Source organism: Oncorhynchus gorbuscha, linkage group LG15 (genome assembly GCF_021184085.1).
Source record: "Oncorhynchus gorbuscha isolate QuinsamMale2020 ecotype Even-year linkage group LG15, OgorEven_v1.0, whole genome shotgun sequence".
Classification (NCBI taxonomy): domain Eukaryota; kingdom Metazoa; phylum Chordata; class Actinopteri; order Salmoniformes; family Salmonidae; genus Oncorhynchus; species Oncorhynchus gorbuscha.
The window spans coordinates 19,987,750-20,131,928 of NC_060187.1; the positions used below are offsets into that span (position 1 = coordinate 19,987,750).

At 43.2% G+C, this 144,179-nt stretch overlaps 5 protein-coding genes across 9 annotated transcripts in view; 3 read left to right on the plus strand and 2 right to left on the minus strand.

The window, feature by feature from the left end:
* Window positions 1-9,048: 9,048 nt before the first annotated feature.
* On the plus strand, window positions 9,049-62,413 carry LOC123996718 (solute carrier family 22 member 23-like). The gene is made up of 10 exons (XM_046300350.1): window positions 9,049-10,235; window positions 15,587-15,690; window positions 16,197-16,351; window positions 44,456-44,642; window positions 45,118-45,245; window positions 55,164-55,266; window positions 57,066-57,292; window positions 57,745-57,777; window positions 58,881-59,004; window positions 59,461-62,413. Exons 1-10 carry the CDS (start codon window positions 9,759-9,761, stop codon window positions 59,897-59,899), a joined length of 1,977 nt encoding a protein of 658 aa, XP_046156306.1. The 5' UTR covers window positions 9,049-9,758; the 3' UTR covers window positions 59,900-62,413.
* A 1,081-nt stretch (window positions 62,414-63,494) lies between these two features.
* Window positions 63,495-67,151, plus strand: LOC123996716 (oocyte zinc finger protein XlCOF6-like). The gene is made up of 2 exons (XM_046300349.1): window positions 63,495-63,827; window positions 64,221-67,151. Exons 1-2 carry the CDS (start codon window positions 63,602-63,604, stop codon window positions 66,263-66,265), a joined length of 2,271 nt encoding a protein of 756 aa, XP_046156305.1. The 5' UTR covers window positions 63,495-63,601; the 3' UTR covers window positions 66,266-67,151.
* Window positions 67,152-67,286: 135 nt separating this feature from the next.
* bphl (biphenyl hydrolase like) lies at window positions 67,287-76,118 on the minus strand. The gene is made up of 7 exons (XM_046300360.1): window positions 75,824-76,118; window positions 75,064-75,167; window positions 70,315-70,481; window positions 68,376-68,529; window positions 68,132-68,263; window positions 67,883-68,006; window positions 67,287-67,695 (listed from the first exon to the last, which is right to left on the minus strand). The coding sequence occupies exons 1-7, from the start codon at window positions 75,898-75,900 to the stop codon at window positions 67,605-67,607; spliced, it is 849 nt and encodes a 282-aa protein (XP_046156316.1). The 5' UTR covers window positions 75,901-76,118; the 3' UTR covers window positions 67,287-67,604.
* Window positions 76,119-114,715: 38,597 nt separating this feature from the next.
* On the plus strand, window positions 114,716-126,487 carry LOC123996720 (interferon regulatory factor 4-like). Of its 2 annotated transcripts, none has more exons than XM_046300352.1 (9): window positions 114,716-114,785; window positions 115,039-115,249; window positions 115,525-115,711; window positions 116,218-116,315; window positions 117,531-117,675; window positions 118,328-118,426; window positions 118,552-118,932; window positions 121,568-121,680; window positions 125,633-126,487. In XM_046300352.1, the coding sequence occupies exons 2-9, from the start codon at window positions 115,055-115,057 to the stop codon at window positions 125,813-125,815; spliced, it is 1,401 nt and encodes a 466-aa protein (XP_046156308.1). In that variant the 5' UTR covers window positions 114,716-114,785; window positions 115,039-115,054; the 3' UTR covers window positions 125,816-126,487. The 2 variants fall into 2 exon arrangements, with proteins under 2 accessions (XP_046156308.1, XP_046156310.1); XM_046300354.1 differs by having other exon boundaries at window positions 116,233-116,315.
* Window positions 126,488-134,657: 8,170 nt separating this feature from the next.
* Window positions 134,658-144,179, minus strand: part of LOC123996714 (exocyst complex component 2-like) — a 101,695-nt gene continuing 92,173 nt past the window's right edge. For all 4 annotated transcript variants that reach the window (XM_046300343.1, XM_046300345.1, XM_046300342.1 and 1 more), the window contains one exon: window positions 134,658-136,243. In XM_046300343.1, coding sequence (XP_046156299.1) covers window positions 136,150-136,243 — 94 coding nt within the window. In that variant the 3' untranslated portion in view covers window positions 134,658-136,149. The remainder of the gene's footprint in view (window positions 136,244-144,179) is intronic.

The following is a 144,179-nucleotide window of genomic DNA, read 5'->3' on the forward strand; positions in this document are numbered from 1 at the left end:
TGAAAAAGCGTGTGCGAGAAAGGAGGCCAACAAACCTGACTCAGTTACACCAGCTCTGTCAGGAGGAATGGGCCAAAATTCACCCAACTTATTGTGGGAAGCTTGTGAAAGGCTTCCTGAAATGTTTGACCCAATTTAAAGGCAATGCTACCAAATACGAATTGAGTGTATGCAAACTTCTGACCCATTGGGAATGTGATGAAAGAAATAAAAGCTGAAATAAATAATTCTCTCTACTATTATTCTGACATTTCACATTCTTAAAATAAAGTGGTGAGCCTAACTGACCCAAGACAGCGAATTTTTACTATGATTAAATGTCAGGAATTGTGAAAAACTGAGTTTAAATGTATTTGGCTAAGGTGTATGTAAACTTCTGACTTCAACAGTAGGTGGAGGTAGCTGTGATTAGATGGGTTTGTATGTACACAGGAAGTGTTGCTCTGTCTGAAAAAGACATAACAGGAGTGTCAATAATTATAAGGAATGTGGGTAATGAGTGGTGTGTCAGTCTGTCTGATAGAATGGTATTCAGGCTTCAAGGCTCTTGCAGGAAATCAGTAACATGCCAAACAGAGCATGGTCTCACTCTTATGTATTTGAACCGGGTCACAGCTTGTCCTCCTCTCACAAAGGAAAGAAAGAGAGATCTTTACACCAGAGGTGGGACCAAGTCATTGTTTTACAATTCACAAGTAAGTCTCAAGTCTTAGCACTCAAGTCCCAAGTTAAGACAGGCAAGTCCGAGTCAAGTCTCAAGTCCTAAACTTTGAGTTTCGAGTCCAAACCAGTCATAATGTGCTCTTCACCAAATGTAATACCATTTCATATTTTTAACAAGAGTAATAGATCGTATATTACATTTATGCAAATCATGAATGCTTTTAAAAATGTTTATATATTTATTACTTTCCAAATAAATGTTTTATTTCCATAGAAATACATGGGTAGCCATGAAAAAGAACCCCCTCCCCCCTTCTGGGCCACATCCTGACTGATGTCAGCCATTCTTGCATAATCAATGCTTGGAGTTTGTCAGAATTTGTGGGGTTTTGTTTGTCCACCCGCCTCTTGAGGATTGACCACAAGTTTTCAATGGGATTAAGGTCTGGGGAGTTTCCTGGCCGTGGACCCAAATGTTCAATGTATCAATGTTTTGATCCCTGAGCCACTTAGTTATCACTTCTGCCTTATGGCAAGGTGCTCCATCATGATGGAAAAGGCATTGTTCCTCACCAAACTGTTCCTGGATGGTTGGGAGAAGTTTCTCTCGGAAGATGTGTTGGTACCATTCTTTATTCATGGCTGTGTTTTTGGGAAAAATTGTGAGTGAGCCCACTCCCTTGGCTGAGAAGCAACCCCACACATGAATGGTCTCAGGATGCTTTACTGTAGGCATGACACAGGACTGATGGTAGCGCTCACCTTGTCTTCTCCGGACAAGCTTTTTTCCGGATGCCCCAAACAATCAGAAAAGGAATTCATCAGACAAAATGTCTTTACCCCAGTCCTCAGCAGTCCAATCTCTGTACCTTTTGCAGAATATTCGTCTGTCCCTGATGTTTGTCCTGGAGAGAAGTGGCTTCTTTGCTGCCCTTCTTGACACCAGGCCATCCTCCAAAAGTCTTCGCCTCACTGTGTGTGCAGATGCACTCACACCTGCCTGTTGCCATTCCTGAGCAAACTCTGTACTGGTTTTGCCCCAATCCCACAGCTGAATCAACTTTAGGAGATGGTCCTGATGCTTGCTGGACTTTCTTGGGTGCCCTGAAGCCTTCTTCACAACAATTGAACCGCTCTCTTGAAGTTCTTGATGATTTGATAAATTGATTATTTAGGTGCAGTCTTACTGGCAGCAATATCCTTGCCTGTGAAGCCCTTTTGTGCAAAGCAATGATGACGGCACGTGTTTCCTTGCATCTAACCATGGTTGACAGAGGAAGAACAATGATTCCGAGCACCACCCTCCTTTTGAAGCTTCCAGTCTGTTTTAGAACTCAATCAGCATGACAGAGTGATCTCCAGCCTTGTCCTCATCAACACTCACACCTGTGTTAACGAGAGAATCACTGACATGATGTCAGCTGGTCCTTTTGTGGCAGGGCTGAAATGCAGTGGAAATGTTTCTTGGGATTCAGGTCATTTGCGTGTCAAAGAGGGACTTTGCAATTAACTGCAATTCATCTGAATACTCTTCATAACATTCTGGAGTACATGCAAATTGCCATCATACAAACTGAGGCAGCAGACTGTGAAAATTAATATTTGTGTCATTCTCAAAACTTTTGGCCACAAATGTACACAATCGCTCAATCTTAACACACTGTCTCTCTCTCTCTCTCTCTGTGTGTGTGAGGTTACAGTAGGCTAACGTATGTCAATGGTTTTAGGAACAGCAGTAACATCAGGCAGGATTTACCAACTGCCTAAATGATCACATTCCCACACTGTGACTGTGTGGAGGCTCATTGATTTAACATTACGTTAGCCTACATTATATACATTATATATTATATATGCGGTCCTTCTGTAGCTCAGTTGGTAGAGCATGGCGCTTGTAACGCCAGGGTAGTGGGTTCGATTCCCGGGACCACCCATACGTAGAATGTATGCACACATGACTGTAAGTCGCTTTGGATAAAAGCGTCCGCTAAATGGCATATAATAATATAATAATATACTAGTAAAGTAATAAAATATATAGCTGTTGGCTATATTAGCCATGACTTTGTGCAGCTTCAAATGTCGAACAAAGTTAGAAATGGTTGTGCCTCCGTCAGTAATTTTCTGCCCGCATGTTTTGACAAACCGTTTTTTTTGTTGATACAGCGTCATCTTCATATCCGAAAATAATAATTTGGGGTATCATCTTTCCAAGGGCTCCATCTGATTTCACTCGAAGTACCTCTGCCCTGCCACGCACACCTTTTTCTCAGCTGGCACAATTTGATTGGCTGCTGTCCGATTCAAACTGTAATCCATTAAATGAAGAGTTGATGCGCTGCATACTTTTTTTAATAGCATAATTGTTCATATTTGGGCTTGGGGAGGGTATCAAGTCAGGTTGAGTCATAAGGCTCAAGTCCAAGTCAAGTCACGAGTCATTGGTGTTAAAGTCGAGTTGCAAGTCATCATATTTGATTTCTGACTCGAGTCCAAGTCATGTGACTCGAGTCCACACCTCTGCTCAGACCTCAGATCTCTATGGAAGAATCTGAGTGTACAGTAAGATGATGATGAGGTAGTTCTGTATCCCAGCGGACATTATATACTGAACAAAAATCTAAACGCAACAATTTCAAAGATTTTACTGAAATTACTTAATTTGGCCCTAATCTATGGGTTTCACATGACTGGAAATACAGATATAAATCTGTTGGTCACGGATAACTTTAAAAACAAATGGGCCACACGATGGGCCTCAGGATTTCGTCACGGTATTTCTGTGCATTCAAATTGCAAAATGCAAATGTATTCTTGTCCATAGTTTATGCCTGCCCATACCATAAACCCCCCGCTACCATGGGGCGCTCTGTTCACAAAGATGACATCAGAAAACCGCTCGCCCACACAACGCCATACACGTGGTCTGCGGGCATGAGGCTGGTTGGACGTACTGACAAATTGTCTAAAATGACATCGGAGGCAGTTTATGGTGGAGAAAATAACATGAAATTATCTGGCAACAGTTCTGGTGGACATTCTCGAAGTCAGGATGCCAAATACATGCTCCCTCAAAACTTGAGACATCTGTGGCATTGTGTGGTGTGACAAAACTGCACATTTCAGATTGGCCTTTTAATGTCCCCAGCACAAGGTGCACCTGTATAATGATCATGCTTTTTAATCAGCTTCTTGATATGCCGCACGTCTGGTGGATGGATTATCTTGGCAAAGTAGAAATGCTCACTAACAGGGATGTAAACAAATTTGTGCACAAAATTTGAGTGAAATAAGCTTTTTGTGCGTATGGAACATTTCTGGGATCTTTTATTTCAGCTCATGAATCATAGGACCAACACATTTACATTTTGAGTTGATATTTTTGTTCAGTGTAGGTTGTGATGATGAAGCTGGTCTTTCAATATTTTCATATAGTGAGTGTGTGGGAAGTAGGCCAAATTGGTGATTGTCACTGAAACACCTGGGAGGCTGACACAGTCTCTCTGTTTGCAGCTAAACACATCTTTGTTGTCTCAGTCAAATGATGCTTGGCATGAGAAATAAACACAAATCACAATACTTGAGGGGACATCCTGTGATTATCTGAGTCCCTTCAGCAGGGTTTGTTTTATTTTAAAAATGATCCTGTGGATAGGCAACGCTTTGTTAGGTCACCAGGGGCACAGTGATGGGAAGAGGTGAGAGGGATGGAGGGAGAGCGATGCCTGACAATAGAGTACCTGTTTGAGCCGTGTGACATGGATACTCACCCAGGAGGTGAGACAGAGCAGGGGAAGGGGGGAGGATGGAGGGGGAGAGAAGAAGGAGGATCAGATATCTGTCACCTGAGCCCAACTAGGCCACTGGTATCACTTTTACCTGCTGTAAGAACTGATGTGGCTCCACCCACTAATGGACCAGTCGTTATATTTAGCATTTTTAAATTACAAGCATCCTACATGACCAAAGGTGTGGAGCTGTTGCCCTCTTTGCTGCTATAACAGCCTCTACTCTTCTGGGAAGGCTTTGCACTAGATGTTGGAACATTACTGCAGGGACTTGCTTCCATTCAGCCACAAGAGCCTTAGTGAGGTCGTGCACTGATGTTGGGAGATTTGGCCTGGCTCGCAGACAGCTTTCCAATTCATCTCAAAAGTGTTCGATGGAGTTGAGGTCAGGGCTCAGGCCAGTCAAGTTCTTCCACACCGGTCTAGACAAACCATTTCTGTATGGACCTCGCCTGTGCACAGGGGCATTGTCATGCTGAAACAAGGAAGGCACTTCCCCAAACTGTTGCCACAAAGTTGGAAGCACAGAATGTCACTCTATGCTGTAACGTTAACATTTCCCTTCCCTGGAAGTAAGGGGCCTAGCCCAAATCATGAAAAACAGCCCCAGACCACTATTCCTCCTCCACCAAACTTTACTGTTGTCACTATGCATTCGGGCAGATATGGAATAATGTGTAGAATTGCAGGAAATTAACTTAAACTGCTAAATTTGCTCAACGCCAACAAGAGGGGTATGAACAGTCTGGGTTTGCATGGGTTGCGAGGTGTGGGTTTGTTACTACGCCGATAAATAACATCCATCCAGACCTTTGCCACCTAGTGTAATAAGCGAGGGGAGACAGAGAGCTGGTTTCAAGTGCAGGGCGCAGCAGGTGTTTATTGCAAAGCACCACAGGAGGAGGCAGGTAGCTGGGTCTCGGGGTAGGCAGAAGGTAATACACAGGGGGGAGGGGGGGTCCAAAAGGGAAATAGTTCAAGCAGGGAGAAGGCTAGTAATGTAGTCTGGGAGATCAGGCAATCAGTAGATAACAGGAAATCTGATAGGCTAAAGTACAGGCAGGGAGTAGGCATCGTTAGTGAGGCAGGCACAAACTATCCTACACGGGACAGTGACTCACCAAAAACCGAAATTGCGCTATGAACGATGTGTGTTACAAAACAAACAATACCTCACAGTGATGGGGTGCAAAGACTTGAACTAAATAGTGTGTGGTAATGACATACAGACGCCAGGTGATTGGGATCTGGATACAGGTGTGTTTGAACAGGTGAAAGTTGGGATCTGGTGTTTGAGAGAGCTGGAAAGTGAGCTGGAAAGTGAGCTGTGTTCAGGGGATCTAGGTGTTTGAGAGAGCTGGATGAGCTGGAAAGTGAGCTGGAAAGTGTTTGAGCTGGAAAGTGAGCTGGGTTCAGGGGATCTAGGTGTTTGAGAGTATGAGCTGGAAAGTGGGCTGGAAAGTGAGCTGCGTTCAGGGGATCTAGGTGTTTGAGAGTATGAGCTGGAAAGTGGGCTGGAAAGTGAGCTGTGTTCAGGGGATCTACGTGTTTGAGGGTGTGAGTTGGAAGCAGACGTTACACCTAGGAAATTTGTGTGACGGGACATTCTCAAATAGTACTTGAGTACCCCTGTCCGAGACGTTTCCACTTCACAATAACAGCACTTACAGTTGACTGGGACAGCTCTAGCAGGGCAGAAATTTTATGAAATTACTTGTTGGAAAGGTGATATCCTATATCGGTGCCACGTTGAAAGTCCCTGATCTCTTCAGTAAGGCCATTCTACTGCCAATGTTTGTCTATGGAGATTGCATGGCTGTGTGTTCTATTTTATACACTTGTAAGCAACGGGTGTGGCTGAAATAGTCGAATCCACTCATTTGAAGCGGTGTCCACATACTTTTGTATATATAGTGTATGTCTTTTATGAGATAGCACAATAGTTTTTCAACAGTTTCCTCAAACTTGTTTTAAAAGGCAAAAGGTAAGCTAAAACTTCACAAGAGAGATTAATCAGTCTGTTGGCATCTTTATTCACAAAACATATCAAGTAAATAACTGTAATTAAAGTAGATTGTAAATGTATAATGACCAATACTTTTGGGTTTCAAAAGTCCTCACAGGGATAGTAAAACAAGGAACATTCGTGGGGACATTTCGCAGGTCCCCAAAAGGAAGAGGCTATTTTAGGCTTAGGAGTTAGGTTTGGGGTTAGGGTTATTAGTTATGGGTCCCCACTTGGATAGTAATACCAACATTGTGTGTGTGTGTGTGTGTGTGTGTGTGTGTGTGTGTGTGTGTGTGTGTGTGTGTGTGTGTGTGTGTGTGTGTGTGTGTGTGTGTGTGTGTGTGTGTGTGTGTGTGTGTGTGTGTGTGTGTGTGTGTGTGTGTGTGTGTGTGTGTGTGTGTGTGTGTGTGTCAGTAAAATCTAAATTCTTGGCCCCCCTTAAATCTGAACTCAGCCCCTGAGTGACTTCCAAGAGGTTAGGAATCACCATAAAGGAGAACCTTGTATCCTAGGTGACCTTCCTGAGGCCGAGGGCCAATTGCTGTATATTCAGCCATCAGTGGTTTCAGATGATAAAGACATCTAATATACGGCTCACTCTGACCCAAGTGGTCTCGACAACCTTGATTCATGTTTTGATCAGGGGCCTGGAACAGATAAGTATGAGTATTTACGCCTGCCTGCCCTTGAGGAGGTTGGAAGATTGCTACGAACCTCTCAGAGGAGCGTGTCTGTCTTCCCATATGCATATGTCTGTCTATTGTTTGTCTATTGAACCTTTAAATATAAAAGTATTTCACCTTATTTTTTCATTCAGCAATTTCCAAACCTTGGGCAAATTCACGAGTCCTGACAATGTGTGTGTGTGTGTGTGTGTGTGTGTGTGTGTGTGTGTGTGTGTGTGTGTGTGTGTGTGTGTGTGTGTGTGTGTGTGTGTGTGTGTGTGTGTGTGTGTGTGTGTGTGTGTGTGTGTGTGTGTGTGTGTGTGTGTGTGTGTGTGTGTGTGTGTGTGTGTGTGTGTGTGTCAGGAGTGAAGGTATACAAGGGTGTGGTTGGGAGACAGTGATATGTGACACACACTTCTCCTCCTCCGCTTCCCCCCCTCCTCCCTCCCTCTGTCTCTAACCCCCTGAAGGAATGTCTGGGTAAGCCAGCGGCCGAGCAGAGGCGAGGTGCTTGTGTGTAGGTGAGAAATGAGTGAGGGCTGAGCACATGTTCTCATCTAGCTGTGAAAGAGCCAATCACACTCCGGATACCACCTCGATGTCATAGCAATGTCATGCCGACACCAATAAATGACGAATCAGATCAGTCTGTTGTTTTTTATTCATAACATCATTACATACACATGCTGTCAAAAAGTCACTGACTACCGGCTGGCTGTTTTTTTTCCAGCGCTGAGCAATAGTCAGGCATTCAGAAGCAATTCACAAGTTTTCAATATCAGGTCAAGTTTTGCCCCATAAATCTATGAAGAAATGTATATTCTAATAGTGTACCAATGCAATGATTGTGAGATTGAGAATATGTGAGAGAGAAGACACTATCTTGCTGGAGAGCCATATGGTTCTGTTTAGCTGTGCTACGAGCCTACTGTTACTGTTGTATCCTAACTAGTGAAGGTTATGATGAGGTTCTACTGCCTCCATGTTCACTACAGTAATACTGCATCTTTACAGCGCTGCAGTGCAGGATGGGGAAATAGAATATGCCATATGACTTGACATGTCATCAAATCATAAAAGGGTGTGTTGTTTCACATTAAATGACCTAGATATCGTGCAGTCGGATTGTGAAGCAGATCATGTGGAGAAAACTGGTGTTTTCCTCAAGTACATCTATTATATGACCTTTAATAATCATCACTTCCTGGCACACCTGAGCTATGGTGACCAAATTCAAGCCTGGGTGTAACGTTCAACTCATCCATGTCTCTCTGACATTTGAGCAAATAACATTTCACACCGGGAACAAATTAGAGGAGAGAAAGTGATGCATCAGATGAATTCTAAAACAACAGATTACCATACTTCTTGTCAAACGTTGAGCAATGCAAGGACTCTTTAACAGATTTTGATCATTTGACGCCCTCTGGCGAAGGACTACCCACACATCACCCTGCGGAGGAGACAATGTCATGATTGTACAATAGGCTGCAGCTGCAACCCATCTGTGTGACAGGCTATTGTCATCTCCAGAAATGCAAACGTTATTATCTATTTATGAGTCAGACATTCTGACATACATAATACACGCAGCTGTATGGAGTGTGTGTGTGTGTGTGTGGGGGGTAGCCTGTGCGAGTGAGGCTTTAATTGACACAAATCCTTATTGCCTCCAACACATCTCCAGTTAATCTCTAAATCTCAACTAATTGATGATAAACATGAACTGTGTAGTATTTCTCACAAACCCGTGTTACTATTTTGAGGGAAAGGGGGCAGGTGGTAAACAAAGGATATCTTTGTCGCGGTTTCGGTAGGCTACGGCACCGATTTCCAATTGCGCGTCAGTGGTGCAATCGATCGCCCCGTGAACACGGACCAATCACAGCGCGCCGAACAACGGTGAAGGGCTGGGCTTGATTCTCGGAGACTGAGTGCACAGCACAGTTTAGCCTACACCGATTACCAGCGAAACGAAGCAGGATTGGAGTGTGTGGTCGACTTGTTCAAAGCCAAGTGTATACGAACGGAGAGACCTGGACGAATATGAATTGAAATCAAACGGTGATCTCATATTGGATGAGAGCCGTATGATATGTAGGATAGACCCCTATACGGCTGGTTCTGTCTGCAAACTGCAGCAATGACCACCACAACCACCACTATACCTGCGAGGGGTCAAGGACTTGGCAGGTGTGTTACCTGTGGAGCGCGTGGAGGGGCTAGCAAATGTGACGATCAGTCACCCACACCTCTTTGCCTGTGTGTCTAGTTTAACCCCACATGAATGGATGCTATCCCGTTGGAACACAAAGACCTTCAGCATGGTGAGCATGCCTGCCTCTCCGAGCCCACACCTTGCCGGTGCCCTCGCCGCAGCTTCGCCCTGAGCCCCAGGCTCCACCTGAAACCGTCATTCGGTCAGCCTATTCTAACCGGAGCACCATGGTGAGACGAGCAACCACTCGGTAATCTTCCAGAGGACCCCGATTCAACTCTCATTCTTCCCCAGTCTTTGTTGTATACATTTTGTCTGCCTGCGCTCTGGGTTTCCTTTGTAACACAGGGTTTACGCAGAGCCGAGTGGACAGGGCAGCAGAGCTCCAGGGTTTTGGCAGTTCTTTGTTGTCGAGGATGGCAGCGGGACCAGAGCGGCCGGTGCCAGAGGCGCAGCAGCAGGAGCGGGACCAACCGCCAATTGAGAACGGCTTCGTGTCGCTGGAGCAGACACAGGCCCCCAGACTGCTGCCGCACGTCGACGGCTCAGTTCTACCGTCTCTCGGGGGGTTTGGGAAACACCAAAAGCAGCTCGTGATCCTGACGTGGATACCGGCTTTATTTATCGGATTTAGCCAGTTTTCGGATTATTTCCTTTTGGCCCAACCGAACGGCACGTGCGTACAGCCTCTGGTCAACGGGAGTAATTGGACCATGGGATCTTTAACGTTACCGGTGACCGTAACGAATGGTGGCATTGGTACACCCGTGCCTTACCTCCCCCTAGACAATGGTACAAGAGACGGTGTCGGTGACAGCGGTGGCATGCAATGCGCGTGTAAGGAGTGGAAGCTGGAACTGCAGACTGGACTCAGTCAGAACGTGGTAACCAAGGTAACAAGTGTGCACCAGATGCCATACCTCCCCTCTGACTGTTTCGGCATCTGAAAAAGCTGAACAATCATCAGCAATCATCAGCATCACTAACAGCACATCCTATGCAGCTATGGGGCACAAGCTGGTCTCAGTGGAGTTTAGTCTACCCAGCACTCTGCCAATGTTCCATTCTGTACATTCTGTGCCATAGGCCTACTGTAAGACAGAGCACAGTTTGCCCTCAGAGCATACAGTATCTGGTGCCCACTCATTTTCAAACCACTTTCATATCTCAGCTGACCCCAGTTGGCATGATCAAAACACACTACACTTTGGAGTATAACAATCCATGCCAGCTAATTGAATGAATCCTACGGTGGTGTTGCCTATTAGGCCACTCTGTGATACTGATGAGAGCAGAGGATGTGATTATTGTACAATCCATCATAGCAGAAGAGTAGGTGTAGCAGGTCTCTTTTGACCCCCAACGCATTGACCTGCATCTGAGCAGGTTTGACAAAATAACAATTCAATCTAAAACAGGTACATTCTTATATGAGATTAAGTTTAACTGTGTGTGTTAGTGTGTGGGATCCTTTCTTAGTGTTTTTATTGTGTGTGTGGTGTGTTCAGTGCCACAGACATCTGCTTTTTCAGATAATGCTGGGTTTAAATAGCCCATTGATGAACCTATTACAGTAGACTTATCAATCATACCCGGTACTCATCTCTCTCTTCTCTCTTGCCCTTTTACTCTCCTTCAATCTCTCTCTTCCCTCTTTCTCTCTCTCCCTATCTCTTCCTTACTCTCTCCAACCAAGTTGTGCTTCAGGATCTTTTAGGTTTATCCCTAACAACTCTTACTCTTTCTCTCCTGTTATTTGCTGTGTGATACTGTATCACGTTGTTGATAAACATGTACAGCATTTATGTCCCTCTCATTCTCTTTCTCTCCTGTTATTTGCTGTGTGATACTGTATCACGTTGTTGATAAACATGTACAGCATTTATGTCCCTCTCATTCTCTTTCTCTCATGTAGTTTGCAGTGTGATACTGTATCACGTTGTTGATAAACATGTACAGCATTTATGTCCCTCTCATTCTCTTTCTCTCATGTAGTTTGCTGTGTGATACTGTATCACGTTGTTGATAAACATGTACATTTATGCATTTATGTCCTGTATCACGTTGTTGATAAACATGTACATTTATGTCCCTCTCATTCTCTTTCTCTCCTGTTATTTGCTGTGTGATACTGTATCACGTTGTTGATAAACATGTACAGCATTTATGTCCCTCTCATTCTCTTTCTCTCCTGTTATTTGCTGTGTGATACTGTATCACGTTGTTGATAAACATGTACAGCATTTATGTCCCTCTCATTCTCTTTCTCTCCTGTTATTTGCTGTGTGATACTGTATCACGTTGTTGATAAACATGTGCATTTATGTCCCTCTCATTCTCTTTCTCTCCTGTTATTTGCTGTGTGATACTGTATCACGTTGTTGATAAACATGTACAGCATTTATGTCCCTCTCATTCTCTTTCTCTCCTGTTATTTGCTGTGTGATACTGTATCACGTTGTTGATAAACATGTACAGCATTTATGTCCCTCTCATTCTCTTTCTCTCCTGTTATTTGCTGTGTGATACTGTATCACGTTGTTGATAAACATGTACAGCATTTATGTCCCTCTCATTCTCTTTCTCTCCTGTTATTTGCTGTGTGATACTGTATCACGTTGTTGATAAACATGTACAGCATTTATGTCCCTCTCATTCTCTTTCTCTCCTGTTATTTGCTGTGTGATACTGTATCACGTTGTTGATAAACATGTACAGCATTTATGTCCCTCTCATTCTCTTTCTCTCCTGTTATTTGCTGTGTGATACTGTATCACGTTGTTGATAAACATGTACAGCATTTATGTCCCTCTCATTCTCTTTCTCTCCTGTTATTTGCTGTGTGATACTGTATCACGTTGTTGATAAACATGTACAGCATTTATGTCCCTCTCATTCTCTTTCTCTCCTGTTATTTGCTGTGTGATACTGTATCACGTTGTTGATAAACATGTACAGCATTTATGTCCCTCTCATTCTCTTTCTCTCCTGTTATTTGCTGTGTGATACTGTATCACGTTGTTGATAAACATGTACAGCATTTATGTCCCTCTCATTCTCTTTCTCTCCTGTTATTTGCTGTGTGATACTGTATCACGTTGTTGATAAACATGTACAGCATTTATGTCCCTCTCATTCTCTTTCTCTCCTGTTATTTGCTGTGTGATACTGTATCACGTTGTTGATAAACATGTACAGCATTTATGTCCCTCTCATTCTCTTTCTCTCCTGTTATTTGCTGTGTGATACTGTATCACGTTGTTGATAAACATGTACAGCATTTATGTCCCTCTCATTCTCTTTCTCTCCTGTTATTTGCTGTGTGATACTGTATCACGTTGTTGATAAACATGTACAGCATTTATGTCCCTCTCATTCTCTTTCTCTCCTGTTATTTTGCTGTGTGATACTGTATCACGTTGTTGATAAACATGTACAGCATTTATGTCCCTCTCATTTCTTTCTCTCCTGTTATTTGCTGTGTGATACTGTATCACGTTGTTGATAAACATGTACAGCATTTATGTCCCTCTCATTCTCTTTCTCTCCTGTTATTTGCTGTGTGATACTGTATCACGTTGTTGATAAACATGTACAGCATTTATGTCCCTCTCATTCTCTTTCTCTCCTGTTATTTGCTGTGTGATACTGTATCACGTTGTTGATAAACATGTACAGCATTTATGTCCCTCTCATTCTCTTTCTCTCCTGTTATTTGCTGTGTGATACTGTATCACGTTGTTGATAAACATGTACAGCATTTATGTCCCTCTCATTCTCTTTCTCTCCTGTTATTTGCTGTGTGATACTGTATCACGTTGTTGATAAACATGTACAGCATTTATGTCCCTCTCATTCTCTTTCTCTCCTGTTATTTGCTGTGTGATACTGTATCACGTTGTTGATAAACATGTACAGCATTTATGTCCCTCTCATTCTCTTTCTCTCCTGTTATTTGCTGTGTGATACTGTATCACGTTGTTGATAAACATGTACAGCATTTATGTCCCTCTCATTCTCTTTCTCTCCTGTTATTTGCTGTGTGATACTGTATCACGTTGTTGATAAACATGTACAGCATTTATGTCCCTCTCATTCTCTTTCTCTCCTGTTATTTGCTGTGTGATACTGTATCACGTTGTTGATAAACATGTACAGCATTTATGTCCCTCTCATTCTCTTTCTCTCCTGTTATTTGCTGTGTGATACTGTATCACGTTGTTGATAAACATGTACAGCATTTATGTCCCTCTCATTCTCTTTCTCTCCTGTTATTTGCTGTGTGATACTGTATCACGTTGTTGATAAACATGTACAGCATTTATGTCCCTCTCATTCTCTTTCTCTCCTGTTATTTGCTGTGTGATACTGTATCACGTTGTTGATAAACATGTACAGCATTTATGTCCCTCTCATTCTCTTTCTCTCCTGTTATTTGCTGTGTGATACTGTATCACGTTGTTGATAAACATGTACAGCATTTATGTCCCTCTCATTCTCTTTCTCTCCTGTTATTTGCTGTGTGATACTGTATCACGTTGTTGATAAACATGTACAGCATTTATGTCCCTCTCATTCTCTTTCTCTCCTGTTATTTGCTGTGTGATACTGTATCACGTTGTTGATAAACATGTACAGCATTTATGTCCCTCTCATTCTCTTTCTCTCCTGTTATTTGCTGTGTGATACTGTATCACGTTGTTGATAAACATGTACAGCATTTATGTCCCTCTCATTCTCTTTCTCTCCTGTTATTTGCTGTGTGATACTGTATCACGTTGTTGATAAACATGTACAGCATTTATGTCCCTCTCATTCTCTTTCTCTCCTGTTATTTGCTGTGTGATACTGTATCACGTTGTTGATAAACATGTACAGCATTTATGTCCCTCTCATTCTCTTTCTCTCCTGTTATTTGCTGTGTGATACTGTATCACGTTGTTGATAAACATGTACAGCATTTATGTCCCTCTCATTCTCTTTCTCTCCTGTTATTTGCTGTATTATTACTTATAACCTCAGCAATGCCTTATGCTGCAAGGAGGGATGAGGACTGCAGATGTGGCCATGGCAATAAATGGCAATGTCCGTACTGTGAGACGCCTGAGACAGAGCTACAGGGAGACAGGACGGACAGCTGATCGTCCTCGCAGTGGCAAACCACGTGTAACACCTAAACAGGATCGGTACATCCGAACATCACACCTGCGTGACAGGTACAGGATGGCAACAACAACTGCCCGAGTTACACCAGGAACGCACAATCCCTCCATCAGTGCTCAGACTTTCCGCAATAGGCTGAGATAGGCTGGACTGAGGGCATGTAGGCCTGTTGTAAGGCAGGTCCTCACCAGACATCACCAGCAACAACGTCGCCTATGGGCACAAGCCCACCTTCGCTGGACCAGACAGGACTGGCAAAAATGCTCTTCACTGAAGAGTCGCGGTTTTGTTGCATGAGGGGTGATGGTCGGATTTGCATTTATCGTTGAAGGAATGAGCGTTACACCGAGGCCTGTACTCTGGGCGGGATCGATTTGGAGGTGGACGGTCCGTCATGGTCTGGGGCGGTGTGTCACAGCATCATCGGACTGAGCTTGTTGTCATTGCAGGCATTCTCAATGCTGTGCGTTACAGGGAAGACATCCTCCTCCCTCATGTGGTACCCCTCCTGCAGGCTCATCCTGACATGATCCTCCAGCATGACAATGCCACCAGCCATACTGCTCGTTCTGTGCGTGATTTCCTGCAAGACAGAAATGTCAGTGTTCTGCCATGGCCAGCGAAGATCTCAATCCCATTGAGCACGTCTGGGACCTGTTGGGATCGGAGGGTGAGGGCTAAGGCCAGGGCCAGGGCCATTCCCCCCAGAAATGTCCTGGAACTTGTAGGTGCTTTAGTGGAAGAGTGGGGTAATATCTCACAGCAAGAACAGGCAAATCTGGTGCAGTCCATGAGGAGGAGATGCACTGCAGTACTTAATGCAGCTGGTGGCCACACCAGAGACTGATTTTTTATTTTGACCCCCCTCCCTTTTGTTCAGGAACACATTACTCAATTTCTGTTATTTCACATGTCTGTGGAACTTGTTCAGTTTAAGTCTCAGTTGTTGAATCTTGTTATGTTCATACATATATTTACACATGTTAAGTTTGCTGAAAATAAACGCAGTTGACAGTGAGAGGATGTTTCTTTTCATGCTGAGTTTATTTTATACATATATTTCCCACTTCTCTCTCTGCAGTGGAACCTGGTGTGTGATTCGGCCTGGAAGGTTCACATCGCCAAGTTCTCTCTCTTAGTGGGATCTATCTTCGGCTACCTGGTGATGGGCATCCTGGCCGACTGGTACGTGATCCAGCATTCTCCTTCTCCATTTTGTGTCTTTGTGTGTGACAGTGGAAATTCCGCTCCAACCGGGGCGGTACCTCACAACTCCCCCCAACGTAACAAAACATACTTCAGAAACAGTGTCAATACCACTGACCCATAAAAAGCCAAGGCATATCTGGATCTGGGGTGACAGTACTTCTAGGTCTCAGCAAGGTAGTAGTGATGCACTTAGCCATCTGCTACATGTGTTCTCATGTCTGTGTCTGCATCCCCACTCCCCCAGGCATCCGAGAATAGACAGTGTCTTATGAAAAACACCCACAGATCTCCCTGATGAGTTGTCTGTGGGATGAACTGTAGCTATAGCAAAGAGACTACTCTGACCCAATGATCTGCTGACCTCTAACCCAGGATCAGGTTGTAGACCATTGGACTAATTTCTCTTTCCATTTCTAATTTTCTTTCTCTCCCATTCGCTCTCTCTCTCTTTCTCTAATTCTATCTCTCGCTCTCTCTCTCAGGTTCGGTCGACACCCTGTCCTGATAGTCTCGGTGCTGTTCATGTTGGTGTTTGGTTTGAGTGTAGCGTTCTCCTTCAACGTGACCATGTTCAGCACATTACGTTTCTTTGAGGGCTTCTGTCTGGCTGGCCTCACTCTCTCCCTCTACATACTGAGTAAGTACACCTCCACTTCCTGGTATCTACTTCTGTTGTCTGTCAAAGACTGCCCAGGAAGCACAATGCATGGTCTTTCTAGAACGTAGGGCTCTACTCCACAAACTTCCTTTTCCTCTTCCCCCACATCACTCCACCTCGAAGGTAGTACCTCACTTCTCTCTCTCACTCAGCTTTTTCCACACTATTCCTTCACCTCTCTCCACTCAACAAACCTTCTCTGGTGTGTTGCTAAGGGCTTTATTAGCATGGGAAAAATATGTTAACATTGCCAAAGCAAGTGAAGTAGGTAATAAACAAAAGTGAAATAAACAATAAGCAATACAACTTAACAGTAAATATTACACTCACAGAAGTTCCAAAATAATTAAGACATTTCAAATGTCATATTATGTCTATGTACAGTGTTGTACATATATTTACAGTGTTGATGTACAAATAGTTGAAGTACAAAAGGGGGAAAAAAATCAACATAAATATGGGTTGCATTTACAATGGTGTTTGTTCTTCATTGGTTGCCCTTTTCTTGTTGCTGTGATGGCACACTGGTTTTTCACCCAGTAGATTTGGGACTTTATCAAAATGGGGTTTGTTTTCGGATCTGTGTAATCTGAGGGAAATATGTGTCTCTAATATGGTCATACATTTGGCAGGAGGTTAGGAAGCGCAGCTCAGTTTCCACCTCATTTTGTGGGCAATGTGCACATAGCCTGTCTTCTCTTGAGAGCCAGGTCTGCCTACGGCAGCCTTTCTCAATGGCAAGGCTATGCTCACTGAGTCTGTACATAGTCAAAGCTTTCCTTAAGTTTGGGTCAGTTACAGTGGTCAGGTATTCTGCCACTGTGTACTCTTTGTTTAGGACCAAATAGCATTCTAGTTTGCTGAGTTTTTTTGTTAATTGTTTATAAGTTATTCTGTTTTCGTTTTCTCATGATTCGGTTGGGTCTAATTGTGTTTCTGTCCTGGGGCTCTGTGGGGTCTGTTTGTGAACAGAGCCCCAGGACCAGCTTGCTTAGGGGACTCTTCTCCAGGTTCATCTGTCTGTAGGTGATGGCTTTGTTATGGAAGGTCTGGGAATCGCTTCCTTTTAGGTGGTTGTAGAATTTAAACAACTCTTTTTTGGATTTTCATAATTAGCTGGTATCAGCCTAGTTCTGCTCTGCATGCATTATTTGGTGTTTTACGTTGTACACTGAGGATATTTTTGCAGAATCATTTATGCAGTCTCTCCATTTGGTGTTTGTCCCATTTTGTGAATTATTGATTGGTGAGCGGACCCCAGACCTCACAACCATAAAGGGCAATGGGTTCTATAACTGATTCAAGTATTTTTAGCCAGTTCCTAATTGGTATGTCAAATTTTATGTTATTTTTGATGGCATAGAAGCCCTTCTTGCCTTGGCTCTCAGCTCGTTCACAGCTTTATGGAAGTTACCTGTGGCGCTGATGTTTAGACCGAGGTATGCATAGCTTTTGTGTGCTCTAGGGCAACGGTGTCTAGATGGAATTTGTATTTGTGGTCCTGGCGACTGGACCTTTTTTGGAACACCGTTATTTTTGTCTTATTGAGATTTACTGTCAGGGCCCAGGTCTGACAGAAGATCTAGGTGCTGCTGTAGGTCCTCCTTGGTTGGTGACAGAAGCACCAGATCATCAACAAACAGTAGGCATTTGACTTCAGATTCTAGTAGGGTGAGGCTGGGCGTTGCAGACTGTTCTAGTGCCCTTTGCTAATTCGTTGATATATAATGTTGAAGAGGGTGGGGCTTAAGCTGCATCCCTGTCTCACCCAACGGGCCTGTCGAAAGAAATGTTTGTGTTTTTTGCCAATTTTAACCGCACACTTGTTGTTTGTGGACATGGATTACATGATGTTGTATGTTTTACCCCCAACACCACTTTCCATCAATTTGTATAGCAGACCCTCATGCCAAATTGAGTCAAAAGCTTTTTTGAAATCAATAAGGCATGAGAAGACTTTGTTTTGATTGGATTGTTTGTCAATTAGGGTGTGCAGGGTGAATACGTGGTCTGTCGTATGGTAATTTGTTTTAAAGCCAATTTGACATTTGCTCAGTACATTGTTTTCACTGAGGAAATGAATTAGTCTGCTGTTAATGATAATGCAGAGGATTTTCCCGAGGCTGCTGATGACGCATATCCCATGGTAGTTAAAGGGGTCAAATTTGTCTCCACTATTGTGGATTGGGGTGATCAGTCTTTGGTTCCAAATATTGGGGAAGATGCCAGAGCTAAGGATGATGTTAAAGAGTTTTAATATAGCCAATTGGAATATGTGGTCTGTCTATTTTATAATTTCATTGAGGATACCATCAACACCACAGACCTTTTTGGGTTGGAGGGGTTGTATTTTGTCCTGTTGTTCATTCAATTTACATTGGAGAATCCTATAGGTTCTGGTGGTCTTTAATAGTTGATTCTAAGATTTGTATTTGATCATGTATATTTTTTTGCAGTTTTTTCTTTGTTATAGGGACAAAAATATTGGAAAAGTGGTTTCCCCTTACATCTCCGTTTTGGATAGATAACAATATATCGGTAAGATTATAGGAATTGGCCCATATTAGCTAAAAATACCAACATCGGCCCGATGTCTAGTTTAAAGTCGATGTTCAAAACCGATGTCAAAGCTGACGTGCATACCTATATAATGTAGATAGATGACGTGCATACCTATATAACGTAGATAGATGACGTGCATACCTATATAACGTAGATAGATGACGTGCATACCTATATAACGTAGATAGATGACGTGCATACCTATATAGCGTAGATAGATGACGTGCATACCTATATAACGTAGATAGATGACGTGCATACCTATATAGCGTAGATAGATGACGTGCATACCTATATAATGTAGATAGATGACGTGCATACCTATATAGCGTAGATAGATGACGTGCATACCTATATAGCGTCGATAGATGACGTTACATGAACACACTTCTAGCTCCATTCGAACAACTGACTGGAGAAATAAGCTCTTCACCTGTGTCTGCAGCAGACGTGATACCCTCTGTCATGGCATTGAAACGCCTGCTCAACAAAACTGCCCACACAGACTGTGGGGTTAAAACCTGCAAAAGTACTCTACAAGAGGCTGTGTACAAGCAATTCAGTGGCATTCTCTCTGAGCCTCTTTACTGTGTTGCACCATGCTCGCTACAAGGACCGCTACTTCGATGCAGACAAGAAACAGGGTTTACGTGGAATGTTACATACACAGCTGGACAAGGTGGAAACAGACACAGTGACAGTGCGCACCGAGGAAAAGAGGCCATGGACAGACAGAGCTGAAACTTCACTGCTTGACATGTATGATGAAATCCTGGTTGAGAATGAAACGACTGAACAAATGAACAACGAAACAGCACAGCAAGTGAAAGAAATAGGTTTTGACTATGTTTTACTGGTAATGGGGACATACGTAAATACCCCAAAAATTGCTTTTTGGTCAGTGTGGGTGTGTGTTTCAACTATTTAACTACTAGAATGCTTAAAAGGCCGCAAAAACAATATTATTTGTTTTCAGTATCGGTATCGGGGGTTTTTTGTCAAGGAAAATATTGGATATCGGTGTCGGCCAAAAATGTCACATCCCTATAGATAACTCTTCTTGTTGTTGTTTGGTTAGTGTTTTCCAATCTTTCCAGGATTGGTTAGAGTTTATGGATTCTTCAATTACATTGAGCTGATTTCTGACATGCTGTTCCTTCTTTTTCCGTTGTCTATTTATTTATTGTTTTAGTGATTCACCATTGTGAAGGCGAAGGCTCATGTTTTTCTGGGTCTCTAATTTTTAGGTTGGGTAGGTTTCTCAATTTCTTTAAGTTTTTGCATTCTTCATCAAACCATTTGTCATTGTTGTTAATTTTCTTCGGTTTTCTGTTTGAAAGGTTTAGATTTGATAGGGAAGCTGAGAGGTCAAATATACTGTTTCGGTTTTCTACTGCCAAGTTAACACCTTCACTATTAGGAAGTTGTGTAAAAGAAATTGAATTGGTTGTTGCCTGTTTTTTGGTAGATTTCCATAATACTTTCCTTCCATCTATATAATTTCTTAATATTATTCAGTTCCTTTGGTTTGATGCCCCACGATTGAATATTGCTCTGTTCAAGTAGACAGTTATTTTGCTATGATTTGATAGGGGTGTCAGTGGGTTGACTGTGAACGCTCTGAGAGACTCTGGGTTGAAGTCAGTGATAAAGTAGTCTACAGTACTACTGCCAAGAGATGAGCTATACAGTGGGGAGAACATTTTTTAAAATCATAGGTACACTTCAACTGTAAGAGACGGAATCTAAAACAAAAATCCAGAAAATCATATTGTAATGATTTTTAAGTAATTAATTTGCATTTTATTGCATGACATAAGTATTTGATACATCAGGAAAGCAGAAATTAATATTTGGTACAGAAACCTTTGTTTGCAATGACAGAGATCATATGTTTCCTGTAGTTCTTGACCAGGTTTGCACACACTGCAGCAGGGATTTTGGCCCATGCAGACCTTCTCCAGATCCTTCAGGTTTCGGAGCTGTCGCTGGGCAATACGGACTTTCAGCTCCCTCCAAAGATTTTCTATTGGGTTCAGGTCTGGCTACGCCACTCCAGGACCTTGAGATGCTTCTTACGGAGCCACTCCTTAGTTGCCCTGGCTATGTGTTTCGGGTCGTTGTCTTGCTGGAAGACCCAGCCACGACCCATCTTCAATGCTCTTACTGAGGGAAGGAGGTTGTTGGCCAAGATCTCGCGATACATGGCTCCATCTATCCTCCCCTCAATACGGTGCAGTCGTCCTGTCCCCTTTGCAGAAAAGCATCCCCAAAGAATGATGTTTCCACCTCCATGCTTCACAGTTGGGATGGTGTTCTTGGGGCTGTACTCATCCTTCTTCTTCCTCCAAAGTTTAGACCAGAAAGCTATATTTTTGTCTCATCAGACCACATGACCTTCTCCCATTCCTCCTCTGGATCATTCAGATGGTCATCGGCAAACTTCAGACGGGCCTGGACATGCGCTGGCTTGAGCAGGGGGACCTTGCGTGCACTGCAGGATTTTAATCCATGACGACGTAGTGTGTTACTAATGGCTTTCTTTGAGACTGTGGTCCCAGCTCTCTTCAGGTCATTGACCAGGTCCTGCCGTGTAGTTCTGGGCTTATCGCTCACCTTCCTCATGATCATTGATAACCCACGTGGTGAGATCTTGCATGGAGCCCCAGACCGAGGGTGATTGACCGTCATCTTGAACTTCTTCCATTTACTAATAATTGCGCCAACAGTTGCCTTCTCACCAAGCTGCTTGCCTATTGTCCTGTAGCCCATCCCATCCTTGTGCAGGTCTACAATTTTATCCCTGATGTCCTTACACAGCTCTCTGGTCTTGGCCATTGTGGAGAGGTTGGAGTCTGTTTGAGTGTGTGGACAGGTGTCTTTTATACAGGTAACGAGTTCAAACAGGTGCAGTTAATACAGGTAATGAGTGGAGAAGAGGAGGGCTTCTTAAAGAAAAACTAACAGGTCTGTGAGAGCCGGAATTCTTACTGGTTGGTAGGTGATCAAATACTTATGTCACGCAATAAAATGCTAATTAATTACTTAAAAATCATACAATGTGATTTCCTGGGTTTTTGTTTTAGATTCTATCTCTTACAGTTGAAGTGTACCTATGATAACAATTGCAGACCTCTACATGCTTTATTTTACATTACATTACATTTAAGTCATTTAGCAGACGCTCTTATCCAGAGCGACTTACAAATTGACCTTTATAAGTAGGAAAACCTGCAAAATCGGCAGTATCAGTATCACATACTTGTTCTCCCCACTGTAGGTGTACCTACCATAGGAGTCCCCTCGAAGCCTACCATTGACTGTGTACATACCCAGCGTTCGACAGAGCTGCAGGAGTTGTGACCCGTTTTTGTTGGTTATGTTGTCGTAGTTGTACCTTGGGGGGCATATGGGGGAGGGAATGCTGTCACCTCCAGGCAGGTGTTTGTCCCCCTGTATGTAGAGGGTGTCAGGTTCTTGTCCAGTTCTGGCATTTAGGTCACCACAGACTAGTACATGTCTATGGGCCTGGAAATGGTTGATTTCCTCCTCCAAGATGGAGAAGCTGTCTTCATTAAAGCATGGGTGTTCTAGTGGGGGGGATATAGGTAGCACACAGGAGGACATTTTCCCCTGTTGAGATAATGCTCTCAATCTCTGTGTCTGTCTACCTGAAGTGATAAACAACAACATTAGACTATGGGTGTTGATTATATTCACAGCATTGTTAAACCTCAATGGTCTCTAGTTCCCTGCATTAGATACACTGCATGAATAAGATGATTAGCATTATTCACTTTACAGTCTTTGGTGGGGGACCTGACAATGTCTTGTTTTGCTTTGTCCTTTATCTAAAGCTATGGCTGACTGCCATACTGATGCCCAACCCCCTAACCACTGTTCCCCTCCCACTTGATGGGGACATCAGTATATTCAAGCTTGTCCTTTATCTACAGCTATGTTTGGCATACTATCCTCCTGCCCTTTTACCATAAAACCTCCAACCCCTCTCCCTTGTCACCTAGGCTTTTTGGACTTTTCTCACTAGAGAGATTAGTCAGTCAGTTTGAGGGTGGGGCAGGGGAGGGGGGGGTGCTGCTGTGTTAGGTCTGCAGCGGTATTGTTCAACACAGCAGGGGGTAGCTGATAAATGTCTTCTAAGCTTCACTAAAAACAAATAAACAAAATGGACGCCTCTTAGAGCTGTGGTGAGTCATACGGGGGTTTAATCCCTGAGCTGTTGATACTGTAGAACCTTAACTGTTCCTGTTGTTACTGTTGTTATAGAGACTCTCACTATCCTTTATAATGCCTGTCCAGATAAATGCAGGGGATTTTACGCTTCTATGGAGGTGATCCTGGGGAAATGGTTTGATGCTAACGTGATGAATATAGAATTCCTCCATTTTTTGTGGTGTACTACGGATGTGTTTTTTGAGAAATAGGTTATGGGTTTTTGTGCTGGTGAATGTGTGGTCTCACATTAGCCAGATGAATGCTGTATGGTGTTGTTTGGGTGTTTGTTGCAGAGTTAATCAAACAGAGACTGTCTACAAACTCAGTCATGTTTTGTGTGTGTGTGTTTGTGTGAGGTCATTGTTACCAGGCCATACTAGAAGGGAGGCTGACAAAGCTGTTGTTTCCCCATCATGCCTTCCCATTTTTTCACCGATCAGGTTCTGTGTCTAAAATCATAATTTCTTAATGTTCACATTCAGTAATCATGTATAAGAACAGCTGACATTGTGGTGTGTCACAAACAAAGACCGCACACACACACATACACAGGCTCCTCGGCTCACGCATGCACGTACGCACACACACAGCTACCTATGCTGACAAAAGACAACCCTTATACTACTGTTTGTCAGCCTAAATAGAAAAGTCATTTAAATGGGATCCATTTCACTTGACACATGTCTAAGTGTTGCTGTACACCTGAGACCTAACAGTCCTTCGGGCCCTGGCAGACACATGGCCCCTCGGGAATAAGACTGATTATACAGTAGACATTCACCCACACACAACTAGCAGCTTGTGACCTTGATCTGAAATAATGCTTTGAATAGGCACTGTTCTCTCACTGTAATTATACAGGGTGTGTGTGTGGGTTGGTTCGTCTATTCTTGTGGGGACCTAAAATCCCCAAAAGTCACCACAAGGATAGTAAAACAAGGAAAATTCTCCCTCGTGGGGACGTTTCCCACATCCCAATGAGGACAGAGACTATTTTAAGCTTAGGGGTTCGGTTTAGGGTTAGGGTTACAGTTATGATTATGGTAAGAGTTAGTGGTTAGGAGTTAGGTTTTGGATTAGGGTTATGGGTTAAATTTAGGGTTATGGTAAGGGTCAGGGGTTAGGGAAAATATGATTTTAAATGGAAGTAAATGTTTGGTCCCCACAAGGACAGAATAAGATAGTGTGCGTGGAGAGAGAGAGAGAGAGAAAGAGAGAATGTGTGTTAAGTCCTATGTTGTCTGTGCTTTATTGTGTAAATAGGTATTCAGAAGAGAGTGTACAGAGTGGACAGAGAATATAGCTACTGTAGCTATGCAGTGGGTTGCCATGGTACTTTACAATTTAATTTATGTTGTGACAATAAAAACATGTATTTCACTGCTTGCATGAGCTGCATGTGTTATCATTTACAGTATAGTGACAACCTCCAATATTTAAATACTCCATTGATGACCCATTTATGTAAATTTACTGAGCTTTATTGTTACTTGAACCTCATTGTCTTCTGTCACATGATATACAGTGGGGCAAAAAAGTATTTAGTCAGCCACCAATTGTGCAAGTTCTTAAACCTATTTTCCACCATAATTTGCAAATAAATTCATTGAAAATCCTACAATGTGATTTTCTGGATTTTCTTTCTCATTTTGTCTGTCATAGTTGAAGTGTACCTATGATGAAACTTACAGACCTCTCTCGTCTTTTTAAGTGGGAGAACTTGCACAATTGGTGGCTGACTAAATAATTTTTTGCCCCACTGTATACTGTCAGAGCTGGTAGGATAAAGCTGCATTGTTGTTCCTGTTGTTGTTATTATTGTTTGTCTCAGAGAGTAAGGAGTCGTACTATAGCATTTTGCCACACCCCAGTAGACATGCTCAAAAAGATTCATGTTAATAGAAAATAATAGCATATCGTTATTCCGAGGCTGCTATGGTAGTCATGGTATGACCAACTGGCACCGGAGAAGAAGGCTGACGTTTTACGTCCCCAACCGATTGTGTTTGATTTTTTTTATTTGCGTTGTTTGTCACTTATTTTAAAACTTCTTTTGTACATAATGTTGCCGCTACTGTCTCTTATGACCGAACATAACTTCTGGACATCAGGACTGCTGTTACTCAGATGAAGCAGATGCTAAGCTACAGGACTGTTTTGCTAGCACAGCCTGGAATATGTTCTGGGATTCCTCAGATGGCATTGAGGAGTACACCACATCAGTCATTGGCTTCATCAATAAGTGCATCGATGATGTCGTCCCCTCAGTGACCGCATGTACATTCCCCAACCAGAAGCCATGGATTACAGGCAACATCCGCACTGAGCTAAAGGCTAGAGCTGCCGCTTTCAAGGAGTGGGACTCTATGCCCTCTGGCGAACCATCAAACAGGCAAAGTGTCAATACAGGACTAAGTTCGAATCATGCTACACCGGCTCTTACACCCGTCACATGTGGCAGGGCTTGCAAACCATTACAGACTATGAAGGGAAGCACAGCCGCATGCTGCCCAGTGACACGAGCCTACCAGATCAGCTAAACTACTTCTATGCTCGCTTCGAGGCAAATAACACTGAAACATGCATGAGTGCATCAGCTGCTCCGGAAGACTGTGTGATCACGCTCTCTGCAGCCGATGTGAGTAAGTAATGTTCACAAGGCTGCAGGGCCAGACGGATTACCAGGACATGTTGACCAACTCGCAAGTGTCTTCACTGACATTTTCAACCTCTCCCTGTCCGAGTCTGTAATACCAACATGTTTTAAGCAGACCACCATCATGCCTGTGCCCAAGAACACTAAGGTAACCTGCCTAAATTACTACCGACCCGTAGCACTCACGTCTGTAGCCATGAAGTGCTTTGAAAGGCTGGTCATTGCTCACATCAACACCATTATCCCAGAAACCCTAGACTCACTCCAATTTGAAATCCGCCCCAATAGATCCACAGATGATGCAATCTCATTCACACTCCACACGGCCCTTTCCCACCTGGACAAAAGGAACACCTATGTGAGAATGCTATTCATTGACTACAGCTCAGCGTTCAACACCATAGTGCCCTCAAAGCTCATCACTAAGCTAAGGACCCTGGGACTAAACACCTCCCTCTGCAACTGGATCCTGGACTTCCTGACGGGCCGCCCCTAGGTGATAAGTGTAGGTAACAACACATCCGCCAAGCTGATCCTCAACACAGGGTCCCCTCAGGGGTGCTTGCTCAGTCCCCTCCTGTACTCCCTGTTCACTCATGACTGCATGGCCAGGTACGACTCCAACACCATCATTAAGTCTTCTGATGACACAACAAAGGTAGGCGTAATCACCGACAACGATGAGACAGCCTATAGGGAGGAGGTCAGATGATTGTGGACTACAGGAAAAAGAGGACTGAGCACGCCCCCATTCACATCGATGGGGCTGCTGTGGAGCAAGTTAAGAGCTTCAAGTTCCTTGATGTCCTCATCACCAATAAACTAACGTGGTCCAAGCACATCAATAACGGTCGTGAAGAGGGCACGACAAAACCTATTGCCCCTCAGGAGACTGAAAATATTTGGCATGGGTCCTGAGATCCTCTAAAGGTTCTACAGCTGCACCATCAAGATCATCCTGACTGGTTGCATCACTGCCTGGTATGGCAACTGCTCGGGCCTCTCACCGCAAAGCACTACAGCTACAGAGGATAGTGCAAACGGCCCAGTACATCACTGGGGCCAAACTGCATTGTTGGTTAGAGGCTTGTAGGTAAGCATTTCACTGTAAGGTCTATGACCTGTTGTATTCTGCGCATGTGACTATTACAATTTTATTTGATTTAATAGGCTCTAGTGGGAACCAATTTGGTAAGATGTTGGGGTGGGAAAGGGCATACTTAGTCAGCTGCACAACTAAATGCATTCAACCAAAATGTGTCTTCCGCATTTAACCCAACCCCTCTTAATCAGAGCTGCGGGCAGCTGCCTTAATCGAAATGTTCAAAGATATAGTTATACTGAACAAAACATAAACGTAACATGCAATAATTTCAAAGATTTTACTGAGTTACAGTTCATATAAGGTAATCAGTCAATTTAAATAAATATATTAGGCCCTAATCTATGGATTTCATATGACTGGGAATACAGATATGCATCTGTTGGTCACAGATACCTGGTGTGACCACCATTTTCCTCATGCAGCGGGACACATCTCCTGCGCAGTTATCAGGCTGTTGATTTTGGCCTGTGGAATGTTGTCCCACCCCTCTTCAATGGCTTTGCGAAGTTGCTGGATATTGGCAGGAACTGGAACATGCTGTCGCACACGTTGATCCAGAGCATCCCAAACATGCTAAATGGGTAACATGTCTGGTGAGGATGCAGGCCATGGAAGAACTGGGACATTTTCAGCTTCCAGGAATTGTGTACAGATGCTTGCAACATAGGGCCATGCATTATCATGCTGAAACATGAGGTGATGGCGGCGGATGAATGGCACGACAATTGGCGTCACGATCTCGTCAAGGTATCTCTGTGCATTCAAATTGCCATAGATGCAATTTTGTTTGTTGTCCATACCTTATGTCTGCCCATACTTTAACCCCACTGCCACCATGGGGCACTTTGTTCCCACTGTTGACATCAGCAAACTTGTCACCCACACGATGCCATACACATGGTCTGTGGTTGTAAGGCCGGTTGGACGCACTGCCAAATTCTCTAAAACGACATTGGAGGCGGCTTATGCTTGAGAAATTAACATTAAATTATCTTGCAACAGCTCGGGTGGACATTCCTGCAGTCAGCATGCCAATTGCACACTCCCTCAAAGTTGAGACATCTGTGGCATTGGGTTGTATGACAAAATAGTACATTTTAGAGTGGCCTTTTATTGTCCCCAACACAAGGTGCACCTGTGTAATGATCATGCTGTTTAATCAGCTTCTTGATATGCCACATCTGTCAGGTGGATGGATTATCTTGGCAAATGAGAAATGCTCACTAACAGGGATGTAAACAAATTTGTGCACTAAAGTTGAGAGAAATACGCTTTTTGTGAGAACATGGGACCAGCATGGCACACACGTGCACACACACGTGCACACAGCAAAACATAAACGAACACACAGGGAAATGGAAATTATATGGGTGTGTCTGTGGGGTTTGCAGCCAGAGAAACACTCCCTTTCTTTTCTTTCTGTCCCACCCTTCCCCCTTCCCTCCCTCCCTGCTTATTCTCTCCACATTTCCTTCTTTGTCCAATTCCTCTCTCTGTTGTCTTTCCCTATCCATTCCAACCCTCCTCCTCTCATTCTCTCTCCCTCCAACTCATCCCCAAGCTTGTGTGGGATTCTTTCTAGGCTTATTTTGAATCTCTGATCTCCCTTTTATCTCTCTGTTCCACACACACACAATGAGAGAACAGTGCTTATTCAATACATTATTTCAGAACAAGAGGTCACAATGTACTCAATCATTCTACAGGGTTAAATGTTGTGATCCCTCTCTCCATTTCTCCCTTCTTTATTTCTCCCTCTCTCCATTCCTTTCCTCTCTCTTTTTCCCCTGTTGCTCTCCCTCCATAAAATGTCTCTATTTCTCCACGTCTCCCCTTCAATTCCATCCATTTCTTCCTCCATAGAGAATGTGGGATGAAGAGGAAAAAAGAAGGGATTGACAAAGAAGTGGAGAGGAGTAGAGTATTAGTGATAGAGGGAATAGAAGGATACAGTTAAATGACTGACTCAGCCGGAAAGAAGAACAATCACCCCACGTCCTTCCCTCCCTGTCCTCCATTCTCCTCTCCCCCGCTCTTCCTCTCTCACAGGTGCCTGTTATCCATGACAGCTGCCTTATCACCCCCGCTATCCCTCAGACCTTCCACACTCAGTGAGTGGGTGTGGGGGTCAAGTCTTTTGTTATGACAGATTTCTTCAGCCACAATCACAGTGTTTTCTCTCTCTCTCTTTTCTTTCTCTTTCCTTTCTCTCTGCAGCTGATCACTTTCAGCCCTAGTCAGAGGATTGCCTCCTTGTGAAAGGAGAAGCATGGGAACAGGAGTGGGACAGGGGAGGGGGTAGAGGACAGGGGAGGGGGTAGAGGGCAGGGGAGGGGGTAGAGGGCAGAGGGGAGGGGGTAGAGGGCAGAGGGGAGGGGGTAGAGGGCAGGGGGGATAGAGGACAGGGGGAGGGGGGGGAGGGGGTAGAGGGCAGGGGAGGGGGTAGAGGACAGGGGAGGGGGTAGAGGGCAGGGGAGGGGGTAGAGGACAGGGGAGGGGGTAGACGTCAGGGGAGGGGGTAGAGGACAGGGGAGGGGGTAGAGGGCAGGGGAGGGGGTAGAGGACATGGGGGGAAGACAGGGGAGGGGGTAGAGGGCAGGGGAGGGGGTAGAGGACATGGGGGGAGACAGGGGAGGGGGTAGAGGGCAGGGGGTACAGGATAAGGGAGGGAGTAGAGAACAGGGGAGGGGGTAGAGGACAGGGGGTATGGGGTGGGGGAGGGGGTAGAGGATAAGGGAGGGAGGGAGTAGAGAACAGGGGAGGGGGTAGAGGACAGGGGGAGTAGGGGGCGGGGGGGACAGGTTTTCTATGCTGCTGCCATATTGTTTACTATTATTGATTATTATTATTACTATTAATCCTGCTACCAGTCACTTTCTCCTAATCCCTGCCTACATGTACATATCTAGACAACCTTTACTCCACACACAGAGACGTGTACAAAGCTCTCCCTCACCCTCCATCTGGCAAATCTAACCATAATTCTATCCTCCTGATTCCTGTTTACAAGCAAAAACTAAAGCAGGAAGTACCAGTGACTCGCTCAATACGGAAGTGGTCAGATGACACGGATGCTATGCTACAGGACTGTTTTGCTAGCACAGACTGGAATATGTTCCGGGATTCATCTAATGGCATTGAGGAGTATACCACCGTAGTCACCGGCATCATCAATAAGTGCATCGAAGAGGGCCTCCCGGGTGGCGCAGTGCCATCAGCGTTGTCCGGGTTAGGGAGGGCTTGGCCGGTAGGGATGTCTTTGTCTCATCGCGCACCAGTGACTCCTGTGGCGGGTCGGGTGCAGTGCGCGCTAACCAAGGTTGCCAGGTGTACGGTGTTTCCTCCGACACATTGGTGCGGCTGGCTTCCGGGTTGGATGCGTGCTGTGTTAAGAAGCAGTGCGGCTTGGTTGGGTTGTGTATCGGAGGACGCATGACTTTCAACCTTCGTTTCTCCTGAGCCCGTACGGGAGCTGTAGCAATGAGACAAAATAGTAGCTACTAACAATTGGATACCACGAAATTGGGGAGAAAAAGGTGTCAAAAAAATAATAATAATAAGTGCATCGACGACGTCGTCCCCACAGTGACCGTACGTACATATCCCAACCAGAAGCCATGGATTACAGGCAACACCTGCACGGAGCTAAAGGCTAGAGGGCATGTGACAAATACAATTTGATTTGATTTAGAGCGGCCGCTTTCAAGGAGCGGGCCACTAATCTGGACGTGGCAAGAAACAATGAAGCATGCATGAGAGCACCAGCTGTTCCAGACGAGTGTGTGATCACGCTCTACGTAGCTGATGTGAGCAAGACATTTAAACAGGTCAACATTCACAAAGCCCCGTGGCCAGACAGATTACCAGGACGTTTAATCAAAGCATGCGCAGACCAACTGGCAAGTGTCTTCACTGACATTTTCAACCTTTACCGAGTCTGTAATACCTACATGTTTCGAACAGACCACCATAGTCCTTGTGCCCAAGAAAGCGACATTAACCTGCCTAAATGATTACCGCCCCGTAGTACTCACGTCGGTAGCCATGAAGTGCTTTGAAAGGCTCGTCATGGCTCACATCAACACCATCATGCAGGAAACCCGAGACCCACTCTTTTTTAAAATGTATTTCACATTTATTTAACCAGGTAGGCCAGTCGAGAACAAGTTCTCATTTACAACTGCGACCTGGCCTAGATAAAGCAAAGCAGTGCGACAAAAACAACAACACAGAGTTACACATGGGATAAACAAACATACAGTGAATAACACGATAGAAAAATCTGTATACAAATGTAGTAAGGAGGCAATAAATAGGCGAAGTAATTAAAATTGAGTAATTTACACTGGAGTGATTTTTTTGGGGCGGCAGGGTAGCCTAGTGGTTAGAGTACTGGACTAGTAACCGAAAGGTTGCAAGTTCAAATCCCCGAGCTGACAAGGTACAAATCTGTCGTTCTGCCCCTGAACAGGCAGTTAACCCACTGTTCCTAGGCCGTCATTGAAAATAAGAATTTGTTCTTAACTGACTTGCCTAGTAAAATAAAGGTAAAATAAATAAAAAAATGTGCAGATGAGGATGTGGGAGTAGATTTCTTATAAACGTCCAGATTAGTGTCCCGCTCCTTGAAAGCGGCAGCTCTAAATCAAATCAAATTGTATTTGTCAAATGCTCCAAATTCAACAGGTGTAGTAGACCTTACAGTGAAATGCTTACTGACAAGCCCTCTAGCCTTTAACTCGGTGCAGATGTTGCCTGTAATCCATGGCTTCTGGTTGGGATATGTACGTAAAAAGACTGAATATTTACATGGGATGAAAACAAACACGTTTTACTGCTGCACCAGCTTGTCCACATGTGCAGTTGTAAACCGTAGTCTGGCTTTTTAATGGCGGTTTTGGAGCAGTGGCTTCTTCCTTGCTGAGCGGCCTTTCAGGTTATGTCGATATAGAACTCGTTTTACTTTGTATGTAGATACTTTTGTACCTGTTTCATCCAGCATCTTCACAAGGTCCTTTGCTGTTGTTCTGGGATTGATTTGCCCTTTTCGCACCAAAGTATGTTCATCTCTAGGAGACAGAACGCGTCTCCTTCTTGATCGGTATGACGGCTGCGTGATCCCATGGTGTTTATACTTCAATACTATTGTTTGTACAAATGAACGTGGTACCTTCAGGTATTTGGAAATTGCCACCAAGGATGAATCAGACTTGTGGAGGTCTACCATTTTTTTTCAGATGTCTTGGCTAATTTCTTTTGATTTTCCCATTATGTCAAGCAAAGAGGCACTGAGTTTGAAGGTAGGCCTTGAAATACATCCACAGGTAAAACTCCAATTGACTCAAATGATGTCAATTAGCCTATCAGAAGCTTCTAAAGCCATGACATAATTTTCTGGAATTTGCCAAGCTGTTCAAAGGCACAATCAGCTTAGTGTATGTAAACTTCTGACCCACTGGAATTGTGATATAGTGAATTATAAGTTAAATAATATGTCTGTAAACAATTGTTGGAAAAATTACTTGTGTCATGCACAAAGTAGATGTCCTAACCGATTTGCCAAAATTATAGTTTGTTAACAAGAAATTTGTGGTTGAAAAACGAGTTTAATGACTCCAACCTAAGTGTATATAAACTTCCGATTTCAACTGTATATACTAGGCGGTGCCAGAGGAAGACTCCAGCCACCCAAGTCATAGACTGTTCTCTCTGCTACCGTACGGCAAGTGGTACCGAAGCGCCAAGTCTAGGACCAAAAGGCTCCTTACTATCCCCAATCCTTAACAACAATTGATCAAATGTCCACCCGGACTATTTACGTTGACCCCCCCCACCCCCTTTGTTTTTACATGGCTGCTACTCGCTGTTTATTATCTATGCATAGTCACTTTACAAATGACCTTGACTATTCTGTACACCCGCACATTGACTCGGTACCGGTACCCCTTGTATATAGCCTCGTTATTGTTATGATTTGATATTTTTTACTTTAGTTTATTTAGTAAATATTTGATTAACTCTATATCTTGAACTGCATTGTTGGTTAAGGGCTTGTAAGTAAGCTTTTCACAATAAGGTCTACACTGTTGGTTAAGGGCTTGTAAGTAAGCTTTTCACAATAAGGTCTACACTGTTGGTTAAGGGCTTGTAAGTAAGCTTTTCACAATAAGGTCTACACTGTTGGTTAAGGGCTTGTAAGTAAGCTTTTCACAATAAGGTCTACACTGTTGGTTAAGGGCTTGTAAGTAAGCTTTTCACAATAAGGTCTACACTGTTGGTTAAGGGCTTGTAAGTAAGCTTTTCACAATAAGGTCTACACTGTTGGTTAAGGGCTTGTAAGTAAGCTTTTCACAATAAGGTCTACACTGTTGGTTAAGGGCTTGTAAGTAAGCTTTTCACAATAAGGTCTACACTGTTGGTTAAGGGCTTGTAAGTAAGCTTTTCACAATAAGGTCTACACTGTTGGTTAAGGGCTTGTAAGTAAGCTTTTCACAATAAGGTCTACACTGTTGGTTAAGGGCTTGTAAGTAAGCTTTTCACAATAAGGTCTACACTGTTGGTTAAGGGCTTGTAAGTAAGCTTTTCACAATAAGGTCTACACTGTTGGTTAAGGGCTTGTAAGTAAGCTTTTCACAATAAGGTCTACACTTGTTGTATTCAGCACATGTGACAAATATTTGATTTGATTTCATCTCCACCAACTACCCAGTATCCCTTCACATTGTTGATTGTAGTACTGGCACTGACAGTGTACAATATAGTATATAGTTTACCTTCTTTTTTTTCACCTCTCTTATTTCTTATTTAATTTAGTTTTTTTCTATATATAATATTTTGATATTGAATAGTGCGCTGTTGGGAAGGGCTTGCAAGTTAAGCATTTCACTGTACTGGTGGGTGCATGTAACATACAACTTTTGAGGGACGTGTCAGCTGAGTTGAGAGCAGTGGGAGAGGAGTGGGCATAGGGAGGGGCGTGGGAGGGAGGGGGGTCAGCTGTGTGGAGAGCAGAGGAGGGGAGAGAAAAAGGGATGGAGAGCAGAGGAGGAGGGGAGGTAATCAACACAAGAGAAGTCTTTCTCCTGCTCAGTTAGAACAAAAGGTTCCTGACTCACAGCAGTGTGTGTGTGTGTGCGTGTGTGTGCATGCGTGTGCGCGTGTGTGTGCGTGCGTGCGTGTGTGTGTGCGTGCGTGAGATTCCCAGAAGAGTCTGTAAGCAGACACCACCTCCACAAGGGGTTATGTTTTGGGGGGAAACAGCAGTAACAACCCCCGCTATATTTTGCGAGGGATTATATACCAAGCTCTGGCAGAGGTATCTTCATTGTGAGCAGTACATTACATTAGTTTCATACAGCCTGCTACAGTATCTGTCTATTGAGGAGGAGGTTTGGGCTCTGGGTCTGATTCTGTTTGAACAAAGCGGGCTGTGCTGACTGGGCACAGACTTTCATCACATATGTACACAGAGAGAGATAGAGAGGGAGAGAGAAAGGGCTTAATGGTGAGTCAACCTGGGGTCAGTATAATTTCCTTGCTGTGTGTTTGGGCTCCAGGGGGGAGAAGCTCACTACAGGAGGTCGGAGGGGATGTTCTCCAACTCCAGGCATCAGCTAACTTCTCTCTCTCTCAATTCAAAGGGCTTTATTGGCACAGGAAATATATTACATTGCCAAAGCAAGTGATGATAAACAAAAGTGAAATAAACAATCAGAAATGATCCGTAAACATTATACTCACAAAAGTTTCAAAAGAATAGAGACATTTCAAATGTCATATTATGGCTATGTACAGTGTTGTACAAAAGGGAAAATAAATAAACATAAATATAGGTTGTATTTACAATGGTGTTTGTTCTTCACTGGTTGCCTTTTTCTTGTGGTAACAGGTCACAAATCTTGCTGCTGTGATGGCACACCTGTATTTCACCCAATAGATATGGGAATTTATTCAAATTGGATTTGTTTTCGAATTCTTTGTGGGTCTTGTAATCTGAGGGAAATATGTGTCTCTAATATGGTCATATATTTGGCAGGAGGTCAGGGAGTGCAGCTCAGTTTCCACCTAATTTTATGGGCTGTGTGCACATTGCCTGTCTTCTCTTGAGAGCCAGGTCTGCCTACAGTGGCCTTTCTCAATAGCAAGGCTATGCTCACTGAGTTTGTACATAGTCAAAGCTTTCCTTAAGTTTGCATCAGTCACAGTGGTCAGGTATTCTGCCACTGTGTACTCTCTGTTTAGGGCCAAATAGCATTCTAATTTGCTCAGTTTTTTTGTTAATTCTTTATAAGTAATTCTATTTTTGTTTTCTCATGATTTGGTTGGGTCTAATTGTGTTGCTGTCCTGGGGCTCTGTGGAGTCTGTTTGTGCTTGTGAATAGAGCCCCAGGACCAGCTTGCTTAGGGGACTCTTCTCCAGGTTCATCTCTCTGTAGGCGATGGCTTGTTATGGAAGGTTTGGGAATCGCTTCCTTTTAGGTGGTTGTAGAATTTAACAGCTCTTTTCTGGATTTTGATCATTAGTGGGTCTTGGCCTAATTCTGCTCTGCATGCATTATTTGGGGTTTTACGTTGTACACAGATTTTATCTTTGCAGAATTCTGAATGCAGAGTCTCAATTTGGTGTTTTTCCCCTTTTGTGAATTCTTGATTGGTGAGCGGACCCCAGACCTCACAACTAGGGCTGTGGTGGTCATGGAATTTCATCAGCTGGTGATTGTCAAGCAAATAACTATCGGTCTCACGATAATTGACCATTAATTTACCGCTTCCACACGTAGCCTACTGTTTTTCTTCCGTTGAAGGAGGAGAGTCGAACCAAAATGCAGCGTGGTTAGTTCGATACATCTTTAATAATGAAAACACGAACAAACAAAAACAACAAACGGACCGTGAAAACCTATACAGCCTATCTGGTGAACACTAACACAGAGACAGGAACAATCACCCACGACATACTCAAAGAATATGGCTGCCTAAATATGGTTCCCAATCAGAGACAACGATAATCACCTGACTCTGATTGAGAACCGCCTCAGGCAGCCATAGACTATGCTAGACACCCCATAAACACCCCATGACAAAAACGCACCACAATAACCCATGTCACACCCTGGCCTGACCAAATAAATGAAGACAAACATACATACTTCAACCAGGGCATGACACCTACATGCCACTGATGTAGACCTTTGGAACATCTACATTTTCAAAAGTCAAATTAATCCATGTACTATAGCCTACACCTTCACAATAAATATATTATCTATTTTAGACAGATCTAAAGAAGCATGATATGAAGAAAATGTAGTCTATTTCAAAAGAACAGAATAGCATACTCTGAGTTGTCCTTATGTTCGATCCTAAATCACAGTAGTGATTTAGTAGTGATTTATAGGGAAAATAGAGTGATGTGAGGGACAGTAGAGTGATGAGAGGGACAGTAGGGGGATTTAGAGGGACAGTAGGGGGATTTAGAGGGACAGTAGGGGGATTTAGAGGAACAGTAGAGTGATTTAGAGGGACAGTAGAGTGATGATAGTGACAGTAGAGTGATGATAGTGACAGTAGAGTGATGATAGTGACAGTAGAGTGATGTGAGGGACAGTAGAGTGATGAGAGGGACAGTAGAGATATTTAGAGGGACAGTAGAGGAATTTAGAGGGACAGTAGAGGAATTTAGAGGGACAGTAGGGGGATTTAGAGGGACAGTAGAGGGATTTAGAGGGACAGTAGGGGCATTTAGAGGGACAGTAGAGGGCATTTAGAGGGACAGTAGGGGGATTTAGAGGGACAGTAGGGGGATTTAGAGGGACAGTAGGGGGATTTAGAGGGACAGTAGAGGGATTTAGAGGAACAGTAGAGTGATGATAGTGACAGTAGAGTGATGATAGTGACAGTAGAGTGATGTGAGGGACAGTAGAGTGATGAGAGGGACAGTAGAGATATTTAGAGGGACAGTAGAGGAATTTAGAGGGACAGTAGAGGAATTTAGAGGGACAGTAGGGGCTTTTAGAGGACAGTAGAGGGATTTAGAGGGACAGTAGGGGCATTTAGAGGGACAGTAGAGTGATTTAGAGGGACAGTAGAGTGATGATAGTGACAGTAGAGTGATGATAGGGACGGTAGTGTGATGAGAGGGACGGTAGAGTGATTTAGAGGGACAGTAGAGTGGTTTAGAGGGACAGTAGAGTGGTTTAGAGGGACAGTAGAGTGGTTTAGAGGGACAGTAGAGTGATTTAGAGGGACAGTAGAGTGATGAGAGGGACAGTAGAGTGATTTAGAGGGACATCAGAGTGATTTAGAGGGACATCAGAGTGATTTAGAGGGACATCAGAGGGATGAGAGTGACAGTAGAGGGATGAGAGTGACAGTAGAGGGATGAGAGTGACAGTAGAGGGATGAGAGTGACAGTAGAGGGATGAGAGTGACAGTAGAGGGATGAGAGTGACAGTAGAGGGATGAGAGTGACAGTAGAGGGATGAGAGTGACAGTAGAGGGATGAGAGTGACAGTAGAGGGATTTAGAGGGACAGTAAAGTGATTAATAGGGACAGTAGAGTAATTTAGAAGGACAGTAGAGTGATTTAGAGTGATTTAGAGGGACAGTGGAGTGATGAGAGGGACAGTAGAGTAATTTAGATCGACAGTCGAGTGATGAGATGGACAGTAGAGTGATACAGAAGGACAGTAGAGTGATTTAGAGGGACAGTAGAGTGATTTAGAGAGACAGTAGACATATTTAGAGGGACAGTAGAGTGATTTAGAGAGACAGTAGGGTGATTTAGAGGGACAGTAGGGTGATGAGAGGGACAGTAGGGTGATTTAGAAGTAGAGTATAGTGATTTAGAGGTACAGTAGAGTGATTTAGAGGGACAGTGGAGGGATTTAGAGGGACAGTAAAGTGATTTAGAGAGACCGTAGACATATTTAGAGAAACAGTAGAGTGATTTAGAGAGACAGTAGGGTGATTTATAGTTACAGTAGAGGGATTTATAGTTACAGTAGAGGGATTTAGAGGGACAGTAAAGTGATTTATAGGGACAGTAGGGTGATTTAGAGGGACAGTAGAGTGATTTAGAGGGTGAGTAGAGTGATTTATAGTTACAGTAGAGGATTTAGAGGGACAGTAAAGTGAGTTATAGGGACAGTAGGGTAATTTAGAGGGACAGTAGGGTGATTTAGAGGGACAGTAGAGTGATTTAGAGGGAGAGTATAGTGATTTATAGTTACAGTAGAGGGATTTAGAGGGACAGTAAAGTGATTTATAGGGACAGTAGAGTGATTTAGAGGGACAGTAGAGTGATTTAGAGGGACAGTAGAGTGATTTATAGTTACAGTAGAGTGATTTATAGTTACAGTAAAGTGATTTAGAGGGACAGTAGAGTGATTTAGAGGGACAGTAGGGTGATTTATAGGGACAGTAGGGTGATTTAGAGGAACATTAGAGTGATGAGAGGGACAGTAGAGTGATTTAGAGAGACAGTAGGGTGATTTAGAGGGACAGTAGGGTGATGAGAGGGACAGTAGGGTGATGAGAGGGACAGTAGAGTGATTTAGAGGGAGAGTATAGTGATTTAGAGGGAGAGTAGAGTGATTTATAGTTACAGTAGAGGGATTTAGAGGGACAGTAAAGTGATTTATAGGGACAGTAGGGTGATTTAGAGGGACAGTAGAGTGATTTAGAGGGACAGTAGAGTGATTTAGAGGGACAGTAGGGTGATTTAGAGGGACAGTAGAGTGATTTATAGGGACAGTAGGGTGATTTAGAGGGACAGTAGAGTGATTTAGAGGGACAGTAGAGTGATTTATAGTTACAGTAGAGGGATTTAGTGGGACAGTAGAGTGATTTATAGTTACAGTAGAGGGATTTAGAGGGACAGTAAAGTGATTTATAGTTACAGTAGAGGGATTTAGAGGGACAGTAAAGTGATTTATAGGGACAGTAGGGTGTTTTAGAGGGACAGTAAAGTGATTTATAGGGACAGTAGGGTGATGTAGAGGGACAGTAAAGTGATTTATAGGGAAAGTAGGGTGTTTTAGAGGGACAGTAGGGTGATTTATAGGGACAGTAGGGTGATTTAGAGGGACAGTAACGTGATTTATAGTTACAGTAGAGGGATTTAGAGGGACAGTAAAGTGATTTTATAGTTACAGTAGAGGGATTTAGAGGGACAGTAGGGTGATTTATAGTTACAGTAGGGTGATTTATAGGGACTGTAGGGTGATTTATAGGGACTGTAGGGTGATTTATAGGGACAGTAGGGTGATTTATAGGGACAGTAGGGTGATTTAGAGGGAGGGTAAAGTGACTTATAGTTACAGTAGAGGGATTTAGAGAGACTGTAGGGTGATTTATAGTTACAGTAGAGGGATTTAGAGGGACAGTAGGGTGATTTATAGGGACAGTAGGGTGATTTATAGTTACAGTAGAGGGATTTAGAGGGACAGTAGGGTGATTTATAGTTACAGTAGAGGGATTTAGAGGGACAGTAGGGTGATTTATAGGGACAGTAGGGTGATTTATAGTTACAGTAGAGGGATTTAGAGGGACAGTAAAGTGATTTATAGTTAAAGTAGAGGGATTTAGATGGACAGTAGGGTGTTTTAGAGGGACAGTAGGGTGATTTATAGTTACAGTAGAGGGATTTAGAGGGACAGTAAAGTGATTTATAGGGACAGTAGGGTGTTTTAGTGGGACAGTAAAGTGATTTATAGGGACAGTAGGGTGATTTAGAGGGACAGTAAAGTGATTTATAGTTACAGTAAAGTGATTTATAGGGACAGTAGGGTGTTTTAGAGGGACAGTAAAGTGATTTATAGGGACAGTAGGGTGATTTAGAGGGACAGTAAAGTGATTTATAGTTACAGTAAAGTGATTTATAGGGACAGTAGGGTGTTTTAGAGGGACAGTAAAGTGATTTATAGGGACAGTAGGGTGGATTTAGAGGGACAGTAAAGTAATTTTATAGTTACAGTAGAGGGATTTAGAGGGACAGTAGGGTGATTTATAGTTACAGTAGGGTGATTTATAGGGACTGTAGGGTGATTTATAGGGACAGTAGGGTGATTTATAGGGACAGTAGGGTATTTTATAGTTACAGTAGAGGGATTTAGAGGGACAGTAGGGTGATTTATAGGGACAGTAGGGTGATTTATAGTTACAGTAGAGGGATTTAGAGGGACAGTAGGGTGATTTATAGGGACAGTGATTTATAGTTACAGTAGAGGGATTTAGAGGGACAGTAAAGTGATTTATAGTTAAAGTAGAGGGATTTAGATGGACAGTAGGGTGTTTTAGAGGGACAGTAAAGTGATTTATAGGGACAGTAGAGTGATTTAGAGGGAAAGTAGAGGGATTTAGAGGGACAGTAGGGTGATTTATAGGGACAGTAGGGTGATTTATAGTTACAGTATAGGGATTTAGAGGGACAGTAGGGTGATTTATAGTTACAGTAGGGTGATTTATAGGGACTGTAGGGTGATTTATAGGGACTGTAGGGTGATTTATAGGGACAGTAGGGTGATTTATAGGGACAGTAGGGTGATTTATAGGGACAGTAGGGTGATTTATAGGGACAGTAGGGTGATTTATAGGGACAGTAGGGTGATTTATAGGGACTGTGGGGTGATTTATAGGGACAGTAGGGTGATTTATAGTTACAGTAGAGGGATTTAGAGGGACAGTAGGGTGATTTATAGGGACTGTAGGGTGATTTATAGGGACTGTAGGGTGATTTATAGGGACTGTAGGGTGATTTATAGGGACAGTAGGGTGATTTATAGGGACAGTAGGGTGATTTATAGGGACAGTAGGGTGATTTATAGGGACAGTGGGGTGATTTATAGGGACTGTAGGGTGATTTATAGGGACAGTAGGGTGATTTATAGGGACAGTGGGGTGATTTATAGGGACAGTAGGTTGATTTATAGGGACAGTAGGGTGATTTATAGGGACTGTAGGGTGATTTAGAGGGAAAGTAGAGGGATTTAGAGGGACAGTAGGGTGATTTATAGGGACAGTAGGGTGATTTATAGTTACAGTAGAGGGATTTAGAGGGACAGTAGGGTGATTTATAGTTACAGTAGAGGGATTTAGAGGGACAGTAGGGTGATTTATAGGGACAGTAGGGTGATTTATAGTTACAGTAGAGGGATTTAGAGGGACAGTAAAGTGATTTATAGTTAAAGTAGAGGGATTTAGATGGACAGTAGGGTGTTTTAGAGGGACAGTAGGGTGATTTATAGTTACAGTAGAGGGATTTAGAGGGACAGTAAAGTGATTTATAGGGACAGTAGGGTGTTTTAGTGGGACAGTAAAGTGATTTATAGGGACAGTAGGGTGATTTAGAGGGACAGTAAAGTGATTTATAGTTACAGTAAAGTGATTTATAGGGACAGTAGGGTGTTTTAGAGGGACAGTAAAGTGATTTATAGGGACAGTAGGGTGATTTAGAGGGACAGTAAAGTGATTTATAGTTACAGTAAAGTGATTTATAGGGACAGTAGGGTGTTTTAGAGGGACAGTAAAGTGATTTATAGGGACAGTAGGGTGGATTTAGAGGGACAGTAAAGTAATTTTATAGTTACAGTAGAGGGATTTAGAGGGACAGTAGGGTGATTTATAGTTACAGTAGGGTGATTTATAGGGACTGTAGGGTGATTTATAGGGACAGTAGGGTGATTTATAGGGACAGTAGGGTATTTTATAGTTACAGTAGAGGGATTTAGAGGGACAGTAGGGTGATTTATAGGGACAGTAGGGTGATTTATAGTTACAGTAGAGGGATTTAGAGGGACAGTAGGGTGATTTATAGGGACAGTAGGGTGATTTATAGTTACAGTAGAGGGATTTAGAGGGACAGTAAAGTGATTTATAGTTAAAGTAGAGGGATTTAGATGGACAGTAGGGTGTTTTAGAGGGACAGTAAAGTGATTTATAGGGACAGTAGAGTGATTTAGAGGGAAAGTAGAGGGATTTAGAGGGACAGTAGGGTGATTTATAGGGACAGTAGGGTGATTTATAGTTACAGTATAGGGATTTAGAGGGACAGTAGGGTGATTTATAGTTACAGTAGGGTGATTTATAGGGACTGTAGGGTGATTTATAGGGACTGTAGGGTGATTTATAGGGACAGTAGGGTGATTTATAGTAGGGTGATTTATAGACAGTAGGGTGATTTATAGGGACAGTAGGGTGATTTATAGGGACAGTAGGGTGATTTATAGGGACTGTGGGGTGATTTATAGGGACAGTAGGGTGATTTATAGTTACAGTAGACTTTAGAGGGACAGTAGGGTGATTTATAGGGACTGTAGGGTGATTTATAGGGACTGTAGGGTGATTTATAGGGACAGTAGGGTGATTTATAGGGACAGTAGGGTGATTTATAGGGACAGTAGGGTGATTTATAGGGACAGTGGGGTGATTTATAGGGACTGTAGGGTGATTTATAGGGACAGTAGGGTGATTTATAGGGACAGTGGGGTGATTTATAGGGACAGTAGGTTGATTTATAGGGACAGTAGGGTGATTTATAGGGACTGTAGGGTGATTTATAGGGACAGTATGGTGATTTATAGGGACAGTAGGGTGATTTATAGGGACAGTACAGTGCTGAGTACCAGGCAGTTAGAACTTTAGGTAGGTACTAATGACCAGCAGCAGCATCAGAGCTTGGAGAAGCCTAACTACGGTGACTAAACAGTCATGTGGAATTTGACTACCTTCATGACTCGTGACCGCCGGTGTGGCGGTAATACGGTCACCGCAACAGCTCTACTGTCAACCATGAAGGGCATTGGGTTCTATAACCGATTCAAGTATATTTAGCCAGGTCCTAATTTGTATGTTTAATTTTTATGTTCCTTTTGATGGCATAGAAGACCCTTCTAGCCTTGTCTCTCAAATCGTTCACAGCTTTGTGGAAGTTACCTGTGGCGTTGATGTTTAGGCCAAGGTGTGTATCGTTTTTTTGTGTGCTCTAGGGCAACGGTGTCTAGTTGGAATTTGTGGTCCTGACCACTGGACCTTTTTTGGAACACCATTATTTTGGTCTTACTGAGATTTACTGTCAGGGCCCAGGTCTGGCAGAATCTGTGCAGACGATCTAGGTGCTGCTTTAGGCCCTCCTTGGTTGGTGACAGAAGCACCAGATCATCGGCAAACAAATGACTTCGGATTCTAGTAGCCAATTTGTTGATATACATATTGAAGAGGGTGGGGCTTAAGCTGCATCCCTGACTCACCCCACAGACAATGTGTGTTTTTTGCTAATTTTAACTGCACACTTGTTGTTTGTGTACATGGATTTCACAGTATTGTATTTTTTTCCCACAACACCACTTCCATCAATTTGTGTGTATCTCTCTCTCTTTCTTTCTTTCTTTCTTCTTTCTTTCTCTTCTTTCTTTCTTTCTCTCTCTCTTTCTTTCTCTCTCTCTTAATCTCTTTCTTTCTCTCTCTCTCTCTCTCTCTCTCTCTTAATCTCTTTTTTCTCTCTCTTTCTCTCTCTCTCTCTCTTTCTCTCTCTCTCTCTCTTTCTCTTTCTCTCTCTTTCTCTTTCTTTTTTTCTCTCTCTTTCTCTCTCTTTCTCTTTCTTTTTTTCTCTCTCTCTTTCTTTCCTTCTTTCTTTCTATGGGAAGTGGCAGTACAAGAACCCTGGTTAGTGAGCAGACAGTATACAGCCACCCTCTCCTACACACCCTTACTGGTCACCTTCAAATAGACCTTGCCATCTGGGGCAGACCATCTGGACTGTACCACAGGGTAGCCAGTAGGGGGGGTGAGACGAGAGCCCATTCAGGGAAGAAAGGGACGGTTAGTGTGAAACGCTCACTTACTGAACTGACTGAACCCTTGACAATGGCTATATTGTTGAGGTCTGACAGATAGGTTGTGTGGTGGTTCACTGATTGTTAGCTGGTGGTTAACTGGGAGTTTCTCCAGGGAATGGTCAGCCATGAAGAGGTGTTAAATTATTAATTGAATGAGATGTAGGTTTCACTGTTTAGTCTTTAAACACACATACACCAAAGACAGAGATACCAGCCAGTACCGAGTGATATAAAATTATACCCTTTTCACAATATTCTTTTCACATTTTCCTTTTCAGCACATTTCCAGCAACTATGGTGAATGCATAACCAGGCTCAGCACAGTTTGATTTGGCCCAGTTTGATTTAGTTCAGCTCAGTAGTGTAAAAAGCCCTTATTAGAAGGAATATACAAAAACCTCTTAGAATGCACTAATTGAATCTCTCTCTCTCTCTCTCTCTCTCTCTCTCTCTCTCTCTCTCTCTCTCTCTCTCTCTCTCTCTCTCTCTCTCTCTCTCTCTCTCTCTCTCTCTCTCTCTCTCTCTCTCTCTCTCTCTCTCTCTCTCTCTCTCTCTCTCTCTCTCTCTCTCTCTCTCTCTCTCTCTCTCTCTCTCTCTCTCTCTCTCTCTCTCTCTCTCTCTCTCTCTCTCTCTCTCTCTCTCTCTCTCTCTCTCTCTCTCTCTCTCTCTCTCTCTCTCTCTCATTACAGGGATTGAGTTGTGCCTGCCAGGCTGGCGTTTCTCCATGACCATGGTGGCCAGTTTCCTCATGGTGGGCGGGCAGCTGGTGATGCCCGGGGTGGCGGCTCTGTGTCGTGATTGGCCCGCCCGGGATGATTGGCAGGTCCTGCAGATTTTCATAATCTGCCCCTTCGTCCTCATGCTGCCCTACATCTGGTAAGGAGACATGCCCAAATGTCTTCCATGTCACCACTATTCTGTTGAGACATTCATCCTAGAGTTAGAGGTTGAAAATTTGAATCACCATGTAGTCCCACCCACTGAGGGGATAGCCACACCCACTTAGAGAGTGGCCCCTCCCACTGATGAAGTAGCTCAGCCCACTGAGGGAGTCCGCCATGCTGTGGGGTTAGAGGTTAAAGACTTGGTCATCAGGACCAGGCTTCGGCTTGTACAGTACATTACACACTGCATGCTCTGCTCAGATCTTTAGACAATACTCTCTTTCTCTCACTTCCCTTCTGTCATTCTTTCTCTCTTTGTCATGTTTACTTCTCTCTCTCTCCCTTCCTTCATTTCTTTCTCTCTCTCCTCTACTCATTCCCTCACAACTTATTATCTTTCTCTCCCTCCCATCTCCCCTACCCTCTCTCTGGCTCTTTGACTCCCCCCCCCCCCCTTCTCTCTGCAGGATCTTCCCTGAGTCCCTGCGTTGGCTCCTGGCCACCCAGCACTACCACCGCTCTAAAGCTATGATGCTCTGCATCGCCAGGAAGAACCAGGTCGACATGATAACCGAGCACAGTGGCGTTCTAACAGGTGAAGGAGATGGAGAGACAGGGAGGGGAGCGGTAGAGAGACAAGGAGTAAAAGGAGAGGTAGTGAGACAGGGAGGGGAGAGGTAGAGAGACAGGGAGGGGAGAGGAGAGGTAGAGAGACAGGGAGTAAAAGGAGAGGTAGAGAGACAGGGAGGGGAGCGGTAGAGAGACAAGGAGTAAAAGGAGAGGTAGAGAGACAGGGAGGGGAGAGGTAGAGAGGCAGGGAGGGGAGCGGTAGAGAGACAAGGAGTAAAAGGAGAGGTAGAGAGACAGGGAGGGGAGAGGTAGAGAGACAGGGAGGGGAGAGGTAGAGAGACAGGGAGGGGAGCGGTAGAGAGACAAGGAGTAAAAGGAGAGGTAGAGAGACAGAGAGTAAAAGGAGAGGTAGAGAGACAGAGTAAAAGGAGAGGTAGAGAGACAGAGTAAAAGGAGAGGTAGAGAGACAGAGTAAAAGGAGAGGTAGAGAGACAGAGAGGGGAGAGGTAGAGAGACAGAGAGGGGAGAGGTAGAGAGACAGAGAGTAAAAGGAGAGGTAGAGAGACGGAGAGTAAAAGGAGAGGTAGAGAGACAGAGAGTAAAAGGAGAGATCGAGAGGGGAGAGGTAGAGACAGAGTAAAAGGAGAGATAGAGAGGGGAGAGGTAGAGACAGAGTAAAAGGAGAGATAGAGAGGGGAGAGGTAGAGACAGAGTAAAAGGAGAGACAGAGAGGGGAGAGGTAGAGACAGAGTAAAAGGAGAGATAGAGAGGGGAAAGGTAGAGACAGAGTAAAAGGAGAGACAGAGAGGGGAGAGGTAGAGACAGAGTAAAAGGAGAGATAGAGAGGGGAAAGGTAGAGACAGAGTAAAAGGAGAGACAGAGAGGGGAGAGGTAGAGACAGAGTAAAAGGAGAGATAGAGAGGGGAAAGGTAGAGACAGAGTAAAAGGAGAGATAGAGAGGTAGAGACAGAGTAAAAGGAGAGATAGAGAGGTAGAGACAGAGTAAAAGGAGAGATAGAGAGGGGAGAGGTAGAGACAGAGTAAAAGGAGAGATAGAGAGGGGAGAGGTAGAGACAGAGTAAAAGGAGAGATGGAGAGGGGAGAGGTAGAGACAGAGTAAAAGGAGAGATGGAGAGGGGAGGTAGAGACAGAGTAAAAGGAGAGATGGAGAGGGGAGAGGTAGAGACAGAGTAAAAGGAGAGATGGAGAGGGAGAGGTAGAGACAGAGTAAAAGGAGAGATGGAGAGGGAAAGGTAGAGACAGAGTAAAAGGAGAGATGGAGAGGGGAGAGGTAGAGACAGAGTAAAAGGAGAGATGGAGAGGGGAGAGGTAGAGACAGAGTAAAAGGAGAGACGGAGAGGTAGAGACAGAGTAAAAGGAGAGACAGAGAGGTAGAGACAGAGTAAAATGAGAGATAGAGAGGGGAAAGGTAGAGACAGAGTAAAAGGAGAGATGGAGAGGGGAGAGGTAGAGACAGAGTAAAAGGAGAGATGGAGAGGGGAGAGGTAGAGACAGAGTAAAAGGAGAGGGGAGAGGTAGAGACAGAGTAAAAGGAGAGATAGAGAGGGGAGAGGTAGAGACAGAGTAAAAGGAGAGATGGAGAGGGGAGAGGTAGAGACAGATTAAAAGGAGAGATGGAGAGGGAGAGGTAGAGACAGAGTAAAAGGAGAGATGGAGAGGGGAGAGGTAGAGAGACAGAGTAAAAGGAGAGATGGAGAGGGGAGAGGTAGAGACAGAGTAAAAGGAGAGACGGAGAGGGGAGAGGTAGAGACAGAGTAAAAGGAGAGATAGAGAGGGGAGAGGTAGAGACAGAGTAAAAGGAGAGATAGAGAGGGGAGAGGTAGAGACAGAGTAAAAGGAGAGATAGAGAGGGGAAAGGTAGAGACAGAGTAAAAGGAGAGATAGAGAGGGGAGAGGTAGAGACAGAGTAAAAGGAGAGACGGAGAGGGGAGAGGTAGAGACAGAGTAAAAGGAGAGACAGAGAGGGGAGAGGTAGAGACAGAGTAAAAGGAGAGACAGAGAGGTAGAGACAGAGTAAAAGGAGAGAGAGAGGGGAGAGGTAGAGACAGAGTAAAAGGAGAGACAGAGAGGTAGAGACAGAGTAAAAGGAGAGAGAGAGGGGAGAGGTAGACAGAGTAAAAGGAGAGATAGAGAGGGGAAAGGTAGAGACAGAGTAAAAGGAGAGATAGAGAGGGGAGAGGTAGACAGAGTAAAAGGAGAGATAGAGAGGGGAGAGGTAGACAGAGTAAAAGGAGAGATAGAGAGGGGAGAGGTAGACAGAGTAAAAGGAGAGATAGAGAGGTAGAGACAGAGTAAAAGGAGAGATAGAGAGGTAGAGACAGAGTAAAAGGAGAGATCGAGAGGTAGAGACAGAGTAAAAGGAGAGATAGAGAGGTAGAGACAGAGTAAAAGGAGAGATGGAGAGGGGAAAGGTAGAGACAGAGTAAAAGGAGAGATAGAGAGGTAGAGACAGAGTAAAAGGAGAGATAGAGAGGTAGAGACAGAGTAAAAGGAGAGATAGAGAGGTAGAGACAGAGTAAAAGGAGAGAGAGCGGGGAGAGGTAGACAGAGTAAAAGGTGAGACAGAGAGGGGAGAGGTAGAGACAGAGTAAAAGGAGAGATGGAGAGGGGAGAGGTAGAGACAGAGTAAAAGGAGAGAGAGAGGTAGAGACAGAGTAAAAGGAGAGAGAGAGGTAGAGACAGAGTAAAAGGAGAGATGGAGAGGGGAAAGGTAGAGACAGAGTAAAAGGAGAGATAGAGAGGTAGAGACAGAGTAAAAGGAGAGATAGAGAGGTAGAGACAGAGTAAAAGGAGAGATGGAGAGGGGAGAGGTAGAGACAGAGTAAAAGGAGAGAGAGAGGTAGAGACAGAGTAAAAGGAGAGAGAGAGGTAGAGACAGAGTAAAAGGAGAGATGGAGAGGGGAAAGGTAGAGACAGAGTAAAAGGAGAGATAGAGAGGTAGAGACAGAGTAAAAGGAGAGATAGAGAGGTAGAGACAGAGTAAAAGGAGAGATGGAGAGGGGAGAGGTAGAGACAGAGTAAAAGGAGAGATAGAGAGGTAGAGACAGAGTAAAAGGAGAGATAGAGAGGTAGAGACAGAGTAAAAGGAGAGACAGAGAGGGGAGAGGTAGAGACAGAGTAAAAGGAGAGATAGAGAGGTAGAGACAGAGTAAAAGGAGAGATAGAGAGGTAGAGACAGAGTAAAAGGAGAGATAGAGAGAGAGGTAAAAGAGACAGAGTAAAGGTAGAGACAGAGAGGAGAGAGAGAGTAGAGACAGAGTAAAAGGAGAGACAGAGAGAGAGGTAGAGACAGAGTAAAAGGAAAAGGAGGTAGAGACAGAGAAAAGGAGAGATAGAGAGTAAAGGTAGACAGAGTAAAAGGAGAGAGAGAGGGGAGACAGAGGAGAGATAGAGAGGGAAGGAGAGACAGAGTAAAAGGAGAGATAGAGAGGGAAAGGTAGAGACAGAGTAAAAGGAGAGATAGAGAGGGGAAAGGTAGAGACAGAGTAAAAGGAGAGATAGAGAGGGGAAAGGTAGAGAGAGTAAAAGGAGAGATAGAGGTAGAGACAGAGTAAAAGGAGAGATAGAGAGGGGAAAGGTAGAGACAGAGTAAAAGGAGAGATAGAGAGGTAGAGACAGAGTAACAGAGTAGAGACAGAGTAAAAGGAGAGATAGACAGGGGAAAGGTAGAGACAGAGTAAAAGGAGAGATAGAGAGGTAGAGACAGAGTAAAAGGAGAGATAGAGAGGGGAAAGGTAGAGACAGAGTAAAAGGAGAGATAGAGAGGTAGAGACAGAGTAAAAGGAGAGATAGAGAGGTAGAGAGAGTAAAAGGAGAGATAGAGGGGAGAGGTAGACAGAGTAAAAGGAGAGATAGAGAGGGGAAAGGTAGAGACAGAGTAAAAGGAGAGATAGAGAGGTAGAGACAGAGTAAAAGGAGAGATAGAGGGGAGAGGTAGAGACAGAGTAAAAGGAGAGATAGAGAGGGAAAGGTAGAGACAGAGTAAAAGGAGAGATAGAGGGAAAGGTAGAGACAGAGTAAAAGGAGAGATAGAGACAGGTAGAGGTAGACAGAGTAAAAGGAGAGATAGAGGGAGAGGTAGACAGAGTAAAAGGAGAGATAGAGAGGGGAAAGGTAGAGACAGAGTAAAAGGAGAGATAGGACAGAGTAAAAGGAGAGAGACAGAGACAGAGTAAAAGGAGAGATAGAGAGAGAGACAGAGTAAAAGGAGAGATAGAGGGGAGAGGTAGACAGAGTAAAAGGAGAGATAGAGAGGGAAAGGTAGAGACAGAGTAAAAGGAGAGATAGAGAGGGGAAAGGTAGAGACAGAGTAAAAGGAGAGATAGAGAGGTAGAGACAGAGTAAAAGGAGAGATAGAGACAGGGTAAAAGGAGAGATAGAGGTAGAGGTAGACAGAGTAAAAGGAGAGATAGAGAGGTAGAGAAAGGAGAGACAGAGGGAGAGAGTAAAAGGAGGAGAGATAGAGAGACAGAGTAAAAGGAGAGATGGAGAGGGAAAGGTAGAGACAGAGTAAAAGGAGAGATAGAGAGGTAGAGACAGAGTAAAAGGAGAGACAGAGTAAAAGGAGAGATAGAGAAAAGGAGAGATAGAGAGGTAGAGTAAAAGGAGAGACAGAGTAAAAGGAGAGAGAGGTAGAGACAGAGTAAAAGGAGAGATAGAGACAGAGTAAAAGGAGAGATAGAGGTAGAGACAGAGTAAAAGGAGAGATAGAGAGGGTAGAGACAGAGTAAAAGGAGAGACAGAGAGAGTAGAGACAGAGTAAAAGGAGAGATAGAGAGGTAGAGACAGACAGAGTAAAAGAGAGATAGAGAGGTAGAGACAGAGTAAAAGGAGAGATAGAGAGGGAAGGTAGAGACAGAGTAAAAGGAGAGATAGAGAGGTAGAGACAGAGTAAAAGAGATAGAGAGGGAGAGGTAGAGACAGAGTAAAAGGAGAGACAGAAGAGGTAGAGACAGAGTAAAAGGAGAGATAGAGAGGGAGAGAGACAGAGTAAAAGAGAGATAGAGAGGGAGTAGAGACAGAGTAAAAGGAGAGATAGAGAGGGGAAAGGTAGAGACAGAGTAAAAGGAGAGATAGAGAGGTAGAGACAGAGTAAAAGGAGAGATAGAGAGGGAAGGTAGAGACAGAGTAAAAGGAGAGATAGAGAGAGAGGGGAAAGGTAGAGACAGAGTAAAAGGAGAGAGAGAGTAGGAGAGAGAGGGGAAAGGTAGAGACAGAGTAAAAGGAGAGAGAGAGAGAGGTAGAGTAAAAGGAGAGATAGAGGGAGACAGAGTAAAAGGAGAGATAGAGGGGAAAGGGAGACAGAGTAAAAGGAGAGATAGAGAGTAGAGACAGAGTAAAAGGAGAGATAGAGGGGAAAGGTAGAGACAGAGTAAAAGGAGAGATAGAGAGGTAGAGACAGAGTAAAAGGAGATAGAGGGGAAAGGTAGAGACAGAGTAAAAGGAGAGATAGAGAGAGGGAGACAGAGGGAGAGAGAGACAGAGACAGAGTAAAAGGAGAGATAGAAGGGGAGAGGTAGAGACAGAGTAAAAGGAGAGACAGAGGGGAGAGGTAGAGACAGAGTAAAAGGAGAGAGAGTAAAAGGAAGAGAGAGACAGAGAAAAGGAGAGAGAGAGGAGAGGTAGAGACAGAGTAAAAGGAGAGATAGAGAGAGGTAGAGACAGAGTAAAAGGAGAGATAGAGAGAGAGGAGAGAGGTAGAGACAGAGTAGAGAGGGGAAAGGTAGAGACAGAGTAAAAGGAGAGATAGAGAGGGAGAGACAGAGTAAAAGGAGAGATAGAGACAGAGTAGAAGTAAAAGGAGAGATAGAGAGGGGAGAGGTAGAGAGTAAAAGGAGTAAAGGTAGAGACAGAGTAGGGAGAGATAGAAGGTAGAGACAGAGTAAAAGGAGAGATAGAGAGAGAGGAGAGAGTAGAGAGACAGAGTAAAAGGAGAGATAGAGAGGTAGAGACAGAGTAAAAGGAGAGATAGAGAGGTAGAGACAGAGTAAAAGGAGAGAGAGGGTAGAGACAGAGTAAAAGGAGAGATAGAGAGGTAGAGACAGAGTAAAAGGAGAGATAGAGAGGTAGAGACAGAGTAAAAGGAGAGATAGAGGTAGAGACAGAGTAAAAGGAGAGATAGACAGAGTAAAAGGGACAGAGTAAAAGGAGAGATAGAGGTAGAGACAGAGTAAAAGGAGAGATAGAGAGGGGAGAGACAGAGTAAAAGGAGAGAGGTAGAGACAGAGTAAAAGGAGAGATAGAGGTAGAGACAGAGTAAAAGGAGAGAGATAGGGGAGGTAGAGACAGAGGAAAAAGAGAGATCTAGAGACAGAGTAAAAGGAGAATAGAGGGTAGAGACAGAGTAAAAGGAGAGAGGAGGACAGAGAGACAGAGTAAAAGGAGAGATAGAGGGGAGAAAAGGAGAGATAGAGTAAAAGGAAGAGAGATAGAGAGGTAGAGACAGAGTAAAAGGAGAGATAGAGGTAGAGAGAGAGAGTAAAGAGGAGAGAGTAGAGACAGAGTAAAAGGAGAGATAGAGAGAGTAAAAGGAGAGATAGAGGTAGAGACAGAGTAAAAGGAGAGAGGTAGAGACAGAGTAAAAGGAGAGGAGAGGTAGAGACAGAGTAAAAGGAGAGATAGAGGAGAGACAGAGTAAAAGGAGACAGGGAGAGAGGAGTAAAAGGAGACAGAGTAAAAGGAGAGACAGAGTAAAAGGAGAGATAGAGGGGAGAGGTAGAGACAGAGTAAAAGGAGAGATAGAGAGGAGAGAGACAGAGTAAAAGGAGAGATAGAGAGGTAGAGACAGAGTAAAAGGAGAGATAGAGAGGGTAGACAGAGTAAAAGGAGAGAGAGACAGAGAGTAAAAGGAGAGATAGAGAGGGGAAAGAGAGACAGAGTAAAAGGAGAGATAGAGAGGGAGAGACAGAGTAAAAGGAGAGATAGAGAGTAAAAGGATAGAGATAGAGACAGAGTAAAAGGAGAGATAGAGGGGAAAGGTAGAGACAGAGTAAAAGGAGAGATAGAGAGGTAGAGACAGAGTAAAAGGAGAGATAGAGAGGGGAAAGGTAGAGACAGAGTAAAAGGAGAGAGAGAGGTAGAGACAGAGTAAAAGGAGAGATAGAGACAGAGTAAAAGGAGAGATAGAGGGGAGAGAGAGTAAAAGGAGAGATAGAGAGGGGAAAGGTAGAGACAGAGTAAAAGGAGAGATAGAGAGGTAGAGACAGAGTAAAAGGAGAGATAGAGGGGAGAGGTAGACAGAGTAAAAGGAGAGATAGAGAGGGGAAAGGTAGAGACAGAGTAAAAGGAGAGATAGAGAGGTAGAGACAGAGTAAAAGGAGAGATAGAGAGACAGAGTAAAAGGAGAGTAAAAGGAGAGAGAGGGAAAGGTAGAGACAGAGTAAAAGGAGAGAGAGAGGGAGAGGTAGAGACAGAGTAAAAGGAGAGATAGAGAGAGACAGAGTAAAAGGAGAGATAGAGAGGGGAAAGGTAGAGACAGAGTAAAAGGAGAGATAGAGAGGTAGAGACAGAGTAAAAGGAGAGATAGAGACAGAGTAAAAGGAGAGGGGAAAGGTAGACAGAGTAAAAGGAGAGAGAGAGGTAGAGACAGAGTAAAAGGAGAGAGAGAGAGACAGAGTAAAAGGAGAGAGAGAGGGGAGAGGTAGAGACAGAGTAAAAGGAGAGATAGAAAGGGAGACAGAGTAAAAGGAGAGGTAGAGACAGAGTAAAAGGAGAGATAGAGGGAAGGTAGAGACAGAGTAAAAGGAGAGAGAGAGAGGGGAAAGGAGACAGAGTAAAAGGAGAGATAGAGAGGGGAAAGGTAGAGACAGAGTAAAAGGAGAGATGAGAGGGAGAGGTAGAGACAGAGTAAAAGGAGAGATAGAGTAAAAGGAGAGATGAGAGGGGAGAGAGAGACAGAGTAAAAGGAGAGAGAGAGGTAGAGACAGAGTAAAAGGATAGAGGTAGAGACAGAGTAAAAGGAGAGATAGAGGGGAGGTAGAGACAGAGTAAAAGGAGAGATAGAGACAGAGTAAAAGGAGAGAGAGGGAGAGGTAGAGACAGAGTAAAAGGAGAGAGAGAGTAGAGACAGAGTAAAAGGAGAGAGAGGTAGAGACAGAGTAAAAGGAAGAGAGAGAGAGAGACAGAGTAAAAGGAGAACAGAGTAAAGGGAAGGTAGAGACAGAGTAAAAGGAGAGATAGAGAGGGGAAAGGTAGAGACAGAGTAAAAGGAGAGATAGAGGTAGAGACAGAGTAAAAGGAGAGATAGAGAGGGGAAAGGTAGAGACAGAGTAAAAGGAGAGATAGAGGGAGAGACAGAGTAAAAGGAGAGATAGAGGGAGAGAGTAGAAGGAGAGATAGAGAGGGGAAAGGTAGAGAAAAGGAGAGATAGAGGGAGAGATAGAGGGGGAAAGGTAGAGACAGAGTAAAAGGAGAGGAGAGATAGAGGTAGAGACAGAGTAAAAGGAGAGATAGAGGGAGAGGGTAGAGACAGAGTAAAAGGAGAGATAGAGAGGGAGGTAAAAGAGACAGAGTAAAAGGAGAGATAGAGACAGAGGGAGAGATAGAGAGGTAGAGACAGAGTAAAAGGAGAGATAGAGGGGAGAGGTAGAAAAGACAGAGTAAAAGGAGAGATAGAGGGGGAAGGTAGAGACAGAGTAAAAGGAGATAGAGAGAGTAAAAGGAGAGATAGAGAGGTAGAGACAGAGTAAAAGGAGAGAGAGTAGAGACAGAGTAAAAGGAGAGATAAAAGGAGAGAGAGTAGAGACAGAGTAAAAGGAGAGATAGAGGGAGAGAGGTAGAGGAGTAAAAGAGAGAGAGTAGAACAGAGGAGAGATAGAGAGGTAGGACAGAGAGGTAGACAGAGTAAAAGGAGAGATAGAGAGAGGTAGACAGAGTAAAAGGAGAGATAGAGAGGGGAAAGGTAGAGACAGAGTAAAAGGAGAGATAGAGAAAAGGGAGATAGAGGGGAGAGACAGAGTAAAAGGAGAGATAGAGAGGTAGAGGTAGACAGAGTAAAAGGAGAGATAGAGGGGAGAGGTAGACAGAGTAAAAGGAGAGATAGAGGGAGAGAGGTAGAGACAGAGTAAAAGGAGAGATAGAGAGGGAGAGGTAGACAGAGTAAAAGGAGAGATAGAGTAAAAGGAGAGATGAGAGGAGAGATAGAGACAGAGTAAAAGAGATAGAGAGGGAGAGAGGGGAGAGGTAGACAGAGTAAAAGGAGAGATGGAGAGGGGAGAGTAAAAGGTAGACAGAGAAAAGGAGAGATGGAGAGAGACAGAGTAAAAGGAGATAGAGAGTAGAGACAGGAGAGATAGAGACAGAGTAAAAGGAGAGATAGAGAGAGGAGTAAAAGGAGGATAGAGAGTAGAGAGAGTAAAAGGAGAGATAGAGAGACAGAGGGGAGAGGTAGAGAGACGGAGAGGTAGAGAGACGGAGAGGTAGAGAGACAGAGAGGGGAGAGGTAGAGGGACAGAGGGTTTGCAGCTGATCGTGCAGTATATACATATGGGAAGTCTCACGTAGAGTCAACAACAACACACCATTGTCTATTGCATTTACACGGATCACATTGTTGTTATAAACAACATGTAACTGCAGGTCTCTGATTTCAGTGATGAAATGTGTCTGCCATGGATTCAGTCAGTCAGACACTGTCAGACACACACACACTCGTTCATTTTTATATGTGCAACTGCAGGGATTTAGTTTCATATGATGAAATATATCTGCAAGGCTTGATGCCAGACACATACTCTCCATGAGAAATGAGTTTAACGCAGGGAGCAGATTAATACAGCTGGATCTCATACACACACATCAACCCACAGAAGACCATTACTGTATAATCTGTGTGGTGTGGAGGCTGGCTCCATGTATGTGCGTACGTGTGTGTTGTTTCCTTGCCAGTGTAAAGGTCTCACACTGTGTTCTATCTCACCATCAGAGCTGGAGCATGAGCTGCATAAGAAGCCAAAGAGGACCTGCATCGTCAAGATGACCAGCACCAGAAACCTGTGGAAGAACATCGTCGTGCTCTGTGTCAACTCGTAAGTCTGTCTGTGTGTGTGCACATCTGTATGGAAGGCCGTTGGGTAATGTGCCAAACAGAGCATGAATTTCATATGAGTTAGGTTTCCCATTGAGAAACAGTACATTGGCGACCGGGAGGTCCGTGGGGCGACGCACAATTGGCCTAGCGTCGTCCGGGTTAGGGAGGGTTTGGCCGGTAGGGACATCCTTGTCTCATCACACACCAGCGACTCCTGTGGCGGGCCGGGCGCAGTGCGTGCTAACCAAGGTTGCCAGGCACGGTGTTTCCTCCGACACATTGGTATGGCTGGCTTCCGGGTTGGATGGCGCTGTGTTAAGAAGCAGTGCGGCTTGGTTGGGTTGTGTATCGGAGGACGTCTCTCCCGAGCCCGTACGGGAGTTGTAGCGATGAGGCAAGATAGTAGCTACTAAAACAATTGGATACGACGAAATTGGGGAGAAAAATGGGGTAAAATAAAAAATAAAAATAAACAATAAATAAAATAGCCATTGTGGCTATGAAAAGGCTGTTTGTGGCTATGACAAGGCTGTTTGCCGGTATATAGTTTGTGGCTATGACAAGGCTGTTTGCCGGTATAGTTGGTGGCTATGACAAGGCTGTTTGCTGGTACACTTTGTGGCTATGACATGGTGGTGTGCCGGTACAGTTTGTGGCTATGACCTGGTTATATCAACGTTGTTCCAACCAACGTGAAATAGATATTAAATTGACGTCTTTGCCCAGTGGGCAATGTCTTAACCATTAGACCAGGAGAGATTAGACCAGGAGACCAGGAGAATACCCTTCTGCCAGAGAGTCCAGCTCACCTAGACCAGGAGAGAATACCCTTCTGCCAGAGAGTCCAACTCACCTAGACCAGGAGAGAATACCCTTCTGCCAGAGAGTCCAACTCACCTAGACCAGGAGAGAATACCCTTCTGCCAGAGAGTCCAACTCACCTAGACCAGGAGAGAATACCCTTCTGCCAGAGAGTCTAATTTACCTAGACCAGGAGAGAATACCCTTCTGCCAGAGAGTCTAATTTACCTAGACCAGGAGAGAATACCCTTCTGCCAGAGAGTCTAATTTACCTAGACCAGGAGAGAATACCCTTCTGCCAGAGAGTCTAATTTACCTAGACCAGGAGAGAATACCCTTCTGCCAGAGAGTCCAACTCACCTAGACCAGGAGAGAATACCCTTCTGCCAGAGAGTCCAACTCACCTAGACCAGGAGAGAATACCCTTCTGCCAGAGAGTCCAACTCACCTAGACCAGGAGAGAATACCCTTCTGCCAGAGAGTCCAACTCACCTAGACCAGGAGAGAATACCCTTCTGCCAGAGAGTCCAACTCACCTAGACCAGGAGAGAATACCCTTCTGCCAGAGAGTCCAACTCACCTAGACCAGGAGAGAATACCCTTCTGCCAGGGAGTCCAACTCACCTAGACCAGGAGAGAATACCCTTCTGCCAGAGAGTCTAACTCACCTTGACCAGGAGAGAATACCCTTCTGCCAGAGAGTCCAGCTCACCTAGACCAGGAGAGAATACCCTTCTGCCAGAGAGTCCAACTCACCTAGACCAGGAGAGAATACCCTTCTGCCAGAGAGTCCAACTCACCTAGACCAGGAGAGAATACCCTTCTGCCAGAGAGTCCAACTCACCTAGACCAGGAGAGAATACCCTTCTGCCAGAGTCCAACTCACCTAGACCAGGAGAGAATACCCTTCTGCCAGAGAGTCCAACTCACCTAGACACGGAGAGAATACCCTTCTGCCAGAGAGTCCAACTCACCTATATATCTCTCTTTCCTCAGGTTGACCGGGTACGGTATCCACCACTGTTTTGCCCGCAGTATGATGGACCCGGAGGCTCCTGTGTCGGCCATGTTTCACGCTGACTACTACACTATGGCTGGCATCGCCGTAGCGACGTGCCTGGCGCTTTGCCCGGCCGTGGCATTCATGGGTCGTCGGGGCGGACTGCTCACCTTCATGATCATCACCGCCCTGGCATCACTGTTGCAGCTGGGTCTGCTCAACTGTGAGTTGGAGACACACACACGTTTTATGCACACACACACAAATGAAACACAGATATATACATCTTATCTCTATGAAGTAAACATTTAGGTCAACCTTCAGTTTATGAAAGCCCATGTTTTGTCAGATGTTTTAACAAGTGACCAATGCAGGCATCCCCCTCATAATTCTTCATTCACAAATCGCTCTTTACATGGGTAAACACAAAGCAAAATCATCCCATTATAATTATAATTTGTCATAGACAAGTGTCATACTCAGATAATGGACTTACAGTGCTTCAGAGAAGTCATTACTAGGAGAATGTCACTTTCTGCATCATTACCTCTGTTCTTCAGTCATTATATCAGATCAACAGTATCTGTCAGACAAATAATGAGCTCTTCTAATGGCTATGCTCATGCTAATTTTCTCTATTTTTATTCCCCCTACCCTGGCCTTTGTTTGAAATAGTGATTGGCAAGTACAGCCTTCGCCATGACACAGGTACAGTTTGACTTTATACAATCATACTGATTGGAAGAATGCACTCATTGGTTCCAGGTATAACCCTTTAGGTTCCAGGTATAACCCTTTAGGTTCCAGGTATAACCCTTTAGGTTCCAGGTTAAACCCTTTAGGTTCTAGGTATAACGCTTTAGGTTCCAGGTTAAACCCTTTAGGTTCCATGTATAACCCTTTAGGTTCCAGGTATAACCCTTTAGGTTCCAGGTTAAACCCTTTAGGTTCCAGGTATAACCCTTTAGGTTCCAGGTATAACCCTTTAGGTTCCAGGTATAACCCTTTAGGTTCCAGGTTAAACCCTTTAGGTTCCAGGTTAAACCCTTTAGATTCCAGGTTAAACCCTTTAGATTCCAGGTATAACCCTTTAGGTTCCATGTATAACCCTTTAGGTTCCAGGGTAAACCCTTTAGGTTCCAAGTATAACCCTTTAGGTTTCAGGTATAACCCTTTAGGTTTCAGGTATAACCGTTTAGGTTCTAGGTTAAACCCTTTTAACCTGGGGAGGCAGGCAGCCTAGTGGTTAGAGCGTTGGGACAGTAACTGAAAGGTTGCTAGATTGAATCCCCGAGCAGACAAGATAAAAATCTGTCTTTCTGCCCCTGAACAAAGCTGTTAACACACTGTTCCTAGGCTGTCATTGTAAAAAGGAATTAGTTCTTAACTGACTTGCCTAGTTAAATAAAGGTAAAAAAGGGGGTTCTACTTAGAACCAAAAAGGGTTGACCTATTGGGACAACCAAATAACTGTTTTTGGAACCATTTTTCTAAGAGTATATGCCGGTCAGTTGCTCTACAGGCCAGCCTCAGGCTCCATCTGTTGATTTTGTGTTGTAGAATATACAAAACAGTCATTAAATCAAATGAATGGCTAGTCAGTACACCACGGTGTTTGGTTTTTATTAAGTGAAATGTTTATACTTATGATGTATGTGTATCACCTCCTCTCGTGTCCCTCCTCCTCTCACCTATCACAAGTGAAATGTGAAATGTTTATACTTATGATGTATGTGTATCACCTCCTCTCGTGTCCCTCCTCCTCTCGTGTCTCACCTCCTCTCGTGTCCCTCCTCCTCTTGTGTGGTTAGTTCTGAGGGACACGCTAAACAGGAAGTTCTCTGTGGCATTCTCCATCATTGGAATGTTCTCCTCTCATGCCGTCAGCACCCTCAGCATCTTCTTCTGCGCTGAGATCACTCCCACCGTCATCAGGTAACACACACACCTGTGTATGCTCTGACTGCACCCACACACACCTAGTTATTTGATTCCTATAACTACACACTACAGGTGGTTTGTGACACCTTAATTGGGAGGACGGGTTTGTGGTAATGGCTGGAGCGGAACATGTGGAAAGGTATCAACAACAACATCAAACACATGGACACCATTCCATTCGCCCCTTCCAGCTATTATGAGCCATCCTCCCCTCAGCAGCCTCCACTGCTACTCACCAAGTTTTAGGTTTGTGTTAGTGGCCTACTAGCGCCATCTTTTGGTGTAGTCTGTATGTGTCATATAAATGCAATTTGACAGAGACTGCTGTTCTAGAATGTAGATCAGGGACGGGCAACTGGCGGCCCACAGATAGTAGTATAGTAAACTGTGTAGAATTGCAGGAAATTAAGTGTAAAACTGACTCTCCCTATGTCTCTCTTCCTCCCCCAGGGGTGGTAGTCTGGGCCTGGTCCTGGCCAGTGCTGGCTTCGGCATGCTGACAGCCCCCATCATGGAGCTCCACAACCAGAAGGGCTACTTCCTGCATCATATGATCTTCGCTGCCTGCACCCTGCTGTGCATCATCTGTCTCCTACTGCTGCCAGAGCCGCGCAACCAGCCCCTGCCAGAGAGCCTCGCGGACGGGGAGAGCTACACTCGCCAGCCCCTCCTCACCCACCGGCCTGGAGAGCAGCACCTCCTTCTCACCAAGCCTGGGGATAGGGACTTATACTCCCGGGTCCACGACACGCCGCGGCATCTTACGGCCACCGGGGGCGCCACAACAGCAGCGGCGACTGCTCTTGCAGCAGTGCCGACGTTGTATGTTACCGGAGGGGGGGTGATCAGTAATATTATGGTGTCAAATGGGGTGGGAGGGTCGTCGTAGCAGCAGACACACACTCTTCTCTGACACACACAGACAGAGGATAGGACGAGACTGTGCTGTAGGGATGGCAGGGACTGTCCCAAATAAACTGTCCCACTACTGGTCACTGTCATGACTGGCCCGGTCTGATGTGATCATGCAGTCAGGAGAACATGGAATAATTCCGCTTGTCAGATTCTTCCATGAGGAACTCTTTAATTTTAAAACATTCCCATTCTGGTGGGTTTAATGGACAAATTATCCCTCTCATTAGACTCATGATGCGATCTCTCCACGTTGTGTTAGTCTGAAAGGGGGAAATCGAGCTTCCCCAATCATGGACATCCAAGATTTGGCCAAAAGAAAAAACGAATGACTATTCAGATGCCCCAGGAGGGCATCAATGGTTGGATTTAAATGGGTCGTAATGTAATATGGTGATGGGTTAGCCTGTAGAGTAGTGATTCTCTGCATCCTAAATGTCACCATATTCCCTATATAGTGTACTGCTTTTGACCAGGGACTGCATAGTGCACTACTCATGACCCGAGGCCTATCTATAGGGAATAGGGTACTATTTTGGACACTCAATATGATTTAGTAGAACAGGATCTTGGAACAAAATATGGGAAATTATGTCTTTGCAATTAACTGAAACTCATTACAATGACTTACATGCATTAGTGCCCATAGGGTAGTTGTTGCCAAGGGTTGTCAGTGTGTAGAATGAGCAGCATGGTTCCATGCTGAGGGATGCCATGGTGTCTGTAAGTTATCAGCAGAGTAGTGTACTCAAACCGCATAGAGACAAAGGTATAGAGCAGCAGAACAGACACTGTATTCTATATTTCATTTGAAACATCATGGCTTTCAACGGTGATGTGTGCTCTATGCATTTAATTTCCCTCTACTTATTTATTTTTGCACTAAAATTCAAAGTTAAATCAAACGTAATACAATATTTGTCAGCCAACTTGTTTTAGGTGAAACTGCTGCGCTCTAAATTGAATAAAAGGGTAGGCCTATATACTGTTGCCTACTTGATGGGTTTATTTATGAATTTGTGCCTCCCACCCCCATCAAAAGTCCAAGTTGGCACTTTATGCTTAGTAGGAGTGGAATCACTATGAGGACTTTAGAAAACAGAGTATTGCTTCCCCCATGTAATGTTGGTGAATGATGGTTGTCAACACAATGCTGTGAGTGACAGTCGGAAACCTAAAAACTGTGATGGAAAAGGATTTGAACTTGACCTTTTCATGGTGTTTTTATTTACGTATTCTATGGTGTTGAGTGGACAATACTAGTTAGTTACTAGTATGTGCAGAATATGTCCCAAATAGCACCCTATTTGCTACATAGTGCACTACTTGGTCAAAAGTAGTGCACTACATAGGGAATAGGGTACAATTTGAGATTGAGCCTGTCTCCACTATGAAACATATGTTTCTGAATGGCTTTATCATGATGGTTCTTTTGTTTAAAAAATAAAATTAAAATGGGACAGGCTACTTTGAAAGAATCGTTCAGTAATTCAGTATTTATTTTTGTCATGTTGCCAAGGGCATTCTTTTTGCTTGAAATACCTTTAATTTAGCTAATTCTGACCTTTCCTGTTCCTGTTCTCAACACTGTGGTAAATAATGTTAGTATATTGGTGTTTTTAGGACTTGTTTCAACCCGTCTCTTTAGCACGGTTAAATAATGGCTGGCCATGCCACGAAGCACAATGTCTATCAGGGTTTTGAAATGGTTAGTGTCTAGCTTATTAGGTTAGTACAATAGTGTGATCTAGTTCGAACAGCTGTGACTTACAGGGTGTTTGTATACAAACTCTACTCTAACATACAAATTATTAATACACACCTTACATTGGCGACCTCAGGTGATTTTATTTGGCTCCCCAAGTTTTCTGAAAAGACCGTAGAAACACCAGCAAATCAGCTCCAACTGATTTTAATTTTAGAAGTCTGTTCCAAAGTATTCCCACGCATAAGAGATTTGTGACCGTATACAAATGTAAACAAGGTTTGAAATGATTTGTTTTCGTCAACTATATCTATTTGGGCTTCGTTGTCAATTTGCAGTCTACAAATTATTTTTAAGTATGACCTGGCCCCCTGACCATCCACTCAACCAAAATAAATCAGCCGCTGCTGAATCTAGTTAATGATCCCTGATGTATGGACTATCATATCATCAATTATTTTCATAGGACAATTTTGTCACACAATGTACATAGAGGACCTTAAAGGCCAAGTATACTCTATACATTTCTACCATGAACCATAGTTGATGCAAATGGCACATATTTTGACGGTGGATACCTTGTATTGTTTATTTGGTAGTTTGTAAATGTTTATCAATGAAATATTGTGGTAAAATAAATGAAATTCCATGAGTGATTGTCAACCACTAATATTTTCTAAATGTTTTTTTACATGATGCACTTGTACATATTAAAACCATAAATGTTGTTTTGATAATAAACCACTTAATGTATTGTTTGTCAATAAATGAACACTATCGAGGTGATACATGTGATCTCTAAGTTTGTAGGTGGGCAGTGGGCACAGGAAATGTTGTGTGTCTGCAGCCTCTAAACAGAGACAGTCTCTGGTTAGATCTCAAGCAAGTGCTAAAACAGCAAGTGACAAACAGTCTAGACAGGTAGGTAATGTTCTCTCCATTGTATTATTTTGGTAAAAAGTCAATATAAATGGGGGAAAGATTAGAAGAAAAAAACAATTAATACAAAAATATATATTTTGTAGTCCTGTATTTGCGGACAGATACAGCTCCGTCTTTATAGAGCTCCGACTTTCTGACCTGATTTTCTTTCTCCCAAATTCCCAGTTGTCGTGACAGCACCATCATGATAGAATGAAGCTGGACAATCCCTTCAGTCTGTGGAGGATACAGCCAATCTTCCGAGAGATAGGATATTGACAGGAAGATGAAGAAAGGGGTGCTTACTCAATTTCTGCGCCAGTGAATTCTGGGTGGTTTCAGATGGGTCCTCCAGGACTAAGGTAGACGGCGGCATCGAATCCTGAATACACACACCTGATATAATATCTTTAACGTAGCTAGCTAGAAACATGACACAGTGAAGCTAGCTAGCTTCCAATCTCTGTTAGCTAGTCTGCTTTGTAACCGTGTATTTGTTGTACAGTAGGCTACTCACAAATGTACTTCCATTGAAACAACCAAGTTGGACAAGACTGGGTTCGAGCCGAACCAAAGGAGAGAAAAACATTGAATTTCATGACGTGAAAGTGAACCGTTTGCTCCAGAATCTTCTCTGAGATATCGTGCACTGTAATGGCATCGCCTACTGCTCCATTTTCTGATATGTTCATTTTGAATAGATGTTTGTAGGAAGACAAGTAGCTACGACTCAACGAGACGATTCATTTGAATTTGTTCAACCTACTCATGTGCGCCCGTAAATCAAGTCACTTCCTGGTTTCTGGAACGCGTAAGCAATCGATAGAAGCACTTGCACGTGATTCTGAACGTCATGATAAACATGATTGGCTAGCTGTGTATTGTTCCCGCCTTTGCTTGAATGTCATTCGGTCCTCAAAGTGTCAACATCTTTTCGAAGCCGGAAATCTTTGCAAGCTCGGAATTTCGGCATGAAAAATGCTAAGGTGGTTAGAAGTTGACGAGTATCTTTAGGTTTAATTTAAGTTGTTAAAGCGTTAATATTTTCTCAAAATGTCCAAAATAAAGCTGTTGAATCTGTTTATCACCGAACGGTTAACAACGGCAGCTGTTGAGCTATTTGGAGAAAATAAAACCGAGTACCATGACCGATTAAAATCAGCGGCAGTTGATATATTCAGGATAGTGGAAAAGACGATAATAGAGTACTTGGAAGAGATATCCAGCTCAAAGCAGGAGAATGTTCGTCTGCGGAGGATTATTCTGGATTTGGGAGCAGGTTTGTGACTAGTAAACAGCATACGATTAAAACAATACAGATGACTGCTAATGCACATATTAATCCACAGTTGCATTCGTCGCAGTAGTAGAAGGGCGGTAGACTGACAGTCTTAAAGCGATGATGTCACTCTTTGCCACTCCAGAATGCCTGAGTCAGAACCTGTTTTTTGTTGTTGCTGCTAACATTCCAATCCTTGTATTCAGTGTCATTGCCCCAAAAAATTAGCATGACAAGGAGTGGAATGTTAGCTCAAACAAACTATATTTCCCCAGGTTAAGAAGCTGGGCATAGGCCTAAATAATTGTGAAGGTAGCCAACTTGAATTGATGTGAATTGTGTTTGAGTTATTTATCGAATGTGTAGAACCTTATTTCCCATCCTTCTCCCCAGACCCCCAGCAGCTAACTCGGGAGATTCCACCTAAGCAGCATCAACAACCATACTGTGAGCAGGAGTGGAGCCCCAGTCGGGTGCAGGAGACAGAGAACACATTGATTACAGAGCAACAGGAGGAACTCAAGGCCAGTCAGGATACCACAGAGGTCACACAGTTTATATTTCCTCCTCCCTATGTGGAACGTGACTGTAATCAGGACAGTGAAAGGGACCCTCTACCCACCAACACCACTGTCGGAATCAAAACAGAACCTGATGATGGAGAGGACTACGGAGTATCAGAACCAATCATTGACTCTCAGCCCCTCTCTGAACTTGGTCTACATCCAGACTCTAAAGTCTGCACTGAGGCCAAGATAACCAGTGAGCTGAAAGCACCGTTGAGGGCTCACACAGAGAAGCGGTTACACATGTGTACTGTGTGCAGGAAAAGCTTCACCAGGGCAGGCCAGTTAAAAATACATCAGAGAATTATTCACATCGGTGAGAAACCATACAGCTGTACTGAATGTGGCAAATCATTCAACCACAAGGAAATCCTGGACAGGCATATAAACACTCACACAGGAGTGACACCATACAAATGCCCTGTGTGCAGTCAATGCTTCATTAGCAGAAGCCATTTAGGAAATCACCAGAAAATTCATCAGAAAGATGAAAAGCCATATAAGTGCAAAGAATGTTCCAGGTCCTTCAAAGGCAAGGGAGCTCTGGTCAGGCATATGAAGACTCACAATGGAGAGAAACCTTATCAATGTTTTGAGTGTGACAAAGGTTTCACACGCCAGGGACATCTGACAGAGCATATGAGATCCCACACAGGAGGGGAGAGCCTATTTAAATGTCCTGTGTGTGAGAAATCCTGTATATCAGCCGTGGTTCTAAAACGCCATCAGCTAATTCACACCGGAGTGAAACCATGCAGCTGCCAGGAGTGCGGAAAAAGCTACAGTCTGAAGGCAACACTAAAAGAGCATATGAGGAGCCACACAGGGCAACGACTTCAGTGTCCTATGTGTGAAAAATGTTTCACATTTAAAGCAGGTCTAAGACAACACCTAAAAACTCACAATAGAGAGACACCATACGTGTGCAGCGATTGCAGTCAAAGTTTCAGCCGTAAATCGGACTTAATCGGGCATATGCGCACTCATACAGGAGAGAGATTATTCCGGTGCCTTCTATGTGAGAAATGCTTTATATCAGACTGTGATTTAAAACGCCACCAGCGGATCCACACTGGTGAGAAACCATACAGCTGCAAGGAATGCGACAAAAGCTTCACTCTTAAGGGAGGTCTGAAAACGCACATGAAGATACACACAACACGGAAACCCTACTGCTGCCATGAATGTGGCAAATGCTTCCTCCACAATACTAGACTGACAGACCACATGAGGAGCCACACAGGGGAGCAGCCGTACAAGTGTGATGTCTGCGGGAAATGCTTTATCTATTCGAGCGATTTGAAAAAGCATGAGAGAATTCACACAGGTGAGGAACCATACAGGTGTGTTGAATGTAACAAATGCTTCAACTACGAGGGTAATTTGCTAAGCCATATGAGGGTACACACAGGGGAGACAGGAGAGGAAGGAGAGGAGCCTCCAGCGTATCTCTGCAGCGATTGCGGCAAAAGCTTCCATCAGATGCGAAACCTTAAGCAGCATATGAAGAGTCACAAACAGAAGGCAATGCTGCAGTGCACTATGTGTGAAAAAGCTTTTCCAAAAGAAAGCCAACTCAAACTCCACGAGAGAATTCACACTGGAGAGAAACCGTACCTGTGTAACACTTGTGGGAAAAGCTTTAGCAGGAAGGAACACCTGAATGGTCACATGAGGACTCATTCAGGGGAGAAACCATACATGTGTCCTTCGTGTGGTAAATGCTTTTTATCAACAAGTGATCTTAAACGCCATCAGAGAATTCACACTGGCGAGAAACCGTTTCGCTGTAACTATTGCGATAAATGCTTCAATCAGATGAGTTCCCTGAAATCACACATGAATAACATTCACAAGAGGGAGAGCATGTAGTTCTCGGTCAGGTATAAAATGTGTCCATCAAAAGATGGATAGGCTCATTGTAACTGCCACTGTTGTGCCTGTCAGAACACACTGTACATAAAGACTTTACCAGCGGTGAAAGTACAATTCATTTCTTCCCACTACGGGACCAACATACGCTTGTGCCTATAGACCCAATAAATGTATTGGCCTAATCAGATAATTACTATTCATTCAAAAGGATGTGTGTGGACCTAGAAGATTTTTCATAACTTTTCAAATGTATTAACTAGTATTGTGGTATAAACGCAACCAGTCATTATGTTTTTATCTGATTATCAAACAATCACTTCAAAGGGCTCCAAGCTCATCCACTCAACATATTTCCAGCCTCCAAACCAGTGGTTGACTTGGGCAGGACCTCACATGAACTGAGTACTGGTACTTCAAATGTTCTACTGCTTGAGCTCCTGTTCCTCTTATAAAATATTAGCTCAAAAGTACCGGAACCTATTTCAGTCCAAGTCGAGCCCTCGTTGCAAACAGTGGTGACCCTTTCCAGTCATCTGTTACACAAAACACCAAAAAGTCTAATGACATTTGGTGATAGTCATTCGGCGAAAGAATTGAAACATCCACTGCTGTCCGCACGCATCTATGTCAGCCACTCATCTCTACCTTGGCAAAATTTCAGTGTTCTCATCTGACCACATCGCATATTGGAGCATAGGCTATACCACCAGTTTAAGTCCATTTGCTAATTTTCTTGACATTTTGTTTTAATCATTGTGATAGGTTCATGTTTAACTGGTACTGCATACCCAAACTATTTATTGTGCTGGGACGCCGTACCACACCACCTTACTTTCACCCCTGCTGTTTACTAAATGTCTGATTAAAATTGTAATTGAATGACTATCATTTTCCAACTTTTCTTTTGCTTTGTTTTACATGGCATAACAGTTAGTGCAAATGCAACATTTACATAACATGCCATATATGACACAACAGTACAAAACAGAGGACTGGACACAACAATACAAATGATGCAAAAAGTTAAACAAAAACTTATTACACAAGGAATTAATACATAACATTTGCAATAGTCATGTGGATGGGTATTTATTTTGGCTCATATACCAGTAATTCAGTGATAAGTCAGTTAATTAATGGACCAGACTCCGATTGATTATTACTGTTGCTTTCTATAGTGCTCCTTCAATGTTGTCCACTCTTGAACACAGACCCAGGCCTGAAAGCTTCTCATTTCCTGTGGGTGCAGGATTTGTGTATCCGAATTGGTACCCTAATCCCTACATACTTCAAAATGTTAGGCTGCGTCCCAAATTGCACCCTATTCCTATGTCCATCACTGGTTCAGGAAGTCTTCAACCAGCTTGTTGAACTTGGCAGCAAACCTCAGATGCAGGTTGTGTTTCCCTTCCGGCATCAGATGCAACCTGGACACCAAAGAAGATGTTACAGTGGAGGTTGTACGTATCAATAGTGGTTGTAGTTAAACATTGACATAATACATGCTGACTGTACATCATTTCTTTCATACAATGCCTCTATAAGAGAGAAAAACATACAGAAGGGAGGATAGGAAAACAAAAGAGAAGGAATGTAATGGGGGAATCAGCTCACCTTGAACCCTTGATGTGTTTGAGGAGATACTGAGGGTGGAAGCTGGGCACCATGGGATCCTTCTCTCCGTGGATGATGAGAGAGGGACAGCTGATCTGAGGCAACAGCTCCATACAGATGCTTCCTGAACAATACAGGACAGACAGAAAACAAACAAGTAAGGATCTATACAGATACTCCCTAACACAGGAACTGACAAGTGGAACTGGAAAATTGGAATCTTTGCTGCAAAGATGTTGCTGCCCTTACCTTCTGGTCTCTGGGCGAACTGCCCAATCCCGTCCACCCATCCTTCCCAGGTCTTAATGAAGAGCTCTGCCCCATACACTTCCTCCATGGGCCTCCTCATCCTCTCACTCCACTGAGACACATCACGGATCGCTGAAGACACATGGACACACACAAGCTGTATTTCACAAACCCTAACACATGCAGAGCTGCCTCATCCAGTCTCTCCAAAGCATGCTCGCACACACCAATAAGAGGACCTCACCATTGTAGATCTTTACATCTTGTGGTGAGACATATGCGTTGGAGCCCCACACCACCATCTTATTGACCAGGGAGGGGTTCCTGGCTGCTGCAATCAGAGCAGTAATGCCTCCGTCACTCCAGCCCAGCAGAGAGAACCTTGGAAATCTCAACGCCTACCATGGGAAAGATACACACACGTTCACAGATAAGCAATGAGGGAAAAGGCATACACACGTTCACAGATAAGCAATGAGGGAAAAGACACATTCACAGATAAGCAATGAGGGAAAAGACATACACACGTTCACAGATAAGCAATGAAGGAAAAGGCATACACACGTTCACAGATAAGCAATGAGGGAAAAGACACACGTTCACAGATAAGCAATGAGGGAAAAGGCATACAGTCGTGGCCAAAAGAGAATGACACAAATATTAATTTTCACAAAGTTTGCTGCTTCAGCGTTTTTAGATATTATTGTCAGATGTTACTATGGAATACTGAAGTATAATTACAAGCATTTCATAAGTGTCAAATGCTTTTATTGACAATTACATGAAGTTGATGCAAAGAGTCAATATTTGCAATGTTGACCCTTCTTTTTCACGACCTCTGCAAACCGCCCTGGCATGCTGTCAATTAACTTCTGGGCCACATCCTGACTGATTGCAGCCCATTCTTGCATAATCAATGCTTGGAGTTTGTCAGAATTTGTGGGGTTTTGTTTGTCCACCCGCCTCTTGGTGATTGACCTCAAGTTCTCAATGGGATTAAGGTCTGGAGTTTCCTGGCCATGGACCAAAAATATAGATGTTTTGTTCCCCGAGCTACTTGGTTATCACTTTTGCCTTATGGCAAGGTGCTCCATCATGCCGGAAAAGGCATTGTTCGTCACCAAACTGTTCCTGGATGGCTGGGAGAAGTTGCTGTCGGAGGATGTGTTGGTACCATTATTTATTCATTGCTTTGTTCTTAGGCAAAATTGTGAGTGAGCCCACTTCCTTGGCTGACAAGCAAACCCACACATGAATGGTCTCAGGATGCTTTACTGTTGGCATGACACAGGACTGATGGTAGCGCTCACCTTGTCTTCTCCAGACAAGCTTTTTTCCGGATGCCCCAAACAATCGGAAAGGGGATTCATCAGAGAAAATGACTTTACCCCAGTCCTCAGCAGTCCAATCCCTGTACCTTTTGCAGAATATCCGTCTGTCCCTGATGTTTGTCCTGGAGAGAAGTGGCTTCTTTGCTGCCCTTCTTGACACCAGGCCATCCTCCAAAAGTCTTCGCCTCACTGTGCGTGCAGATGTACTCACACCTGCCTGCTGCCATTCCTGAGCAAACTCTGTACTGGTGGTGCCCCGATCCCACAGCTGAATCAACTTTAGGAGACGGTCCTGACGCTTGCTGGACTTTCTTGGGTGCCCTGAAGCCTTCTTCACAACAATTGAACCGCTCTCGAAGTTCTTGATGATCCGATAAATGGTTGCTTTAGGTGCAATCTTACTGGCAGCAATATCCATTCAGTTCATTTGCATGGCAAAGAGGGACTTTGCAATTAATTGCAATTCATCTGATCACTCTTCATAACATTCTGGAGTATATGCAAATTGCCATCATACAAACTGAGGCAGTAGACCTTGTGAAAATTTATATTGGTGTCATTCTCAAAACTTTTGCCACAACTGTACACACGTTCACAGAAAAACAATGAGGGAAAGACATACACACATTCACAGATAAATAAGGAAATCTACTTGGCTGACTGTCCTCACATACAAAGAGCAAGAGAGAGGCAACTGTGTAGTTCATGTTCTCCAAAGTAGTCCTGTTTCTCTGTGTTGCGGAGAAAGTCATCTTGTGTGCTGACTTGCAATATGCAATATTGAGAGACACACTATACAGCAACATTTTAAAGCATCTTCCCAATGTGATTCCTGATTGGTTTAACTCTGACCTGCATCAGGTCCACAGCGTCCTTGGCGTCCCTCTCAAAGAAGTCCAGTGGGAAGTCTCTCTCCGGGGGGCGGGAGTTTCCGTACCCGCGAGGGTCCCAACCAATCACAGTGAAGCGGTCCTTACTCAAAGACTTCAGCTGCGGCCCAAAGTCAGTCTGAGCACTTCCTGTTACAGGAACACACACTGCTGGTAACCAACATTATAGAGGGTCTATGCCTGTTCTGATGAGGACCCAAAACAACTTACTATGTGTTTTTATGAAGTTTTCTATACCGTAGGCCAGGTATTCCCAAACTGGGGTATGTGCAATGCCGTCGGGGGTACGCCAAATAGAAATGTGATTCACATTTTTAAAACTTTTTTTTTAAATGATATGGTCTTGGCCAAAGTGGAGTTTGGAGTGTGACTGTTTGAGGTTGTGGACAGGTGTCTTTTATACTGATAACAAGTTCAAACAGGTGCCATTAATACAGGTAACGAGTGGAGGACAGAGGAGCCTCTTAAAGAAGAAGTTACAGGTGTGTGAGAGCCAGAAATCTTGCTTGTTTGTAGGTGACCAAATACTTATTTTCCACCATAATTTGCAAATAAAAAAATAAAAAATCCTACAATGTAATTTTCTGGATTTCTTTTTCTCATTTTGTGTCATAGTTGAAGTGTACTACCTATGATGAATTACAGGCCTCTCTCATCTTTTTAAGTGGGAGAACTTGCACAATTGGTGGCTGACTAAATACTTTTTTACCCCACTGCAGTGTTGTGTGTTCATTCCAAACAACTCAACATTAGTTTCATCTGTCCACAGAATATTTTGCCAGAGGATAGCTAATGTTCTGAAAGTGCTGTAAAATCTGGACCCCTACAAATCAGCTGGGCTAGACAATCTAGACCATCTCTTTCTAAAATTAACCACCGCAATTGTTGCAACCCCTATTACTAGCCTGTTCAACCTCTCATTTGTATCGTCTGAGATCCCTAAAGATTGGAAAGCTGCCGCGGTCTTCCCCCTCTTCAAAGGGGGTGACGCTCTAGACCCAATCTGTTACAGACCTATTTCTATCCTACCCTGCCTTTCTAAAGTCTTCGAACGCCAAGTTAACAAACACCAACCATTTCAAATCCCACCATAACTTCTCCGCTATGCAATCTGGTTAATGAGCTGGCCATGGGTGCACCTCAGGCACGCTCAAGGTCTTAAACGATATTATAACCTAAATCGATAAAAGACAATACTGTGCAGCCGTATTCATCGACCTGGCCAAGGCTTTCGACTCTGTCAATCATCGCATTCTTATAGGCACGCTCAACAGCCTTGGTTTCTCAAATGACTGCCTCGCCTGGTTAATCAACTACTTTTCAGATAGAGTTCAGTGTGTCAAATCGGAGGGCCTGTTGTCCGGACATCTGGCAGTCTCTATGGGGGTGCCACAGGGTTCAATTCTCGAGCCGACTCTTTTCTCTGTATACATCAATGATGTCGCTCTTGCTGCGGGTTATTCTCTGATCCACCTCTACGCAGACGACTCCATTCTGTATACTTCTGGCCCTTCTTTGTACACTGTTAACAAACCTCCAGACAAGCTTCAATTCCATACCACACTCCTCCCGTGGCCTCCAACGGCTCTTAAATGCAAGCAAAACTAAATGCATGCTCTTCAACCCGATCGCTGCCCGCGCCCGCTCGTCTAGCATCTCTACTCTGGACAGTTCTGACTTAGAATATGTGGACAAGTACAAACACCTAGGTGTCTGGATAGACTGTAAACTCTCCTTCCAGGCTCACATTAAGCATCTCCAATCTAAAAATAAATCTATAATCGGCTTCCTATTTCGCAACAAAGCCTCCTTCACTCATGCTGTCAATCATACCCTGGAAAACTGACCTACCGATCTTTGACTTCGGCGATGTAATTTACATAATAGCCTCCATCACTCTACTCAGCAAATTGGATGTAGTCGATCACAGCGCCATCAGTTGTCACCAAAGCCCCATGTACTACCCACCACTGCAACCTGTATGCTCTCGTTGGCTGGTACTCGCTTCATATTCGTCGCCAAACCCGCTGGCTCCAGGCCATCTTTAAATCTTTGCTAGGTAAAGCCCTGCCTTATCTCAGCTCACTGGTCACCATTGCAGCATCCACCCGTAGCACGCGCTCCAGCAGGTATATTTTACTGGTCACCCACAAAACCAACTCCTCGTTTGGCCACCTTTCCTTCCAGTTCTCTGCTGCCAATGACCGGAACAAATTGCAAAAATCACTGAAGCTGGAGACATATCTCCCTCACAAACTTTAAGCATCAGCTGTCAGAGCTGCTTACCCATCACTGCATTTGTATATAGCCCATCTGTATATTGCCCACCCAACTACCTAATCCCCATATTGTTATTCTTTTTTTTGCTCCTTTGCACTCCAGTATGTCTACTTGCACATTCCTCTTCTGCACATCTATCACTCCAGTGTTTAATTGCTAAATTGTAATTATTTCGCCACAATGTCCTATTTATTGCCTTACCTCCCTAATGTTACTACATTTGCACACACTGTATATAGACTTTTTCTATTGTGTTATTGACTGTACGTTTGTTTATCCCATGTGTATGTGTAACTCTGTTGTTTGTGTCACACTGCTTTGCTCGATCTTGGCCAGGTCGCAGTTGTAAATGAGAACTTGTTCTCAACTGGCCTACCTGGTTAAATAAAGGTGGAAAAAATATATATTTTAATTATCCAGGTGCTTTTTTTATGAACTTAAGACATGCAGCTATGTTTTTTTGGACAGCATTGGCTTCTTCCGCGGTGTCCTCCCATGAACACCTTTCCTGTTTAGTGTTTTACGTATTGTAGACTCGTCAACAGAGATGTTAGAATGTTCCAAAGATTTCTGTACATCTTAAGCTGACACTCTAGGATTCTTCATAACCTCATTGAGCATTCTGCACTGTGCTCTTGCAGTTATCTTTGCAGGACGTCCACTCCAAGAGAGAGTAGCAACAACGTTGAACTTACTCCATTTATAGACAATTTGTCTTACTGTGGACTGATGAACATCAAGGCTTTTAGAGATAATTTTCAAACCCTTTCCAGCTTTATGCAATTCAACAATTCTTAATCTTAGGTCTTCTGAGATATCTTTTGTTCGAGGCATGGTTCACATCAGACAATGCTTCTTGTGAATAGCAAAATCAAATTTTCTGAGTTTTTTTTTTATAGGGAGCTCTAACCAACATCTCCAATCTTGTCTCATTAATTGGACTCCAGGTTAGCTGACTCCTGACTCCAATTAGCTTTTGGAAAAGTCCTTAGCCTAGGGGTTCACATACTTTTACCAACCTACACTGTGAATGTTTAAATTATGTATTCAATATAGACAAGAAAAATACAATCATTTTTGTTTTATTAGTTTAAGCACACTGTATTTGTCTATTGTTGTGACTAAGATGAGGATCAAATCAAATGTTTTGCCTAATTTATGCAGAAATCCAGGTAATTCCAAAGGGTTCACATACTTTTTCTTGCCACTGTAATTTTCACTTATCTGACCGCTTGCATGATGACGAGCATCTCAAATGACTGGCCTATCTGGGTGAAGTTTTTTCTCGCCTGAATGATCTGAATCTAGGATTAAACGGACTCTCCGCAACTATATTCAATGTGCGGGACAAAATTGAGGCTATGATTAAGAAGTTGGAGCTCTTCTCTGTCTGCATTAACAAGGACAACACACAGGTCTTTCCATCATTGTATGATTTTTTTTGTGTGCAAATGAACTCAAGCTTACAGACAATGCCAAATGTGATATAGCGAAGCACCTGAGTGAGATGGGTGCACAATTACGCATGTACTTTCCCGAAACGGACGAAACAAACAACTGGATTCGTTATCCCTTTCATGCCCTGCCTCCAGTCCACTTACCAATATCTGAACAAGAGAGCCTCATCGGTGGTTCTGTGAAAATTTAATCAGAAGCCACTGCCAGATTTCTGGATAAGGCTGCGCTCAGAGTTTCTTGCCTTGGCAAATTGGCTGTTAAGACACTGATGCCCGTTGCAACCACGCCCCTACGTGAGAGTTGATTCTCGGCCCTCACTAGCATGAAAACTAAATACAGGCACAGACTGTGGAAAATGATTTAAGACAGACTCTCTACATGCAGTTATGTGCCTCCTTTCAAGCACTCCCTTCTCATTAACCTGTGATGAGTTATTCACAATTTTTGATGAACAAATAAGGTTTTATATGTAAGATGGCTAAATAAAGAGAAAAATTCATTATTATTATATTATTTGTGCCCTGGTCCAAAGAGCTCTTTGCCACTTCCCATGAGCCAGGTTGTGACAAAAACTCACACTCATTCTTATGTTTAATACGTTTATCGTATAGTATGTGTGTGGCAGGCTTACAATGATGGCAAAAAACAACATTTGAGATTGCACTGACCCTGGTGCTAGAGGGGGTACGCAGCTGGAGGTTGAATGCTTGAAGTGATACGGGAACCACTGCCGCTTGAAGTCCTCAGTCTCCTCTCAATATCAAAGTCACAATTACTAATGCTGATGCTCTGATGGGCAGAGGCCTTAATCAGTAGTGTGACGTATGATTTAGGCTACTCCATATTTGAAAGAGATCATCATCTACAACTTTAGACAGTCACTCGACAAGGCTTGGGGAAGTGACAAAGGTCGGTAGTGTTGTGCACCAGACACTGAAAGCCTGGGGACCATGTTACGAGTGTTGTTACCTACCCAGAGCTCCAGGCAGTAGTAAAACAGCATGGTCTCCTTTTCCAGTCTGCTGGTAGAACAGATCCACCCCATTCACACGCTCTCTGCCTGATACCACTGACGTACTGAGGGGAAAACAAACACAATTAGACAAGACTAAATACTGACAATTCATGCGTATTTTAACTGATAATCTGTGACATACAGTATCATGATCGGCTATGAAAAGCCAACTGACATTTCTCCTGAGGTGCTGACCTGTTGCACCCTCTACAACCATGAACGTTTAAACATCTTAGCCATGTACTGTTAAAATCTCCACCCGGCACAGCCAGAAGAGGCTTTGCCACCACTCAGAGCCTGGTTACTCGCTAGGTTTCTTCCTAGGGAGTATTTCCTAGCCACCGTGCTTCTACATCTGCATTGCTTGCGGTTTGGCGTTTTAGGCTGGGTTTCTGTACAGCATTTTGTGACATCGGCTGGCGTAAAAAGGGCATAAATACATTCGATTGAAATTTGATTGGTCTCAAACCAAATGCATATTAAATTTCATACACTGCAACTGGAGCCTGAGATTGGTAAATAGCGCCATCGTCTGTAAATATATTAAACTGCACTGATAGCCAGACAACATGCATGACAGCTGTATTGGAGGCAAAGACTATTCTAAGTATTTTCATTGCTAAACACGAAACATTGTTGTAATATTTGCAAATAATTCGCTAGCTAGCTACTGTAGAATGCACACCGTATTTACGGACACTTGAACTGCATGTATTACCAGTAGAGCTGGACTCCTTGCATAGCCTTTTTGGTAACAGTGTTGCGAAGTCCTCTTTCCCAGAATAACATCGCCATTTCGTTGACAAAACGTTTCTAAATGGGTTTCACCTCGCACAATTTCTCATTTGACTGTGTCACAGCTGAACTATATTGACAGGTAAACGTGTAAAGCAAAGTTTGTTTTGGTGAATGAATAGCTTGAAGAACCTGCCGACAATTTCGACACTAGTGAGCGTTTTGGCGAAAGTACGGAGGCAAATCTTTCACTAGCTCATATTAGCCAAAGGGTCATGGCTAGAAGGGATACAGCTCTTGTTAAATTAACGTCAAAACTTGAAATTTTAACCGTTTTTCCTTACCTTAGCCAAATTATCCTAACCTGTTACGTTAATTATCATAACATGCTGTTTAATTTCTAGCCTGCTACGAAAAGTAAAATCTGGTGTTTTGACCAAACCTCGATCTCTTCTAGCCATCACCTTAGCAAAAAATGGTCTATTATAGTGACAAGATAGTCAAGTGACCGCTCTAATGGAAATTACATGTCCTTATTTCTCTAAGTATACTATTTAATTATACAGTGGTACAGTTAAATGTTATAGTATCACTACAGCCCCCATCTAGGCCAGTGGTTCCCAAACTTTTTATAGTCCCTTCAAACATTGGAGAGTCTCAGTCTTAAATAATTTTCCACACACAGTCTGTGCCCGCCTGTATTTAGTTTTCATGCTCGTGGGGGCCGAGAATCCACTCTCACATAAGTACGTGGTTGCAAAGGGCATCAGTGTCTTAACAGCCACATATGTTGTAAAAGCAGTACATGGTCGCTGCCCATATCATTACATAATGCAGAAAATACACAAGAGTTCAGGAGCCTTGATTTAACAAAGTTAACCATTTTCACTGTAGTTTCCATAACATCTTTCAAGCTGTCAGGCATTTCCTTCGCAGCAAGAGCCTCTTGGTGGATGCTGCAGTGCACCCAAGTGGTGTCGTGAGCAACAGCTTGCATGTGCGTTACCACTCCACTATGTCTCCCTGTCATGGTACCATCAGTACAGATTCCAACACATCCTGACCACCAAAGTCATTTGATGTCACAAAGCTGTCCAGTACTTTAGAAATATCCTTTCATGTTGTCCTGGTTTCCAGTGGTTTGCAGAAGAGGATGTCTTCCTTAATTGGCCCCCTATAAACATAATAGACATATACCAGGAGCTGTGCCAGGCCCGCCACGTCTGTCGACTCATCCAACTGTAATGCATATAATTCACTGGCTTGTATGCGAAGCAGTAATTGTTTCAAAACATCTCCTGCCATGTCACTGATGCGTTGTGAAACAGTGTTGTTTGATGAAGGCATTGTCTGTATAGTTGTTTGGGGCCTTTCCCCCAGCATTATCCCAGCCATATCCGCGGCAGCAGGAAGAATTAAGTCCTCCACAATAGTATGGGGCTTGCCTGTCCTAGCCACTCAGTAGCTCACCATATAAGATGCTTCTCGCCCCTTATTATTACCGTAATGATATCTGTTGCTTTTATACATGTCTTACTACTCGAAAGTTGTCTTTATTCTCACTCAAAAAACTACCTTGGCTTATTTTTCAAATTGTCATGTTGCGTTTCTAAATGTCTGCGCAAGAGTGAAGGTTTCCCGCGAGAGAGTAACAGTTAATGTGATTGGATGTTAATTATTTACATTGTGCTGTTATTTCGCTGAACACTAGATGATTTTATTTTATTTTTGGCAGGGAAAAGAGGTTACTCAGGCGAGAAGAAAACCTCACCCAAATGTATCTCCCGGTTGAAAAATATAAATGTACTGTGAAAATGTGAAGATGTTTTTTTTCTCATAAATAAATAATGATGATATATATATATATATATATATATATATATATATATATATATATTGAATCACATTTTTATTGGTGTACTCCCGACGGCATTGGGCGTACCCCAGTTTGGGAATACCTGATCAAGGCTGAAGATAACATGCCCTGGGCATAGTGTGATGTGTGATTATACAAGCTTCTTTATGCGTGATGAGAGCAGAATGCTTTCTGTGTTGTGTGTTCCCCTTAACACTCCATTGGCTAGGTTTACCTGCGCTCTGATTCCAAATGTCATATTATGTCTACATACAGTGTTGTAACGAAGTGCAAATAATTAAACTACAAAAGGAAAAATAAATAAACATAAATATGGCTTGTTTGTTCTTCTCTGGTTGCCCTTTTCTTGTGGCAACAGGTCACAAATCTTGCTGCTGCGATGGCACATTGTGGTATTTCACCCAGTAGATATGGGAGTTTATCAAAATTGAGTTTGTTTAAAAAAAATTGTGGATCTTTGTAATCTGAGGGAAATATGTGTCTCTAATATGATTCGGCAGGAAGTTAGGAAGTGCAGCTCAGTTTCCATCTCATTTTGTGGGCAGTGTGCACATAGCCTGCCTTATCTTGAGAGCCAGGTCTGCCTACAGCTGCCTTTCTCAATAGCAAGGCTATGCTCACTGAGTTTGTACATAGTCAAAGCTTTCCTTAAGTTTGGGTCAAATCAAAGTTTATTTGTCACGTGCGCTGAATACAACAGTGAAATGCTTACTTACAGGCTCTAACCAGTAGTGCAAAAAAAGGTATTAGGTGAACACTAGGTAGGTAAAGAAATAAAACAACAGTAAAAAGACAGGCTATATACAGTAGCGAGGCTATAAAAGTAGTGAGGCTACATACAGGCACCGGTTAGTCAGCCTGATTGAAGTAGTATGTGCATGTAGATATGTTTAAAGTGACTATGCATATATGATGAACAGAGTAGCAGTAGTGTAAAAGTGGGGTTGGCGGGTGGTGGGTGGGACACAATGCAGATAGCCCGGTTAGCCAATTTGCGGGAGCACTGGTTGGTCGACCCAATTGAGGTAGTATGTACATGAATGTATAGTTAAAGTGACAATGCATATATGATAAACAGAGAGTAGCAGCAGCATAAAAAGAGGGGTTGGGGGGTGGCACACAATGCAAATAGTCCGGGTAGCCATTTGATTACCTGTTCAGGAGTCTTATGGCTTGGGGGTAAAAACTGTTGAGAAGCCTTTTTGTCCTAGACTTGGCACTCCGGTACCGCTTGCCATGCCATAGTAGAGAGAACAGTCTATGACTGGGGTGGCTGGGGTCTTTGACAATTTTTAGGGCCTGCCTCTGACACCGCCTGGTGTAGAGGACCTGGATAGCAGGCAGCTTAGCCCCGGTGATGTAATGGGCCGTACGCACTACCCTCCGTAGTGCCTTGTGGTCAGAGGCCGAGCAGTTGCCGTACAGGCAGTGATGCAACCAGTCAGGATGCTCTCGATGTTGCAGCTGTAGAACCTTTTGAGGATCTCAGGACCCATGCCAAATCCTTTTAGTTTCCTGAGGGGGAATAGGCTTTGTCGTGCCCTCTTTACGACTGTGTCAGTCACAGCGGTCAGGTATTCTGCCTCTGTGTACTCTCTGTTTAGGGCCAAATAGCATTCTAGTTTCCTCATTTGTTTTGTTAATTCTTTCCAATGTGTCAAGTAATAATCTTTTTTCTTCCTCATGATTTGGTTGGGTCTAGTTGTGATGCTGTACTGGGGCTCTGTGGGGTCTGTTTGTGTTTGTGAACAGAGGCCCAGGACCAGTTTGCTTAGGGGACTCTTCTCCAGGTTCATCTCTCTGTAGGTGATGGCTTTGTTTTGGAAGGTTTGGGAATCCCTTAGAATTTAACGGCTCTTTTCTGGATTTTGATAATCATCGGTTATCGCCCTAATTCTGCCCTGCATGCATTATTTGGTGTTTTACATTGTACACAGTGGATATTTTTTCAGAATTCTGCATGCAGTCTCTCCATTTGGTGTTTGTCCAATTTTGTGAATTCTTGGTTGGTGAGCGGACCACAGACCTCACAACCACAAAAGGCAATGGGTCCTATAACTGATTCAAGTATTTTTTGCCAGATTCTAATGTGTATGTGTTATGCAGGTGAATGAGGACCCAAAAGCGACTTGGCGAAAACAGAGTATTTAATCCAGTAAAGTTACTTTACAAACAAAAGGCATAATACTACTCGTAATGACGAGAACAGACAGGAGACTTGATCAAGAACTGCAGGTTGCCTCGGGAAGGCACTTGAACGTAGCAGACTCAGACACCTGCTCACCACGCAGCATCTGAGGGAAACACGACACGACAGGGCAATACATAGACACAGCACGGTGAACAATAGATAAGGATCCGACAGGACAGGAACGGAAAACAAGGGAAGAAATAGGGACTCTAATCAGGGGAAAAGATAAGGAACAGGTGTGGGAAGACTAAATGATGATTAGGGGAATAGGAACAGCTGGGAGCAGGAACGGAACGATAGAGAGAGGAGAGAGAGGGAGGGGGAGAGAGAGGGATAGAAAAAGGGAACTAACCTAATAAGACCAGCAGGGGGAAACGAACAGAAGGAAAGCATAATGACAAGACAATCTAAGACAAAACATGACAGTACCCCCCACTCACCGAGCGCCTCCTGGCGCACTCGAGGAGGAATCCTGGCGGCAACGGAGGAAATCATCAATAAGTGAACGGTCCAGCACGTCCCGAGACGGAACCCAACTCCTCTCCTCAGGACCATAACCCTCCCAATCCACTAAGTATTGGTGACCCCGTCCCCGAGAACGCATGTCCATGATCTTACGTACCTTGTAAATAGGTGCGCTCTCGACAAGGACGGGAGGGGGGAGGGAAGACGAACGGGGGTGCGAAGAAAGGGCTTGACACAGGAGACATGGAAGACAGGATGGACGCGACGAAGATGTCGCGGAAGAAGCAGTCGCACAGCGACAGGATTGACGACCTGGGAGACACGGAACGGACCAATGAACCGCGGAGTCAACTTACGAGAAGCTGTCGTAAGAGGAAGGTTGCGAGTGGAAAGCCACACTCTCTGGCCGCAACAATACCTTGGACTCTTAATCCTGCGTTTATTGGCGGCTCTCACAGTCTGTGCCCTGTAACGGCAAAGTGCAGACCTCACCCTCCTCCAGGTGCGCTCACAACGTTGGACAAACGCTTGAGCGGAGGGAACGCTGGACTCGGCAAGCTGGGATGAGAACAGAGGAGGCTGGTAACCCAGACTACTCTGAAACGGAGATAACCCGGTAGCAGACGAAGGAAGCGAGTTGTGAGCGTATTCTGCCCAGGGGAGCTGTTCTGCCCAAGACGCAGGGTTTCTGAAAGAAAGGCTGCGTAGTATGCGACCAATCGTCTGATTGGCCCTCTCTGCTTGACCGTTAGACTGGGGATGAAACCCGGAAGAGAGACTGACGGACGCACCAATCAAACGACAGAACTCCCTCCAAAACTGTGACGTGAATTGCGGGCCTCTGTCTGAAACGGCGTCTAACGGGAGGCCATGAATTCTGAACACATTCTGGATAATGATTTGTGCCGTCTCCTTAGCGGAAGGAAGTTTAGCGAGGGGAATGAAATGTGCCGCCTTAGAGAACCTATCGACAACCGTAAGAATCACAGTCTTCCCCGCAGACAAAGGCAGACCGGTAATGAAGTCTAGGGCGATGTGAGACCATGGTCGAGAAGGAATGGGGAGCGGTCTGAGACGACCGGCAGGAGGAGAGTTACCCGACTTAGTCTGCGCGCAGTCCGAACAAGCAGCCACGAAACGGCGCGTGTCACGCTCCTGAGTCGGCCACCAAAAGCGCTGGCGAATAGACGCAAGAGTGCCTCGAACACCGGGATGACCAGCTAACTTGGCAGAGTGAGCCCACTGAAGAACAGCCAGACGAGTGGAAACAGGAACGAAAAGGAGGTTACTAGGACAAGCGCGCGCGACGCAGTGTGCGTGAGTGCTTGCTTAACCTGTCTTTCAATTCCCCAGACTGTCAACCCGACAACACGCCCATAAGGAAGAATCCCCTCGGGATCAGTAGAAGCCACAGAAGAACTAAACAGACGGGATAAGGCATCAGGCTTGGTGTTTTTGCTACCCGGACGGTAAGAAATCACAAACTCGAAACGAGCGAAAAACAACGCCCAACGAGCTTGACGGGCATTAAGTCGTTTGGCAGAACGGATGTACTCAAGGTTCTTATAGTCTGTCCAAACGACAAAAGGAACGGTCGCCCCCTCCAACCACTGTCGCCATTCGCCTAGGGCTAAGCGGATGGCGAGCAGTTCACGGTTACCCACATCATAGTTGCGCTCAGATGGCGACAGGCGATGAGAAAAATAAGCGCAAGGATGAACCTTATCGTCAGACTGGAAGCGCTGGGATAGAATGGCTCCCACGCCTACCTCTGAAGCGTCAACCTCGACAATGAATTGTCTAGTGACGTCAGGAGTAACGAGGATAGGAGCGGACGTAAAACGTTCTTTTAGAAGATCAAAAGCTCCCTGGGCGGAACCGGACCACTTAAAACACGTCTTGACAGAAGTAAGAGCTGTGAGAGGGGCAGCAACTTGACCGAAATTACGAATGAAACGCCGATAGAAATTAGCGAAACCTAAAAAGCGCTGCAACTCGACACGTGACCTTGGAACGGGCCAATCACTGACAGCTTGGACCTTAGCGGAATCCATCTGAATGCCTTCAGCGGAAATAACGGAACCGAGAAAAGTAACGGAGGAGACATGAAAAGAGCACTTCTCAGCCTTTACGTAGAGACAATTCTCTAAAAGGCGCTGTAGAACACGTCGAACGTGCTGAACATGAATCTCGAGTGACGGTGAAAAAATCAGGATATCGTCAAGATAGACAAAAACAAAGATGTTCAGCATGTCTCTCAGAACATCATTAACTAATGCCTGAAAAACAGCTGGCGCATTGGCGAGACCAAACGGCAGAACCCGGTACTCAAAATGCCCTAACGGAGTGTTAAACGCCGTTTTCCACTCGTCCCCCTCTCTGATGCGCACGAGATGGTAAGCGTTACGAAGGTCCAACTTAGTAAAGCACCTGGCTCCCTGCAGAATCTCGAAGGCTGATGACATAAGGGGAAGCGGATAACGATTCTTAACCGTTATGTCATTCAGCCCTCGATAATCCACGCAGGGGCGCAGAGTACCGTCCTTCTTCTTAACAAAAAGAACCCCGCCCCGGCCGGAGAGGAAGAAGGCACTATGGTACCGGCGTCAAGAGACACAGATAAATAATCCTCGAGAGCCTTACGTTCGGGAGCCGACAGAGAGTATAGTCTACCCCGAGGAGGAGTGGTCCCCGGAAGGAGATCAATACTACAATCATACGACCGGTGAGGAGGAAGGGAGTTGGCTCGGGACCGACTGAAGACCGTGCGCAGATCATGATATTCCTCCGGCACTCCTGTCAAATCGCCAGGTTCCTCCTGAGAAGTGGGGACAGAAGAAATGGGAGGGATGGCAGACATTAAACACTTCACATGACAAGAAACGTTCCAGGATAGGATAGAATTACTAGACCAATTAATAGAAGGATTATGACATACTAGCCAGGGATGACCCAAAACAACAGGTGTAAAAGGTGAACGAAAAATCAAAAAAGAAATAGTCTCACTGTGGTTACCAGATACTGTGAGAGTTAAAGGTAGTGTCTCAAATCTGATACTGGGAAGATGACTACCATCTAAGGCAAACATGGGCGTAGGCTTGTCTAACTGTCTGAAAGGAATGTCATGTTTCCGAGCCCATGCTTCGTCCATGAAACAACCCTCAGCCCCAGAGTCAATCAAGGCACTGCATGTAGCACCCGAACCGGTCCAGCGTAGATGGACCGACATAGTAGTACAGGATCTAGATGAAGAGACCTGAGTAGTAGCGCTCACCAGTAGCCCTCCGCTTACTGATGAGCTCTGGCCTTTTACTGAACATGAATTGACAAAATGTCCATCAAATCCGCAATAGAGGCACAGGCGGTTGGTGATCCTCCGTTCCCTCTCCTTGGTCGAGATGCGAATACCTCCCAGCTGCATGGGCTCAGTCTCTGAGCCAGAGGAGGGAGATGGTTGCGATGCGGAGCAGGGAAACACCGTTGACGCGAGCTCTCCTCCACGAGCTTGGTGACGAAGATCTACCCGTCGTTCTATGCGGATGGCGAGAGCAATCAAAGAGTCCACACTGGAAGGAACCTCCCGAGAGAGAATCTCATCTTTGACCACTGCGTGGAGTCCCTCCAGAAAACGAGCGAGCAGCGCCGGCTCGTTCCAGTCACTAGAGGCAGCAAGAGTGCGAAACTCTATAGAGTAATCCGTTATGGATCGATCACCTTGGCATAGGGAAGCCAGGGCCCTAGAAGCCTCCCTACCAAAAACTGAACGGTCAAAAACCCGAATCATCTCCTCTTTAAAGTTCTGGTAATTGTTAGAACAATCAGCCCTTGCCTCCCAGATAGCTGTGCCCCACTCTCGAGCCCGGCCAGTAAGGAGTGAAATGACGTAAGCAACCCGAGCTCTCTCGCTAGAGTATGTGTTGGGTTGGAGAGAGAACACAATATCACACTGGGTGAGAAAGGAGCGGCACTCCGTGGGCTGCCCGGAGTAGCAAGGTGGGTTATTAACCCTAGGTTCCGGAGGCTCGGCAGGCCAGGAAGTAACAGGTGGCACGAGACGAAGACTCTGGAACTGTCCAGAGAGGTCGGAAACCTGAGCGGCCAGGTTCTCCACGGCATGGCGAGCAGCAGACAATTCCTGCTCGTGTCTGCCGAGCATGGCTCCTTGGATCTCGACGGTAGTGTTACGAGCATCTGTAGTCGCTGGGTCCATTCCTTGGTCGGATCCTTCTGTTATGCAGGTGAATGAGGACCCAAAAGCGACTTGGCGAAAACAGAGTATTTAATCCAGTAAAGTTACTTTACAAACAAAAGGCATAATACTACTCGTAATGACGAGAACAGACAGGAGACTTGATCAAGAACTGCAGGTTGCCTCGGGAAGGCACTTGAACGTAGCAGACTCAGACACCTGCTCACCACGCAGCATCTGAGGGAAACACGACACGACAGGGCAATACATAGACACAGCACGGTGAACAATAGATAAGGATCCGACAGGACAGGAACGGAAAACAAGGGAAGAAATAGGGACTCTAATCAGGGGAAAAGATAAGGAACAGGTGTGGGAAGACTAAATGATGATTAGGGGAATAGGAACAGCTGGGAGCAGGAACGGAACGATAGAGAGAGGAGAGAGAGGGAGGGGGAGAGAGAGGGATAGAAAAAGGGAACGAACCTAATAAGACCAGCAGGGGGAAACGAACAGAAGGGAAAGCATAATGACAAGACAATCTAAGACAAAACATGACAGTATGTCAAATTTTATGTTCCTTTTGATGGCATAGAAGGCCCTTCTTGCCTTGTCATAGAAGGCCCTTCTTGCTGCTTCCTGTGCTTGGCCCTCCTATGTTGAACATAATAAACGGCTCTCTATCCACTGGATGTGTACCAAACTCACTAAAAGTGGCAGTAATAAAGCCTCTCTTGAAAAAGCCAAACCTTGACCCAGAAAATATAAAAAACTATCGGCCTATATCGAATCTTCCATTCCTCTCAAAGATTTTAGAGAAGGCTGTTGCGCAGCAACTCACTGCCTTCCTGAAGACAAACAATGTATACGAAATGCTTCAGTCTGGTTTTAGACCCCATCATAGCACTGAGACGGCACTTGTGAAGGTGGTAAATGACATTTTGATGGCATCGGACCGAGGCTCTGCATCTGTCCTCGTGCTCCTAGACCTTAGTGCTGCTTTTGATACCATCGATCACCACATTCTTTTGGAGAGATTGGAAACCCAAATTGGTCTACACGGACATGTTCTGGCCTGGTTTAGGTCTTATCTGTCGGAAAGATATCAGTTTGTCTCTGTTAATGGTTTGTCCTCTGACAAATCAACTGTACATTTCGGTGTTCCTCAAGGTTCTGTTTTAGGACCACTATTGTTTTCACTATATATTTTACCTCTTGGGGATGTTATTCGAAAACATAATGTAAACTTTCACTGCTACGCGGATGACACACAGCTGTACATTTCAATGAAACATGGTGAAGCCCCAAAATTGCCCTCGCTAGAAGCATGTGTTTCAGACATAAGGAAGTGGATGGCTGCAAACTTTCTACTATTAAACTCGGACAAAACAGAGATGCTTGTTCTAGGTCCCAAGAAACAAAGAGATCTTCTGTTGAATCTGACAATTAATCTTAATGGTTGTACAGTCGTCTCAAATAAAACTGTGAAGGACCTCGGCGTTACTCTGGACCCTGATCTCTCTTTTGAAGAACATATCAAGACCATTTCGAGGACAGCTTTTTTCCATCTACGTAACATTGCAAAAATCAGAAACTTTCTGTCCAAAAATGATGCAGAAAAATTAATCCATGCTTTTGTCACTTCTAGGTTAGACTACTGCAATGCTCTATTTTCCGGCTACCCGGATAAAGCACTAAATAAACTTCAGTTAGTGCTAAATACGGCTGCTAGAATCCTGACTAGAACCAAAAAATTTGATCATATTACTCCAGTGCTAGCCTCTCTACACTGGCTTCCTGTCAAAGCAAGGGCTGATTTCAAGGTTTTACTGCTAACCTACAAAGCATTACATGGGCTTGCTCCTACCTACCTCTCTGATTTGGTCCTGCCGTACATACCTACACGTACGCTACGGTCACAAGACGCAGGCCTCCTAATTGTCCCTAGAATTTCTAAGCAAACAGCTGGAGGCAGGGCTTTCTCCTATAGAGCTCCATTTTTATGGAACGGTCTGCCTACCCATGTCAGAGACGCAAACTCGGTCTCAACCTTTAAGTCTTTACTGAAGACTCATCTCTTCAGTGGGTCATATGATTGAGTGTAGTCTGGCCCAGGAGTGGGAAGGTGAACGGAAAGGCTCTGGAGCAACGAACCGCCCTTGCTGTCTCTGCCTGGCCGGTTCCCCTCTTTTCACTGGGATTCTTTGCCTCTAACCCTGTTACGGGGGCTGAGTCACTGGCTTGCTGGGGCTCTCTCGTGCCGTCCCTGGGGGGGGGGGTGCGTCAACTGGGTGGGTTGATTCCAGTTTCAACTGTTCTGCCTTACTATTATTCAACCATGCTGGTCATTTATGAACATTTGAACATCTTGGCCACGTTCTGTTATAATCTCCACCCGGCACAGCCAGAAGAGGACTGGCCACCCCACATATGCTCTCTCTAATTCTCTCTTTCTTTCTCTCTCTCGGAGGACCTGAGCCCTAGGACCGTGCCCCAGGACTACCTGACATGATGGCTCCTTGCTGTCCCCAGTCCACCTGACTGTGCTGCTGCTCCAGTTTCAACTGTTCTGCCTTATTATTATTTGACCATGCTGGTCATTTATGAACATTTGAACATCTTGGTCATGTTCTGTTATAATCTCTACCCGGCACAGCCAGAAGAGGACTGGCCACCCCACATAGCCCGGTTCCTCTCTAGGTTTCTTCCTAGGTTTTGGCCTTTCTAGGGAGTTTTTCCTAGCCACCGTGCTTTTACACCTGCATTGTTTGCTGTTTGGGGTTTTAGGCTGGGTTTCTGTACAGCACTTTGAGATATCAGCTGATGTACGAAGGGCTATATAAATAAATTTGATTTGATTTGATTTGTCTCTCAGCTCGTTCACAGCTTTGTGGAAGTTACTTGTGTCAGTGATGTTTAGGCAGAGGTATGTATAGTTATTTTGTGTGCTCTAGGGCAAGGGTGTCTAGAAGGAACACCATTATTTTTGTCTTACTGAGATTTACTGTCAGGACCCAGGTCTGGCAGAATCTGTGCAGAAAATCTAGATGCTGCTGTAGGCCCTCCTTGATTGGTAACAGAAGCACCAGATCATCAGCAAACAGTAGACCTTTGACTTCAGATTCTAGTAGCGTGCTGCAGACTGTTCTAGTGCCCTCACCAATTCATTGATATATATGTTGAAGAGGGTGGGGCTTAAGCTGCATCCCTGTGTCACACCACAGCCAATTTTAACCGCACACTTGTTTGTTTATATGGATTTTATAATGTCGTATGTTTTCCCCACATCACTGGTTTCTATAAATTTGTATAGCAGACCCTCATGCCAAATTGAGTCAAAGGCTTTTTTGAAATCAATAAGGCATGATAAGACTTTGCCTTTCTTTTGGTTTGTTTGTTTGTGAATTAGGGTATGCAGGGTGAATACTGTCACGCCTTGGTCTTAGTATTTTGTGTTTTCTTTAATTATTTGTTCAGGCCAGGGTGTGACATGGGGTTATTGTATTTTCGTATTGGGGTTTGTAGTATTTGGGATTGCGGCTGTGTAGGGGTGTCGTATAGGCTTGGCTGCCTGAGGCGGTTCTCAATCAGAGTCAGGTGATTCTCGTTGTCTCTGATTGGGAACCGTATATAGGTAGCCTGGGTTTCACTGTGTATTTCGTGGGTGATTGTTCCTGTCTCTGTGTAGTTTCACCAGATAGGCTGTAATAGGTTTCACGTTCCGTTTGTTGTTTTGTATTTTGTATATTACGTTATTTTCATGTATCGTCATTTCATTCATTAAAGAACATGAGTAACAACCACGCTGCATTTTGGTCCGACTCTCTTTCGACAAACGAAGAACGCCATTACAGAATCACCCACCCTACACGGACCGAGCAGCATGTTAACAGGCAGCGACAGCTTGAACAGCGAAGGGAGGACGTTGATGATGTTAAAGAGTTTTAGTATAGTCAATTGGAATTTGTTGTCTGTATATTTTATAATTTCGTTGAGGATACCATCAACACCACAGGCCTTTTTGGGTTGGAGGGTTTGCATTTTGTCCTGTAGTTCATTCAGTGTAATTGGAGAATCCCAGTGGGTTCCGTTAGTCTTTAAAAGTTGATTCTAAGATTTGTATATTATCATGTATATGTTTTTGCTGTTTGTTCTTTGTTCTTTGTTATAGGTTATAGGTTCAAAACGATTGGAGAGGTGGTTTAGTCATACAGTACATCTCCATTTTGGATAGATAACTCTTCTTGTTGTTTGTTTAGTGTTTTACAATTTTCCCAGAAGTGGTTAGAGTCTATGGGTTCTTCAATGTCATTGAGCTGATTTCGGACGTGCTCTTCCTTCTTTCTCCGTACTGTATTTCTGTATTGTTTCATTGATTCACCATAGTGAAGGCATAGGCTCAGGTTTTCTGGGTCTCTATGTTTTTGGTTGGATAGGTCTCATAGGTTTTTGCATTCTTCATCAAACCATTTGTCATTGTTGTTCATTTTCAGTTTTACATTTTTTGATTTGATAGGGAAGCTGAGAGGTCAAATATACTGTTTATATTTTCTACTGGCAAGTTTACACCTTCACTATTTTAGTGGAACATTTTGGCCAGGAAGTTATCTAAAAGGGATTGAATTTGTTGTTGCCTAATTGTTTTTTGGTAGGTTTCTACAATACTTTCCTTCCATCTATATATTATTCAGTTCCTTTGGCTTTGATGCCTCATGATTGAGTATTGCTCTGTTCAAGTAGACTTTGATTTTGCTGTGGTCTGACAGGGGTGTCAGTTGGCTGACTGAACGCTCTAAGAGACTCTGGGTCTTGGCAGTAGTCTACAGTCATAGGGGGGCATATAGGCGAGGGAATGCTGTCACCTCCAGGCAGGTGTTTGTCCCCCTGTGTGCTGAGGGTGTCAGGTTCTTGTCCGTTTCTGGCATGTAGGTCGCCACAGACTAGTACATGTCCCTGGGCCTGGAAATGATTGATTTCCACCTCCTGGATGGAGAAGCTGTCTTCATTAAGGTATGGAGATTCTAGCGGGGGTGGGATATACAGTTGAAGTCTGAAGTTTACATACACTTAGATTGGAGTCATTAAAACTAGTTTTTCAACCACTCCCCAAATTTCTTGTTAACAAACTATAGTTTTGGGAAGTCGGTTAGGACATCTACTTTGTGCATGACACAAGTAATTTTTCCAACAATGGTTTACAGACAGATTATTTAACTTATAATTCACTGTATCACAGTTCCAGTGGGTCAGAAGACTACATACACTTAGTTGACTGTGCCTTTAAACAGCTTGGAAAATTCCAAAAATTATATCATTGCTTTAGAAGCTTCTGATGGGCTAATGGACTTCATTTGAGTCAATTGGAGGCGTACCTGTGGATGTATTTCAAGGCCTACCTTTAAAATCAGTGCCTCTTTGCTTGACATCATGGGAAAATCAAAAGAAATCAGCCAAGACCTCAGAAAAAAATGGTAGACCTCCACAAGTCTGGTTCATCCTTGAGAGCAATTTCCAAATGCCTGAAGGTGGCACGTTCATCTGTACAAACAATAGTGCGCAAGTATAAACACCATGGGACCACGCAGCCATCATACCACTCAGGAAGGAGACACGTTCTGTCTCCTAGAGATGGACGTACTTTGGTGCGAAAAGTGCAAATCAATCCCAGAACAACAGCAAAGGACCTTGTGAAGATGCCGGAGGAAACTGGTACAAAAGTATCTATATCCACAGTAAAACGAGTCCTATATCAACATATCTTGAAAGGCTGCTCAGAAAGGAAGAAGCCACTGCTCAAATACCGCAATAAAAAATCATACTACGGTTTGCATACTACGATTTGCAACTGCACATTGGAACAAAGATCGTTCTTTTTGGAGAAATGTCCTCTGTTAAGACAATTTCCTTTATAATTTCTAACCAAATGTAAAATGTTCCTGTTTTGATTTATTTAATAGAGTGAGTTAGGTCTGCTCTATTCCAAATTAGCATACCCCTGAGTCCCTTCCCTGTTGCACACCCGCTTGGTGGATGTGTAACGATGTGCACTGAGAGTCGGGAAGCAAGTTCAGGGAGTGAGTGTTTTAATAAATAAACACAACATAATACAAAATAATAAACACGGACAACGCACAGACATGACACAGAAACAGAAACAATGACGCCTGGGGAAGGAACCAAAGGGAGTGACATATATAGGGAAGGAGCCGAAGGGAGTGACATATATAGGGAAGGATCCAAAGGGAGTGACATATATAGGGAAGGAACCGAAGGGAGTGACATATATAGGGAAGGAACCGAAGGGAGTGACATATATAGGGAAGGAACCAAAGGGAGTGACATATATAGGGGAGGAACCGAAGGCAGTGACATATATAGGGAAGGAACCAAAGGGAGTGACATATATAGGGAAGGAACCGAAGGGAGTGACATATATAGGGGAGGAACTGAAGGGAGTGACATATATAGGGGAGGAACCGAAGGGAGTGACATATATAGGGGAGGAACCGAAGGGAGTGACATATATAGGGAAGGAACCGAAGGCAGTGACATATATAGGGAAGGAACCGAAGGGAGTGACATATATAGGGAAGGAAACGAAGGGAGTGACATATATAGGGGAGGAACCAAAGAGAGTGACATATATAGGGGAGGAACCAAAGGGAGGGACATATATAGGAAAGGAACCAAAGGGAGAGACATATATAGGGAAGGAACCAAAGGGAGTGACATATATAGGGAAGGAACCGAAGGGAGTGACATATATAGGGAAGGAACCGAAGGGAGTGACATATATAGGGAAGGAACCGAAGGGAGTGACATATATAGGGGAGGAACTGAAGGGAGTGACATATATAGGGAAGGAACCAAAGGGAGAGACATATATAGGGAAGGAACCGAAGGGAGTGACATATATAGGGAAGGAACCGAAGGGAGTGACATATATAGGGGAGGAACCAAAGGGAGGGACATATATAGGGAAGGAACCAAAGGGAGAGACATATATAGGGAAGGAACCAAAGGGAGTGACATATATAGGGAAGGAACCGAAGGGAGTGACATATATAGGGAAGGAACCAAAGGGAGTGACAGATATAGGGAAGGAACCAAAGGGAGTGACATATATAGGGAAGGAACCGAAGGGAGTGACATATATAGGGAAGGAACCGAAGGGAGTGACATACTATATAGGGAAGGAACCAAAGGGAGTGACATATATAGGGAAGGAACCGAAGGGAGTGACATACTATAGGGAAGGAACCAAAGGGAGTGACATATATAGGGAAGGAACCGAAGGGAGTGACATATATAGGGAAGGAACCAAAGGGAGTGACATATATAGGGAAGGAACCAAAGGGAGTGACATATATAGGGAAGGAACCGAAGGGAGTGACATATATAGGGGAAGAACTGAAGGGAGTGACATATATAGGGGAGGAACCGAAGGGAGTGACATATATAGGGGAGGAACCGAAGGGAGTGACATATATAGGGAAGGAACCGAAGGCAGTGACATATATAGGGAAGGAACCGAAGGGAGTGACATATATAGGGAAGGAAACGAAGGGAGTGACATATATAGGGGAGGAACCAAAGGGAGGGACATATATAGGGAAGGAACCAAAGGGAGAGACATATATAGGGAAGGAACCAAAGGGAGTGACATATATAGGGAAGGAACCGAAGGGAGTGACATATATAGGGAAGGAACCGAAGGGAGTGACATATATAGGGAAGGAACCGAAGGGAGTGACATATATAGGGGAGGAACTGAAGGGAGTGACATATATAGGGAAGGAACCAAAGGGAGAGACATATATAGGGAAGGAACCAAAGGGAGTGACATATATAGGGGAGGAACCAAAGAGAGTGACATATATAGGGGAGGAACCAAAGGGAGGGACATATATAGGGAAGGAACCAAAGGGAGAGACATATATAGGGAAGGAACCAAAGGGAGTGACATATATAGGGAAGGAACCGAAGGGAGTGACATATATAGGGAAGGAACCAAAGGGAGTGACAGATATAGGGAAGGAACCAAAGGGAGTGACATATATAGGGAAGGAACCGAAGGGAGTGACATATATAGGGAAGGAACCGAAGGGAGTGACATACTATATAGGGAAGGAACCAAAGGGAGTGACATATATAGGGAAGGAACCGAAGGGAGTGACATATATAGGGAAGGAACCGAAGGGAGTGACATATATAGGGAAGGAACCGAAGGGAGTGACATATATAGGGAAGGAACCAAAGGGAGTGACATATATAGGGAAGGAACCGAAGGGAGTGACATATATAGGGAAGGAACCAAAGGGAGTGACATATATAGGGAAGGAACCAAAGGGAGGGACATACTATATAGAGAAGGAACCGAAGGGAGTGACATATATAGGGAAGGAACCAAAGGGAGGGACATATATAGGGAAGGAACCAAAGGGAGTGACATATATAGGGAAGGTAATCAGGGAAGTGATGGAGTCAAGGTGAGTGATGACGTGCAGGTGCACATAACGATGGTGACAGGTGTGTGCCATCATGAGCAGCCTGGTGACCTCGAGGCCGGAGGGGGAGCACACGTGACAGGATGGGACTACCAGATCTCTGTAACCTAGAGGGCAACCAGTGGGTCCGTCTCCTCTATACCATGTTTCTTGCAGGATGACAATGTCTGTATTCTGATTTCTTTGGTGAAGTCCAGGTTCCTGCTCTTTAGGCCAAATGCAGATGACATTGGATATTCCAGGATGAGATAGTGAAGGCTTTGTGTTCCATAAAGTGTCCAATGTTGTTGGTCATGTGGTTTGGCCTCAGGCCAGTAAGTGTGAGCAGAGCCTGCTGAGCATCTGGTACATGCTATTGGCTTGGGTTAGTGTAAGAGTGGGGGTTGGGGTTGGGCCTGTTTGCCTGCTCACGGCCTGGGCGTATGTATGACTTCCATGTTGAGGCCTTCTTTGCGGGAGTGGGAGGCATGGGTGAGCAGGAGGGGCATAGGTCTGATCTACGGTGGCCTAAATGGGGTGTTGACTTGGTTGACTTGGGGGAGTGTTGATTGGTTGGGGTCGGGGTCCCACTGGTCTGGGCGGGGTGTCTATTGATCTCTCTCTCTGTCTGTGTGTGTGCATGTAAAACTGCCCTATTCAGTGTCTAAATAATTTGATTATATCGAGATTGTTTTGCTTATGCCAAATGGACTGCGAGGCAGAAGAAAAGACAGATATATTACTACAGTGTATATTACTACAGTGTATATTACTACAGTGTACATTACAGGACTGAGTGTCAGACCTTAGTTCCTCCTGTGACAGAAAGATGGCAGCAGGGAGGGAGGGAGAATTAACAACAATGAAAACATTTTGATGAATACAAAACCCTAATAAAGAAATTTTGTAACATATCCAACCAAAAACTCAGAGACCCAGAAAACCTGAGCCTACATCTTCACTATAGTGAAACACTAAAACAGTACAGAAATACACTAAGAAAAAATAAGGAACATCACATCAAAAATCAGCTCAAGGCAATTGAAGAATCTATTGAATCTAACCACTTCTGGGAATATTGGAACACACAAAACCATGTTTCATGAGCTGAAATAAAAGATCCCAGAAATGTTCCATACACACAAAAAGCTTATTTAGCTCAAATTTTGCACACAAATTTGTTTACATCCATGTTAGTGAGAATATCTCCTTTGCCAAGATAATCCACCAACAGGTGTTGGATATCAAAAAGCTGACGAATCAGCATGCTAATTACACAGGTGCACCTTGTGCTGGGGACAATAGAAAGGCCACTCTAAAATGTGCAATTTTGTCACACCACACAATTCCACAGATGTCTCATGTTTTGAAGGAGCATGCAATTGGCTGACTGCAGGAATATCCATCAGAACTGAATTTAATGTTTATTTCTCTACCATAATCTGCCTCCAACATAATTTTGGAGAATTTGGCAGTACGTCCAACCGACCTCACAACCGCAGACCAGGTGTAACCACGCCTGCCCAGGACGTCCACATCCGGCTTCTTCACCTGTAGGATCGTCTGAGACCAGCCCCTCGGACAGCTGATTAAACTTTGGTTTTGCACAATCAAAGAATTTCTGCACAAACTGTCAGAAACTGGGAAGCTCATCTGGTGCTACGGACAACAAACACAATTGCATTTTATTGATGGCAATTTGAATGCACAGAGATACCGTGGCGAGATCCTGAGGCCCATTGTCGTGCCATTCATCCGCCAACATCACCTCATGTTTCAGCATGATAATACACGGCCCCATTCTCAAAGGATCTGTACACAATTCCTGGAAGCTGATAATGTCCCAGTTCTTCCATGGCCTGCATACTCACCCATTGAGCATGTTTGTGATGCTGCATCAGTATTCCCAGTCATGTGAAATCTATAGATTAGGGTGTAATGAATTCAATTGACTTAACTCAGTAAAATCTTTGAAATTTTTGCATGTTGCATTTATATTTTTGTTCAGTGTACATGATCAACTACAAATCATAGAATCAGCTATTAAAGATTACCAGAATGCACTGGATTCTTCAATTACATTGAATGAACTACAGGACAAAGTACAACCCCTCCAACCCAAAAAAGGCCTGTGGTGTTGATGGTATCCTAAGCAAAAAATGATAAAACATACAGACCACAAATTCCAATTGACTATACTTAAACTCTTTAACATCATCCTCAGCTCTGGCATATTCCCCAATATTTGGAACCAAGGACTGATCACCCCAATACACAAACAAATTTCACCCCAATAATTACAGTGGAATCTGCGCCAACAGCAATCTCGGAAAAACCCTCTGCAGTATCATCAACAGCAGACTCCCTCAGTGAAAACAATGTCCTGAGCAAAAGTAAAATGGTCTTCTTATCAAAATCCCGTACGACAGACCACATATACACCCTGCACACGCTAACTGTCAAACAAAACAAAGTCTTCTCATGCTTTGTTGATTTCAAAAAAACTTTTCACTCAATTTGGCGTGAGGGTCTGCTATACAAATTGATGGAAAGTGGTGTTGTGGGAAGAACATATGACATTTATTAAATCAATGTACACTAACAAGTGTGCAGTTAAAATTGGCTTTAGCCCCACCCTCAACAACATACACACTGTGTGTACAAAACATTTAAGAACACCTTCCCAATATTGAGTTGCACCTCCTCTTTTTACCTCAGAACAGCCTCAATTTGTCAGGGCGTGGACTCTACATGGCATCGAAAGCTTTCCACAGGGATGCTGGCTTATGTTGACTCCAATACTTCCCACAGTTGTGTCAAGTTGTCTAGATGTCCTTTGGGTGGTGGATCATTTTTGATACACATGGAGCGTTGTAGTTATTGACACAAACCAGTGCACCTGGCACCTGCTACTCTACCCCGTTCAAAGGCACTTAAATATTTTGCCTTGCCCATTCACCCTCTGAATGGCACACATACACAGTCCATGTTGCAATTGTTTCAAGGCTTAAAAATCCTTATTTAACCTGTCTCCTCCCACTGTCTCCTCCCATTCATTCTACACTGATTGAAGTGGACTTAATAAGGGGTCAAAGTGACACCAATAAGGGATCATAGCTTTTTCCTGGATTCACCTAATCAGTGTATTCAGAAAGTATTCAGACCCCTTGACTTTTTCCTGGATTCACCTAATCAGTGTATTCAGAAAGTATTCAGACCCCTTGACTTTTTCCACATGTTGCTATGTTCGAGCCTTATTCTAAAATGGATGAAACACATTTCTTTCCTCATCAATCTACACATAATACCTCATAATGACTAAAAGAAAACAGGAAAATGTCTTACAAATAAAAAACCTAAATACCTTATTTACATAAGTATTCAGACCCTTTTCTATGAGACTCAAAATTGAGCTCAGGTGCATCCTGTTTCTTTGGTCATCCTTGAGATGTTTCTACAACTTGATTGGAGTCCACTTGTGGTAAATTCAATTTATTGGACATGATTTGGAAAGGCACACACCTGTCTATATAAGGTCCCACAGATGACAGTGCATGTCAGAGAAAAACAAAGCCATGATTTAGAAGGAATTGTCCGTAGAGCTCCGAGACAGGATTGTGTCGAGGCACAAATCTGGGGAAGGGTACCAAAAATGTCTGCAGAATTGAAGGTTCCCATGAACACCGTGGCCTCCATTATACTGTGGTGATATTTTTCAGTGGCAGGGACTGGGAGACTAGTCAGATCGAGGCAAAGATGAATGGAGTACAGGGAGATCCTTGGTGAAAACCAGCTCCAGAGCACTCAGGACCTCAGACTGGGGTGAAGGTTCACCTTCCAACAGGACAACGACCCTAAGCACACAGCCAAGGCAACGCAGAAGTGGCTTCAGGACAAGTCTGTGAATGTCCTTGAGTGGCTCAGCCAGAGCCCGGACCTGAACTCGATCAAACATCTCTAGAGAAACCTGAAAATATCTGTGCAGTGACACTCCCCATCCAACCTGACAGAGTTTGAGAGGATCTGCAGAGAAGATTGGGAGAAAGTCCCCAAATACATGTGTGCCAAGCTTGTAGCGTCATACCCAGGAAGACCGGAGGCTGTAATTGCTGCCAAAAATGCTGAGTAAAGGGTATGAATACTTATGTACAAACATTTCTAAAAAACAGTTTTTGCTTTGTCATTATGGGGTATTGTGTGGAGATTGATGAGGAAAGAATTAGGAATAGAATAAGGTTGTAACATGACAAAATGTGGAAAAAGTCAAGGGTTCTGCATACTTTACGAATGCACTGTACTTTTTTCCCCTAAAATTGGGGGACTATGTTCAAAAAGTGGTGTAATTTCTAAGCTGTTCCCCCGATATGGATGAAAATACACAAAAATTAAAGCTGACAGTCTGCACTGTAACCTAATAGTCATTGTATCATTTCAGCATGGTATAATTCTGAGTACAAAACCATTTTAAAAAATGGTCACTGTCCTAATACTTTTTGCAATTGGACTGATCCTACATCTTTCTCAGACTCAAAAACCCTAAAGCAGACAAAAAATCATCACTAAAAATAGAATCAATCAAAAATCAATCAAAAATAAATATTCACTGTTAAAACATTACCGTGGAGAAAAGTAACAGCTGTGGGACGGGTTTCACATAGATTTTTGTTTGATATTCTGGGACAAAGTAGTGCCTCTATTTACTCAAATGACAACACACGTCACTCAATTCAGTGCTTCCAAAAAGTTATTTAAGTTATATTAAAATCAGAAAAATCTGGAGAGTCCCCTGCAGATTACAGACCCATATATTGTGACAATAAAATAATAATAAAACTCATATGTAACACAATGGTAAAAGTCTTACCAGACTTGAGACATATTAATCAAACACGTTTTATTCAAAATACACACTTACAAACAAATACAAGAACATGTTTCAGTATAATTTAATACTGCTAAAATACATGATTTAGATTTATGAATAACTGCTGTTAATGCCGAAAAGGCATGGCCTTTTCTTTTCAAAACTTTGGAAGCCTTCAACTTTACAGCTAAAATAATTTAGCCAGACATACCTGACTAATATTGAAAACTCAATGCCCCTTTTGTTAAAAAATATTTTCAGAATACTCTAAAATCTCAGGATGTGGAAAAAATAAAAAATAACTCATGATCTACAGCAATCCTTTAAGTGGACCACAAAAAATATTAAATACTTATTCCCATAAATCTAACAGGTAGAATAAACCTCTTCAGAATGGCATGACTCCTCCCAAAGTTTATATTTATTCTAGCAGGTAGAATAAACCTCTTCAGAATGACATGACTCCTCCCAAAGTTGATATTTATTCTAACAGGTAGAATAAACCTCTTCAGAATGACATGACTCCTCCCAAAGTTGATATTTATTCTAACAGGTAGAATAAACCTCTTCAGAATGACATGACTCCTCCCAAAGTTGATATTTATTCTAACAGGTAGAATAAACCTCTTCAGAATGACATGACTCCTCCCAAAGTTGATATTTATTCTAACAGGTAGAATAAACCTCTTCAGAATGACATGACTCCTCCCAAAGTTGATATTTATTCTAACAGGTAGAATAAACCTCTTCAGAATGACATGACTCCTCCCAAAGTTTATATTTATTCTAACAGGTAGAATTAACCTCTTCAGAATGACATGACTCCTCCCAAAGTTTATATTTATTCTAACAGGTAGAATTAACCTCTTCAGAATGACATGACTCCTCCCAAAGTTTATATTTATTCTAACAGGTAGAATAAACCTCTTCAGAATGACATGACTCCTCCCAAAGTTTATATTTATTCTAGCAGGTAGAATAAACCTCTTCAGAATGGCATGACTCCTCCCAAAGTTTATATTTATTCTAACAGGTATAATAAACCTCTTCAGAATGGCATGACTCCCAAAGTTTATATTTATTCTAGCAGGTAGAATAAACCTCTTCAGAATGACATGACTCCTCCCAAAGTTTATATTTATTCTAACAGGTAGAATAAACCTCTTCACAATGGCATGACTCCTCCCAAAGTTTATATTTATTCTAACAGGTAGAATAAACCTCTTCAGAATGGCATGACTCCTCCCAAAGTTTATATTTATTCTAACAGGTAGAATAAACCTCTTCAGAATGACATGACTCCTCCCAAAGTTTATATTTATTCTAACAGGTAGAATAAACAAACCTCTTCAGAATGACATGACTCCTCCCAAAGTTTATATTTATTCTAACAGGTAGAATAAACCTCTTCAGAATGACATGACTCCTCCCAAAGTTTATATTTATTCTAACAGGTAGAATAAACCTCTTCAGAATGGCATGACTCCCAAAGTTTATATATTTATTCTCGGTAATACCAATTACCCCACTGAAGACATTCTTTAAAAAAGTAGACGTGGCCATAACAGACTTTATATGGACAAATAAAACTCATGGAATAAACAGGAAAGTTTGACATGTTCCCAAGTCTGAGGGTGATTTAAAACATCCATCAACTCGCCACCCAAGGCTTTTACTACAGACATAGTTAAATGCACTAAAGAGGAACAATGGGTATCTAACGGATGTGAAACGGCTAGCTTAGTTAGCGGTGTGCGCTAAATAGCGTTTCAATCGGTTACGTCACTTGCTCTGAGACCTTGAAGTGGTGGTTCCCCTTGCTCTGCAAGGGCCGCGGCTTTTGTGGAGCGATGGGTAACGATGCTTCGAGGGTGACTGTTGTCGTTGTGTGCAGAAGGTCCCTGGTTCGCGCCCGGGTATGGGCGAGGGGACGGTTTAAAATTATACTGTTACAGGTACATAATTGAAGATACTCATCCTCAGAATCGTTTTACGTGTTTGTTTTCAAAAGATTAAGCTAAGAACATTAACAACTTCATAGTTATGAACCTCATAACAATACGGAAGAACATTAACAACTTCATAGTTAAGAACACCATAACAATATGGAAGAACATTAACAACTTCATAGTTAAGAACACCATAACAATATGGAAGAACATTAACAACTTCATAGTTAAGAACACCATAACAATATGGAAGAACATTAACAACTTCATAGTTAAGAACCTCATAACAATATGGAAGAACATTAACAACTTCATAGTTAAGAACCTCATAACAATATGGAAGAACATTAACAACTTCATAGTTAAGAACCTCATAACAATATGGAAGAACATTAACAACTCCATAGTTAAGAACCTCATAACAATATGGAAGAACATTAACAACTTCATAGTTAAGAACCTCACAACAATATGGAAGAACATTAACAACTTCATAGTTAAGAACCTCATAACAATATGGAAGAACATTAACAACTTCATAGTTAAGAACCTCATAACAATATGGAAGAACATTAACAACTTCATAGTTAAGAACCTCATAACAATATGGAAGAACATTAACAACTTCATAGTTAAGAACCTCATAACAATATGGAAGAACATTAACAACTTCATAGTTAAGAACCTCATAACAATATGGAAGAACATTAACAACTTCATAGTTAAGAACCTCATAACAATATGGAAGAACATTAACAACTTCATAGTTAAGAACCTCATAACAATATGGAAGAACATTAACAACTTCATAGTTAAGAACCTCACAACAATATGGAAGAACATTAAAAACTCCATAGTTAAGAACCTCATAACAATATGGAAGAACATTAACAACTTCATAGTTAAGAACCTCACAACAATATGGAAGAACATTAACAACTTCATAGTTAAGAACCTCATAACAATATGGAAGAACATTAACAACTTCATAGTTAAGAACCTCATAACAATATGGAAGAACATTAACAACTTCATAGTTAAGAACCTCATAACAATATGGAAGAACATTAACAACTTCATAGTTAAGAACACCATTACAATATGGAAGAACATTAACAACTTCATAGTTAAGAACCTCATAACAATATGGAAGAACATTAACAACTTCATAGTTAAGAACCTCATAACAATATGGAAGAACATTAACAACTTCATAGTTAAGAACACCATAACAATATGGAAGAACATTAACAACTTCATAGTTAAGAACACCATAACAATATGGAAGAACATTAACAACTTCATAATTAAGAACCTCATAACAATATGGAAGAACATTAACAACTTCATAGTTAAGAACACCATAACAATATGGAAGAACATTAACAACTTCATAGTTAAGAACCTCATAACAATATGGAAGAACATTAACAACTTTATAGTTAAGAACCTCACAACAATATGGAAGAACATTAACAACTTTATAGTTAAGAACCTCACAACAATATGGAAGAACATTAACAACTTCATAGTTAAGAACACCATAACAATATGGAAGAACATTAAGTGGATTCTACAAGAACCAATATCACACCCCTATGGAACAATCCGTAGCGTTTTAGAATTCACCTGGTAAATTGGCCCAGATTTCAAATTAAAGGCATAGTGACTAAATTACTTGGTAATAGGTGTAACGTTGTTCGTTTGTTGTATGAAGAGAGTCAGACCGAAATGCAGCGTGTAGGTTACTCATGACTTTAATGAAGAATGTCGCGGTACATGAAATAACTGATAATACGAAAACAACAAACGAGACAAACTAATTACAGCCTATCTGGTGACTACTACACAGAGACAAGTACAATCACCCACAAAATACAACGCGCACTCAGGCTACCTAAATACGGTTCCCAATCCGAGACAACGAGAATCACCTGACTCCAATTGGGAATCGCCTCAGGCAGCCAAGCCTAACTAGACACACCCCTAATCATACACAATCCCAATTAATACAAACCCCAATACGAAACACAACATATAAACCCATGTCACACCCTGGCCTACCCAAACATATACCAAAAACACAAAATACAATGACCAAGGCGTGACAATTGGAAATACAATTATTTCCATTACATAATTACAAATACATTTTGGACTGGCCAACGTAGACATTTTCAAATACATGTAATTTAAACATGTTAAAGCACAACATTTCAATCTGAAATCTTTTGGACATCAGAGCAAAATTGAGGGAATTCTATTTGGGTCAGAAAATGACAGGTCATATGATGGGTAAGATATACAAAACATTGCAGAGAGCCTATTCAACTGACAATCTCTTAGAAAACAAATATTAACTATTGGAACCAAGACCTGAAAAGAACTGATGTTGGCACAAGATGGAGGGAATGTTGGAACATAACCAACTAAATTACTGTTAACTAAAATATACACTTAATCCAGTATTACCAATGTACAGAATGAGTCATGTCTAAAGTACAAAACTAACTGTGACTCAATGATTCATGCCTTCTGGGAGTGCTAAAAAGTCTGAAAGTTATGGGCGAAGTCAGAAAGTTGTCTGTCAAAAGTGTTACAATATAAATACTTTTAATCCATCTATCTGCATATTTCAAGCCACGGCATAAGAGTGTGTGCATCGCACTTTTCTCCTTAATTAATCATTCTGAAAAATGTTTTACTTAAAAACTGGAAATCAAGTGATCCTCCATCGTTGGGACAGTGGAAGAATGAAATGTATTATTATTTGAATATTGAAACAGTGTGAGTGACAAAAAAGCGCAGAGTGGTGCAATTTGAGTTCACATGTAGTGGAGTCTTGCAGGCCATGAAGGCAGTTTGAGTACATGTGTAATAGAGTCTTGCAGGCCATGAAGGCAGTTTGAGTTCATGTGTAGTAGAGTCTTGCAGGCCATGAAGGCAGTTTGAGTTCATGTGTAGTAGAGTCTTGCAGGCCATGAAGGTAGTTTGAGTTTACGTGTAGTAGAGTCTTGCAGGCCATGAAGGCAGTTTGAGTTTACATGTAGTAGAGTCTTGTAGGCCATGGAGGAGGTGGGAGCAAGGCAGGGGTGTTGTCGTTGTTTGTGTGCGTCTGTCTGCTGTCTATTGTCTGTGTATGTTTATATTGCTTGAAAAAATATAATGTATTTTTAACATTAAATGTTAGTCAAGCCACACCATTAGTGTCAATGAGCCTTCATTACAGGACCTTCATATACGACTAGTAGCCTATAGATCTGTCATACACTCCTCTCTCACTTGCCTTTCTGTATATGTATTTTGAGCTCTCTGAAACGCACTCCTAGGTTATTTACCTCCTTTCTCCATTCCCCTCCACCTTTTAGAGAAAATCCCCCCTCTTCCTTGTTTCAGAGCCATTTCCTCAAATAATATGAACCCACTACCCGTTTCTGCCTACTCACCTCTGTGACCTCCCTCAAACCCCCCTCTCTTACTTTCAGCAGTGTAGGCCAGGCCTACATACAGTGCGTTTCTTCTCCCAAAGTACCACTGAATCCAACACACACATAATTTCTATCTCTCGCTCTCTTTCTCTCTCTCTCACACACATCTCTATAAAGGCCATTCTTCTTTAAGAAACTCTCTCTCTTATTGTAAACGCCTCCGCTCTCGGTAGCCCTCCAACGCATGCCGTACACAGTAACCACACACAGGAACACATTGAGGCTAGACACAAAGCCCTGCTAAAAATACATCACAGAACAGTGGAGGTGTAACAACATTGAAGGCAAAGGTTAGGTTACTGTAAATGACACGACTATGACTTCCCTAGAATAGTCTACAACAATAACAACAGCAACAGCAGAAAATAATCTCTAGTTATCTCAACCCCAATGAATGCCCAAACCATACTGGACATCCCAAAATATGATCCATTTGTTTGGTAGGCTACTTGTAGTAAATCCTCCATCTGGTCAGGATTCATTCTTTGTTACACTTGTAGCCTTCACTTATGTAAATATATGCAGCAGATGGTTAAAAATCCAGCACAATTGAGGAAGGATATGGATTATTGGGTTCTGTTCTAGTCCCGGTGGATCCGGGTGGGTCTCTCTGTCTATCCAGACTGGTCTCATAGACAAAAAGTAACATAGTAAATGAAAATCCGGACACTAAAATTAGCAGTGGTGTGAAGTACTTAAGTAAGAATACTTTAAAGTACTACTTATGTTGTTTTTGGGGGTATCTGTACTTTACTTTATTATTTCTATTTTTGACAACTTTTACTTTTACTCCACTACATTCCTAAAGAAAATATGTACTTTTTACTCCTATTCATTGCATGTTGAATGCTCATGCAGGACACGATTACAGTCCAATTCACCCACCAATCATTACACTGTAACTCATTGCCAACCCTACTACCTCTGATCTGGCGGATTCACTATACACAAAATACTGCATTTGCAAATGATGTCTGTGTTGGACCGTGCCCCTGTCTGTGTAAATCAAATAAAACTAACCTCCACATCTGGCCTCTTCACTTGTATCATCTGAGACCAACCACCTGGACAGCTGATGGAACTGAGGAGTATTTCTGTCTGCAATTAAATGCCTTTTGTGGGGGAAAAATTATTCTGATTGGCTGGTCCAGCTCCCCAGTGGGTGGGCCTATCCCCCCCCCCCCCAGGCCCACACATGATTAGGGCCTAATTAATTTATTTCAATTGACTTATTTCTATATATGAAATGCAACTCAATAAAATTGTTGCTTTATATTTTTTTATCAGTATATAATACATTGATCAATCAATCAAATGTATTTATAAAGCTCTTCTTACATCAGCTGATGTCACAAAGTGCTGCACAGAAACCCAGCCTAAAACCCCAAGGTGTAGAAGCACGGTGGCTAGGAAAAACTCCCTAGAAGGGACAGAACCTAGGAAGAAACCTAGAGAGGAACCAATACTTAAATTCACACAGGACACCGGATAAGGCAGGAGAAATACTCTGGATATAAGAGACTGAACCAGCCCCCCAACACATAAACTACTGCAGCATAAATACTGGAGACTGAGACAGGAAGGGTCAGGAGACACTGTGGTCCCCTCCAACGATACCCTCGGACAGGGCCAAACAGGTAGCATAATCTAGTTGGAATAGGGTCCAGTATGCAGCTTGAAGGTTTAGAGGCCATGATTATTTTCATCAATGTGTCAAGAGATATAGTACTAAAAAAACTTGAGTGTCTCCCTTGATCCTAGGTCCTGACAGAGTTGTGCAGACTCAGGACAACTGAACTTTGGAGGAATACGCAGATTTAAAGAGGAGTCCGTAATTTGCTTTCTAATGATCATGATCTTTTCCTCATGAATTTATCACTGCCGACGTGAAAGCAATCCACTCTTGGGGAATGTTGCTCTCTTATTTTCCTCAATTAATTTGTAAAAATAGGATGATCAGTGAAGGCTTTCGATACTGCACGGTACCGTCTTTCCAAGCTAGTCGGAAGACTTCCAGTTTGGTGGAGCGCCATTGCCACTCCAATTTTCTGGAAGCTTGTTTCAGAGCTCGGGGATTTTCTGGAAGCTTGTTTCAGAGCTCGGGGATTTTCTGTGTCCCGGGCGACAGGTAGCCTAGTGGTTAGAGTGTTGGACTAGTAACGAAAGGTTGCAAGATCGAATCCCCGAGCTGACAAGGTAAAAATCTGTCGTTTTGCCCCGAACAAGGCAGTTAACCCACTGTTCCTAGGCCATCATTGAAAATCAGAACAGATTATTTGTTGGGATTGCAAACGTAATAAAATGGTGGTCCGATAGTCCAGGATTATGAGGAAAAACATGAAGATCCTTGGAAGTGAGGGATCTAACATTAAGTAGCACTATTTTGAGGTATCACAATCTCTTTCAATTATGGCCGGAATGGAGGAGTTTTTTATTCCAGTGAGATTGCTAAAGCGAACACCGCCATGTTTAGTTTTGCCCAACCTGATGCCTTTGAATGACGGAGCTGGCAGCGGGAGATTTCCTTCCCAGGAAGTGAGAAATGGAATCAACAAGGTAGCGGTAATGTGATTGGAGCACGTGTGTCATCTGCCTTTGATTGACAGAAAATTGGCTACATGGAATTCAGTTAAATAGGCTGCTATTGCAATGATCAAAGAGATAGCCTACTGTAATAAATAAACTACAATTAACGGAATCTCTTTATTATAGGCTATAGAATAATTTGAGAATAAAAATGTAACCACACTCTTGGTGCATTCTAGGTACTTCCTGATGCCTAGCTGGAAAACTTCAGAGGAAAGTCATTCCCCTCACTGTGTGTGTGTGTGGCGTAGGCATGTGTGTAGCAGGGGGTGTCCCTTTATGGGGGTGTCCCTTACACACACACACTTCAGTTCACCAGCTCTTTCCATAGACCAGCTTAAAGCACAGTTATAAGGGTGTCTTCATGTAATATGTCTGTTATTTTTATCTTAAGGAATGTCCTTGTGAACATATTTTGCTTCTAAATCATTTGTTTGATAATCAATATTATATAATTGATTACACCAGCCAATATCAATTGACTGACTCCTACACTGTGCATGGTTTGGTTTGGGCCCCATTTCATAATCAGGCTTGGGCCTAATTCTCTCAGAGTGAGTTTAGTCCTAGGTAGTCCTTCTATATATCACCTCATGGCACATCAGACCTCCCCAGTGTGAGAAAACATGCTCTGGGCACATCTGTCCTAGGTAGAGAACCTTAAGCTTCCTTTTAAAGACTGAATTTGATTAGAACATTTACTGTTTCTTGCTTTTGGGCCAAGGTGTTGGCCTGTTTTAGAAACATTGGTTTTCCGGTTTTTCTTTCAGTTCAAATAAAGAAAAGCCTGTTTGTGAGAGCTTGTTTGCTTGGAGATCCTTGGGGAGTTGGTTGTTGTTGTTGAGCAGAAAACTCTTTATTTAGGACTGGAGTACATGGGGTCTTTGTGATTGGAGGACAGGGCCTATGTGATTTCTCTCAGTTGGTAAGTGCATGGCGCTAGCAACTCTAGGGTCGTGGCCATGGGTTAGATTCCTTCAGGGATCATGTACATATACTCAAAATGTTATCATTTCCTGTACTGTAAGTCACTTTGTATAAAAGTATATTTTTCTTATGTAATTTTCTGTAATTTCTATCCTCTGCAGATGTGTAGGACAGGGAGCTGTTGGCGAAACACAATATCACCCACATCCTGTCCATCCATGAAACAGCTGCACCCATCCTAAAGAGGAGACCACATCTGTCACGCCTCACCCTGTTACCATGGTGACCAGACCCCTGACCTAGGGCATGTTCAGCAGGACGCAAAGTTTTGGAACGTTCCGATAGAAATAGACTATGTAGAACAAACCCGTATCTCTAACATGTAGAATTAGGAATCACATCAGCTCTAATCATGGCATTTCTATCTAGAACATTCAAGAACGTACGTTAACTGAACGTGGCCCTGCAGTTAAAGCTTCTAGGTTCACGGCCTCGTGCTGTGTGATAGGCTAGATCAGCAGTGCTACTTGGTCAATCTAGATGCTACCGCCTCACTGTGTGTTATGTTGGTATGGAAGAATATGTGGTTTCAGCAGGCAAATGCAATGAGAAGTAGTAGAGGTCAATCTAGATCCTACTCTGCTTATATCGTGACCTTCTCAGACTGTCCTTGATCTTGAACAACAAATAGTCCCTTGATCCTAGTCATAGGCCAGCCATGATCTATCTGTCTCAACTTGATATAATCATGAGTAAAATGGTTAATTTAACAGGGAAAAGGTTATTCTACATTATAAATTGGGTGGCTTAAGCCCTGAATGCTGATTGGCTGAAAGCTGTGGAATATCAGGCCGTATACTATGACTGTGACAAAAACAATACTTTTTACTGTTTTAATTACTTTGGTAATCATTTTGTGGTATATGGCCAATATAGCACGGCTCTATCAAGGCACTCCGCGTTGGCCTTATACCACACCCCCTCATGTCTTATTGCATAATTAAACAGTAGGATTATGTAAACTTTTGTGTGTATACTATACAATAGAGATTTTACGACATCTGTGGAAGAAAACAATACGTAAATAATAATACGTAAATAAACTTTGAGTCAAACGCAACTTACATGGTATAGTATTTATGAACGGATCATGTCAACAACACACACTTCTCTGTTACGACTCCTAAAATAGAAAACTGAAATTGTTGTGAAAGTCAAACTTTCTTATCCCCATTTTCAATTGTTATATGGAAAGTAGTACAGACTTCTGGTATCACTCACAAGACAACGGGGTTCTACAAAAAGTTATGTAATTGAAGGTGCAGCTGCCAAAACACTGTGAATTTCTGTTTGATTTGATACTGCATGTTACTGTGTTTGAATTATTTAACAGCTTTTCAACAAAATATATGTCATTTAATTTGCAGCTGAATGTGGTCAGTTAGGTATATTGTTATCTGCATTTTCTTATTTTCTATATTTATTCATGACATGAAAGTGTAACTCTATTAAATGTTACTCTGGTTTTTCAGATAGGGCTAAATTCAGATGTTCAAATATGTATATGAAAGAGCGGGAAATGTGTGTGTGCGTGTGTGTGAGAAAAAAAAGATAGAGAGAGGACCAATCTCAAACTGAGAATGCCAAAATGAGCTGTGTGGTTAGCAACTAGTTTTCATTCAGTGCTGTTGACTGCAGCTGTTTAAGTTGCACAGACTATAACATATTTGTGTACAAACACACGTACACACACACACGACATTCAGTTGTACAATTGACAAGGTATCCCCCTTTCCCTATTGTCTCAGAACTTTCATCTTTTCTCATTGAAAGCCAGCATGAAAACCACGTCCCGATCTCTGTACACTTTCTCAGTCTGTGACAGCATGTCAGTTAGTTGTTGTGTGTCCACTAGTGTGTTTTCACTACTATTACGCTGAAGAGAGAACTTCTAATACAGTATCACGACCCCGTCTGATCAGCCAACAACTTATATTAAAAGCACATGTTAAACACAAAGACTCAAAACAATGCTGCTGTCGCCTTTCACTAACCCTTTCTCATCCATAGTTGATGCGCTAAGAATGGCTTATGATTTAGTTACAACAGAACTAAGAATGGCTTATGATATAGTTACAACAGAACTAAGACTGGCTTATGATATAGTTACAACAGAACTAAGAATGGCTTATGATATAGTTACAACAGAACTAAGAATGGCTTATGATATAGTTACAACAGAACTAAGACTGGCTTATGATAAAGTTACAACAGAACTATGAATGGCTTATGATATAGTTACAACAGAACTAAGAATGGCTTATGATATAGTTACAACAGAACTAAGAATGGCTTATGATATAGTTACAACAGAACTAAGAATGGCTTATGATATAGTTACAACAGAACTAAGAATGGCTTATGATATAGTTACAACATAACTAAGAATTGCTTATGATATAGTTACAACAGAACTATGAATGGTTTATGATATAGTTACAACAGAACTAAGAATGGCTTATGATAAAGTTACAACAGAACTATGACTGGCTTATGATAAAGTTACAACAGAACTATGAATGGCTTATGATATAGTTACAACATAACTAAGAATGGCTTATGATATAGTTACAACAGAACTATGAATGGTTTATGATATAGTTACAACAGAACTATGAATGGTTTATGACAGCTATAACACAGCTAACGTCCCAATCCCACTTGGGCCAATAAATATAACGATAATTACAACCATCAACTATAAATTGTTGACAAGTCGTAACACTATTATAAAATACTTTATCATTGTACCTATTAATCAACTGATGAACAGTCAAGAAGCAATAGCGTAATGACTCAGATGTCTTTTGTCGTCCTGCAGGCTAATAGCCAGTCAGCTGGAGGGTTTATTTGCATACTCAACAGTCAACGGGTAGACTGACTGATTGATTTCTGGGAAGATGGCTCTGTGGTTTTGGATAGGGTAGAGGTTAGCTCGCAACCTGGTCAAGTTTACATCGGCAATTTTAGAAGAAATTGATTACGCTTATCAATATGAATATGAATCTGATCTTTTTTCATTGCAGTGTGTTTTTCGCCACCCTTTAATTCACTGCACACAGTTTTGGTTAGGATTGTGTGGTAACTTGTGGTTATGACCAGGATATCAGCAGTTGCTATGATGATGATTGGTGTTGACTGTGTTGTGTTGTAGTTAACTATGCTGATTATGATGACTCATTATTGTGATGACCAGTTGAGAAGGTTAATTAGAAAATGTCATAAGGATATTTCTGAATGAATGTTAGCAGAAAGCAGTTCCATCAGTCATCAGTTGTATGTATATACAGTATACATGGTAGGACATCTTCTCTCACATTAGACAGTTCCCAGTCCCATCAGTCATCAGTTGTATGTATATACAGTATACATGGTAGGACATCTTCTCTAACATTAGACAGTTCCCAGTTCCATAGATACAATAGCTAAATGCATGCGTCCGTCTGTCCGTCGGTGGTGTGTGCACATGCAACTGACTGAACTGTCCTGTTGGAGGACTCCTGCGGCTCAGTCTGTCCCAGAGGGCCGAGGGGTTTTTGCGGAGGTGCAGTCATATCGGGACAGAGTAGTTTCTGCCCGCTGGGGCCATGGGCTCACCATCAGCTGTCAGGTGCACATTCACCACACACACACACACACACACACACACACACACACACACACACACACACACACACACACACACACACACACACACACACACACACACACACACACACACACACACACACACACACACACACACACACACACACAGAGTTCTAACTATGATAAAGAGCCTTATCACTAGGCAGGTTGGCTAACATTCTGACACATTGCTTATAGCTAAATGTATAATTGGGTCTATTGTTGACTTGTGTTTCAGCTCATCATTCTCCTCTGTCTTCCTGCTGCTGATGCCTCCAAACAAAGCATGTAAGTGTGTGTTCTGTGTGTGTGTGCTCACGCTCGTGTGTGTGGGTAGTTTACATATACATTACGTTTATTACAGTATAACCCCTAAACGGTTTACATTAAACCAAACTCAAAGTTTGGGTTTCTATCTCCTTTCCGTCCCCAGAAACCAGTTCTTTAAGGACCGCATCATATTCATCCACGAGTCCAGCCTCAAAGGGAAGGGATGACTGGTTCGCTGGTATTTGAATATATGAATGATGATTGATGTACTGTATTGATGACTTGATCATTCATTGATTGACTGATGTGTTCCCAGTGTGGCAGGTGTTTCCTGTAGTGTTGCATTGGTGGTGGTGTACATCATGACTGTTACTGGGTGGGGCTGGGTGGCATCGTTATCTGCGTTGAGCGTGGTGCAGCCGTGTGCTTTGTGTGTATTGTTAGATATTACATGTTAGTTAATACTGCACTGTTGGCGCTAGAAACACAATCATTTCACTATACCCGCAATATCATCTACGAAACACGTGTATGTGACAAATAACATTTCATCTGACATTGTGTTCCTACACCAGCTAGTGGACTAGCTGGTCAAAGTCAACAGGTCTTTTCTCTCTTTCTTCTCTCTTTCCCTCACCTATTGAGCCTTCGCTCTCCTCCTCTCATCTTTATCTCTCTCACACCTTCCCGAGTGTTGACTGTCCTCCACTCTCCCTGGTTCTTCTCTCTATCAATCTCCACCTCGTGGTCTCTCTCTGCTTCCTTTCAACTATCCATCTCTTGAGACTTGTCCTTTCTTGTGACACTCTTTCCTTCTGTCTCTCTCTCTGTTCTTAGTATACAGTGCCTTAAGAAAGTATTCAGGCCCCTTGACTTTTTCCACATTTTGTTACGTTATGAAGTTATTTTAAAATGGATTAAATTGTCCCCCCCACCTCATTAATGTCACGCCCTGACCTTAGTTATCTTAGTTTTCTTTATTATTTGGTTAGGTCAGGGTGTGACGGGGGTGGTTTGTTTAGTTTTTGTATTGTTTAAGGGTTTTTGTATGTCATGGGGTTTTTGTAAGTCTAGGTGTTTATATGTCTATGGTTGCCTAGATTGGTTCTCAATCAGAGGCAGCTGTTTATCGATGTCTCTGATTGGGGACCATATTTAGGTAGCCATATTCCTTGGGTTCTTATTCTATGTTTAGTTGCCTGTCTGCACTAGCCATATTAGCTTCACGGTTTGTTTTGTTGTTTTGTATGTTCAGTGTTCTTTATTGCATTAAATAAGTATGTACACTTACCACGCTGCGCTGACTACCGTGACAATTAATCTACAAACAATACCCCATAATAACAAAGCAAAAGGTATTCATACCCTTTACTCAGTACTTTGTTGAAGCACCTTTGGCAGCAATTACAGTCTTGAGTCTTCCTGGGTATGACGCTACAAGCTTGGCACACATGTATTTGGGGACTTTCTCCCCTTCTTCTCTGCAGATCCTCTCAAGCTCTGTCAGGTTCGATGAGGAGTGTCGCTGCACAGCTATTTTCAGTTCTCTCCAGAGATGTTAGATCGGGTTTAAGTCTGGGCTCTGGCTGGGCCACTCAAGGACATTCAGAGACTTGTCCTGAAGCCACTTCTGCGTTGCCTTGGCTGTGTGCTTAGGGTCGTTGTCCTGTTGGAAGGTGAACATTCACCTCAGTCTGATGTACTGAGTGCTCTGGAGCAGGTTTTTATCAATGATCTCTCTGTACTTTGCTCCGTTCATCTTTCCCTGGATCCTGACTAGTCAATCTTGGTTTCATCAGATCAGATAATATTGTTTCTCATGGTCTGAGAGTCCTTTAGGTGCCTTTTGGCACACGTCAATCGGGCTGTCGTGTGCATTTTACTGAGGAGTGGCTTCTGTCTGGCAACTCTACCATAAAGGACTGATCGATAGAGTGCTACAGAGATGGTTGTCCTTCTGGAAGGTTCTCAAATCTCTACAGAGGAACTCTGGAGCTCTGTCAGAGTGACCATCAGGTTCTTGGTCACCTCCCTGACCAAGGCCCTTCTCCCCTGATTGCTCAGTTTGGCCCGGCAGCCAGCTCTAGGAAGAGTCTTGGTGGTTCCAAACTTCCTCCATTTAAGAATGATGGAGGCCACTGTGTTCTTGGGGACCTTCAACGCTGCAGAATGTTTTTGCTACCCTTCCCCAGATCTGTGCCTCGAAACAATCTACAGACAATTCCTTCGTCCTCATGGCTTAGTTTTTGCTCTGCCATGCACTGTCAACTTTGGGCTCTTATATAGACAGATGTGTGCCTTTCCAAATCATGTCCAATCAATTGAATTTACCACAGGTGGACACCAATCAATTTGTAGAAACATCTCAAGGATGATCAATGGAAACAGTATGCACCTGAGCTCAATTTTGAGACTCATAACAAGGGTCTGAATACTTATGTAAATAAGTTATTTCTGTTTTTATTTTTAATAAATGTGCAAACATTTTAAAAAATCTGTTTTTCGCTTTGTCATTCTGGGGTATTGTGTGTAGATTGATGAGGAACAAAAATGTATTTAACCCATAAGGCTGTGATTTAACAAAATGTGGAATACTTTCCGAATGCGCTGTAGGTTATGGTTTAAGGACGGGTACGAGAAGAACCCTTTCAACGATGAAGAGGAGATTGGAGCCCTTCTGTTGCCAAAGTCTCAGACCATCAGTGACTCCATAGCAACGGCCACCGCACAAGCAACACATGACCTCATGTCTCCAGCCAGACACCTGTCACTCACGCAACGCCCAGCCAATCCCTTGGTCTCACTGCATAGATATGAGCTGGACTTGAGTTCCATATTCACAGTCAACCAACTTTAAATCGACCAACTTTGCTGGAGGCAAATGTGAAAAATTCCAAGTTGTCAAAAATATGATATGGGTCATATGTATGCAAATGTGAATGCTGTCACAAGGGGATTTCTCAGTGGTCCCTGTGTGTGATTGGGTTCTTCTTCAACATGGGCTCCTTTCCCCCTAACTGTCACAGCAACATGGAAGAGCAATCAATCTGACAGCACAGCAAACATACTTTACTACAGGCTAAATGTAATCCACACCAAGACACAGGTACTCCTCTCATTTGATCATCTCCTTCACCCCTCTCCATACACATGATCCTCTTTCTGTGAGTGTTGTGTGGGTTGTGTGTGTGCTTTGTGTGTAATTATTATATGAAACTCAGCACTGCATCTTTATAGACCAACATAACTTTGATTGTATGTATATTCAAGATCGTTTTTTATTGACCATTCTGACATATTATTTAAAAAGAAACAAAACGTGTCTACTGTTTTCAAGTGGTATATGACTTTACAAGCTCAGCTACATTTCAATTTGTTCTCCACAGGAAGGCACTATTCTTTATTACAATCATAATTAGCCCATAACTTTAGTAATTACAATGATTATACCTACTTACTTTTTTTGCAATATGCCTTGAAGAATTAGGCATCCAGTATGCTTCTTACATCTTCAGGCTTATTTGAGATCAAGTTTTCCCAATCCTTGAGGCTATATCAATTGCACTTCTTGGACAGGGAATTAGGCCAACCGATTTGTATCATGAGCATAAAATATCACTGGCAGGATGTATGCTTGATTTGTATCATGAACATAAAATATCACTGGCAGGATGTATGCTTATATTTAGCCCATTACATGGGTTTATAGAACTTCACAGAATTGTTTTGCTCTCTACTACGGTGAATAGATGTTCCCACTTTCCAGGTTTGCGGGTGTCCGGTGAGGACTTCCCCCTGCTGTTTACGGGAGGTTTGCGCAGATAAGGTTCACAGAACGTAGCAGGTGCACATCTCTCTACTCGCCCCGCCCACTCCACAACTATGATTTAAGTTAAGTTGTCACGCTGCATTATGATCTTTCGAGACTGATTGATTTCAAAACTCAAAGGGGTTTCGAGTTTCAGAGGTAAGTCATGGACACTTGCTCTGCTCCCTCTAAAACATATAGGCTACCTGCAGCAAAACATAAGTTCACATCCAATTAAACTTTTTCAAAAGTGAATGTAGCCTATTCTTTAATTATTTTAATAAAATGTACATAATTGAGATGCAAGTTTACGCAAGCAATTTGACATAAAAAAAAATCTAGCAGACATTTTTAGGAAAATGTATGTGTGCTGGATCATTTGGAGACTAAATATCTGAGTGCTTGTCTACAGTGTCTCTTGGCTAGAGATGAATTCGGACTACGACATGTCTACAGTGAGCTGTGGAAACGGGAAGCTCCGCTCGTGGCTGATCGAGCAGGTTGACACCGGGAAGTACGCAGGCCTCGTGTGGGAGAACGATGACAAGAGCATCTTCAGGATACCGTGGAAGCACGCAGGCAAGCAGGACTACAACCGAGACGAGGATGCCGCTCTCTTCAAGGTACTGTATGATACGGGGCCTCAACGGAATGTCTCTCACAACTGTTGCATTTACGCACTGCATTTGTTAGAGATGTGTATGATACACTTGACCAAAACATTTAGTTGTGTTGGTTGCAAACAGAACTATTAGACTAATGATGAGTTCAGTTCGTGCGCTTTGGGTAGGTTGTACCAAATCCCAGAAGCACAGGACTTGTGTTCAACTCATTCACAACTGCACCGGTAATTCGTTACCCATATCTCACGGCTCATCTTTGTGTGACATTCCTGCAGGCTTGGGCGCTGTTTAAGGGCAAGTTTCGCGAGGGCATCGACAAACCTGACCCGCCTACGTGGAAGACTCGCCTGCGGTGCGCACTCAACAAAAGTAACGACTTCGAAGAGCTCGTGGAAAAGAGTCAACTGGACATCTCAGACCCCTACAAAGTCTACCGGATCATACCCGAAGGCGCCAAGAGACGTCAGTATAGTTATATTCTATCAATTCTAGAAAATTCTATCAATTCTACCCAGTATTCTATAAATTTAAATGGCATTCCAATACATGCAATAAACGGTAGTTGTATGAATGAAAAGGATGAAAACAAGTTATCGAAAGTTATAAAATCAACTTCTTGTTTTTATCATATACTGTACACCACCATTCAGTAGGAAACAGAGATGCCACCCACTCACTGAATGCCCCGATGGGTTTTTTGTAAGGGGGGGGGGGTGATTGGGTTTTGATAGGGGGGTAGGGTTTTGATAGGGGCCAGTGAGTTCTGTACAAATACACATCAGTATGCTGGATAATCAGGCTGCCAAACCACAAGACACTGTGAATTACTTACAGCCAACTGTAGGATAAAGACCTGATTATACTTGTGCATGTGTAATAATGAAGGTATTATTCTCTCATGAACATTGAGAGCACAATGAATGTGTGTGTGTCTGTGTTTTGTTTCAATTATTCCTCCTGTGTAACAGATTTCTTGCTATCAGGATCCAAACAGGAGGATGGTGGCAGCCCGCAGACTCCCCCGAGCTATCCCATGCACCCCTCCTACCCCGCCCTACAGACTCAGGTAACTATTACAAGGGTGTGTGTGTGTATGTGTGTGTGTGCAGTCTTGGGGAAGATATTCAGAAATATAGTTAACCAATTACTTCACACTGGAAGAAGTTAAGCTACACTAAAGCTCCCCTTAAGAAACATATAGTTGAACTAAAGTTACTGTGAAAAAGTAGTTCACTACATCAACACTACTAATGGCTTAGAATACAGATTGCAAGACAGATCCCTCTGGAGACAGATATTAACAGAATGTGTCATTTAGCCTATTGAACACAAATTGTATTTAAACTTTTTGCAAAAAAAGTTGTGTGTAGTTCCAGTAGTTAGCTACATGGCAAAAAAGTAATTAACTACTAAAAACACTATCTAGATTTGAACATAGTTCAACTCCCACTAAGCTACTACTACATAAAATACTAGTTGAACGACATGTAGTTCACTACTCCCAACACTGCGTGTGTGTGTGTGTGTGTGTGTGTGTGTGTGTGTGTGTGTGTGTGTGTGTGTGTGTGAGTGAGAGAGAGAGAGAGAGAGAGAGAGAGAGAGAGAGAGAGAGAGAGAGAGAGAGAGTCTCTATGAGAGAGATGTGATGGTTGACTGCACAATTCTCTGTCTCTATGTGTGCAGATGTGATGGTTGACTGAGAGGTATCTCCCTGTCTCTATGTGTGCAGATGTGATGGTTGACTGAGAGGTATCTCCCTGTCTCTATGTGTGTAGATGTGATGGTTGACTGAGAGGTATCTCACTGTCTCTATGTGTGCAGATGTGATGGTTGACTGAGAGGTATCTCCCTGTCTCTATGTGTGTAGATGTGATGGTTGACTGAGAGGTATCTCCCTGTCTCTATGTGTGTAGATGTGATGGTTGACTGAGAGGTATCTCCCTGTCTCTATGTGTGTAGATGTGATGGTTGACTGAGAGGTATCTCCCTGTCTCTATGTGTGTAGATGTGATGGTTGACTGAGAGGTATCTCCCTGTCTCTATGTGTGTAGATGTGATGGTTGACTGAGAGGTATCTCACTGTCTCTATGTGTGTAGATGTGATGGTTGACTGAGAGGTATCTCCCTGTCTCTATGTGTGTAGATGTGATGGTTGACTGAGAGGTATCTCCCTGTCTCTATGTGTGTAGATGTGATGGTTGACTGAGAGGTATCTCCCTGTCTCTATGTGTGTAGATGTGATGGTTGACTGAGAGGTATCTCCCTGTCTCTATGTGTGTAGATGTCTGGGTACATGTCCAGTGCAGAGCGAGGCTGGATGAGGGACTATCTTCCAGAGCAGACCTCGCTCCCTGAGCTGCCCTATGCCCAGTGTTCCTACCCCTCACGCAGCCTACCCTGGGCCCAGGGCCCCAGCATGGACAACGGTAGGCCCAATACCACCAATACCACAGCATCCATGTTTGTTTGTATGAGAGAATGTAATTTAGGGTGTGTAGATGTGTAGTCAGAATCACCTTTATTCACCAAATACATTTGCATGTACAGGAATTTGACTTGGCGAATTGGCGCAGCCACAATAAACAGGATATACAGACAACGTACTGTATGTAGAAGCAGAGTTTACACAAATCCATGTGGTATGTACACTATGTAGACTGTAAGCTAAGAACTACAAGATCCACTATAAACACTAAGTTACATTATAAATAATGTATGTAGAGATGTATAAATAAATCAACTATTCTTTTACAGGATGATGTGCGGAGGGGGAAATATGTAAATGAAAGAGTCAGGATATGAGTGTGTGCAGAGAGTGTAAAGAGCAATTTTCCGTTCTGGGGCGATAGACTATGCACTATGAATTAGAAAATGTATCGTGGACCAGGTGGCCCAGTTGGTGAGGGTCAACCAGCTATTCAGGTGGTGGGAGCTATGTTCACATACTAACTTGACATTGCTCAAATAACTTGCTTTTCACTTGATTGTCGATTCAACCCATGATATTTGTGTGTATGCTGTTCTGTTGTGTGTTGGAATAAGTGCCTTTATTTAGGTACTGTCTCTCTGTGTTTGCAGGCTACCAGATCACAGGGTCCTTCTACACCTACCCTACTGATGGCCAGCCCTCCCCCTTCACACTGGACACCAGCATGAGATCAGCCGAGGCATTCTCAGGTACAATATACAGTGTACACACACACTTATTTACTTCACGTATGACTTGCCAATAATCTATTTTGTTCCATGTAATTGGTATTATATTGTGTTAGCTCTGACCATTCCTCCCTCCTCCACCCCAGACATGCGGTTACATGTGTCAGTGTTCTACCGGGACTCATTGTGGAGGGAGGTGACCACCTCTAGTCCTGAAGGCTGTCACATCACTCCCTGCTCCCCAGACGACAAGCTCTATTCCCCCACTGGAGGACCAGACCTGGTGCCCCTACCCCTGGACAGCCTCCCAGCCCTGGGGAGGGGGGAGGAGTGCCCCCCCAGCCCCCCTGGTGGTACCCTGGAGAGGGGAGTGCTGCTATGGATGACCCCAGATGGCCTCTACGCTCGGCGGCTGTGCCAGGAGAGAGTGTTCTGGGAGGGAGGGTTATCGCCCTACGGAGATAAACCCAACAAGCTGGAGAGAGAACACACCTGTAAACTACTGCATACACAGGACTACTTGGCAGGTGAGTTAACGTACACTGCAAGCAGGCAGGCGGGCATGCACCCACGCACGTGTCACATTCACTGGCAAACCAAACCACTCTCTGTTGTCATGCTGTTTCCTGGTCATGAACTGGAAGCAGATACGTTCTCATTTCCTTGAAATATGATGAGATTGCCTCCATAATCCCCAACACACTTTTAAGAATGACACGACACACAGTAGTGACCTCATCCCCACCCACCTACCACAGATGTGTTCAGCCTGATTGGTCTAATTTGCATATAGAACCAGGGGTTTCCATCCAGTCACACAACCTCTAAAGTCACCACCACACCAGCTCATAAGAATTCCCTTTGACCAAAATGTATTAACCCTTTATCGACCCAATGTCCCCTCCCTGCGAACCTATCTATATACACAACCCTACCATCTAGATCGAATCCTCTTTCTCCCTCCCTGCAATCTGTCCTCTCTACCTCACCTCTCTCCCTCCCTGTTTGTCTCGGAGCTGCAGGGCTATGACCTCCACAGTAGGCCCCCTCCACACCTCTCCTCTGTACCTAACCATCTCCACATCACCTCACCTCCCTCCCTGTTTGTCTCAGAGCTGCGGGGCTATGCCCTCCATGTCTCTCCTCTGTACCTAATCTAACCATCTCCACCTCACCTCCCTCCCTGTTTGTCTCAGAGCTGCAGGGCTATTCCCTCCATGTCTCTCCTCTGTACCTAATCTAACCATCTCCACCTCACCTCCCTCCCTCCCTCCCTGTTTGTCTCAGAGCTACAGGGCTATTCCCTCCATGTCTCTCCTCTGTACCTAATCTAACCATCTCCACCTCACCTCCCTCCCTCTCTGTTTGTCTCAGAGCTGCAGGGCTATTCCCTCCATGTCTCTCCTCTGTATCTAATCTAACCATCTCCACCTCACCTCCCTCCCTCCCTCCCTCCCTCCCTGTTTGTCTCAGAGCTGCAGGGCTATTCCCTCCATGTCTCTCCTCTGTACCTAATCTAACCATCTCCACCTCACCTCACTCCCTCCCTGTTTGTCTCAGAGCTGCAGGGCTATTCCCTCCATGTCTCTCCTCTGTACCTAATCTAACCATCTCCACCTCACCTCCCTCCCCCCCTGTTTGTCTCAGAGCTGCAGGGCTATTCCCTCCATGTCTCTCCTCTGTATCTAATCTAACCATCTCCACCTCACCTCACCTCACCTCACCTCACCTCACCTCACCTCACCTCACCTCACCTCCCTCCCTCCCTCCCTCCCTGTTTGTCTCAGAGCTGCAGGGCTATTCTCTCCATGTCTCTCCTCTGTATCTAATCTAACCATCTCCACCTCACCTCCCCCCTCCATGTTTGTCTCAGAGCTGCAGGGCTATTCCCTCCATGTCTCTCCTCTGTACCTAATCTAACCATCTCCACCTCATCTCCCTCCCTCCCTGTTTGTCTCAGAGCTGCAGGGCTATTCCCTCCATGTCTCTCCTCTGTATCTAATCTAACCATCTCCACCTCACCTCCCTCCCTCCCTGTTTGTCTCAGAGCTGCAGGGCTATTCCCTCCACGTCTCTCCTCTGTATCTAATCTAACCATCTCCACCTCACCTCACCTCACCTCACCTCCCTCCCTCCCTCCCTCCCTCCCTCCCTCCCTCCCTCCCTCCCTCCCTCCCTCCCTCCCCCTCCCTCCCTGTTTGTCTCAGAGCTGCAGGGCTATTCTCTCCATGTCTCTCCTCTGTATCTAATCTAACCATCTCCACCTCACCTCCCCCCTCCATGTTTGTCTCAGAGCTGCAGGGCTATTCCCTCCATGTCTCTCCTCTGTACCTAATCTAACCATCTCCACCTCACCTCCCTCCCTCCCTGTTTGTCTCAGAGCTGCAGGGCTATTCCCTCCATGTCTCTCCTCTGTATCTAATCTAACCATCTCCACCTCACCTCCCTCCCTCCCTGTTTGTCTCAGAGCTGCAGGGCTATTCCCTCCATGTCTCTCCTCTGTATCTAATCTAACCATCTCCACCTCACCTCCCTCCCCCTGTTTGTCTCAGAGCTGCAGGGCTATTCCCTCCATGTCTCTCCTCTGTATCTAATCTAACCATCTCCACCTCACCTCCCTCCCTCCCTGTTTGTCTCAGAGCTGCAGGGCTATTCCCTCCATGTCTCTCCTCTGTATCTAATCTAACCATCTCCACCTCACCTCCCTCCCTCCCTGTTTGTCTCAGAGCTGCAGGGCTATTCCCTCCATGTCTCTCCTCTGTATCTAATCTAACCATCTCCACCTCACCTCCCTCCCTCCCTGTTTGTCTCAGAGCTGCAGGGCTATTCCCTCCATGTCTCTCCTCTGTATCTAATCTAACCATCTCCACCTCACCTCCCTCCCTCCCTCCCTCCCTGTTTGTCTCAGAGCTGCAGGGCTATTCCCTCCATGTCTCTCCTCTGTATCTAATCTAACCATCTCCACCTCACCTCCCTCCCTCCCTGTTTGTCGCAGAGCTGCAGGGCTATTCCCTCCATGTCTCTCCTCTGTATCTAATCTAACCATCTCCACCTCACCTACCTCCCTCCCTGTTTGTCTCAGAGCTGCAATCCATGCCTTTCCTCTTTACCTAACTTAACCACCTAGACCCTATTAACCACTTATTTCTCTCTGTCTACCAGAGCTGCAGGGCTATGCCCTCCACGGCCGGCCCCCTCCACGTCTCCAGGTGCTGCTGAGTTTTGGAGACGAGTGTCTGGACCCACAGAGACAAAGGAGGACCCTCACTGTACAGGTACAGTATATAACTATCACCTAATATTAATATGACCTCTACTACCTGTATTAAGCCACTCTCTCTACTTTATCCAAACCCCTTCCCCTAATCCTGGCCCTCTCTCCACCCCCTAACCTCCCTCCATTCTACTCAAATCAAACTGTATTTGTCACATGCTTCGTAAACAATAGGTGTAGACCAGTGGTGTAAAGTACATAAGTAAAAATACATCTTAAGTCGTTTTTTGGGGGGTATCTGTACTTTACTTTTTATATTTTTGACAACTTTCACTTTTACTTCACTACATTCCTAAATAAAATCATGTACTTTTTACAGCATACATTTCCCTGACACTCAAAAGTACTCGTTACATGATGAATGCTTAGCAGGACAGGAAAATGGTCCAATTGACGCACGTATCAAGATAACACGTGGCATCCCTACTGACTCTGACTCACTAAACGCAAATGCATAATTTGTAAATGATGTCTGAGTGTTGGGGTGTGCCCCTGGGTATCTGTAAATGATGTCTGAGTGTTGGGGTGTGCCCCTGGGTATCTGTAAATGATATCTGAGTGTTGGGGTGTGCCCCTGGCTATCTGTAAATGATATCTGAGTGTTGGGGTGTGCCCCTGGCTATCTGTAAATGATATCTGAGTGTTGGGGTGTGCCCCTGGGTATCTGTAAATGATATCTGAGTGTTGGGGTGTGCCCCTGGCTATCTGTAAATGATATCTGAGTGTTGGGGTGTGCCCCTGGCTATCTGTAAATGATATCTGAGTGTTGGGGTGTGCCCCTGGCTATCTGTAAATGATATCTGAGTGTTGGGGTGTGCCCCTGGCTATCTGTAAATGATATCTGAGTGTTGGGGTGTGCCCCTGGCTATCTGTAAATGATATCTGAGTGTTGGGGTGTGCCCCTGGCTATCTGTAAATGATATCTGAGTGTTGGGGTGTGCCCCTGGCTATCTGTAAATGATATCTGAGTGTTGGAGTGTGCCCCCGGCTATCTGTAAATGATATCTGAGTGTTGGGGTGTGCCCCTGGCTATCTGTAAATGATATCTGAGTGTTGGGGTCTGCCCCTGGCTATCTGTAAATGATATCTGAGTGTTGGGGTCTGCCCCTGGCTATCTGTAAACTATATCTGAGTGTTGGGGTGTGCCCCTGGCTATCTGTAAATTATATCTGAGTGTTGGGGTGTGCCCCTGGCTATCTGTAAACTATATCTGAGTGTTGGGGTGTGCCCCTGGGTATCTGTAAATGATATCTGAGTGTTGGGGTGTGCCCCTGGCTATCTGTAAATGATATCTGAGTGTTGGGGTGTGCCCCTGGCTATCTGTAAATGATATCTGAGTGTTGGGGTGTGCCCCTGGCTATCTGTAAATGATATCTGAGTGTTGGGGTGTGCCCCCGGCTATCTGTAAATGATATCTGAGTGTTGGGGTGTGCCCCTGGCTATCTGTAAATTATATCTGAGTGTTGGGGTGTGCCCCTGGCTATCTGTAAATGATATCTGAGTGTTGGGGTGTGCCCCTGGCTATCTGTAAATGATATCTGAGTGTTGGGGTGTGCCCCTGGCTATCTGTAAATGATATCTGAGTGTTGGGGTGTGCCCCTGGCTATCTGTAAATGATATCTGAGTGTTGGGGTGTGCCCCTGGCTATCTGTAAATGATATCTGAGTGTTGGGGTGTGCCCCTGGCTATCTGTAAATGATGTCTGAGTGTTGGGGTGTGCCCCTGGCTATCTGTAAATGATGTCTGAGTGTTGGGGTGTGCCCCTGGCTATCTGTAAATGATGTCTGAGTGTTGGGGTGTGCCCCTGGCTATCTGTAAATGATGTCTGAGTGTTGGGGTGTGCCCCTGGCTATCTGTAAATGATGTCTGAGTGTTGGGGTGTGCCCCTGGCTATCTGTAAATGATGTCTGAGTGTTGGGGTGTGCCCCTGGCTATCTGTAAATTATATCTGAGTGTTGGGGTGTGCCCCTGGCTATCTGTAAATGATGTCTGAGTGTTGGGGTGTGCCCCTGGCTATCTGTAAATGATATCTGAGTGTTGGGGTGTGCCCCTGGCTATCTGTAAATGATATCTGAGTGTTGGGGTGTGCCCCTGGCTATCTGTAAATGATATCTGAGTGTTGGGGTGTGCCCCTGGCTATCTGTAAATGATATCTGAGTGTTGGGGTGTGCCCCTGGCTATCTGTAAATGATGTCTGAGTGTTGGGGTGTGCCCCTGGCTATCTGTAAATGATGTCTGAGTGTTGGGGTGTGCCCCTGGCTATCTGTAAATGATGTCTGAGTGTTGGGGTGTGCCCCTGGCTATCTGTAAATGATGTCTGAGTGTTGGGGTGTGCCCCTGGCTATCTGTAAATGATGTCTGAGTGTTGGGGTGTGCCCCTGGCTATCTGTAAATGATGTCTGAGTGTTGGGGTGTGCCCCTGGCTATCTGTAAATTATATCTGAGTGTTGGGGTGTGCCCCTGGCTATCTGTAAATGATGTCTGAGTGTTGGGGTGTGCCCCTGGCTATCTGTAAATTATGTCTGAGTGTTGGGGTGTGCCCCTGGCTATCTGTAAATGATGTCTGAGTGTTGGGGTGTGCCCCTGGCTATCTGTAAATGATGTCTGAGTGTTGGGGTGTGCCCCTGGCTATCTGTAAATTATATCTGAGGGTTGGGGTGTGCCCCTGGCTATCTGTAAATGATATCTGAGTGTTGGGGTGTGCCCCTGGCTATCTGTAAATGATATCTGAGTGTTGGGGTGTGCCCCTGGCTAATCGTACATTTTTAAAACAAGAAAATGGTGTCGTCTGCTCTGCTTAATATAAGGATTTTGAAATGATTCTACTTTGATACTAAAGTATATTTTAGAGCTGACATTTACTTTTGATACTTAAGTATATTTAGAACCAAATACTTTTAGACTTTTACTAAAGTAGTATTTTACTTTGTGACTTTCACTTTTACTTGAGGAACTTTCTATTAAGAGATCTATACTTTTACTCAAGTATGACAGTTGGGTACTTTTTCCACCACTGGTGTAGACTAACAGGGAAACACTTACTTACGGGCCCTTCCCAACAATGCAAAGAGAAGAAAGGTATCATTTTCACTGCTCTGATGACAGGTAATTGTCTACCCTAATACAGGAGTAATAAAGGCCTAGTGCACAATTTTTTTGTTAAATATACAGTATCAGTCAAAAGTTTGGACAACCTACTCATTCAAGGGTTTTTCTTTATTTGTACTGTTTTCTACATTGTAGAATAATAGTGAAGACATCAAATCTATGAAATTCTACATTGTAGAATAATAGTGAAGACATCAAATCTATGAAATAACACATATGGAATCATGTACAGTGTTATATGTGTTATTTCATAGTTTTGATGTCTTCACTATTATTCTACAATGTAGTAAATAGTCAAAATAAAAACCCTTGAATGAGTAGGTACAAACTTTTGACTAGTACTGTATATACACTACCGTTCAAAAGTTTGGGGTCAATTCGAAATGTCCTTGTTTTTGAAAGAAAATGACATTTTTTGTCCATTAAAATAACATGAAATTGATCAGAAATACAGTGTAGACACATTGTTAATGTTGTAAATGACTATTGTAGCTGGAAACGGCTGATTTTTAATGGAATATCTACATAGGCGTACAAAGGCCCTTTATCAGCAAACATCACTCCTGTGTTCCAATGGCACGTTGTGTTAGCTAATCCAAGTTTGTCATTTTAAAAGGCTAATTGATCATGAGAAAACCCTTTTGAAATTATGTTCGCAGAGCTGAAAACTGTTGTTCAACTTTTGAACGGTAATGTATACATTTAGTAAAAAACATTTTTCGGGGGTATTTATCAGGGGTTGCTGCAGCTCCCTCAGCGCCCCTACGTCCCGTGGCTATGCCCCATTACCACCGGCTCCCAGTGACACCAGTACTGATCCCTGCTGTTCCCCTCCGCCCCTGCAGGTGGAGCCCATGTTTGCCAGGCAACTCATATACTACACCCAGCACCAGCAGACCAGTGGACACTACTACCGCAGCTACGACCTCTCCCTCCCAGGGGTCACGGAACACAGCATGACACCTGCTTTAACCGAGGACTACCAGAGGGTCATCACTCATCACCATAGCAACACCCTGCAGGACTGACATATTTGGCCAGCTCTGATCACAGTCAGACTGCGGTGCAGGATATGGGGAGAGGAGGAGATGGGAGAAAGCCTGGGGAGAGGAGGAGAGTCGTTTCCCTGTACTCTGGATCCCAGATTTCACTCAAAGCCGAAGCAGAACTATGCCACTCCAATCCAAGACAAACTGAACCAAGCCAGGTTGAACTGAACCAAGCCAGACTGAACTGAACCTAGCCAGACTGAACTGAACCTAGCCAGGCCAGACTGAATTGAACCAAGCCAGGCTATGGAGGAACATACCCCGGGACCACTGAAGAGATTGTAACAGATAGTTGTATATTGTAGATGTGTTTGTGTGTTGTAAGGACTCAAGGGAATCAATGTTCCAAATTTTCTTTGGAACAAACTTGATTTCAACAACTCAGGGAGCCGTCCTTTGGCCGTAGAGACTCAAGCTTGATTGACATTTTGTGTTTCAACGTCCACTTTCTGACAGCAAAAGAACTGACAGCTCTAGTGATTGTATTGACATGGTTTTTTATGTGCTTAATTGTGTTTGCTCAATTTCTTCTGTAACTATGTTAGACATTTTACCTGACTACTGTTGCTACTACTGTATGTAGATTTCCCAGCATCAATACTGAATAATAGGGAATAATGTAATAGAGATGACCAAAGACGGCCTCTGAGATTGAACTGCCTCTGAGATTGAACCACACTGAAACACTGACTAGCATGCTGAATCTTCGATAAACTCAGTGAGATTGAACCACACTGAAACACTGACTAGCATGCTGAATCTTCAAAACTCAGTGAGATTGAACCACACTGAAACACTGACTAGCATGCTGAATCTTCAATAAATTCAGAGATTGAACCACACTGAAACACTGACTAGCATGCTGAATCTTCAATAAACTCAGTGAGATTGAACCACACTGAAACACTGACTAGCATGCTGAATCTTCAATAAACTCAGTGAGATTGAACCACACTGAAACACTGACTAGCATGCTGAATCTTCAATAAACTCAGTGAGATTGAACCACATTGAAACACTGACTAGCATGCTGAATCTTCAATAAACTCAGTGACATTGGACCACATTGAAACACTGACTAGCATGCTGAATCTTCAATAAACTCAGTGACATTGGACCACATTGAAACACTGACTAGCATGCTGAATCTTCAATAAACTCTGTGAGATTGAACCACACTGAAACACTGACTAGCATGCTGAATCTTCAATAAACTCAGTGAGATTGAACCACACTGAAACACTGACTAGCATGCTGAATCTTCAATAAACTCAGTGACATTGGACCACATTGAAACACTGACTAGCATGCTGAATCTTCAATAAACTCAGTGAGATTGAACCACACTGAAACACTGACTAGCATGCTGAATCTTCAATAAACTCAGTGAGATTGAACCACACTGAAACACTGACTAGCATGCTGAATCTTCAATAAACTCAGTGAGATTGAACCACACTGAAACACTGACTAGCATGCTGAATCTTCAATAAACTCAGTGAGATTGGACCACATTGAAACACTGACTAGCATGCTGAATCTTCAATAAACTCAGTGACATTGGACCACATTGAAACACTGACTAGCATGCTGAATCTTCAATAAACTCAGTGACATTGGACCACATTGAAACACTGACTAGCATGCTGAATCTTCAATAAACTCAGTGACATTGGACCACATTGAAACACTGACTAGCATGCTGAATCTTCAATAAACTCAGTGAGATTGAACCACACTGAAACACTGACTAGCATGCTGAATCTTCGATAAACTCAGTGAGATTGAACCACACTGAAACACTGACTAGCATGCTGAATCTTCGATAAACTCAGTGAGATTGGACCACATTGAAACACTGACTAGCATGCTGAATCTTCAATAAACTCAGTGAGATTGAACCACACTGAAACACTGACTAGCATGCTGAATCTTCAATAAACTCAGTGAGATTGAACCACACTGAAACACTGACTAGCATGCTGAATCTTCAATAAACTCAGTGAGATTGAACCACACTGAAACACTGACTAGCATGCTGAATCTTCGATAAACTCAGTGAAATTGAACCACACTGAAACACTGACTAGCATGCTGAATCTTCAATAAACTCAGTGAGATTGAACCACACTGAAACACTGACTAGCATGCTGAATCTTCAATAAACTCAGTGAGATTGGACCACATTGAAACACTGACTAGCATGCTGAATCTTCAATAAACTCAGTGACATTGGACCACATTGAAACACTGACTAGCATGCTGAATCTTCAATAAACTCAGTGACATTGGACCACATTGAAACACTGACTAGCATGCTGAATCTTCAATAAACTCAGTGACATTGGACCACATTGAAACACTGACTAGCATGCTGAATCTTCAATAAACTCAGTGAGATTGAACCACACTGAAACACTGACTAGCATGCTGAATCTTCAATAAACTCAGTGAGATTGGACCACATTGAAACACTGACTAGCATGCTGAATCTTCAATAAACTCAGTGACATTGGACCACATTGAAACACTGACTAGCATGCTGAATCTTCGATAAACTCAGTGAGATTGAACCACACTGAAACACTGACTAGCATGCTGAATCTTCAATAAACTCAGTGAGATTGAACCACACTGAAACACTGACTAGCATGCTGAATCTTCGATAAACTCAGTGAGATTGAACCACACTGAAACACTGACTAGCATGCTGAATCTTCGATAAACTCAGTGAGATTGAACCACACTGAAACACTGACTAGCATGCTGAATCTTCAATAAACTCAGTGAGATTGAACCACACTGAAACACTGACTAGCATGCTGAATCTTCGATAAACTCAGTGAGATTGAACCACACTGAAACACTGACTAGCATGCTGAATCTTCAATAAACTCAGTGAGATTGAACCACACTGAAACACTGACTAGCATGCTGAATCTTCAATAAACTCAGTGAGATTGAACCACACTGAAACACTGACTAGCATGCTGAATCTTCAATAAACTCAGTGAGATTGAACCACACTGAAACACTGACTAGCATGCTGAATCTTCGATAAACTCAGTGAAATTGAACCACACTGAAACACTGACTAGCATGCTGAATCTTCAATAAACTCAGTGAGATTGAACCACACTGAAACACTGACTAGCATGCTGAATCTTCAATAAACTCAGTGAGATTGAACCACACTGAAACACTGACTAGCATGCTGAATCTTCGATAAACTCAGTGAGATTGAACCACACTGAAACACTGACTAGCATGCTGAATCTTCAATAAACTCAGTGAGATTGAACCACACTGAAACACTGACTAGCATGCTGAATCTTCAATAAACTCAGTGAGATTGAACCACACTGAAACACTGACTAGCATGCTGAATCTTCAATAAACTCAGTGAGATTGAACCACACTGAAACACTGACTAGCATGCTGAATCTTCAATAAACTCAGTGAGATTGAACCACACTGAAACACTGACCAGCATGCTGAATCTTCAATAAACTCAGTGAGATTGAACCACACTGAAACACTGACTAGCATGCTGAATCTTCGATAAACTCAGTGAGATTGAACCACACTGAAACACTGACTAGCATGCTGAATCTTCAATAAACTCAGTGACATTGGACCACATTGAAACACTGACTAGCATGCTGAATCTTCAATAAACTCAGTGAGATTGAACCACACTGAAACACTGACTAGCATGCTGAATCTTTGATAAACTCAGTGAGATTGAACCACACTGAAACACTGACTAGCATGCTGAATCTTCAATAAACTCAGTGAGATTGAACCACACTGAAACACTGACTAGCATGCTGAATCTTCGATAAGCTCAGTCTGTCATACATACGGAACATGTTCTGTAATAGAAAAATAAAAAATTGTACCAATGCAAAAATTGTGCATTTTTTGAGACATACATAGACACTCAATCAAATAGCTAGAGGGCTCATGTTAGACAAGGGATTTGTGGTGAAGTGACATCCTTCGGATGTGTGCATGTGTTTCCGTGTGTGTGTGTGCTTTTGTGCATCTGTTTACAGGAAGCCTGGTTCAGATGCAGGATGACGCTGGTTAATCAAACACACTCACAGGAGAACGCTGTCATAAACAATGTGTGATGACATCACCAGGGGAAGAGGAAGAGGTTGGCCACTCTTTCCATCCCAACGGGGCCCTAAGAGCCTTAGCGTTTAAAACTGATACAAGTGTTTCCTGGGGTGCCTCTACATGCGCTGACTACATTTCAATTTCCATGGAAGAACAGTGAAAAACCCTGAGAAGAATTCTCAATCACTGGCTGACTGATAGAGTAAACAAGACTGGGTAGTACTGATAAAGTAAATAAGACTGGGTAGTACTGATAAAGTAAATAAGACTGGGTAGTACTTTCAATTGTAATTTGCTGTAATATATGTAATAGTAACAATGTACTATATTTTTGGGGGGAAACGGTTATAGATTAAAAAGTCTTCTAAATTACACTGATATGTATAACAACCATTAGTGAACAGGTGTACCATTGTAAGGAAGGACAGAGTTGAACCACCCTTAAGGATGAGACACCATACAACAGGTTTATAAGATGTCTGATAATCAAAGAAAATAAATGAACTTGTCTGACCATTTGTTCCACCACCTACCTACGCAATCCCTATGTAACCTGTGGTTGTTCCCATTACAGCCTTATTACCAAAATCACCTATTTCAAAGAATCCACCTTGATTGATGTAAACATGTTTTCACCTGCGTCCCAAATGGAACAGAAGTGTGGTGTAAAAACTCCCCTCCCCACCTCACGTCTCTGGCTGTAAACAGTACCGGTTGTGGAAGGATGAGACCTGAGGGCTTTGAACATACTGCTGATGTGAATGAATCTGTGGGTGGACACTAAGTTTAGAACAGACCAGAAAGAAGAGAGAATCAAAACAACCGCAGTCTAAATGGCTTTTCCCCTGCCTTGCCTGGGGTTATGGTTCTGCTGATGATAATGTCCCCTGCCTGGCCTGGGGTTGTTTCTGCTGATGATAATGTCCCCTGCCTCGCCTGGGGTTATGGTTCTGCTGATGATAATGTCCCCTGCCTGGCCTGGGGTTATGGTGCTGCTGATGGAATGTCCCCTGCCTGGCCTGGGGTTATGGTTCTGCTGATGATAATGTCACCTGCCTGGCCTGGGGTTATGGTTCTGCTGATGAAATGTCCCCTGCCTGGCCTGGGGTTATGGTTCTGCTGATGATAATGTCCCCTGCCTGGGGTTATGGTGCTGCTGATTAAATTTCCCCTGCCTGGCATGGGGTTATGGTGCTGCTGTTGATAATGTAGCTCACATGATGCAATTTGGCTTTGCTTTTTCTCAATCGGTTGATAGTGGCAATGAGAAGATTAGCACATTTTTGGGTTTGTTTTGTCAATAAGAACATTTCAATCTCATATTTTATTATACTTTTTGGTTAGATTAGCGGCTAAATTATTGGATTCGGCTATTTCAGCCACACCCATGCTGACAGGTGTATAAAAATGAGCGCAGAGCCATGCAATCTCCATAGACAAACACTGACAGGAGATTGGCATGTACTGAAGAGCTCATTGACTTTCAATGTGGCACCATCATTGGATGCTACTTTTCCAACAAGTCAGTTCGTAACATGTCTGCCCTGCTGGAGCTGCCCTGGTCAACTGTAAGTGCTGTTATTGTGAAAAAGTGAAAAAGTCTAGGAGCAATAACGGCTCAGCTGCAAAGTGGTAGGCCACACAAGCTCACAGAACGGTACCGGCAAGTGTTGAAGCTTGTCAAAATCATCGGTCCTTGGTTGCAACACTCACTATCGAGTTCCAAACTGTCTCTGGAAGCAAATTCAGCAGAATAACTGTTTGTCGGGAGCTTCATGAAATGGGTTATCATGGCTGAGAAGCCAGACACAAGCCTAAGATCACCATGCACAATGCCAAGCTTGCCGCTATTGGACTCTGGAGCAGTGGAAATGTGTTCTCTGGAGTGATGAATCATGCTTCACCATCTGGCAGTCCGACGGACTAATCTGTGTTTGGCGGATGCCAGGAGAACGCTACCTGCCCCAGTGAAGTGCCAACTGTAAAGTTTGATGGAGGAGGAATAATGGTCTGGGGATGTTTTTCATGGTTCAGGCTAGGCCCCTTAGTTCAAACTTTGTGTCAACAGTTTGAGGGAAGGTCCTTTCCTGTTTCCATATGACAATGCTCCAGGGCACAAAGCAAGGTCCATACAGAAATGTTTTTGCGAGCCAGGCCTAATCACCCAACATCAGTGCCCGACCTCACTAATGCTCGTGGCTGAATGGAAGCAAGTTCCCACAGCAATGTTCCTACATCTAGTGGAAAGCCTCCCAGAAGAGCGGAGGCTTTTACAGCAGCAAAGGGGGACCAACTCCATATTAATGCCCATGATTTTGGAATGAGATGTTCGACAAACCTAGTGTAGGTTATTGCTGGTAGGCTATTCAAGTCCCGATTGAGTTTTGTGCTGAGTTGTCTGGTAATGAGTGATGTTTTCATAATCACTCGTGAAGGTGTGTAAAATGTTCCTGTTGTGGTAAAAACCCCTGAGCTAACCCCATGGCACAACTCATGAGAGACAAGGGTGTGGCAGCATGTACAGAGGGGCAAAAACAGTATTTAGTCAGCCACCAATTGTGCAAGTTCTCCCACTTAAAAAGATGAGAGAGCCTGTAATTTTCATCATAGGTACACTTCAACTATGACAGACAAAATGAGGAAAAAAAATCCAGAAAATCACATTGTAGGATTTTTTATTAATTTATTTGCAAACTATGGTGGAAAATAAGTATTTGGTCACCTAAAAACAAGCAAGATTTCTGGCTCTCACAGACCTGTAACTTCTTCTTTAAGAGGCTCCTCTGTCCTCCACTCGTTACCTGTATTAATGGCACCTGTTTGAACTTGTTATCAGTATAAAAGACACCTGTCCACAACCTCAAACAGTCACACTCCAAACTCCACTATGGCCAAGACCAAAGAGCTGTCAAAGGACACCAGAAACAAAATTGTAGCCCTGCACCAGGCTGGGAAGACTGAATCTGCAATAGGTAAGCAGCTTGGTTTGAAGAAATCAACTGTGGGAGCAATTATTAGGAAATGGAAGACATACAAGACCACTGATAATCTTCCTCGATCTGGGGCTCCACGCAAGAGCTCAAAAATGATCACAAGAACGGTGAGCAAAAATCCCAGAACCACACGGGGGGACCTAGTGAATGACCTGCAGAGAGCTGGGACCAAAGTAACAAAGCCTACCATCAGTAACACACTATGCCACCAGGGACTCAAATCCTGCAGTGCCAGACATGTCCCCCTGCTTAAGCCAGTACATGTCCAGGCCCGTCTGAAGTTTGCTAGAGAGCATTTGGATGATCCAGAAGATTGGGAGAATGTCATATGGTCTGATGATACCAAAATATAACTTTTTGGTAAAAACTCAACTCGTCGTGTTTGGAGGACAAAGAATGCGGAGTTGCATCCAAAGAACACCATGCCTACTCTGAAGCATGGGGGTGGAAACATCATGCTTTGGGGCTGTTTTTCTGCAAAGGGACCAGGACGACTGATCCGTGTAAAGGAAAGAATGAATGGGGCCATGTATCGTGAGATTTTGAGTGAAATCCTCCTTCCATCAGCAAGGGCATTGAAGATGAAAGGTGGCTGGGTCTTTCAGCATGACAATGATCCCAAACACACCGCCCGGGCAATGAAGGAGTGGCTTTGTAAGAAGCATTTCAATGTCTGACATTCAAGCTGTATAACAACTGGTCGTGATTAGGAGTCACATAGGGCGGCGCACAATTGGCCCAGCGTCGTCTGAGTTTGGCCGGTGTAGGCCCTCATTGTAAATAAGAATTTGTTCTTACCTGACTTGCCTAGTTAAATAAAGGTTAAAACATACGACCACATAAATACTGCAAAACCGCCACCATCCACCTACAACCGAATCTGTCCTATATTTTTTACAGCCAGTATGGTGTTAGCATAGACCACTCCTCTTGCTGTCTATCTTGCAGAACGGTTCACAACTTCCTACCCTACCCCACTCTACTAACACCCCATCCCTGTCTAACTGGCCCTACCCTATACTAGTGCTAGACTATGTGTGAGCTGTGAGTGCAATGATCTCCTGAATTGATGCAGTGGCTAATCTATGGCTGGGGTTCTACCGTCTATGGGACAGAGATGTCTCTCTAACGTTCACTCATTCACTGTCTCTGCACAACCTTCTATGGGACAAGCCTAATCAAGGTCAAGGACACTGTATGGTCTGAGTGAGGGGTTGGGTAGGGTGTGAGTAGATATGACAATGGCAGCAATGTGTAATAAACCATTCAATAAGGTAGTATGTTACAGTGATAAGGTGAAAAGTGACAGGTCACAAGAACAGAATCAATTTAAATGTGTATTTTAATTGGCAGGTCTTTTAATTTGAGGACAAAACAGCACTGAAACATTTTCACACAAATTCCACATATAACACGTAATGACACACCTGCAGTTTCTTTATGAACATTCAGAGAGCTGTTGGCTGGCTCTGCCACATTTCTTAGCAGGAGAGAGTAGAGACAGTCCTGCCTCTAAAACCAGCCGAGCCAAAAGGGACTGGATGCTGATTGCTAGATGAGCGGCCATCAAACAATATTATAATTAACATGATTCTACAGTAGAGGGACTGCCCAGATGAACCATGTAATTACTCTGGGTCTTTCCATCAAAAAGAACACATGAGCACCAAAACATTAAGTTTATAGGAGCATATAAGATTGAGTGTCAAATGAAAGTTAAGAGTCAATATTATTGGCAAATTAAGTCATAGATACCCTTTTCAGCCATTTTCCATCTTAAAAATGAGGCATAAGTAAATGCTTTGATTTCTGGATAAACCGATGGAAAAGGGGTCTTAAAAACAAGTCTTAAAATGTATTTTAAATACATCAAAACACAATAATGTTGATGTAAATTACCCTGCCAACTAATATCAACACTTATATTTAGTTTGAGGAATTGTTTTCCCGTCTTTCATTTGAAGAAATATTGCCTTTTAATTCTGTTACCAAATACCCACATACTGTATCATTAATTATAGTGATTTTACTGATATCAATTTTGTTTATGAATTATTAAGTGATTAAAACTCAAAAACAATTACAAAAACATCTAACAGAATTACAGCAACTGAATTGGCTACAATGGGAAATGTCAATAGTCACAAACCACAGTTGGGAGCCCTGCTACTGTCATTCCTTCCACTGGCATCGTGTTATGTTCAGCAACCCCTTCCTCTCTTTGCCTCTCTCTCTCTCATCTCAAGTTATGTCACCTCTCCCAGCTCTTACTGACACCTACCCATGAGCCCCCTCAATTTTTAATTGACTGTAACCAGCAGCCTCACTCACTGAGTACTGACCGACACTGGATGTCCATGGACATTGAAAAGTAGTTGAAAGTTGGTCAGTCCACCCTGGCCTTGATGTTAACAACAGAATATGAATCTATCATTGACGTATGTACTTAACTATACTCTACTGCTGTGCTTTATTGTGCTGTACTGTACTCTACTGTGATGTCCAAACTTGTGAAACATTAGGTGAATGACATTCTAATCCATAATTATGCATTTCTGTATAGTACAGATCAGGGACCCACGACGTTAGTTTGTTCATTACTTTAATTCTGTAACCAGGTGTAAATCCACTTCACTTACTGTATTTCAATAACCAAAATAGATTTGATCAAACTCAAGGTGTCATTTCATAGGGGATTTCTGCAGACATCTTTCAATCTTAATTAGGAGCAGATATTTAACTGGGTTTTTGGAAAACATTGCCGCATAAAAGCCTGAGGGAGGTTTTACCACAATTCTGTTACCAAAGTTTGCATTTGGAAAGTTCTTCCACTAAATTTGTATATTTTTTCAGTGGATTGTTTAAAGTCGTCCCTGTGCAAAGAGTAGTAGAGTTTGTTTAAGTTTTGAAATCAATGTTTTTTTTGGCATAGATTTTAAGGTGAAAAAACTGAGATAAAGCTTAATTCCGTTGCCGTGGAATTGCCCCTCAGCAAATTAGTGTACATATCTAAGATAAAACATGTGATTAGTGTGAGAAAAGGCAAATTTCCAGTCTACTATAAATCTCATAACAATTGAACAAAAGGCTATGAAAGCTTATCGAGACAAGTAAATAGGCATGGCAAATTATTTGATAGATAGAGATACTATAATGCCATTATATTAATGTTGAAGAGACGTACAGACGTTTGGCTCATCTCTTGACAGGCTGGACATTAGAGGGCTGGAAACAGGTGAGTTGGAGCTGCATACTGCTCTTAAACCTATTTAGCAACTCCTCGAGAAACCTACAGAAACAGAGAGACAGAGAGAAAGAATGAAAAAAAAGGGATGGAAGCAGGGAAAGAAAGAGGTAGAATCATGGTATTAAATGAGGGTGCAACTAGAGATATTTCAGTACCAACGAAAACTGTTTTTGAATTCAATATTTTTGAATTTGTAATGCACAAATTGAATAATTGAATTCATAAATTAAACTTCTATTTCAGGATCTGAAACTGAATTGACTGAAAATTGCATTCAGTTTTAAAATGATATTTAAATTTGATTGAATATTCAAATTCAAAGCTACAATATGTACAGTACCAGTCAAAAGTTTGGACACACCTATTCATTCAATTTTTTAAAAGTTTTTAAAACTATTTTCTACATTGTAGAATAATAATGAAGATATAAAAATGATTAAATAACACATATGGAATCATGTAGTCACCAAAGTGTTCAACAAATCTCCTAAAAATATTTTACATTTTAGATTCTTCAAAGTAGCCACCCTTTGCCTTGATGACAGATTTGCACACATATTTGAAGAATTTCAAATATAAAATATATTTTGATTTGTTTAACACTTTTTTGGTTACTACATGATTCCATATGTGTTATTGTTATGTATCCCCATTAGCTGCTTCCAAGGCAACAGCTACTCCAAACACATTAAGACTTGTATTACACATCAAATAAAAGGTAAAACAGTACATCATATAACACTGTCACACCACCACATATCCACAACACAAAATGCATGATACCACCACACAACAATATTACAATGTACGTGTGTGTGTAGAGTGCGTGTTCGTCGTGTGTCACAATAATATTACAATGTTCTTGTGTGTCTGTACCTGTGTGTGTGTCACTTCACAGTCCCTGCCCCCCCCCGATTCTACTGCTTGCATCAGTTAGCTGATGTGGATGAGAATTCCATTTAGTCATGACTCTATGTAGTACTGTGCACCTCCCATAGTCTGTTCTGGACTTGGGGATTATGAAGAGACCTCTAGAGTATGCATGGGTGTCAGAGCTGTGTGCTAGTAGTTTAAACAGACAGCTCGGTGCATTCAGAATGTCAACACTCCTTACAAAAACAAGTAGTGATGAAGTCAATCTCTCCTCCACTTCAAACCATGAGAGATTGCCAAGCATATCATTAATGTTAGCTCTCCGTGTACATTTGAGGGCCAGCAGCACTGGCAAATTTCCTAAGTCTCTCTTTGTGACTCCTGACCACACAACTGAACAGTAGTCCAGATGTGACAAAACTAGGGCCTGTAGGTCCTGCCTGGTTGACAGTGTTGGCAGAGTAGCGCTTTATTATGGACAGACTTCTCCTCATCTTAGCTACTGTTGTATCAACATGTTTAGACCATGACTGTTTACAATCCAGGGTTACTCCAAGCAGTTTAGCTACCTCAACTTGCTCAATTTCCACATTATTAATTACACAATTTAGTTGTTTAGGGTTTAGTGAATGATTTGTTCCAAATACAATGCTTTTAGTTTTTTAAAGATTTAGGTTGAAACGTATTCCTTGCCACCCATTCTGAAACTAACTGCAGCTCTTTGTTAAGTGTTGCAGTAATTTCAGTCACTGTGGTAGCTGATGTGTATAGCGTTGAGTCATCCGCATACATAGACACACTGGCTTTACTCAACACAGTGGCATGTCATTAGCCAAGATTGAGAAAAGTAAGGGGACTAAACAGCTGCCCTGGGGAATTTCTGATTTAACCTGGATTATGTTGGAGAGACTTCCATTAAAGAACACCCTCTGTGTTCTGTTAGACAGGTAACTCTTTACCCACAATATAGTAGGGGGTGTAAAGCCATACACATACGTTTTTCCAGCAGCAGATGATGATCGATATTGTCAAAAGCCACACTGAAGTCTAACAAAACAGCCCCCTCAATCTTTTTATCCAAGCTGTTTAAAGGCACTTAGTGTATGTAAACTTCTGACCCACTGGAATTGTGATACAGTGAATTATAAGTGAAATAATTTGTGTGTAAACAATTGTTGGAAAAAATACTTGTGTCATGCACAAAGTAGATGTCCTAACCGACTTGCCAAAACTAAAGTTTGTTAACAAGACATTTGTGGAGTGGTTGAAAAACAAGTTTTAATGACTCCAACTTAAGTCTATGTAAACTTCCGACTTCTAGAGTACAAAGGTAGGCTACTTTGTTACTAACACATCTGCTCTTACATTCGCTCACTGTACATCATTCAAAACAACAGTGTAGGTTACTTTGAACTAACACTGTATAACTCAAGATCTAAAAGCATATCCCCATGAAACTGATTGAGATCAAATGGTTACTATGGGTAAAACTTGAAGAATTATCATTCACAATTGGTGTTTTCGTCTTACAGTAACATTAAACTATGCTATTATATTTGGTTCTGTTATATTTGGTTCTGTTATGTAGAATACTGTGATCTAACTGTACCAAACGAGCACCATTCGTCTGAGTAGCCTATTCTCTGCAGGTAAAAGGGTGCCCTGCATTTTACACATGCGCAGAACGTGATCCTTGAAGTCAGAACCTGAAAAAGTCAGATCAATAGCCACAGCCTTATTTTTTATAATTGCGATTTGTAAGTTGATGATAGAGTATTTTGTATTTGTAAATGTTGCAAATTAGTCAGATTGTGTACATGCAGGGCTTCCTTGGAAAAGAGGCATTGGTCTCAATGAGATTTCCCTGCTTAAATCAAGGTTAAATAAAACAATACAAAAATGTGCTTAAGCCCTTAGGGAAGCGATCAGGAAGTTAATGTAAAGGCCGCTTGCTTAGCAAGTACTGATTCTCCCTGATTCAGCTTATACCGAGACTTGAACTCAGGACCTCTGCCTCGCAAACACACATGACCGCCCTCCTGAAGCATTCCCACCCGCCGCACTACTGAAAAAGGCCTTCTTCAACTGCAGTTGGGCTGAGCGGTTGGGCTAAGCGCAACTGTAGATCACAGTCTAGCTTGATTAGCGAGTACCACGGCCCCCTGATTAGGCTCATAAGGAAACTCAAACTCAGGACCTCGACCTCGAAAACACACGCGACCACCTTCCTGTAGCATACCAACCCATCACGCTATGTATCCAAGATGGGGTAGCAGTCGGACGTGCGTTTGTCTTGTCCCATGTAAATAGTCATTTTATCAGTTATTTTTTGTATATATTTTAATCTCACTTTCCGCCTACGATCTAAATATACTTTCCTGCAACCCGCCTCACCCAGTGTGTTACAGATCTGCTATTTTTAGATGTTATAACTGGAACCTCAATCAGAAGCTAGCCTGCTAACTAGCTACTAGTCACTGTTGGCCACGGCTAGCCTTCTTCACCTTTAGCCCGGACACCAGCCAGCTTTAGCTCGGTCAATACCTGCCAGTCTGCACAGCGTGATATCAACCCAGAGCATATCAGACTGCTTTTCTCCACCACATCACCAGATTCCTGCCACAAGGGCCATTACACTGGATCATCGCAGCTAGCTAGCTACAACCAAGTGGCTACTGCTGGCTAATGCCTCTGTCCTGAAGCAAGCAACAGTTGGCCTTGAGCTATCCTCGAACTAGCCTCAAGCTAGGCCCATCTCCTGGCTAGCTGAATAGGTATACTCGCTAATTCATGGGCTACAATACCTCTTCTGCCAATTGGCCTGGACCCTTTATTGCCAACACGGAGCCCCACCGTTCCATCGCGACTGGTCTGCCGACGTAATCGTCCGATGTGGTTTCAACAGGCTTTTCCGTTGCGATGTCGCTGAAACACCCATCTGCTAGCAACGGCACCCTAGCTTTCTGAATGCCGTGCCTCCCGCTCACCTAGCATAGTAGCGACTACCAAACGGCTCCCAGACTCACATATTGCTGCTCATTGGACCCTATGGTCACTTCGCTACACATGCCTCTCTCTAATGTCAATATGCCTTGTCTACTGCTGTTTTGGATAGTTATTGTTTTATTTCACTGTAGAGCCCCTAGTCCAGCTGCCTTAGATAGCTCTTTTGTCACATACCCCCACAAATGGGGAGACCTCACCTGGCTGAGCTGATGTCTCTAGAGATGCAAACTCTCTCATAGTCACTCAATGCCTAGGTTTACCCCCACTGTACTCACATCCTACCATATCCTTGTTTGTACATTATGCCCTGAATCTATTCTACCACGCCCAGAAATCTGCCCCTTTAATTCTCTGTTTCCAATGCACTAGACAACCAGTTATCATAGCCTTTAGCCGTACCCTTATCCTACTCCTCCTCTGTTCCTCTGGTGGTGTAGAGGTTAACCCAGGCCCTGTAGCCCCCAGCATCACACCTATCCCCCAGGCGCTCTCATTTGTTGACTTCTGTAACCATAAAAGCCTTTGTCTCATGCATGTTATTATCAGAAGCCCCCTCCCTAAATGTGTCTTATTCACTGCTTTAGCACACTCCGCCAACACTGATGTCGTAGCCGTGTCTGAATCCTGGCTTAGGAAGGCCACCAAAAAGTCTGAAATTTCCATCCCCAACTACAACATTTTCCATCAAGAAACTGCCAAAGGGGGCGGAATTGCAATCACCTGCATTGAGAGCCTGCAGCGTTCTGTCATGCTATCCAGGTCTGTGCCCAAACAATTCAAGCTTCTACTTTAAAAAATCCACCTTTCCAGAAATAAGTCTCTTACTGTTGCAGCGTGTTATAGACCCCCCTCAGCCCCCAGCTGTGCTCGGGACACCATATGTGAATGGATTGCCCCCCAGGTGACCTAAACTGGGAAATGTTTAGCACCCCGGCCGTCCTACTATCTAAGCTAGATGCCCTCAATCTCAAACAAATTATCAAGGAACCTACCAGGTACAACCCTAAACCCGTAAACATGGGCACCCTCATAGATATCATCCTAACCAACCTGCCCTCCAAATACAGCTCCGCTGTCTTCAACCAGTATCTCAGCGATCACTGATTGACCTCTACGCAGACAACATCATTCTGTATACATCTTGCCTTTCCTTGGACACTGTGTTAACAAACTTCCAAACGAGCTTCAATGTCATACAACACTCCTTCCGTGGCCTCCAACTGCTCTTAAATGCTAGTAAAACTAAATGCATGCTCTTCAACCGATTGCGGCCTGTACCTGCCCGCCTGGCTAGCATCCCTACTCTGGACGGATCTGGTTTAGAATATGGGGACCACTACAAATACCTAGGTGTCTGGTTAGACTGTAAACTATCCTTCCAGACTCACATTAAGCATCTCCAATCAAAAATTAAATCTAGAATCGGCTTCCTATTTCGCAACAAAGCCTCCTTCACTCATGCTGCCAAACATACACTCATAAAACTGACTATCCTGATGTCATTTACAAAATAGCCTCCAACACTCTACTCAGCAAATTGGATGTAGTTGATCACAGTGCCATCTGTTTTGTCACCAAAGCACCATATACTACCCATCACTGTGACCTGTATGCTCTCGTTGGCTGGCCCTCGCTACATTTTCATCGCCAAACCCACTGGCTCCAGGTCATCTATAAGCCTTTGCTAGGTAAAGCCCTGCCTTATCTCAGCTCACTGGTCACCATTGCAGCAACCACCCGTAGCACGCGCTCCAGCAGCTATATTTCACTGGTCATCCCCAAAGCCAACACCTATCTGCCTTCCCTTCCAGAGAACTGGAGCTGGAGACTTATATCTTCCTCACTAACTTTAAGCATCAGCTGTTAAAGCAGCTTACCGATCATTGCATCTGTACACACCCCATCTGTAAATAGCACACCCAATTACCTCATCCCCATACTGTTATTTTTTTATTTGCTCTTTTGCACCCCATTATCTCTACTTGCACATCATCATCTGCACATCGATCACTCCAGTGTTAATGCTAAATTGTAATTATTTCGCCACTATGGTCTATTTATTACCTTACATACCTAACCTTACTACATTTGCACACACTGTACATAGATTTTTTCTATTATGCTATTGACTGTGTGTTTGTTTATCCCATGAGTAACTCTGTGTTGTTGTTTTTGTCGCACTAGGTAGTAGTTGTAAGCAGTTGTAAATGAGAACTTGTTCTCAACTGGCCTACCTGATTAAATAAAGGTGAAAAAAAAGAAAAAAGTATTCAATATCGCATGGGGTGACACTTTTGGCTGAGGAGTGAGTTTCACAGATCCCATCTGCTACACCAATACGACTCTTCAAGATCCAGCTAGGTTACTCATCAAAATAGTGTGGTTTGGTGATCCATGCTTATGGGATAAGAAACTTGCCTGAGACCTGAATACGTGTTAGTTTGACATGTGTTAGTTTGTGTTCATTTAAATATATATATTATATATATATATATATAGTTAAATAAAGGTAATATATATATATATATATATATATATATATATATATATATATAGTCTCTGGCAAACCTAGGTATTGGTTATGTGACTTAAATGGGTCTCTTCGAGGAGGAGGAGGTCAAAGGGAGGGTGAAGTGTAACAGGTGGTTTGGGGAGCATGCTTGCATGATGAGTACCTTCTCAAGAGACCTGAAAGTTACGTTGTACTGAGTGCTGAAGCGGGTAGCGCACAAAAATAGTCTGTCCTCAGTTGCAACACTCATTACCGAATTCCAAACTGCCTCTGGAAGCAACGTCAGCACAGGAACTGTTCATCTGGAGCTTCATGAAATGGGTTTCCAAGGCCGAGCAGCCAGGCATCGGCTGGAGTGGTGTAAAGCTCGCCGCCATTGTACTCTGGAGCAGTGGAAATGTGTTCTCTTTTGTGATGAATCACGCTTCACCATCTGGCAGTCCAGTGGACAAATCTGGGTTTGGCGGATTCCAGGAGAATGCTACCTGCCCCAATGCATAGTGCGAACTATGAAGTTTGTAGAGGAAGAATAATAGTATGTGGCTGTTTTTCATAGTTCGGGCTAGGCCCCTTAGTTCCAGTGAAGGGAAATCTTAACGCTACAGCACACAATGACATTCTAGATGATTATGTGCTTCCAACTTTGTGGAAACAGTTTGGGGAAGGCCCTTTCCTGCTTCAGCATGATAATGCCCCTGTGCACAAAGCGAGGTCCATACAGAAATGTCTTGTCAAGATCGGTGTGTAAAAACTTGACTGGCCTACACAGAGCCCTGCCCTCAACCACAACGTACAACTTTGGGATGAATTGGAACGCCGACTGTGAGCCAGAAGAGGGGAAGCTGTTATAGCAGCAAAGGGGGGACCAACTCCATATTAATGCCCATGATTTTGGAATGAGATGTTTGAAGAGCAAGTGTCCACATACCTTTGGTCATGTAGTGCATTTCTGACCACTAATATCCCTGGAGCCTGAAATTAGCCTATTAGATGTTGGTGTAAGTGGGCTAACACAGTCTTTTGACATGCAGGAGACCCGGTTCGAATCCAGTCAGTCACAAGAGCAGGATTAATTAGAAAGTGGAAAAGCTATACTTCGAAGGGCTATGACATGGCTATTCAACTATATTGTTATTGTGGCCAAATTGCATTTTTTGCCGCACTCCCTTCTAATGAGTCCTTTGAGCATCATAGAGGGGAACGGAATACACAACCGTGTTCCAGAGAGCTTTCAGGAATTGGGTCATAATATCTCATAGCTCAAACGGTTCAAACGCTAGAGCCAAAATCATAGGAAGAAAATATATTCAAAATGCCACATTGGCTTCAGAAATCTGTTTAACACAAAGATTCTATCTGTTCTCTTCTACCATTCCTTGCTGACCAGGATGTTATCTCTGGTTTTGAATCTGAATGTAGAGAACTGAATTTGAAGACTGAATCCGAACGCATTTAAGAAGTTGAATGTTTGAAACTTTGGTAAACTTGAAATTAGTTTATAAACGTGATACCAGGGCAATGAATGCAATATTTACCATATTGAAACTGACTATATAAATATAGAATTTTAATATTCAATTAAATTGA

Coding starts and splice junctions, on each gene's coding strand:
- LOC123996720 (XM_046300352.1), top strand. CDS start 115,055: ATGAATTCGGACTACGACATGTCTACAGTGAGCTGTGGAAACGGGAAG. Junction 115,250..115,524: donor AGGATGCCGCTCTCTTCAAG/GTACTGTATGAT, acceptor ACATTCCTGCAG/GCTTGGGCGCTGTTTAAGGG. Junction 117,676..118,327: donor GGGCCCCAGCATGGACAACG/GTAGGCCCAATA, acceptor CTGTGTTTGCAG/GCTACCAGATCACAGGGTCC.
- bphl (XM_046300360.1), bottom strand. CDS start 75,900: ATGGCGATGTTATTCTGGGAAAGAGGACTTCGCAACACTGTTACCAAA. Junction 68,264..68,375: donor AGATGTAAAGATCTACAATG/GTGAGGTCCTCT, acceptor ATGTGTCTTCAG/CGATCCGTGATGTGTCTCAG. Junction 67,696..67,882: donor AAACACATCAAGGGTTCAAG/GTGAGCTGATTC, acceptor TTTGGTGTCCAG/GTTGCATCTGATGCCGGAAG.
- LOC123996716 (XM_046300349.1), top strand. CDS start 63,602: ATGTCCAAAATAAAGCTGTTGAATCTGTTTATCACCGAACGGTTAACA. Junction 63,828..64,220: donor TATTCTGGATTTGGGAGCAG/GTTTGTGACTAG, acceptor CCTTCTCCCCAG/ACCCCCAGCAGCTAACTCGG.
- LOC123996718 (XM_046300350.1), top strand. CDS start 9,759: ATGGCAGCGGGACCAGAGCGGCCGGTGCCAGAGGCGCAGCAGCAGGAG. Junction 44,643..45,117: donor CTCATGCTGCCCTACATCTG/GTAAGGAGACAT, acceptor TTCTCTCTGCAG/GATCTTCCCTGAGTCCCTGC. Junction 57,293..57,744: donor GCAGCTGGGTCTGCTCAACT/GTGAGTTGGAGA, acceptor TGTTTGAAATAG/TGATTGGCAAGTACAGCCTT.